Source organism: Marmota monax, unplaced genomic scaffold, assembly GCF_021218885.2.
Source record: "Marmota monax isolate L192 unplaced genomic scaffold, Marmota_monax_Labrador192_F-V1.1 WCK01_AAM20220418_F8-fsc00002, whole genome shotgun sequence".
Classification (NCBI taxonomy): Eukaryota; Metazoa; Chordata; class Mammalia; order Rodentia; family Sciuridae; genus Marmota; species Marmota monax.
The window spans coordinates 14,215,618-14,359,796 of record NW_026693571.1 but is presented as its reverse complement, the minus strand read 5'-3'; the positions used below and the strand labels follow the sequence as shown (position 1 = coordinate 14,359,796).

Here is a 144,179-nt window from a genome sequence, read left to right as displayed (position 1 = left end):
GTTGGATCAAGGAGGCCAATTTGAGTGATTTGGGGAAGTTGGACACTGCCTTCTGAGGGATTGAAATGCCTTCAGAGCCTTCCTCCGACCTTATCAAGATAACCTGTCCCTGATCCAACCTGTTGCTAAGGTCACCTGTCCCAGGAATTGTCCCTCCCTATAGGGAATCATAAAAGTTGTTAGTTAATATATCCCGGGCTGCTCCATCCAGCCCTTCCCCTGTCCATCTGCTTCTTACCTTTTGGCCATCCCACCTGAGCATCTCCTGGGCCTAGTCACTGGGCCTAGTCATGTTTGCAGGAAGGAGAAAGATAAGGGGAAAAATTTCTTCCCAAAATGTAGGCTCCCTCTTCACCTCATTGATTATTTCTTCTGCTGAGAAGAAGCTTTTTAGTTTGAGACCATCCCATTTATTAATTCTTGATTTTATTTCTTGCACTTTAGGAGTCTTGTTAAGAAGTGGGAGCCTAATCTTATATGATGAAATTTGGGCCTACATTTTCCTCTATTTGGCATAGTGTCTCTGGTCTAATTCCTAGGTCCTTGATCAGTGCACCTGGAGTTGAGTTTTGTGCATGGTGAGAGATAAGGGTTAGTTTCATTTTGCTGCATATGGATTTCCAGTTCACTCAGCACCATTTGTTGAAGAGGCTATATTTTTTCCAATGCATGTTTTTGGCCCTTTCTGTAGTATGACATAACTATATTTATGAGGGTTTGTCTCTGTGTTTTCTATTCTGCACCACTGGTCTACATGTCTATTTGAGTGCCAATACCATGCCATTTTTGTTACTATAGCTTTGTAGTATTGTTTAAGGTCTGGTATTATGATGCCCCTGCTTCGCTCTTTTTGCTAAGGACTGTTTTGGCTATTCTGGGTCTCTTATTTTTCCAAGTGAATTTCATGATTGCTTTTTCTATTTCTATAGGGAATGACAATGTGATTTTAATTGGACTTGCATTGAATCTGTATAGTGCTTTGTGTAGTATGGCCATTTTGACAGTATTAATTTTGCCTATCCCAGAGCATAGGCGATCTTTCCATCTTCTAAGGTCTTCTTCTAGTAATTAGTAAGGTCTTCTCTAGTAATTAGAGAAATGCAAATCAAATACTCTAAGATTTCATCTCATGCCAGTCTGAATGGCAGTTATCAAGAATACAGACAACAGGGGCTGGGGATGTGGCTCAAGCGGTAGCGCACTCACCTGGCATGCGTGCTACCTGGGTTCGATCCTCAGCACCACATACAAACAAAGATGTTGTGTATGCCAAAAAAAAAAACAAAAAAAAAAAACTGAAAAATAAATATTGAAATTCTCTCTCTCTCTCTCCCCCCCTCTCCCTCTCCCTCTCTCTCTCTCTCTCTCTCTCTCTCTCTCTCTCTAAAAAAAATAAAAATAAAAAAGTTTAAAAAAAAAGAATACAGACAACAATAAATGTTGGCGAGGATATGGGGGAAAAGGAACACTCAAAACACTCAAATTTGTGGAACCAGTCTGGAAAGCAGTATGGAGATTCCTTAGAAAACTTGGAATTGAACCACCATATGACCCAGCTATCCCACTCCTCAGTCTATACCTAAAGGACTTAAAATCAGCATACTATAGTAATACAGCCACATTAATGTTTATAGCAGCTCAATTCACAATAGCTAAACTGTGGAACCAACCTAGATGCCCTTTGATAGATGAATGGATAAAGAAACTGTGGTATATATACACAATGGAATATTACTCAGCAATAGAAGAGAATAAAATTTTGGCATTTGCAGGTAAATGGATGGAATTTCGTGCTAAATTAAGTAAGCCAGTCCCAAAAAACCAAATGCCAAATGTTTTCTCTTGATAAGTGGATGCTGATGCATAATGAGGGGGGCATGGGAAAAATGGAGAAACTTTGGGCAAAGAGGAGGGTGGGGTAGGGAGAGAGCATGGGAGAAAAAGAGATAAGAGGAAGAAAGTAGGAGAACAATGGAAGCCTAGGACATATAAAAAGCCAAACACCCTACCTTCTTGGGATACCAGGATACCAGCAATGGCCCCCTTCTTCCTCCTGGGAGAAGTCTATGTTACCCATTTTAAAATAAACTCTGCTTTATATGCTTGCCTTGGCATGCTTCTCTCATGTTATACTTCAACATGTGAGGAAGCAGGACTCGTCACCAGTAACCGGTGGTATCAGCATGTCTATTGCTACTGGCGTATTACTGGTTCTAGAGTCTAAACAGATTGAATTAGGAAATATTTGTATGCATATAAATATTTGCATGTCTATACCTGTATCTTTATTTACTTGTGCATTTATTACTTAATGACTTCATACTATATATCATATATCCAATGCTAATCCAGCACCACAAGGTTCATTTTAGCCTCCCTTTGTTTATTATAATTTCTTTACTGCCCGTGAGAATTCTTATGTCATTATTTACAATTAATTTAATTATTATTTATTTTTAATTTACGTGTATAACCTAGTATTCATGTGAAATAGTTTCAAAATAGCTAACGTGTTTAGTTGAAAATCATCAAGACTACAGTGTTGATGCCTAGTTCTGCCTTTAGTCTTACATATTCAGTCTACATTGTTTTCCAAATTAATTAGATAAGTTTCTTTTTTTCTTTTTCCCCAAGCCCCTTCTGAGTTTAAACCATATATTGTCATGCAACATTTGATTCATTTTTCATAGTCTGCATTTCATCTCTCAAAATTTATTTTTAAAAAATCATATATAGAAGTAAAGTATACACGTTGTGGCATATAGGTTTTTTTGGCTCTAATAAATTTATAAAGAAAGCTATTCATCATCACAGTACCACACTAGACAGGAAGGCCCACCACCCTAAAAATTCCCTGTGTATCTCTTTTGTAGTGGGACTCTTATTCTAATCTTTGTGAATTACTGATCTATTTCTATAATTTTTTTGCCTTTCCCAGAATATCATATAAATGAAATTGTATAATCAATAGGATTTGGGAATGGTTTCTTCTACTTTGAAAAATGCATTTAAAGTTTATATGTGTATTACATAAATTGATAGTTCATTCTGTTTTATTGCAGAGTAAAAAAAAACTCCATTTTATGGTTGTACCACAAAATTATTGTCTTTTTTTTTCCCATTCACATGTGAAAGGACATCTTATTGCTGTAATTTAAGAAAATTGTGAATAAAGCTGCTATAAATATTTATCTTCAGGTTTTATATAAATATCAAATTTCAATTTTCTTGAGTGAAATTGCAGGTTGTATGATGTTGGTTTAGTACATCTCTAAAAACTTGTTAAACAGTTTCCGATGTGCCTGTATTAGTCTGTATTCCCATCAGTAACAAGTAAAAATTCTTGTTGCTCCATGTCTTTGCTAGAATTTTGTATATTATTATCTAAATAGTTTATATATTTCTATTTTTTCATCATATTTTTAAGTATCAGTTACAAGCTTCAAGTTTCTTTAGAGTGGGTTCCTTTTTGTAAAAGTCATTGACTTTTAAGAAAAATTATTATACATATTTTTAACAATTTGGAATTAAATATTTTAAAATTATAAGATAATAACAGTCTATGTAATATTTGCAATTTAGAAAATTAGGAAAAAGTCCATTATAAAGAGACTCTTATTTTTTAATTTTTTTAATTATAAGAAATCATCAACTTTGATAGATGATTATTTATATTAATATTCATGGCCTTAAAAATTTTCCCAAAATTTCCATTAAATTCACTTAAGTCTCTAGAGCTTGATTAAAACTTTGGAGCTTCAGCTTTTTTATATTTACTGGTTTTATTACTATGGGTCCTCTGACCACCTGGAGCTGCTACCTCTGGGAGATATTGCCTTTACAAGATGGAAAGGTACCATTGATGGTTAAGATGCAGTTTCTGCATCCTGATTGCCTAGGTTCAAATGAAGATAACAACTGGATCTCCTTCACAAGAAAACTTTGAAGGTTCAATAGATTAATTCATTTAAGTAGTTTAAACTCATGACTGACATGAAATAAGAATTTAATACAATTTATTGAGACCTGCCATAATTGAGGGCCTGTGATAGACATTAGAAATAAAACTATAAATAGGATATACCATTAAAATGTCAGTTTAGAAAGGGAAGAACACATTGAAACAAATAAGTAAAACTAAGTGGAGCATGTACTAATATCTTACAGGTTTCCGGGGTGACATGTCTAGAAGTTCTGCTAATTCTTCCTGGAGATGGAGTACTCTGTTGATCTTCACCTCTGGCTAGGTGTTGGAGTAATGCCACCCAGACGCTGTGGTCACTGAGAGGCAGAGCAGCTGGTGTCCTGGGAGGTGGGGCCAGGCTCACTCCTCAAGGCAGTCCAACAATCTGAAAACTCAGTGACTGAAATTGATTTCTGCTTAAACGACCCAGAGTGATTTTACATCTTTGCAATGGAACCCTGACCAATATTGTGGATTATTTTATCTTTATTTCTATAAGACTTTTTAAGAAATCAGACTTTTGACAACTATCCAGTTCTGGGCAACTGTCCAATCCTAATGTACATATAAGATAGAAACTGTATCTATATTTTTTAAGTGTCAAGTCTTTTTCTGGAACTGTTTTTAAAAATGTATTTTAAATGTACAAATTATTTCACTTTTATGAACTCTAACTTGCTTAAATGTGAACTATAGATCCTATTACCTATTACATATGGCTCCTGGGAAGAGAGAAAATTTTTGTGAAAATAATTTGAAATAGTAAAGCAACACATAATTGTGAGCACTAAAATATTTGATCTGCCATCCAATCTTGGGCTGGCTGGTTGGCTTTCTTTCTTTCGGAAGCCTCTAAGAATCCCTGTTTCTGAGTTCACAAAATTTAGTGTTTAGAAACAGATATATACATATGTATATTAAACTGTGATAAGACTAATGTATGTTTGGTGAACTAAATGTTAACTTAATTTATGTCTCTGTTAACAGTTCCACTTTTTTTCTGTAGATCTATTTCAGAAATCATATTAATGGAGGTATCATGGTGCAGTACGATCTTTAAAAAGAAAAACAATGATGTGATGTCAGGCTCAGTGCTATTCTAAGGTGCCTAGAGAAGAGATGCGTAAATTAAACAGATACTTAAAACCTTTAAAATGTCTTGCTTTTGTTTCCTGGTCACCTTAGACATTTTATTATGGTGAATTGTAAGTAAGTGACTTGAATTAATATGACATTTTCATTTGTGGATGTGATGTGTCAATTAGTGTTGTGAGGTTTTAAGGACATTTTTAATGTCCTGAAAAGTATCTTCAACTTTTTGTCTGGCTCCTTTAAGGCTGCCATTGTTTTTGACATTTTGTGATGGAGCAATCAGGACTATGTTTAAGTTTATACTGCTGAACACAAGAAAATACTTTCACAACTGCAAGCACCTAAAAGACTTTCTCTATAAATCAGAAGTAAACACATCTACTAATTAAGTTATTTCTTAGATTCAGAAATAATGCCAGCAAGGTCATTATCTCTTTATACCATTTCTAATTTTTTTCTCTTTTTAATGTAGGTATAGCCATATTCATAATTATTATCTGTGTTTGTTCTAATAGAAAATATACATGCACCAACAACCAACTTTAGGTGAAACTAGTATTGCTTCAAATTTCTTTCATCATTCATAGATAATTTCAAACTAACTCAAAATACTTAACTGGTTAATTTAAGTGCTTCTTAGGAAACATACTTATAGAAGGATTTTGAATATCCTTTCACTCTATTGGCATTTAAAGAACTCTCTCTATGTAACAGAGACCAGATATTTTCTTTTAATAGGAATGATTTATTTCCTAAAAAATCAATAAGACAAAACAACGTTTTCTATCAGTAAACTCTTGCTGCACAAAATGCATTCCACCAAAGCTCCAGAGGTAGCTTGAAGGAACACTTTATTTAGTTCTTATTGCTGCTGGGCAGTTTTTCTATTCTGGGCTCATCTTAGCACATCTCAGCTAGGTCTGCTGGTGTATCTGTGATCAGCTGGTGCGCTGTGAGAGCTGGCTAGTTCACACAGCCTCATTCCCACGTCTGGCTATTGCCAGGAATTACAGAGGAGCAGCTAGGTCATGTATCTCCATGTGCAGCAATTTGGCATGGTTTGTTCTTTTTTAAAAATTTTGTTCTAAGTAGTTATTCATGATAGTAGAATGCAATTTTGACACATCAGACATAAATGGAGTATAGCTTCTCATTCTCCTGGTTGTACATGATGTAGTATTACACTGGTCATTTAATCATATATGCACATAGGGTCCTAATGTCCGCTTCATATTACTATAGTTCCTGGCCCGGTATTTCCTCCCCTCTCTATGCTCTCTTCTATCTAATCCAAAGTACCTCTATTCTTCCTTAGCCCCCCCCCCAGCCTTATTGTGAATTAGCATTTGTACATCAAAGAAAACATTTGGCTTTTGGTTCTTTGGTATTGGCTTATTTCACTTAGCATGATAATTTCTATCTCTGTCCCTTTATCTGCAAATGCCATGATTTCGTTCTTCTTTAAGGCTGAGTAATATTCCATTGTGTATATCTATACCACATTTTATTTATCCATTCATCTGTTGAAGGGCACCTAAGTTGGTTCCATAGCTTAGTTATTGTGAGTTGAGCTTCTGTAAACATTGATGTGGCTGCATCACTGTAGTATGCTGATTTTTCTAAGCATTAGAAACAAACCAAGTTTTTGAAAACCCTCTCTGCTTGCATTGTGTTTATTAATGTTCTACCAGATGCAGCAAGTCACATGGCTAACTGACATTGAAGAGCTGGAGAAGTGGATTATTTACATTGATGGAAGGGGAAGAATTGATAGCCATTTTTGTAGTCTCTCCCAATGTCATTCAAATTTCTCAAAAAATATTAAACATATTCACATGCATACCCTGAGCAATAATCTGAAGCAGTTCTTTGCAAAAGTTTGGTTGAAAGTAGATTTTTCAAAAGTTGGTATAAGGTAGCCCATCAAATTCACTAAGAAATAACGCAGGGTATGCCTTCCAAATTGCATTTCTTGTAGGACAGAAGTATACCTAATGATATATTACACTGAAAATTTTATATATATATATATATATATATATATATATTACACACACATATATATCAAAAGGCTATATGTAATTTAACTTTATATATGTACGTGTATATATATAGGTAAATTAAATTATACACAGTTATGATGCATATATATGATAAATAATTATACATATGTACACAGAATTTATACACAGGTATAATACACACATTTTTATATATACATATAGGTATAATCTAATTTACCTTTACATATACACACATATATGTGACATATATATGTATGTATAATTTAATTTACTTATATATACACATATATATACACATGCATATATATATATATATATATATATATATACACACATATAGGCATTCTATATATGTATATGTGTGTACAGATACACATAGATGTGTGTGTTTGTGTGTGTGTGTGTATGTATAAAGATAAACTGAATTATAGAGATTTTCCTCAGGTGTATTTATTTAATCTTTCCCAACAATTATTGGGATATTACATTGCAGGTTTAAGTTGAAAATTAACACCATTTAAAACTGTTCTAGTATAAGTTAGAAAAAATTACTGATAAAAATTTCAGTAGTTGATTGTTTACTCTTTTCTTTCCTCCAATGTCCCTACTTCTACTCAAAGATAAGTAATTTTTGAATTCCCTGCAATCTTGTGCTGATCACAATTCAAAAATAGATCATCTTGCCATGCCAAATTCAGAAATCTCTTTTTTTTCAAAAATTCAATAAAAAGATCTTTGCTGTATGAAATTTTTGCCCATGTCAACATTTCTCTGTAGTTAGAAAACTTTCCAAGTTGTGTAATAAGATCCCATTTCTTGGGATGGTAGTAACTTCACCCATCATCCATTTTTCCATTCATTAATTTACCAATATTCAACCAATCGGATGCTTACACTAATCTATATATATAGTGGAGGATACCAAAATTAAATGCTGTAGTTTCTGGCCTCAAGCTGCTTATAATTTTGTAGAGATAAGGTTTACATACTTCTTATTGCTGGTAAAAGGCAATTAACAAAATAAAAATATTGCTGGACATAATATACAGTACATAGCAGGCTGCGGCTTTTTTGCCTATCAGTCTCTTTGTCTTACTTTGTCCTTCTCCAGAATGACATAGATCCACTCCGCCTTCATAATCTATACTTGTGGTCCATCGGTGAAATGAGGATGCATTAGAAGGAAGGTAATCCATATTTGTTGTCTTTATTTTAAAAATCAGTTAATTCTCACAGCAGCTATGTAACACAGATCTGCTCTGCAATCTTCACCTTACAGGCAAGGGGGAAAAAAAAGGCTCTGGAGTAATTAAATCAAATTTCCATAGTACACATAAATTTAGCACAAATCTTTCATGATTCTAATACTACAAATTATAAAGGTTGTCAACTTTTCCTAAAAGTTTAAACTAAAATATTTCAAAAAAGAGTGAATTCATTTTTCTTGGGCATCAAGAAAGTGTAACCTAGAGTAATCAACCATAAATTCTCTTTTGTTCTCAATTTCCATCTGAATTTTGTTGTCAGTCTTACTTCTTCTGTTCACAAGCAATCTGCACTAGTACTATTTTCTCTTTGGAAATGGAAAAAAATTCTCTCTTTAGGCTCTTATCCTCACAGAGGGTATGCAAGTCACTTAGTTCAGGGCCACTTACAAATGCCTAGAACTACTTAATGGCAAGTTAAACATAAGTGATGAACTGGTGGGAAGTGTCTGTTTTTTTTTTTTTTTTTTTAAAGAGATTAACTGAGCTGAAGTTTCTTCTATTTTTTCCTTTAATCTACTGTGGTAAAAAATTCTTACTTTTGTTCCTCCAAAACCAGATTATTTTTTCTTCTTCTCCTTCTTTTCTCCTCCTCCTCCTCCTCCTCCTCCTCGCCCTCTCCCTCCTCCCCCCTCCTCCTCCCCCTCTCTCCTCCTCTCCCCTCCCCCTCCCCCTCCTCCTCTCCCTCCTTTGTATTCTGTCTCTCTTCTCCAGGTTTGCATTGTCTAGGATCTCGGAAAATTTTTTAAAAAGACCCTAAAAGAATGTATTTAGAAACTTCCCCTTTGAACTATGACAGGTTCGTTTGGATCAGAACAAGTCTCCCGCAGGGAACAATTAGCCAAAGATGGAACAAACACCTTTTAAAAACATATTTGCAGATATTAAAGTGCCACTGTGGGAGAAAAGTGTCAAGGGGCCAAAATGGGAGAGAGAGAGAGAGAAAGAGAGAGAGAGAGAGAGAGAGAGAGAGAGAGAGAGAGAGAGAGAAAGAGAGCAGTAGGTAGGTAGGTGTGAATTCTGTAAGTGTAGCCCAATGTTGGTGCTGCTTTTGAAACTTTTTCTAGAACCATTACAGGGTCACTGATAATTTCAAATACTTGGGAAGAAATAATGCAGTTTGCCAAGTGGAGGGATTTTAGAATACATTGCATACCTTTAAGTTTCATTTCTGCAGACCAGCCCTCAATAAATGCAACTTCATGTCAGTCAATCTTTGCTTACATTAAAGTGAGGTATCCCTACTGCACTTTCAAACGTAAATCTCTCTAAAGGTGGTGCCATAATTCATATAAACTAAATGAGGTATAAAATTTTAGTTATACATATAATATTAGCATTCAATATAAAATAACCAGAAATGAAAAAACTTAAAAATCAATAGATTTAAAAATCAAAGAAGAATAGAGAAATTTGAAATAGATATGCAAGCAATCACAATATTCTTGTTGTTACAAAAAGACTTTAAACAACTGTGATTAATTTGCTCAAGATATTTGATAGCAAGAGAAAAATGTAATCAGAGAATTTAAATCTTTAATCAAAAATCAAGGAAAAATTATAAAACAAACTATAATAGCTGAAAATTTTAACATGAAAAAATGTTTAAGAGCATAGTAGATATAGCTGAAGAGAAGTGAACTGGAAAATAAACTAATAGAAAATAATTGGTTTAAACCTAAATGACAAAAAGAATAGAAACTATAAAGTATTAGATGTATATGTGACACAAGAACATAGAGCCTATTAGAATCCCACAGAAAAAAAAGAGAAAGAGGGGCTGGGGCTCAGTGGTAGCACACTTGCCTGGCATGTGTGAGGCACTGGGTTAAATTTTCAGCACCATATATAAGTAAATAAATAAAATATAAATCTATAACAATTTAAAAAATTTAAAAAGAGAGAACATGGCAGCTATAATATTTGAAATTACAATGGCTAATTATTTAAAACCAAAAAATGAATGACATCAACTTAGAGAATCCATAAGCACAGAAAAATTCAAATAGGGTAAATTTTATAAAGTCACATTATACATATTACAGTCACACTTCTGAATACCTAAGTCAGAAGCAAAATCTGGAGACATCTAGGGATGCAGCAAATGCATCAACACCAAATTGGCAGCAAAGACTTAAAAAAAATGGTCACCAGAATCAAAGGATAGGTGGATAGGTTTAAAAGAATGGTGGCCCAGATTCCATACATAGTAAAGTTATACTGCACAGAAGAAGACAAAATAATATTAGTTGCCAAAGTCTGAGGAAATTTATCACTAACAAGCTATCACATAAGGAAATACTGATGGGAGTTTTTAAAATAGAAGAAAAATGGTGGCAAAGAGAAACACAAATAATGGAAATATGTGGGAAGTAAAATAAATTATTACTGATAGCATAGAATAGTTTCATGGAGAAAAATACATATAGAAATATCATGCATTTATTGAAAAAATCTGGAGATTCACAGAAAATTAAAAATAGTACTACCCTATGATCAAGGTTTGGGTGTGTATTCAAAGGAAATCAGTATATTGAAGAAATATTTGAACCCCATGCTTATTGAAGCCCTGTTCATGACAGCTAAGAAATGGAAACAAGCAGAGTGTCCCCTGATGGATGAATGGATAAAAAATGTGGTGTATATACACAATGAATACTATTTGGTCTTAAGAAAAACATTCTATCATTGCAACAACATGAATGAACCTCAACATGGTAAACAAAATAAATCAGCATAGAGAGGCAAATACATTATGATCTAAGATATTTTTCAAAGGAATCTACCAGGATGAGGAGGGCAAAGAAATACAAAATTTCAGTTTGTGAAATAATAAGTTCAAGTGTTTTATTCTGTAACATGGTGACTATTGTTATTAACAGTATACTTGAAAATTGCCAAGATTTTAGCTGATCTAGCTATTCCACCATGTGTGGATTTATCAAAATGTCATGTTGTATGCCATAGACATAGATGTACAATTTTTGTTTGTCAATTTAAATAAATTAAAAAAATTTAAGAAACCAAACCATACATGCATCAGATTCTAGTTTCACTGTCAATAACTACATGAAGTTGAAAGCAACAACCACAAGAAAACAACAAAAGGGAAATTGAGTGCATGACCAAAGTAGCATACAAAAGTAGGAGTGGGGTAAATGTACTTAAGGTAAGAACTCTGTGTTTTCTAAAACATTAATAAATCAAGATGAATATGTGCATGTGCACGCATACACACACACACACAGATGGAGGGAAGTGAGCCCAATAACCCAATATATTCAGAAGGGTCTATGAAAACAAAACAAAACAAAACAACCTTATTTTTGAATTTTCTTTCTTTTTTTTAAAGAGAAAGAGAGAATTTTTTTAATATTTATTTTTTAGTTTTCGGTGGACACAACATCTTTTATTTTTATATGGTGCTGAGGATCGAACCCAGCGCCCTGCGCATGCCAGATGAGTGCGTTACCACTTGAGCCACATCCCCAGCCCTATTTTTGAATTTTCAACAAGAAAATTCAATTTTGAATGCTATTGTATCGAATATAAGAATTAAATGGAAGAAAGTCGACATCTGAAAAACACTGAGATTTTAAACATAACCTTAGGAATGTTATCTAGATGTAAGATCAACAAACAATTATACTTCTATATACCAGAAGCAGATAATTATAAGATATAATTAAAAATTGATACCATTAATATAGCATCTGGAATTATTGAATATTTATGAATAACTTAATAACTGCAGAAACTTTATTCGTTATTATTGAGCAAGCAATAGAAGAAAACCTAAAGAAGTATATGTTATGTTTATGGACTAAAATCTCAATGTTTTCCAGATGTCGACTTTCTTCAATTTAATTTTTATATTCAACCCAATACTATTCAAAATTGAATTTTCTTGTTGAAAATGATAAGCTAATTCAAAATCTGAAAAAACCCTAGAGACGCCAAGTTAATCTTGTTGAAGAAGAAAGAGTTGGAAGAGTTTCACCAATACATAAACACTTTCTATAAAGCAACAGTAATTAAGGCAGTGTAGTACTGAAACACCAACGAATAGATGAATGGAATAAACTGCCAGCCAAAAGTGGGGACAAACACCCATATATATTCAGCATTTTCTTTTTTTCTTCTTCTAGTACTGAGGATTGAATCCAGGGCCTCACATGCACTAGGCAAGCACTCTACCACTGAGCTACATCCCCAACTCTCTGCACATTGTCACACTGATAATCTGACTTAAAACAAAGGTTCTGCTTCAATCTGGTGGGGGAAAGAGATGGTCCTTTTAATAAGTGTTTCTAAATCACATAGATGTATATAATAAAAGGATGTATCTTGCGCCTGCCTCCCACCATACACAGGTATCATTCCCTATAGATTATTGGTGTAAATGTCAAAAGCAAAACAATAACAATTGTAAAAGAAAATCCCAGGAGAATATCTTCATGAGTTTTGGGTAGGCAGTCATTTTCTTCAAGGAAACAGCACTAACCTTAAGAGAAAAGATTGATGAATTGTAGCATATTAATTAAAATTTTGTTTATCAAAACATATGAATTAAATGTTAGAAAATTGAGTTGGGGGCTGGGGATGTGGCTCAAGTGGTAATGAGCTCGCCTGGCATGCATGGGGCGCTGGGTTCGATCCTCAGCACCACATAAAAAATAAAATAAAGATGTGTCCACCGAAAAATAAATATTAAAAAAAGAAAGAAAATTCAGTTGACAGAGGATGAAAATATTCAAGTGCATACAATTTACAAAGTACTCATTTAAAATATAGAGAGATATCCTACAAATCAAGTAGAGAAAACAAATAATTCAATAAAAATGGGCTAAAGATCTTAAAAAAGTACTCAGAACAATACATTCAAAGCGGATGAATGTTTTAAGATATACTCAACTTTAGGGCTGGGGTTGTGGCTCAAGTGGTACAGTGTTTGCCTAGCATGTATGAGGCACTGGGTTTGATCCTCAGCACCATATAAAAATAAATAAATAAAACAAAGGTATTGTGTCCATCTATAACTAAAACAAACAAAAAAACCTGTTCAAGAAGAGTTGAGCTTGCATATGCTGCTGCTTCCTTCTTCTTCCCATTTTATTTGATCCAAGCCTCCAGCTTACTGGATGGTGCTGCCCATGCTTAGGGAGGGTCTCCACTCCACTTAGCTATCCCAAATGCCAATCATTCCTAGACATACCCAGAAGCCTCTTAATCTTGGTCATCTCTTAATCCAATCAAGTTGACAATTCAAATGAACCATTACAATATTGTAAACAAATCCAGAAAGAAGATTATGCTTTATAATAAAATTAATCTTCTTGCTGTTAACAAAATTTATTAAATATGTATGTTAATATAATTGCCCAATAATGTAAAGTGTATAGCATTTGCAACTCAAAATGCTAAGATTAAATTGTTTTAACTTTTTAAAACTTGAAGATAATTTTCTGCATTCTTGTGACCCCAAATCTGTGTAAATTTTAAGCATGAGTAACGGTGCTATAACTTTTCTATATTTTTAAACAATCGCACTCAGCACTAAGCATAGTTTGAGAGAGATGCTCTAAAACAAACAGTAAGATTATAACTCAAATAAACAGAAGATTTTATCTCATAAATGCTCCTTATTTAGAGGTGAGTTGTTTTATTATAATTTAACAAATAGATTTTGACCAAAATCTGACAAAGAAGTTACAAAATTTCTATTCAATCTTCTTAAAACCAACCAACCAACCCATGTATCAATAGAGTGAATGGAGTGATTTGTAGTTTGGAATTTTGATTTTATTTCTCCGTTTTATGTGTTGTACCCTAAGATATTTTCAGAAAGCTGACTGATGCAGGTAGACTGAAGTTTGCTTAATATGAGTTTTTATTATTATATAGGTACTGTCTACTGGGAATTAAAAACTCATTATATCTAATTTGATTCCCTTAACCCTGATGAAATAGTTATTTTCATTCTAGAGAAGAAAACTAAGATTGAGAGAGTTCTCACAGCTAGTGGGATTTGAATAATGGCCTGTATAAATCCTAAATATATGCTTCAATCATTGCATTGCATTGCATTGCTTTGTTTCTTCCTTCTGTTCTTTTAGCAGTTGCAATTGATTTCCCATTAAGTGCCTGCATGGTTGTAGATACTGAGATTTATAGTGGTGAATAAGGCTGTCAAGCTACTAGCTCTCACCGGTTTCCAATCTGGCAGGTGGGAGCAAGTATCAAGTAAAGGAGTACATAAATAAGAAAGATAAAAGATGGTAATAAATGTGAAGAACCAAAAACAAATGATATGATATAGATTGGGAGATAGGAAAATGTCTATTAAGAGGATACATCCCTTTAGCTGAGATGATGACAGTTATCCAGCCATGCCAAGAGTAGAAAGAATCTCTTCTCAGGCAGAAACAATGGCTAATGTGAAAGCCCAAAAGCAAGAACAAATGTATCAAATTCTAAGGAGAGCGGATCAACGTGTTTGAATGGAGTGGGTGATGTGAGACAAAGCAAGATGAGTTTTGGAGGCAGGCAGAGTCAAATCATTTAAGATATTGAAATCCAGGGAAAGAATTCGTAGTTTGAAAGTGATGGAAAACTACTAGAGTTTTCTTGAACTGTCTGTGAACACAGCATTATTGTTCATGGTAAGCATAAAGGCTGAGGGTCCATCTAGGGGGTCACTGTAGTGACATAGGTGAGAGAGAATGTTAACTAAACACAGAGTGTCACACAGTCTGTGAGAACAGTTTTGCTTTATATTTTTTGAGGCAGAAGCACTTTCAGGCTGATTAGAGGTGGTTACAAAGGAAAGATAAGAATCTTTTATCATTTCTACTTAATAATTTGTTGGATGGGAACACTATATGTGGAGTTATAGATCATAGGAGGAATATGTTTTGGGGATATGACCACCTCATTGACCAGTTCATTGGCTTATTCACATCATTAATAGAGGGATCTTGTGCCCTAAATTATAGGTGATGGTCAAATACACAACACCTGAAACTGGACAGATGAGATGGTCTAGCTGCAGCAGTTTATTAGTCATAATACAGTCTGGGGGTGGGGTGGGGAGACACTGAATGTTGTGAATGGCTACACAGATGCTGCATGAGGAGCTGAGCAAATCTTAGTTTTCTTCTGTAGAAAGGAAACAGTAGCTATAGCTTGGGAGTTTGGGGAATTATATATAATTTGCAAGAAGGAGCTGTGGGAGCAGGCTTTGCAGTAACTGGAAGGTGAGGTATCTCCTGATTCCTGCAGGAGGATCTAATTAGCTTGCTTGAATAATTTTGTGAATTGGCAAAGAAGTGAGATCTTTTATGTTGAGGACTGGGTAAAATGTGCAGCAGGTCCAGCTGATAGGGGAACTTTCCAGGTAGTGAGCCCTTTCCTACTGTATAGGGGCTTAGCAGGCTGGAGTAGGGTAACTCAATAAGGCTCAAAGTTGTCAAGGTGACACTTGAAATTTTAGGCCATGTCTTACAGGGGCAAGATCAGATTCCTTTTGGCTGTGTTATATATAAGTAGATCCTATTCTAGTAGGGATGTCAAGTTGTACGTGTAACTCTGGAGCAGTGAGAAGTCAAACTATAGGCAAAGAATTAGGAGATAAGGATGTTCAAAGCCATGGGCCTAGATGGAAGAGTATGTGGAAGAAGAAAGAAGGGTTGAGTTTCCATATGCGTTTCAACCCTGAGAGTTGAAGCAGAGGAGAACAAGCATCAGGAAGGTTAGGAGGAGTAGCTGATGAGACAAGAAGACCACCAGGAGGTCATGTGTCATGGTATGAAAGAAGCATTCCAAGAAGGAAGTGATCATCTGTGACACATGCTGCTGGGTTGTCTGAAGATAAGTAAGCACTGGATTTGTAACATGATGACCCTGACCAGGGAGGCTTTGAGGAGTTGTAGGAAAATTGGACATTTTTTGTATCTCTTCATTTAAAGTTGGGTGAAACCAGTGGTATCTTCTGGCCCCTAGTTTTTGTTTTATGTTAATTAAATTATGTATAAAATTGTTCTGTGGAATCTAAGGCAAATGGGTACAGTAGATAAGTATGGATTCTCCTTCTGTAAAGGGCCTGAGTTATCTCCTTTTTGGAGTGTTTCATTTAGTACCCCACATGCTGCCTTCTCTTACACTATACTTCCTCAATGACTGTGCTGGAGACTTGCTGATTTTAGTTTCACAAACAAGACATGTTCCCAACTCAGAGCGTTTGTATATGCTTTTCTCTGGGTCTGAAAAAATAGTCTCCCATTTTGTTCACATAATCTCAACATCAGGATCATCTTAGGTTACTTCTCAAATATCATATTCTCAGCAAAGCCTCCTGGTTTCATAAATTGGCTTACATTTCCCTGCACTCTTGATTCTGATTTTCCTTTCATGACTCTTCAGTGAATATCCATGTAATTATTTTGTATCTTCTCTCCTTGCCTTATTAAAAGTTCTATGAAATCATGGTCTCTGTGTTTTTGTTCTTCAGAATATTTCCAGTTCATGTCAAAAGTCAAGTGGGTCAAAATATATATTTTGTTTTGTAAAAATGAAACAAGTACCCGAGGGTTTATTTATTTGTTTGTTTTTTGAGAGGGGTGGCAGATGGTTCACTAGTTCCATTTCTCTTCTTTCCTCCACCTCCTCCTTTGTGTAATGGTGAAAAATACTACTTTGGAATGTTTACTACCATTTGTTTTCACTTTTCCTTCATCACATTGCCCATTTATAACTAGAATAAAATTTTTTGAAAATATATTCAAAGTATTAGTATTGATAAATTTATTAGTTTCTGTGCTCAACTTCAAAAAATCTCATCTTTGAACAATAATATCTACTTAAATAATAATTTAAAAATAACTACTCTAGTTTATGTAAAGTTCCATAGAGAAAGTCTATCCATCTATGTATTTTGTCAATATGTTTGCATTGCATGTAGTTTCAGAATCTTAATGAATAACAAACATGGGAATATTTTGTTGTGAATGGAATAATGCCTCAGAGTTATTTTTCTGTTGTTTTATGGTCTTGAATGTTAGCACTGTACTCATCAGTGGGAAAGTTCCTGATAGAGGATATTTTGACATGAACTCATTTACTTCACTGAATACATGATCCCTACTCTAACTTTTACCCTTCCTCTGACCTTGATCTCTTTATACTCCTGATCTTTGCATCTTTCTTCCTTCCACTCCAAATCCTTAATCTCTCCACTCGTACTCAACCCTCATCTTTTTCCTCATTTAATTCCTGACCTGAACTGTTAAGACTCAGACGTGGAATGATCACATCTGTTTCAACAACTGTATGAGAATAAAGTTGGAGATGTAATCAAAATCTTACTGAAATAAAAATGACTGCATTAATGTTGTTGTATAAAATGTTACGTACCCAATAACTCCAATAGCTTGTACAAAAGTCTTTTTAAAAATCCACCAGTCTTTTTTATTGCTAACAATAATTCAGGAAATGTACTGCACACTGAGTTTGATCTGAAATGTTACAGACAGGAAAGACCTTGATCATTTGTAACCAGGTTAATGTTCCTTTATATTACTTTGATGTATTACTAGGAGAACATGGGAGGAAAGTAAGAAGAATCTAAGCTTTTCTTTTCTTTTTTTAGTTCTTTATAGTTATACACATTAGCAAGGTTCATTTTGGCATATAACATAAGTTTCTTCTGTTTTAATCCTTAGTACTATCCTCTCCCCTACCCTCCTCGCCCCCCCCCCAATCACTTTTTTTCTTTCTTTCTTTTTTTTTTAACTCTATGGTCATTTCTTTATGTGAATCCAAATTGATATTATAGAAGGCAACTCACTTTTTCTGGTAGAAGTAACTTATTATTTTATCTTCTCAAACCTCAAGATAATTTGAGTGTTGCCTAATGGTGTATCATTAGCTTTCTTTACCCTTAACTTTGTAAGTAACAGCAGCTTGTGGAAAAAATTGCGGATCATTTAGGCCTTCTAACTGTACTCTTGTACACTTTGTTCTCTATGTTTGTTTATTCTTCTCTTCAGAGAATTTCTATTTATTCTGCAGGATTCAGCTCAAACATAATATCTTCTGTGAAAACGATTCCCTATTCATCTCTCCTTTTCTTCTGATTCCTCCAGGTAAACAGAGATCCTCTTCCCAATCTGCTCTTGGCACCTTATACATATATTTTTGAATCATTTATTGCATTGTAATGAAATTACTCGTTCAAATGTAACTAGACTTAACTTGCCTTTTGGTGATTTAACAAGACAAATTCTACAAGGACAGGTGCACTATTAACTAGATAGTGTCTTAGTTATAGATAAGAATTGTTGTCCAAGGAAGTACTCATAAAGAAAACCAATAAAAGAAAATAAGTATATAATAATAACCCTTGTTCTTATTATATGTTCATAAAATATTCTGAGTAATTATCTTTTCAAATGTGAAGACAATATGCTCATTAGCTGATAGTCTGATGTTTTCTCCAGTTTCTATGAACTTTGTTAATATTATTCAACTGTCCTGGTTTGGAATTAACTCTGATCTATTTTAAGTCTTAGGATAAGAACCAGGGCAGAGGTTAATTCATCAGGATGTTATAGCATCCAACTAGACAGTCTCTTCTCTGAAAATACTACCTGTTGGAAAATGTAGTGTTTCATTGTAGGTAGACATTCTTCTTCAAAACTAAAACTTGAACTGCAAAGCATCCATATTTTATTTTATTTATTTTTTTAACATCTATTTATTTGTTCTAATCTGTTATACACAACAGCAGAATGCACTTGGATTCATAGTTCAAAAATGGAGCACAATTTTTCATTCATATTTTAAAGCTTCAGAGTTTGGCAGGATTATTTGTTTCCTCAGATTGTATTAGACTCAGAGACAGACAAATGTAGCATTTACTTCAAGTTTGTGAGATTGGATCTCACAAACAAGTAGAAATGTTATAGGTTCTGGAGCCAAATTATCTGATTTTAAAATCTAGTTTTACCAGTAGCAAACTATGCAATTTTGACATGATGCTTAATATCTCCACCTCAATTTCTTTGTATAAAATATCAGGTTGGTAATCTACTTCACGAGATTGTGTTAAAATTAATAAGGGCATGTCTATCCATGCCCTTCAAAATATAGATTAAATGTTTACATTGCTAATAAGGAATGAGAGGCTCAGTAAAGATATTAATGAATTTTACTTGCTGAAATAAATATGACTTTTAAAAAATCTTGCTAAATTAGACAATGATTTTTTTCCCTTGCCTTTCTACATATATGCTGATAACAGATGAAAGAAGAGTGATAAATTGAGCAATCTCCAGAACTGTAAGTGAAAGAAATTCTAAGTCCTTGGTATAACATTGAAAACTGTTGTGAATGTTCACAATCTATATACATGTTCACATTTTCTGAGAATGATCATAATGATAAAATAAAATGTCACAAAGGTCACTCCATTCTTAACAGTGAAATTTCATGTGATCACTGAAGAGTATTGGCAATGCAATCATATAGCACTTAGAGTTTTTAGTTGCTCTCACCTTCATCCATAATGGGTTATCCTTAAAAGTCATAGCTGGTTCTTCAGTTAAATGAAGTAAGTGGACCGTATTTTATACTAGACTATGATTTCCATGGACTCTGACAGACATAAAAAAAAAAAAAGAAATGGCAGACCGTGTTTGCAGAAGTTTTTCTGGCTCATATTAAGAGATTAAGCCATAGAAAGGAAGCATCCATCTCTTTGAAACTGAGATGATAGGTTTTCCAGCCAGAGAATAACAGATAGCATATGTACTTCAGTTGTCATAATCAGAGTCAAAAGAACTTTCAAAGAAGTTTCTTGGTTTTGTTTTACTATGAGTTTGGAGCTTTAAGTCTGAAAGAAGGATGTCATAATCCAAAGACCAAGAGAATGCTTCCTATGAAATTTTTCTTATGTGCATTATTATAAAACATCAACACAAAATTTCCTCTATAATGTGTGTGTGTGTGTGTGTGTGTGTGTGTGTGTGTGTGTGTGTGTGTTTTGTGATGCTGGGGATTGAACCCAGGGCCTTATGCATGTGAGGCAAACACTCTACCAACTGAGCTATATCCCCAACCCTCTATGTTGGGTGTTATTCTTCAATGTTTATATGTGGTGTACTAAAATATTTCTAGGGTGATATAGCACTTTTCATTATGTAGAATTTTGAATTAATGAAGGATCATGAGCATTACAGACAGAATGTTAAGAAAAACTTTTGTTTAATTAGTAATACAAAATTGTTATGATTTAATAGTCATTTTTATGCTTATACTCATAAAAGGAATATTTTAATCTATTTTATGCTTTAATATCCATTATCAATAGTAAAAGAAGCTCTGGGTATGGTTATGTATGTCTGTGATCTCAGGGACTCAGGAGACCTGAGGCAGGAGGATCACAAGTTTGAGACAAGCCTTAACAGCCTAACAAGACTCTCAGCAACTTAATGAGACCCTGTCCTCAAAATAAAAAATAATAAAAGGACGGGGAGTATAACTCAGTGGTAAAGCACCCCTGGGTTCAATCCCCAGTACCACTGCCCCCCAAAATAGTAAGGGAAGCAAATGATATATCCTTTTTCAGGTTTACCTTTATGATGACACATGTGATTTTAGATATGATAGCCATTAAAAAAAGACACTGAGATACACCACTGCCAGGAAGGAAGTGTACACAGTCCTTATCCTCTGGAATTTCATCATTGCTATGGACTAGAGCCTGATTTCTGCTTCTATATCTTCCCTTTTCTGAATGTGAATTTGTAACTACATTTACACTTTCTTTTCTCCACCATTTTATATGATGTAGGGTGTAACACATGGCTAGCCAATGTGGAACATAGATTGCAGAACCATGAGTAGCTCCTTGAAAAGCATAGGTAAGAGGACTTCATACAAGCTGGATAGCCCAAACTTTGAGGTGAATGAAGTAAGTAGATGTTATTTGAGGATGTCAACAATGAGGTATTTTAGGGTATGTTGTGTGTTGGGTGCAAATGATGCTCAGAGGTATTTGGTGGAAGAATAGAATAGAAGGCTAGGTTTCCATCAAAGAGTTGTGCTCCTCTGTTGCTTAAATGTAGTTGTCTATCTAGCATCTATATTTCTCTGGATCTTTTACATTTAGGTGGTGCCATGTGACTAGTTCTTGTCAGTGCAATTCAGTCAGGAGTCAAGGGTGCATTTTCCAGGTGTTTTTCCCCTCGTACTCTGGTTCAGGAAAACACACTAATTTTAGAAGCTACATTTTGAATGTGAAAAACCACAAGGCAGAAAGAGCTCAGTTCATTGATTCAGAACTTGGAGAAGAACTATATCTTCCAGGAGCAGGAATTCTATTTTTGGACTTTAGGTGAAAAAATAAATTGTGTAAAGTATTATGCATTTTTGATATCATACATTTAATTGATCATTATTTTAATGAATGCAAATATATGGTTTTAAAAGTCAAATTCTCAAAAGAAATATATTTTTATTTTTGGTTACTTTGAATTAAATATTTGAAAGGACTACTTTAAGCTTTATCTTTACTTAAGCAAGTTTTGTTAACACATGTTAATTGTTCATATCAATGAGATTCACAGTGATATTTCTATATGTGCTATAGTGGGCAGTGAGTAAACCCAACCTCCCCATTTCCACCCTCCACCCCACATATGCTTCCCAACCTTTAGTAATTCTATTCTGTTCTCAAGTTGACATTTTTAGCTTACACATATGAGAGAGGACATGCAGTATTTTTCTTTCTGTGTCTGGCTTATTTCACTTAATGTCCTTCTGTTCTATCCATTTTGCTACAAATACCAGGAATTTATTATATTTTGTGATTAAATAATACTCTAATGTGGATATAGTCACATTTTCTTTATCCATTCACTCATCAAGTTGATTCCATATCTTAGCAATTGTTAATAGTGCTGCAGTAAACAAGGGTGTACAGCTGTTATGGTTTAGCTATGTCCCCCCAAAACTCATGTGAAACACTGCAAGAAAGTTTAGAGATGAATGATTGGGTTATGAGAGCCTTAACTTAAATAGTGCATTAATCCACTGATAGGAATTAACTGTAGGGGTAACAGTAGCAGGAAGAATGTGGCTGGAGGAGATGGCTAATTGGAATCATTCCTTTGGGGTAGATATTTTGTACCTGGTGAGCACATGTCTCTCTGTTTTCTGAAATGCTTTCCTCCACCACACTCCTCCACCGTGAGGTTCAGCTTCATCTCAGGCCAACATGAAGCTGAACCTTCATCTTGATCAAAACAGTTGGTCGTCTTTGAACTACTCTGAAACTGTGAGTTCCAAAATGAACTTTTCCTCCTGTAATTCATTTTTGTCAAGTCTTTTGGTCACAGTGGTGAAAAAGAAATAGACTAAAACAGCTATATATCTGGTATATTGATTTCAGTTCATTTGGCTACATACCTCAAAGTGGGGTCGTATATCATGAAAATGTTATGTCTCTTTGTAGTTTTTAAAAGAACCTCCATACTGATTTTACTAATTTACATTTCCAACAACAGTGTATAAGAGTTCTTTTTCTCCATATCTTCACTAGCATTTTATTAATTAATTTATTTATTTTAGTAATAGCCATTCCAACAGGATGAATGACATCTCATTATAGCTTTGATATGCATTTCTCTGATGGCTAAAAATATTGATAACTTTTTCATTTGTATTTGGCCATTTGTATTCTTTTGAGAAGTGCCTGTTCACTATTTGCCCAATTTTAAATTGGATTACTTCTAAATTTGTGGTTAAATTTTTGAGTTCCTTATATATTCTGGATACTAACTCTCTGTCCCAGGAATAGTTGGCAAATACCTTCATTCACTTTGTTTATTGATTTCTTTGCTCTGAAGAAGGTATTTAGTGTGATATAATCTTATTTGTCAATTTTTGCTTTTTTCTCCCATGCCCTGAGGTCTTATCCAGAAAAATCACTGGCTATACTGAGGTTTTGAAGTATTGTATATTCACCCAGAAATTTCAGATCTGCCATTCAGATCCCCCATCTTGAGTTGATTTTTATACAAGGTGAGAGATAGGGGCTAAATTATAGTCTTCTGCATATGGATAACCAGTTTTTTCTTTTTTCAGCACCATTCATTTATTGAAGAGATTGACCTTTATCCAATGTTTTTGAAGCCTTTGACAAGAATCACTTAGCTATAGATGCATGGTTTTATTTCTGGAATCTCTATTCTGTTCCATTGGTCTCTGAGTCTGTTTTGTTGTTGTTGTTGGTACCATGGTTACTATGGCTCTGTAGTATGTTTTGAAATTAGGTATTGTGATGCCTCCAGTTTTGTTCTTTTTGTTTAAAATTGCTATTTGGAATCTTTTGTGCTTCCATATGAACTTTAAGATTGTTTTTGATACTATCGTGGAGAGTGTTATTGGTATTTTGATGGGTATTGCACTGAATCTGTAATTTGCTTTGGGTAGTATGGACATTGTAATAATATTAATTCTTGGGGATTTAAGATAGTGAATTAGAGGTACCCAGTACTTGCCTGCTTCTCCAAAGGATGGAGACAACTGGTGTGACGCTGTATATGTTGAGTTTGGTAGCCACGGGAGAATGCTAGAATTTAATACTACAGGGATGGAGACCTCGCAAAACCCAGAGGTTTTGGATAATAGAATAGTAAGAAAAATAGAAGAACCTTAACACTGATCTCATGGCAGGGGAGTAACTCTCTGCAAGGTTATAAATTAAGAGAGAGTCCCAGCAAGCCCCACAGTAACTAGATGGTGGCACTGTGTAGATAGAAATAGGATAAGAGCCCTGGGATTCACAAAGAGAGCTAGCTCAGAACACATATCTGCATTTCTTAACGTATTTTCATGGTGTCGTAACTGGAAGCCATCTTGTGAAGGGTCCTATTTGTTTGAGCTTACTGCTCAGGGGATCAAGAGCCCCTTTATTTTCCTCTCTCCAGGATCTGTTGGCCTTTTCCCTGCACTGACTCAGTTGGCATCCGACTCATGTGACAGTGTTGGGTTAGGGGAGAGACTTCAACACAAATCCACTGAGAATTCTCTGCAGTGGGAAATGTGGACTGTGATGTGGAGGGGAGCAGAGGGCACTTATCTTTAAAAGTTAATTTAAAGAAGTTAAACCTGCCTTCAGAGCCTGGGAAAGTAAATGGTTGCATGTGATTTCACATGGGAGCCAAATTTGAGGGCACCAGTTTTGAAGGCAGCAGATCACATGGTTCACGCTGCCACCCCCCCCCCCCCCCATACAGCACAGATCTTTGTGGCTTCATTTCCTTTCTTCACCCTCAGAGGAATCTGGAGATACATGATAGCACTGGCCTATGCATTTTCTTTGGAGCATGAATCCCAAAATCCTCCAGAGAGAACCTTTGCCTGGCAAACTTTGTATTCTATACCAGCTTGTTACAGCCTGCAAAGCAGCCAAGAGGAATTACAATGAGCTTCAGTGACAAATCTGTTCCACTAGCCAGTTGACAAACACCACAATGGAAAGAATAGGGTATTTTTGAATAATCTTTAGCCTTCACCCTATCCACAGGACTCACAGCCAAAGAAGACCGAGACTAATTGGCATAGATTATAAGCATCCACCCTGGTCTTCCCCTCTCAGCACCTTGGAAAAGAAGAAATTTTCTGTTTCTTTTTTTTCTCTTTCTTTTTCTTCATTTATTATCTAAAATTTATTTTCTGTTTTCCTTCCCTTTTAAATTTTTGCTTTTTCCCTTTTCTATTTTTTATTTATACATATTTACATTTTTTCTTTTCTCCTTTTTTTCTTGTTTCAGTTTTTTATTTCTTATTTCAGTTTTTTACTTTTCTCCTGTATTCTATATTGTTTTTCCCCTTCCCCATTGTTGTTATTGTGATCTGTTTTTTTTTCAAGGGATTTTTGTGCAATGCTAAGGATGGAGCCTGGGACTTTGCATATGTGGGATAGGTAAGCTACACTCCCAGCCAATGGAGAGGAATTGCACCCAGCTCCCGTCATGACCTAGTCCTTCTCCAACCTTGGCAAAAACTTCAACTTCAAGGATAAAGTGGTGGGGAAGGTCCCAAGTGATGACCTGTCCTCGAATGGGCACAATTAAAGTAGACACTTTTAAAGTGGGTCTGATATCCTCATACAAGATAGTCAATCCTATAGTAATGACAGTGAGAAATAACATAATTGTTGTGGACACCCGCCTATGGAAGTCCTCAGCGCTGATCACTACCACACCCTATCAGATTGTACCCTGAAAATAAATGCCAAAGAGGGGAAGCTGTGATTTATAGCCTCTGCCTCTCCCCATGAAACACTAGTAATGGCACCAGAATCTAAGCAGAAGTTACAAGTTTCAGGCCTTACCATGATTTAAGAAAGAAGTAGCAGAATTGCTTTCAACTAATAGTATAGTATCAATAATACCCATAGAAATTCCTATCACCCAATAGGGCTTTCACTTCTCCTATTGTAGGTGTAACATGGAGGATACACCCCACATGATCTATCTATACCAAACCACTGAGTTACTAGAGGAACCTCATGTGATACCTATAGAGAAAGTGTGCTCCTCAGGCTCTTATAAGGTACACCTTATGTCAAAGCCCACCAATCACAGCTGGAGAAGCCACAGAAAGATGACTCTCAGAAGTACAATTGGAAATAAACTCAACATCATAAAACAAACTGATCCTCCAAGACACATTGTCCAGAGAAAGCTGCTTACTAAGAAGGCTATCACATAAAAGTGGAAGAGATACACATCTCAACAAATGCATACATCTCAACATAAAAACATAAGAAATATTAAAAATAAGGCAACATGATACCTCCTAAAGTTCATAATTCTGAAGTAACAGACTGCAGAGATACTGAAGTTGATGAAATGCCTGATATGGAATTCAAAATAATGAATTTTTTTTTAGTTGTAGGTGGACACAATTAACTTCTATTTTTTTATGTGATGCTGAAGATCAATTAAGGGGCAATTAATCACTGAGCCACATCCCAGCCGCTTTTTATATTTTATTTAGAGACAGGGTATCACTGAGTGTTTAGGGCCTCACTGAGTTTTTTATCCATTCATCCACTGAAGGGCATCTAGGTTGCCTCCACAGTTTAGCTATTATGAACTGTGCTGCTATAAACATTGATGTGCTGCATCCCTATAATATGATGTTTTTAAGTCCTTTGGGTATAGACCCAGCAGAGGAATAGCTGGGTCAAATGGTGGTTCCATTTCCAGATTTCCAAAGAATCTCCATACTGCTTTCCAGATTGGCTGCACCAATTTGCAGTCCCACTAGCAAAGTATGAGTGTACCCAGTGCCTCACTCATGCTAGGCAAGCACTCTACTGCTGAACCATAATCCCAGCTCCCAAAATAATGATTTTTTAAAAGCTCAATAAGATATAAGAGAATACAGAGTGTTAAATGAAATTATGAAAATATTGTAGGATATGAATAAGAAATTAATTAAAAAGATAGAGACTTTGGAGCCAGATGTGTTGATGCATGCCTGCAATCCCAGCATCTCTGAAGGCTAAGGCAAGAGGATGTGAGTTCAAAGCAAGACTTAGCAACTTAGTGAGGCCCTAAGCACTCAGTGAGACCCTGTCTCTAAATAAAATATAAAAAGGGGCTGTGATGTGGCTCAGTGATTAAGTGCCCCTGGGTTCAATCCTGTACTGAGAGAGAGAGAGAGAGAGAGAGAGAGAGAGAGAGAGAGAGATCTTGAAAAAGAACCAGTTAAAATTCTTGGAAATGAAAAGCTTAAAAAGTAAAATAAAAATTCATATAAAAGCCTCAACAAGACACTAGATCAAGTGGAATGTTTAAGCTTAAAACAAGTTGGTTGAAATATTTTATTCAAATAAAAATAAAGAAAAAATGAAAAGAATATATAAGTTCTCTGGGATTCCATTAAAATATCAAACATCTGGCTCATCAGTGTATCTGAGGTAGGAGAGCTGTAGTCTGAAGGCATAGAAAACATAGTAAGTGAAATACTTGGGGGAAATTTTCTAAAACTTAGAAAGACATGGATATCCAGATACGGGAGATATTTGAACCCCAAACAGGCATGACCAGGACATGTTGTATTTAAATTGACATATTATATCTAAATTGACATATTATATTTAAATTGCCAAACGTTCATGAAAAAGAGAGAATAGAGAATCTTCAGAAAAGAAGGAAAAGCCACATTTAAAGGCAAACTCATTAAGCTAGAAGCACATTTTTGAGCAGAAATTTTAAAGGTCAGAAGGGTATGGAATTAGGTATTCAAGTCAATGAGAAGAAGAAGTGGCAGCCAAAACTACTAGTGTACTCAGCAAGGTCATGCTTTAGAATCAAATAAGAAATGAAGACCTTGAATGATGTGTATAAGGGAATTCATGACCAGCAGACCAGCATTTTACAAAAGATGCATAAGGGAATTCAATACCCAGAAGAGGAAGAAAGATGAACACAATCATTAGAGAGTGTGAAAGAATAAACTTCTGTGAGAGTAGGCATGCAAATGACAAATAGGAAAGAACCAAGCATCATCATGAATATACAGTAAAACCACAAACCTCTAAAATGGATAAAAGGGAAAGAAACAAACACAGAACATTCATAACAACAGAAGAAAGTCAACAAAATGACCGGAATAACTCTGAATGTAAACTATTTAAGACACAGATTGGATGAATGGGTTAAAAAAATAAGACCAAACAATATGCTGCCCACAAGAAACTCAATTCATCGAAAAGACATGCACTGACCAAGAGTAAAAGAATGGAAAATGATAGCTAACACAATGATAGCGAATAGGATCCAAAGGAAAAATAGCTATACTTACCTCTGGAAAAACAGATTTTAAGAAAATGAGTTAGAAGAGACAAAAACATCACACTGTTTTATAAAATAGGCATTTTATAAATACTTTATGTATAAAACAAACTTTTGAAAATATACATTAATTGGATACAGGGAGAGAGGTGTGCCAGTACAATAATAGTGGGGTGACTTCAGTACCCCACTTTCACCAACAGAGATTATTCAGACAAAAAAAAATCAATGAAAAAAAAAAACTTCAGTTAAATTACATTAGATATCAAATGGACTTAACAGGCAATTTCAGAGTATTCAGCCCAATAGCTGCAAAACACTTTCTTCCCATCAGCACATAGAATGACTATATTAAGCACAAAACAAGTCTTAACAAATTTTTAAAAATTGAAATAATTGCATCTCCTTGGATCATAATTTAGTGAAACTAGAAATCAGCAGCAAGAGAAACTGCAGAAATTATACAAATGCATGCAGACTAAACACTAGACTATTGAATGAACTGTGAATTACTGAAGAAATCAGAGAGGAAATTAAAAATTTCCTCGTGCAAAATGAAAATGGAAAAACATCATACCAGAAGAAACTAAGCATATATAACCAAAGCAACATGAAAAGGGAAGTTTATAATAGTGGGTACCTACATCAATCAATCAAGCAAGCAAGCAAGCAAGCAATACCAAATTAAAAAACAAACAACAACAACAACAAAAAAACTACCTAATGATGCATCTAAAGGTCCTAGGGAAAAAATGAATAAAATCATTCCTCAAATTAGTGGAAGGAAAGAAATAAAAAAAATCAGAGCAGAAATAAATGAATTATAGTCAAAAAATAATAAAAAAGAATCAATGAAACAGTTACTTTTCTGAAAGAATAAAGAAAATTGACAAACCTTTTGTTAAATTAACCAAAAGAAAGAGAGGATACAAAGAAACAAAACTAAGATTTAAAAAAAAAAAACATTGCAACAGATACCACTGAAATTCAAAGGATCATAAGGGAATACTGATTTGCCAATGAATTGGAAAATCTAGAAGAAATGGAGAAATTTTCAGAGACATATGAGCTACTAAAATTGAACCAAAAGAAACTGTCTTCAAGCTCAGATACTCTTTCTTCCTCTTGATCTAGTCTGTTGTTGAAGCTTTCAACTCTACTTTTTATTTGAAATTTCCAAGATTTCTGTTTGATTCTTTTTTATTGCTAGAGTTCTTATGTCCTCTTGGAAGTGTAACATTGCTTTGTATTTTCATCTTTCTGATGCTCTTGTGTTGAGATGGGTGTATCTGGTAGATGGGGTGTCTCTACCACTTTTTCTCAATGGCCTTTCTAGTAAGCCACTTTCACCTGAAGAGTGTCTTGGGATATGTACTTTTAGGCAAAGTTGGTTTCAGTCCTGGATTGACACCGTGATGTATCTCCTTATAGCTTACATGGCTATGATTAATGACTTTGTACACAGAGCGTAGCATGTGGAGTAAGAGGCCTGCTATGTCTGCGAGCCTTGTAAGAATAAGGACACTATAGCAGACAGCAGTGTATAGGGGATGGTTACCATGTGGTTATTTCTATAATGAAGGTGACAGCCACTATCAAGTGTCAGGATTTTCTCTGTCACTTCCTGTTGATGATAGTTCTGCTACAATCTTCTCTGGCACTGGCAGCTCCAGCAGCAGTGAGGTGCCTGAAGCTCTTATCTTCCAACCAGTCAGTAGGGAGGGACCGGACACCGCACAAGGAACAGCAGTGGTGGGAACTACAGCAACACCTCTGTCCCTCTATGTCTTAGTCCTGACAGTAGTGCATGGTGTGAGATGGGGGCAGTTGTGGGAACTGCATGGGGGCAATGGCAGCAGGAGCTCTGATGTTTTTCTTTGTTGGTAGCAGTGCACTTCAAGAGTGGGGGGGACTGTAGATGGCACATGGTGAAGCTTCTCTCAGCCCTCTTTAGCTGTGTTCACTTAGGAAAGGGCAATGCACAGAGCAGGGGCTTTTCCCACACCCCCACTCCTTCATGGGTAGTGCATGTCCAAGGATTGGGTGACAGCTAGAGGGGTGGAGGCTCAAGGTTCCCTCAGAAAGCTCCTGTAGGCAGAACAGAACAGCAGCAGCAGCAGCAGCAGTAACCACCATAATCCTTTCCCACTCTGTTAGTATTAGGCACTTGAGTGGAATGGGGAAGAGGGGTGATGGGAGCTGTGGGAGTGTCTACCCTTAGTCCCAGCACTGACGTGAGTCCACATGTGTCTGGCCATGCTCTTGGTCCCAGAGAACAAGCACACTGATCTTCTGATTCTTGTGGGTGATGTGCTGTGTGGCATGGATCCCCTACAGTGCAGAGTAACCCAAGTGCTTAGGTCACAGTCACTCTGCTGGGCCAAGTTTGGGTAACAAGGCAGTTGCATCCCAAGACAGTGCAGTAGAAAGTCTGTGGAGTCCTAGGCGTGGGAATATGCAGGGATTTCTTATCACGAAAGCAGTTCAAACTCAGATGATAGCTCACTTGTTAAGATGGTTTCTGGTTATAGCACCCTGGGTATTTATTGGGTGATCCTGTGGATCCTTTTTGAAAGCAAGGTCACTGTTCAGATTTAGATTACTTATCTAAGTGGGCTTAGATAAGTAACTGAAGCCTGTGAGAGCTGTGATCTTTCTAATTGCTAGGATTGCCAGCATCTGTGCTGGTAGAGTTTGCTGAGACTCTCTTTCACCCTTATCCTTGCAAAGTAGAGACTCTGACTCCCAGCTATGGAGCCAGGATGGCAGATGCCAGGGCATTTTTTTCTCTTGCTTTGTTGATACAGGTTTCTAAATTTTACAAGTTCCAGTCTTGCTGTTTATGGAGTTCTCCCATGGTTACTCACCTCAAAATGCAGCTATACTCTCATCCATAACAAAAAATTTTAATTTTAATTAAAAATATTTTTAAAAATGCAGCTATATACTTGTGGAAGTATATAGCTTGTGGAAGAGGAGGCGAATGGTGAGTACTTCTATCCAGCCATCTTGGATCTAGGTTTTTGTCTTTAAATGGATAGCACATCTGACTTTTAAAACTATTTTTAAATGTTTTATTGAGGCAGTTAAACTGTCAGCTTTAGTAATTTCAACACAGACTTGTGTTTTATATACTATCACATTGTCCTTTCAATTCTAGAGGGGAAAAATAATCTTTTGTCCCTCATGTTCTTAGTCTTGTATGGGTTTTCAGACACATCTCTTTTTGCCATCCCCATTATTGGTATTGAAGATCCCTCCTTTGGAGTACTGCATAAAGGCCTTAAAAGCTGACACTACATAGGCCAAGAGTGGCATGGGACAGGTGGAACTAGGTGGGTGAAATGCAATAGGAAGTGTCCATGTGGACTGATGTGGAATTCCTATAGTGTAGCAGGGTCTGCTTTCGGGAATGAGGAGAAAATGTCACAAATTTTTGCATTTCATTAGCCTGGATTACTAGTCTTAAGAAATAATGTTTGATCTGCATATGTAAGACCTTGGAATGAAAGGATCTGGGGTTGACAGGGAAATTTTGTTCTTCTTTTTCTTGCCTTTATCATGTGGGTAGAAAAAGTTTAATTTTAGCCAAATATTTTTATTCTTTAGTATTTAGTCATATTTGTCACAATTCACATTTTAGCATCAATTTATTGACTAGGTAGTATGCAAAAATTTCCTTGAGGTTCCTGGGTTCTACCCTTAAGTAACCAGAATTTTGAGTCAGATTCTCTTGTCTAAATCCCTAATGTTACTCTCCACTGATCCACTGGACTCCCATTGGGCTTTCCCATTTGTTTACTTCCTAGTGCAAGTCCTCAATGGCTTCTTGGATGTTCCGAATTTGTAGCTACCAAGATTACCTATTATGAAATCAGTAATTCAATCATATTGAAGCCAGATTTAGAGACAAGTAATTAATGTAGCTAGGTAAATTGGGCCTAATGGAGAAAAAAGAATCCAACTTGAATCTGGGGAATTGGAAACAGCCCCTGAGAGAATGGAATGTTCATGTCTCCAAAGCCCTTTGATACTCCCCCTAACCAGAAAGGTTGTTAATTAAGCAACTCTTGAGTAGAAAGGGAGCTGCTAATCAAGGCCCCCTAGGCTGCTGATCCCTTCCTGCCTAGCACTCCACGAAGGCCCTTCCAGCCTACCTGCCCACTCCCTGGCCGTTCCACCAACATCCCCCAGTCACTATGCAGGGTAAGGGGGAATGAACAAGATAAGGGAGGAGAATGCAGGAAATCAAGGGAAACTTTAGACATATAAAAGGGACAGGACTTCCTCATCCCATGGATTATGCCTTTGGGTCCCCTACTTCTACCCGGGAGAAGTCTGTTTTACTATCCTTTAACAACTTCTTACTTTTAACTCTATTTCTCTGGTGTTATACTTCAACATTTGAGGAAGCAGGACATGTCAAGGTAAACAATGGTATCAATATATTCTGAAAACTGTTTCCACTCACTGCACTTGAACAGATCCAAGAACTTATCATGCTCTGCTAACAAAACTTTTGGAGTCATTGCTGTTTTGGAGAACAAAGCTGAAGCTTTAATGTTTTAGTTTTTCTTAGCCTGGTGCATCAACTCCTGCTCAGGGACTGAATTCATCAATGAATTGAGGCACATCTATCCTCTTTCAGGAAAATCTACCTTCAGGTTATTTGGAGGTTAGAGAAGAAGACATTCAACAACTGATGCTTCTAGTTCAGGGAAGTCTTTTTAACTTTTTTTAGTTTTATTTTATTTTTAACGGAAAAATAATAACCATAATTTTGGGGTACAATGTGATCTTTTGATATATGTATACTACATGGAATGATCAAATGAAGCTAAGGAGCTTATCAATTACCATTTGTGATGAGACTAATTACACATAGTGATAGAACAGTATTCTTATGAATTTTTGTTCATGCGCTAGGAACATTTTTGATAATTCCAAATAATTTTAGAATGAACTAAAGTTGTCTTAGGGTAAACTAAAAGAACAGTTTCTTTGGTATTAAAATTTATAGTTAGTCAAAGAGGTCTTCACTTTGATCCCTGAAATCTCAGACCAGGCAGAGTTTCAAGTTCTTTAAGAGGACATTGGGCTGTTCATCATTGCCTGTGTGACTTGTCATAATCATAGGTGTTACCTTTTCATTTATTCAAACAGTGCCTTTGTGAATATATCATTATATCTAGATAGTAATTATGTTAATTATCCCTAATTGTGATATTATTTGCCTATGAATAGCCAGCTATTCTAACCTTTAAAACCTGTAGCAATTGTTTTTCATATTTGCAAGTAAGGGTAACACTAATCTTGAAAAAACTGGAAGCATTTACTGTGAATTCAGTTAAAACAGAATATTCACTTTTTTCCTCAAAATAATGTTCTTTACTTTTTTAAAAAAATTCTGATACAATAAATGCTTATTAAGGAAAAATATAATTAATACAAAAAAGAAAAGGAAAATTATAAACCGTGTTTCTATTAACCGAAGACATCTACTTAATATTTAGTTGTATTTTCTTTAATTTTTTTTAGGAATATATATTTTTAAAAATTTCAACTGTTCTATGTTAAGTAAAACTAAAGTATGACTGCAGGTGGACAGGAAACACCCAAGTTGCAGTCAATGTAGCAGGTTTACTTATGCCTCATATTTGTACATATTCCATATTATAGCACAAAACCACCCCATCCCGCTCTCTCAAGCTATCAGGTAAGTCAGAAGATTAATTCACACTGAATAGAATTATCTCTGGATGTCTATATAAATGGTGTAGGCGTGAATTCAACATTTCCTTGGCTCACTCTCAAGGTCTCTCCCTTCTCACCAGTATTTCTATGCTCTTATTTTCCTTCCACTTAAAAGAATTGACATTCCAACATTTAATAGTCAATTTTTTGCCACTTGCTTTTAGCAGTGCTTTGAAATATTATTGCCCATGATCCGTGACATGGTTCTTTGTATAACAAAATCTAAGAGTTGAAAACATCACAACAATTTAATTCAATGACAATTTTAAAAATAGAAAACAATGATAAAAATTCAGTTGCCAACTTGGAGGATTTTATACATACTGATATGTTCCATTTCTTTTCTATGGTCTAAAATTTCTTACTCAAGAAAACAGATTTCATTCCTAAACATTTGTTATATCTTTCTCTGCTAGAAACAGAAGCAAGTTTTCTCTCTGACAAACTTGTCCCAGGGGAACAAATTAAATGCTTTCTCAAATTGGAGCATAAATCTTCCTTAAATATCAGAGTATGATAACTAGGATATAATGTCAGTCTTTTAAATTTCATAAAAGTTATAGCTTAAGAAGATGATCTTGGCTGTTTTGTAGATGGTCCATCTGGGTTAGTTTTGCTATCAGTGTTATTTTCATCTTCTGCATCATCATCCTCATCATCATCTACTGTCCAACTCCTCCTCTGGGGTCGCATGGTCCTGAACTTCCTCCTATACCGGGGAACCCAAGTAATACCAACTCTTTCATCTGGGACATACCTGACAGGTTCTGAAGACAGTCAATGTCTCTTGACTCATAATAGAACCCTTGCAATTAACGCTACTCCCCATCTAGTCTGAAGTACTCTCCTCTTATTTTTTTTCAAGATATTTATAGAAGATTTTTGCCATTCTTATTGAATACCTGGCATCTGTGTTTGAAGAATTTCTACCTTATGAAACAGGTAGTCCTTCCCATTTTACAAGCAAAAAATCTGATGCACATTTTTGCTGGCCTTGAAGCTAGGGGCAGGCACATTGGCTTAGGCTATACCAATCTGATGTAACTGCCTTACACTTTGGATTGAAAGCTTATTAGGCAAAGCAGAAGATAAGGAGAATCTGTTCTAATAGGGGTGGTGCCACAGTAGCACCAACATCCAATTTATAGAGACAGAAGCAGCAGCAGTTCCACCACAGTACCAGCTACTCAGTTTAGGCAATAAAAGTTTTGCAAACAATAGTGATTGTGTCCAGTTAATTCTGGTGGCAGTGTCACTAAGTTAATGGTTCCAGGTGTGATTTGTGTGTTGCCAGTATTTGCATGGCTCCAGGCTTGTTCTTCTAGAATGTGGAGACAGTTTATGAGTTTCCTAATGTGTTCTATAAAATTCCTTTTGTCTAAGATTACTGGAGTTCATGTCTATCGCTTACAAATAAAAACATGGAATCCCTGAATTATTGTTTTTTAATGATATGGTTGGCATCGTATTTCAATATGCATCTGTGTCTGGGATAAATTCTGTCCATGGACTGAGTGAGTGAGATGTTTCTAATGGAAATTTTTATGTCCAATTCCAGTTATGTTCATCATAGGGAAAGCATGACTTTTTAAAAGCCTGTTGCATTTGTAAAGAAAACTGGATTTATCACTTTTTTGAAAGTTCTTTGTTAAGGACCATACAACCAACTCTTTTGCTTTCTGATTTGATGATTTTTTTCATAGGTCTTTTTAAAAAAATGGTATAGGCTGTTGATGTTTTCATTAGACTTTTGCTTCTTGAGATCCTTATTCTTTTTTAAAAAAACTGTTTTTGATATGTTTTCACATTTAAAGTATTCAACTTTGTAGTTGTTAATGTATTTCAGATTTGTGTAACTAACAAAATTATCTGATTTTAGAATATTCTCATGAAACCAAAAAGAAAACTTGTGCTCATTATCAGTTACTACTCTCTCTCTTTCACTTTCCTCTCTCTTCGAGCACTAGGGTAACCTGGAACCTAAGAATCTACTTTATTTCTCTGTTCTCTTCATTTCCTATAGCTGGAATCATATAGCACATAGTCTTTTGTGGCTGATTTCTTTCATCTATCATTTGGATTTGAGGTTCATTCATGTGGTAGCACAAACCAGTATTTAATTTCTTTTATATATTGCCAAATATTTGATTTCACTGGAATTCTGTTTTATCTGTTCATCAGTTGGTAGGTATTTGGGTTTGCTTAGACTTTTTAATCTATTATGAATAAAGATGCAATGAACACCTATGTACAAGTTTTGAGTGGACATTTCGTTTCTTCTTTGGGTAGATACCTGTGAGTAGAATATCTGAGGTCCTATGGTAACTTTGTTTAAAAGATCAAGGAACTTCCAAATTGTGCCACACAGGCTGCACCATTTTACCTTTAATTTAATTTTAATTTTCCTACATTGATATCATTGTGTTTCTTTACATTCTTGTCAAACTATGCTATTGTCTTTCTTTTCTATTTCAACTATCCTAGTAGGTGGTATCTTGTTACGGTTTTGATTCATATTTTCCCTATTGGTCAAATGATTCTGAAGACTGAGAAATCTCATCTGGCTGTGTGCAAGATGCAGACCCAGGAAATCTAGTGGTGTGGTTCTGTTGTGGGGACAAACAAGGCAAGGCACCCAAGACAGCAGGAAACAGTTTTATTTGGCTGCAGCCAGGTTCAGAGGGCACAGCTTTTGCTGTAATCAATTAATCCCCTGAGCCCCGAGTTCAGGGAGTTTCAGAATTTTATACCCAGCATGTAAGGGGAGGGGCTCAGAAGTTCACAATCTGCAGAAGTTCACATAAAAGCAGCTTTTTCTTTCACTGTTCTGGGCAAGTTAACTCTTCAAGGACAACACCTGAGAAGGGGAGAGCTTCTTCTTCCCTTTTTTTTTTCTCCCCTGCCAGGTGTTACCATGGAGCCCATTTGTAACTTATCTTAAAAACGTAGACATCTCTGTGAAGCCCAGCTCAAGGCCAGAGGCCTTGTTTGCACATTTCTTCAAAGTACGTTTGTGAAAAACTAGTAAGAGGGTGTCCAGCATCTGGAGTGCTGGTATCTTCTCAGCCAGTGGCCAAGTAAACAGGGTGACATGAAAATAGGAAGTTTATCTACATTGCACTTTTTTGCATAGACTCTTTTTCTGACAGTCCTAAAATCAGCCATGGTGAAGAGGGCTTTTCCATGGAGAAAGGGGGGGCCACTTTAGTTCATCTGAGTCTGATGCTAGTATGAGGGTAGGAAAAGACCAATATTTTTATTCCATCAGGCAGAAGAAGCAATTCTCCCTTCCTCCACCTTCTATTTTATTTGGATCCTTAGTTGGATGATACCCATTTTCATTCTCATAGGCAATTGCTTTGTTTGTTTGTTTGTTTGTTTTTTTGGGGGGGCTAGGGTGGAAGGGGTGCAGTGAATTGAATACAGGGACACTTGACCACTGAGCCACATCCCCAGCCCTATTTGGTATTTTATGGAGAAACAGAATCTCACTGAGTTGCTCAGGGCCTCACTAAGTTGCTGAGGCTGGCTTTGAACTTGGATCCTCCTGCCTCAGACTCCTGAGCACCTGGGATTACTGGTATGTTCCACCATGCCCTGTTTTTCTTCTGTTCTCTTTTCCAGAAACACTTTAGTTATACCCAGAAATAATTTTTATCCAAGCATTTGGGCACCCCATGATCCCATCAAACTTACACATACATACAATGAACCCTCACAGTTGTTTAAGAACAGGCTATTTAATTTCTATTTCTAACTTGTGAATCTTTCAGTTTCCCTTGTTACTGATTTCTAGCTTCACTCCATTTTTACAAGATAGGATATGTGGTACGATTTCAGTGTTTTTACATTTTAAGGCTTGTTTTATTGAGTAAAATATCATCTATCCTGGAGAATATTCTGTGTACATGTAGAATAATATATATCCTGATGTTCTGAGTGGAGGGTTCTGTATATGTGTGTTAGCCATAGTAGTTCATAATATTGTTCGAATTCTCTGTTTTATTATAGATTATCTGTTTAGATATTATCTTAATTTTTGAAAGTGGTATTACCAAAATCCCCAATAGTTATTGTTTAGATGTGAGGTGTCCTCCAAAAGCTCATGTGTGAGATAACGCAAGAAAATTTATAGGTGAAATGATTGGGTCGTGAGAGCCTTAACACAATCAATGAATTACTCCCCTGATGGGATTAACTGAGTGGTAGCTGAAGGCAGGTAGCATTTAGCTGGAGGAGGTGGTCATTGGGGGCTACCTTGTACATGTTCCATGTATTCCCTTCATTCTTTCTTTTCTACTCCTCAGTCTAGATAATTTCACATACACTATCACCAAATTATCTCTTTCTCTTGCCTACTGAAATACTGTTGAAATTCTCCAGAGAACCTTTCATTTTACTTGTTCTTTATAGCTCTAGAACTTTCATTTAGTTGGTTTCGAGAAATTTCATTTCCTTATTGATATTATCATTTTTTATACCAATTTGCTGGCTCATTTTGGTTCTTTGTCCATGGTTTCCTGTCGCGACCCCTCGCCGGCAAGGGAAAACACGACACAGGATTCTTCTTTCAGCAGTTTATTCAGGCCTTGTTTCAAGTATCATCTTCTAGCGACCCCCCTGCCGAGCGCCCAAGCACAGCCTAATAAAGCCTCCCGCATACCAATCCCAAGCTGCCACGTGGATCTCTCTCATAGGGTGGTAAGGGATTGCGCGCCAACTCTCCAAAAAAGGAGTTGTTTATCACAGGCCACAGTGGAAGCCGGCGCCATCTTCTAATGGCGGCCACGGTCTATAAGAATGGCTTACCACAGTTTCCTTTAACTCTCTTAACATATTAAAAATGATTATTTAAAATTATCTGCCTAATAAGTTGAATAGAGCAGAAGAACACTAAGTTTTAAAAGTGTGAATGATTTCTTAATGCTCTGAGTGTGTGATAAGCTAATAAAAATGCCTTGCTTCTCTGTCCCCTGTTATAAGGAATTGGTAGAGGATGCTTGGCTTGCATTGAAAGTTGGAATGAGAGACTAGGTCAGGGGAGATGTCCTTGTGACTTCTAGAATCATAGGCAGTGAGGGTCATTGTTAGTACCTGAACTGGAAATGTTCCTGGGCACTGATGCTCAGAGCACCAGGTAGGAGACATTAAGATTTAAGTCAAAGGAGCTTCAAAGTAAACTTTGAAAGAAAACTTTCTGCCTTTTCTCCCTTATCTATCAGCCTCTAATGGTTAACATTCTTATTTCTGAACCTGCATATAACCGTACCTACCTGCATCTCTCTAAAGAAGTGAATTTAGTTTTACATGCTGAAAGGCACTCCTTCTGTTGATTGGCCATGTCCAACCCTTCACCTATATAGCTTTCCATATTCAGGGACCAGGGACAGATAGCAAATTCCCAGAACACATGTATACAAACCATGAGTTCTCATTGGAACTCTGAAAACAGCCCAGGGTCAAGTGATAAAAGTCCTTAAGTCTACCCATAGCTCCTCAAAGAGCTTTGTATGGAGGTAGAATGGTACAGGCAAAAAAGGGTTTGTCTAATATTTTTCTACATGCTCCCAATAATAATGACGATGTTTTAAACATTTTTTTTCCTGGTTGGCTTTGTCCTTTTTATATATTAACTCACTTAACCCTCACATTAGCTCTCTGAGGAAATTATTATTTTTCTTTTTATTACGGGTACATTAAGTGAGGCTCAGAGCAGAGAATCAAACAGTCAAAGTCCCCCAGATATCCATTATGGGGCTCAAATTTAAACTGGAGTCTGTTGCTGGGAATAGGCTGGATGCCATAGTTGTAAAATGCTCTATACTCGGCTACGTATGCTTTAGGTTCTATTCCTGTTTCTTTGCTCCTATTCCCTCTACAGAATAATTTTTCTGTACCTTGATAACTTTGCTCCCTTAAATAATTTGTTTGAATCCAGGAAACTTACAAAAACTGGACATTTTTATGATGAAAAGAAAGGGAGGTAGCACACGTTGTTTTGTGTGATAGTTGGGTGACTATGTTTACAAAAGATGAGACCCTCCATTACATTATGTTTTAATAACCAACAGGAAAATTGGTATTTTTAATTTTTCATATCATTTTTAATGTATTCAAAGAAAAATACTGAAATTAAATCTATTACATAATACCATATATGCAAAGGACATCAATTGATTAAACATACTCAGTATGATTACCACACTTGAAAATACTATGTTCACTAGCTACAACTTTTATATACATTTATTTCTTGTATGCATATATTTTCCACTATATATATATATATATATATATATATATATATATGTATTAAATCACACAATTAATGACCTTGTATAGCTCGAGTGGACATTATTCTCCATTCCTGTTTGGCTTGAAGGAAAATTATTACAATCTTATTATTCTACTAGGCCAGTGTCATGCTTGATTTCCTGAACTTTTGGCACCTTGTCAAAGACAAATGGAACTCAAATTGTTACTGTTAGATGTTTAGCTGCAAATTTATATTTGATGGAGTAATTTATCAAACACTAATCAAAGGTTTTCCAAGTAAATTCTGTATTAACAAAAGTGAAATCAAATTTTGAGCTGGCCTTCATTGATTTTTCACATTTATCTTGTGTTTCCAAATCTTGATACTTGACACTATGCTTCTTGGTATTTAGTATGTGTTATAAGATTGGAGGTACTTTGAAGTCAGATGTCTGTTTATAAGAGATTTTCAGGAACTGGAATAGAATATGAATTTGGCTGCTAGGTCAGAAATGTCACTATTATGAGGTTGGGAGGTGGAATAGTGGAATAAAGCAACGGCACACTGAACCACCAAAAAATCCCAAAAAATAAATAAATAAAAAATGATGTTAGATCAGATTATACAAGAACCATGTTTATCTGCTTTTCCCTTGCAGATAATTTCAAACACCTTGTTCAGATGCAAAATAATAAAAAACATAATATTTTCATTTGCTTTTTTTCTTTTAAAAAGAGAATATTTAAAATGATGCAAGACATTTAAGATTTCTCTCAAAATATTTCAGATTTTTCTGATGTTGAGCAAAATCTTAAATAAAAAACCTATGACATTTTATCTATCTGCTCAGTATTCTGAGTCAGTGTTTTCTTGCAAACAATGAAGATTCATGCTGAACTTTAATATCAGCATACAGTGAATCTTGGAGGCAAATTCTTCTAAAACCTGGCAAATATGAAACACTGATTTAAAGTGATTTTTTTTATTTATTTAGAGTGATTACTGTTGAAACTGATTTCCATATGTACTATTCTGTAATCCTTAGTGTCGATTCAGACAAAAGATTGAAACTCTTACCTCTTTCATTCATTTACTTCATTATTATTATTGATTACATTTTTGAACTTAAACTCTGCCTTGTATATCTTGGTTTAAGAGTCATGAATACTGAATGAATGATGTTAATTTTCCTCAAAAGTATTAAAAAGATACCATCAGGCCTCAAGTATTTCTATTTCACTAGAAGGGATGGTGTTCAGTGAAGGAACAGCAAATCTACTCAAGGAAAAAAAAAATCAAACCAACAAACAAAACTGACCAGGACAATAATTTTACTCAGAAATGTCTTAGCAAATTCCACTGAATTTTCCTAACAGGTGTGAAGGCCAGGAGTTAGATTTTTCAAGTGTATTTTGGGTGGTGGCTGTTGATATGAAATTTGAAGGCCAAACTTCATATTTGTATTCTATAGCTAAATATTTCCCATGTGTCCTGTACATTAATTATGCCAGGCCCATATCATTCATATATTTAAGAAGAAAGTTACACCTGAATTTACATACTAGACTTTTTTTTGACATTTTTACGTTTGATAAGCATTAGCATTTTTAAATATGAACATTAAAAAGGCATTATATTCAAACAATTAGATACTAAATAATGAAATTTGATTAAAACATGCACACAAGCTTCCTGGACTTTACTGATTTATTTATGACAACCCTCTAATTACCATTTACTATTTCAAAATTAATTTTTAATTTAATTTTTTAAAAGTTGTTATATTTATTGTACAATAATATATGCCTGAACACTCATGTATGCATTTTATATGCTTCCTTTTGTTTATTGGTATCATTAAAAGAAATTCAACTCGAACACATCTGGTTAAGTTATTTAGACTTTTAACACGTTGAAACAATTGGGTTTTTCTGATTTTGGCTCCAAAATAGGGAGGAGGATTGAAAGATTAATATGATAGCAATCTACCATGATTTGCCATTGAATAATTGCTTTTATCCTGTTCTTCAAAAAGATATTGGTTCTAATATTGACCAGTCAAGTAAAATGTTACAGGTAATTATTTGGACAATTTTAAAAATGTAATGATATTTTAAAGAAGTTTTAAACTACACATCCACGTTCTCAGAAAGTTTGTGATTTTATTGGACAGGATTGACAGTATTCCCAATTTAAGGAAAGATGATTTCTAAGGACTGAGGTCTGGAAGATAAATTCTTTACTCAGCTGTTCATTGTTTTGTTATGGGTCTCAGAAATGTGCCTACATATCCATCTATTTGTTTATCTATCTATTTATCTATCATCTGTCAATCAATTTTCTGGTAATAAAAGGGCTTTATTTCTTTCCAGAGAAAGTTGGGGTTAGCTAAACAAGGAAGAGGTCTTTGTGTGAAAGGGTCATTGTTATTCTCTTGCTCACCTGACATTAATTAGCTCATATGTATCCAAACTATTCTAAAGCTTTTGTTTCTAGCACTTGACTTACCTCTCTACATCTTTTCTGATTTACTTGTAGGTATAGTAATATTTTCAGTTACGTTTTCTTCTTTAACTCCTACAACTTTTTTTCCCCATAAAGACTGGCACTCGAAACATATTCTGATGTGTTCCACTAGTCCTTGCTTCTTTTTAAATTAGGGGAGTAGAAAAGTACACAGTACTATTGATAAAGTTAATTCTAAAACTTTTTCCATGGACTAGAGGTGACAAACATCTGCCTTTGAAGCTAGCAGATGTTTCTGTCTCTTCATACCTATGAATGACTTTCTGTAGTTCTTGTCTAATAATTGTTAGCTAATTATAGAGGCAAATGGGATTCTCCTCTTCTGCATTAGAAGGCATCTTTAGTATTATATAATCTACGTAATTTTTAAAAATCTGTGAAAAATAAAACAGAAGAATCTAGGAATTCTCTTTGTCCTTTTAAGGTTCTCAAGTTGACTATATCATAGATTAGCATTTAAAATACATAGTCAAAATTAGGTGATTATATTTTTCTTTTGAAGTCACTTTCTCAGAAAAAATAATTCAGAGAATAATATGTCTATCTGCCTAATGACTTGATGTGATTTTATTTTCTGTTAAGTGTCTTGCAGGAAATCTTTAAACCTTTAACAGCTTTCATGCCACAAAATGAATTTTCTTGAAAAAGGTTTTTTATTACTTCCTATTTTCTGAGGTTAATTTTCCATCACTCTTATGGGAAAAGGAGCCATTGAACTTTTCCATTCTATAGCTGTAGATGAAAAGTTTCATTTTATGTAGAGTTTGTTTTTCCTTACTCAGAATATATTTTAAAGCTTCTTTAATCTTTTGGGAAAACTATATGTCATTTTAGTATCACAAATGTATACTGTAGTTTTTAAATGAGAGAAACTTGACAATTGTCAAGGTTTTTAAAAATATTTCTTTAGTTGTAGATGGACACAATACTTTTGTTTTATTTATTTATGTGGTGTTGAGGATTGAATCCAGTGCTTCACTCATGCAAGGCAAGCGCTGTAGCACTGATCTATACAACCCCAGCCCTCAAGTATTTTTTAGATATATATTTTTGCTGCATATAATAATTTAGAGTTTTTAAAGAATGTACTTACATCCACTTCATTTCTTTTTTTCGGGGGGTGGAGGAGAAGGCTTAATATCTTAGTAGGGTCTTTGTTATATTTACATGCTTTCTTTCTTGACTTAAACATAGCTGCCTAAATAAAGTCATCCTCCTGCTTCCAGAGGGTATGCAATACAATATTGACAGGCAGGAGAACGGGGACCTATGTTGGCACCGTGATGGCCTCACACAAATCTTTCACCTCAGGAAATGGCCTTATGAATACTCCTCCACAGAGGTGTAGGGTGAGCTTATGAAACTGGAGGTGGTGGAGGCCGACTTGGAATCCCCGCGGGAGCAGCCACTGATGCTGGGGTCTCGGGGTGCGGCTCTTTTCTTCCTAGTGGATTTGGTGTTGTCGGTGTCACTGGGGTCCAACGCCACTGTCACCGACTCCATCCTGGTCACGGTGTACAGGCTGCTTTGCCGAGTTGGGTGAAACCTGGTGGTTTTGAGCTCTAGCTCATCATAGCTGGAAACCTGGATGAAAGGACACCAGCGGAATGCTCTCTTGAAGCCAGCTCGAAATCTGAGGAGAAGAGGGCCACAGAAAGAAAAAGTTATGTTTTCAAATGGACATTTTCTCCAGCTGCCATAGGAAACCTTACTGAAGGCAGTTAAGCCAAGTCGGTGAACTTTGAAACTGATTTTCTACCCAAAGTCAGAATCTATGCCATGGTATTAGTATTAGTCTTCTCAGTTCTTGTTTGAATAGAATCTTAATTTCTCATCATTGAGAAGGAAGTCATCAAATAGAAAAGGAAAAACACCAGGTTATTAATATGCCAAAGAAACTAGATTTCTGCACTAATTTTATACATTTACATAAGTATAATTGAATTAATATGGCTGGTTGTAACACTTCAAATGAAATGCTGTGTTTAAAAATAGCTTCTCCACGAATAATTCCCATTTATAAATTATAACATCATTTAATGGTAGAATTAATTGTTAATGGTTTTTAACCTAATTATATGTGAAAGAGTTAAATCCTTGTTTTGGCAGATGATTAAATGAAGTTTAAAAGCAAAGTATTGCTTGTGGGGTAGCTTAAATTAAGTGACTTATGCAATTAGTGAAAAAAAGAGTAAGAGTTAATTAAGTATTTAACAAACTTAAGGCACAGTGTGGTGGAGCCCCAACTGGGAAGAGAGTTTAGGATTTGGCTTATGCAGCTATTTTTATTAAGACCCATTTCTATTAGTGCATAAAACCTCCTGGACATTGTCAATTTTGTGAAATTTAGGTATACCACTCTATTTGTGGAACATAGAAACAAGTTTTTGTTTTTTTTTTTTTTAAATCTGATAACCACATTTTACTTTTTCTGTAGTCCTTTTTTTTGGCTAAAGTAATTTTATTGCAGTCGAAATTCATTTTGTTCACATAAGCAGATGTATAAATTATGTCTCATTTTCATTTTTCATTAGAAAGTGATAGCTTCTTAGTGAAAAATAGAAAAAAAAGTCCTATCTAAGTAAATTTCAACGAGAAGTTACTGTTATTTGGCCATAGGTGACCAACACTGATATGATAATATGTATGCTATTTATGCATTGATCACTAAAAGACCTGTAATCTCAATTTTTTTTCTATATTCTAATCATTGTGCTAAAAATTTCACATACTTTATCTAATTTAATCTCACAACCACCTTTGAAGTTGATATTATGTTCTATGTTGCAAGTGGGGAAACTCAGGCTCAGAGAACATTTCATGCTTACATAGCTGGAAAACACTAGGTGTGGATTTGAACCTAGATCATTTTAACTTTAGTATCTGTGATCTTAACTTCCCTACAGAGAAGACAAGGGTAGACCCAAATCAATTAACTCATTTTTTCTTCTTGAGATAACAATGGCTGAAAAACCTAATCACATCTGTTGTTTTGCCAGGCAAAGTCAGGCTCCTTTTTTCTAGTCCTAAATTTGAATATAAGTTTGCTGATTTTTTTTTTTTTGTATCAGGTGCTTGACCACTGAAGAACATCCCTAGACCTTTTTATTTTGAGAAAGAGTCTTCCTAAGTTGCTGAGGCTGGCATTGTACTTGTGATCCTCTTGCTTCAGCCTCCTGAGCCACTGGGATTACATGTATGTACCACCACTCCTGGCTAAGTGTCCTGATATTTTAAAAGCTTTATGAACATTTTTCCCTTTCTCCCTGACTTTACAATCCATCTCAGTGGAAACTGCATCCTCTAGAAATCACCCCTCATTGTTTCATGGGAAGGAGGACTAGGAGACTAGGATTCTCCTTGTCCTTCCTGTTTGTTATCTCACTCTCACAGCAACATCTATTTTAAAGTCAGTTTATGAGACATCTTTTCTAACACAGCCCATTCACCTAAGTCATCAACTCTCCATCTTATAGGCATTATCTGTGCACCTTTATTTCCTTGAAGATTCGAACACATTTTCAATTCACCACTTTTAATCATTTCTTTTTCCTTGGCAGGTAAAATTCTGAAGAGTTTGGAGAGAGAAGTGGCCCACATACAAAAAATGTCCAATTATAACTTCTTCAAACACTGTTTTGAGCATGTAATTTTTAAATGTGACATTTTGTGAAGTAGGGTGAACCCCTTAAAAACCAATCTCTGTTCTCCTCTCAGCAGATATTTACATTCTCCTGTCTTTCTGTATTTTAAATTAGCACCAAGAAATGGGCACAACATGTACTTCCAGCAAAGGCAGGGGTGATAAAAGGCTTGATTGGGTGGGTTCATTTTTTACCTCTTATTCAGACAGCAGTAGATGATGGGGTTGTACATGGTTGAGCTCATTGCCAGCCAAAAGCTGGCCAGGTAGACCTGCTGGATGTATTTCCATCTATTTAATTGTTGATAGATCGCAGTGAGAATGAAGTAAATATGATAGGGTAGCCAGCAGATGGCAAATGTCACCACAACGATGATCATCATTTTTACAACCTGGAAAGAAACAAAGAAGTCATTGTTAAAAAATTTTAAAAATTAGGCATAATAGTTCTAATACCTTACTGCAAATACCAGTATAATTAAATACATCAAATACACAGTATGCCTAAGGAATAGTCAATATATTAAAAATGGTGAATATACCATAGAAATTCATGCATGTATACACACATATATGTAAAGATATACTATGAAGCATAAACATGCACATATATAAATATATATGTATATAAATATGTGTATATATGTGTGTACATATATACATATGTACACACACATATACAACACACACACACACACATATATACATGTATTGGAAAGAGATAGCTAGTCAGCTAAGGTAAATCTCAAGAAAGCATAAAGTAGTTTGGGTTAACTTTCTGTTTCTACCTACTCAAATGAATGAAAAGCACTAATGCAAACATAAACAAATATATTTTAATTGACCTGAAGAAAGTAAGTGTTTTCAGAATCATACAGAGCCTGGGGAGAGAGAAACAGGAGCTAGATATGGCTGTGCTAGACTGTCAAATGGAGAGATTCATTTAGAGAAACTGACTAAGTTACTCTGGAGGCACATTGGGATGCAAGGGTTAAGCTGGTTCTTCATTATTATAGTCTGTCCAACAGCTTAAGGATATTCGGATTATTTTAAAACCATGTTCACTTTGAAACCTTCTGAATATTAATTTGGTTTCTCATATTATATTGGGGAAGGTCTCCCTGAATAGTGATTACGAATACTCACAAGAATCTAAGGAAATTTCACTAACTTTAAAATCCATAAATAGGCAAATGGCTTATATAACTGATATTTATCCATTGGCTCTTATGAGTTTAATAAGCATAGGCCATTTCTTTTTATTTCAAAGTTTTGAACCATAATATCCTGGAAAGCTTTGGCCTATGTAGAATGTAACTTTTATTTCTTCTGTACTTGGTCATGAATTCCTGAAAGGCAGAGAGAACCCTGCACTAGTATGGTCACCGGCATATTGATGGTCATAAACAGATGAAGAATGTTTGAATGATGAATAGCAATGTACAGTTTGTAACAGGAGGTTGAATAAGAGGATGCTTCATGAGTCTCTAAATCAAATAATTTTTTTTTCTATATTTCTGTATCTACAAGAAAGGTAGACTCAAAGTCACTCAAAGCAATATAGCTTTATGCGTAAAATAGAATTAAATTTTGATGCACAAGGCCCTGGGTTCAATCCCCAGCACCACAAAAATAAATAAATAAACAAACAAAACAAGTTAATTAATTAATTAATTAATATTCCTGAATTATATCATTTAATATTTCTCACTGTTAATCAGTCTCCTAAATTTGTTCTTTATGGGAATTTGGAAGTCATAAAATATTGGAATAAAATATATTCAACAAAACACTTTTGAGGCTTATCACAGTCAGATTAACACAAATCAGAAAAAAATTCTGATATATGGCCTAAGAGACATCTTAGGACAAGGGAACTACATTATTCATGAGCTGGACTTGTCATTTGACTGAAAGTCGTGAATTTGGATGAAAGTTGGCAAGGTCAAGAATCATGAGAGACATTGTTCTAAAATAGACACAGCATGAAATGGATCAGTGTGGAAGGCAAAGTTTCCCTTGAGGTCTGAACACTACCATTCAGGTGACTAGAACTGAGCAGATGAAAAACTGGGCATCAGAGCAGAAAATTCAGGTCAATAGCTCACAGAATGTCATCACTGGCCACCCCATGCAGTTATTTGATTTTCTCAGTGTTCTTCAAATTACATTTTTTTCCTGAAGAACTACATTCAGACTTTTGAACTTTTCCTCATATATCTTATTCATATATTTGTGGAATCAAAGTCAGTTCCATATTTTATCTAAGTTATGCGATATAGTACATATGTAACATTTTACTGTCTTATAGTTGCACAATATGAAACTGAGACAAAGACTAAAAGATTTGACCGTTTCAATTCGTGGAACTAAGTTAGGGTCTTTAAAACTCAGACTATTAAATCTTCTTTTATTCCTTCTTAAAGTTGACAACACGTTGAATACCAGTTGGGTGTAGAAAATAATTTTGGGAAATATAATAGAGGATCCGTTCCTTACCCTGAAGTTTGTAATATAATGAAAAAAAAAAGTAAAATCATTGTAAAAATGCATAGAAATGTGGTGAGTACAAAAATTTGTCAATAAAATTGAAAATACTATTTACAAGAATGTACATGTTTATTACAATGAAGAATGGCTGAATGCATACCTGCTAACTACAGGGTTGGGGAGATTAGACTGAATGAGATGGTTCTATTGACGTTTTCATTCTTAACTGTGGAAGCAGCCTACTATTTCTGGAACAAAATAGGCAAGCTCCCGCTCCAGATTATGCTCCCTGACTTCCCCCTACCTGGAGCCCTCCTCTGCCAATTATTTCCACTGGCTTACTTGCTCATCTCCTTTAAGCATCTGCGTATTGTCAGTTTTCTGTGGTTCCTGTTTTCACGAGTCTATTTAAAATTGCAATCTGTTATTCCAGCACAGTCAGAGGCCCTTACCTTGCTCCTTATTTTCAGTTTAAGTGTTCTGTTTATTCTCCTACTAGAATACAAAAGATCAGGACTTTCCTGCTTGTTTTGTTCACTGATGTATTCTAGGCACCTAGACTGGACTTCAGAAATAATAGGTGCCAATTTTGTTTTAATTAAATGAATGAAAATGAATATAAAATTAAATAAATTAAAATACTGGTTAAGTAATGTCTAAGATTTCATTCATTTGTTAATTACTGCTCCCTAAATGTAAAATGGACATGTGTGTATAAAATGACCATGCCAGGGTGGCTATTTCCCATTCTGGCAAATAAATTCAGGTAAAGAGAATGAATGCAAAAACAACAGAAGCATATGTTGTTTGGGTGCTTCAAAACATTAAATTTCATTTTAAATAAATGTTAAGAGCAAGAAAAGTATGACAATTAAATGTGTCCTCTAATACAGATGGACACAAACTGTCTATGCACAAAATTATTTCCCAACAATAGCAAAAATCTAGTAAAGCTATCTGATTCTTTTTAAGAGGCTTCCAAGTAAAAACCTGGAAAAAGTCTAGGAAAACATGGACACAATTAAAATGTATGTGGAGGTACAGCAGAGGTTTTAGATAATTTCTGATTCATGTAGGTAGGATATTTAGGACCTTCTGGCAAATTATTTAGAAAAAATATTTGAAGATATTTAGGAAAAGCCAAAAAGACCATAAAAGAAAGTCTCTTCTAGAGTGAAACAATTGTTATATTTTTGTTTCTTTATTTCTATAAGATACTGTTACCTCAGCACCCTGCTCACAAAAATCATACAGAGTTACCTCAAGTATTGAACTTTTGGGATCCTAGTTTTGATATAATTACAAAGGTCATCTCTTGGGTGGGAGAAATTGTTTTGCTTTGTGAGATGCTGAAACCACAAAATTGCGATTATCATCCTGATAAAATGCTGAAGGAAGAAAACCCTGTTTGAATTATTAAAAAAAAAACCCAAGTCTGAGCAGCAATAAATAATAAAAAATGTGTAAATGCTGTGAGCAGATACCACTGTGTTGTGTGGCTGGAGAATGACGCTAGAGAGCTATGAATGCAAAGATGGAAAGGGGATTAGATGGTAGAGTCCTGAAGTCTTAAGATTTTCAGGCAAGATGAGGGTCTGAGATAGAGAAGATTCAAATTTTTCACTGTGTTTCAGCAATTTTTTTTTGTAACTGGACTTAAAGGTTGATTGATATTCGGTATTTCTTGAGGCTGATAGACATATCCTGCTTCTGAGGCAATGGGAGTTATTTTCCATGGCAACATGTATGTTTCGGCCATTTGTTGTCCTTGGTGCAGGAACTTACTAGTAGAAAGAGAAGTGTTGTAGCCCTTATTAAAGTTATAGTGGAAACAAGTGATGTAGCCCTTATTGAAGTTAGAGTGCTGCTGCTGTTAGTGTTAAGAGTCCATTTTAACCATATAGGCTGGACTGAAATGCATGTTATAGTTACTGTGAATAAATTTTGGGCATGTTTTCCTCAAGTATCTAAGGGAAAAACATCTCTGATCTTTGTATTGTGTGCAAGTTAGTCTGAAATGCCTGCAGCTCTTCTCATCTATCACATTTAATTATAGAAGGATGAGTGATTTTAAGGTTTAGGTCATTAAAAAAATCAGTCTAGAAATTAAATAAAGTACTGCCAACCATTAAAATATCTAGGAGTCATATTTTTCAGTGCAAGATTTAGTCTTGTCTGAGCTAGAAACAGTTAATCTCATGTGAGAGGAAACTTCTAATCTTGGTTAGAATCTCCCCAGAGCATCTGATTTGAAGAACTATACCATGGGTCATATCCTACCACCTCTCTATACCTTCCATCTGCACATCTGTCCTGGAAGAGACCAATGCATTTCCTTAAGTGCAAATTATAGGACTGTTTATTTTAACCATAAATTATCCAGCTAAAATAACATTCTCAAGTATAAGTGATTAAAAAAAACTGTTAACAAAGAACATCTACATTAGGGGATGGGGCTGTGGCTCAGTGGTAGAGCACTTGCCTCGCACATTGGGAGGCCCTGGGTTGAATCTTCAGCACCACATAAAAATAAATAAATAAAATAAAGTTATTGTGTCCAACTTAACTAAAAAAAAAAAAAAAGAAATCTTACAATCCTTCTTCATGGGCTACTTAAGCTTGTTCAGTTTCAATGACTATATTTAAGAATTTCAGTCCCAGTGAAAAAATAAGAACTTAGTAAAGTTCTTATTAGAAACAGTGTGGGTTGTCCAGAGGATAAGTTGAATTTTTCTAGTAATTTAGTATTAGGAGAATATAAGCATATTATGTTAGTTTCATCCAAGAAACTGAACAGTTACACAATCCAACCAACATGTGCATCCAATTTATAATAGAATAAGGACTACAAAAAATTAAGTGAAGCCCCAAACAATGAAAAAAAAACTTATGTGCACATACATGAAAAAAGGACAATATTGCATATATATATTGTTTTTAATCTATTTATTTACATTTCATTAGTCATATTTCATTTTCAGTCTCATTTTATTTTTCCACTGGAAACTTGGGCATTGAGAGCACTGTAGCAGTCTAGGTATATGAGGACTTTAAACCAAAGAGAGGGGTGCAGCCACATAGAGAAGATGAGTGGCATTAGAAAAGTCTGTACATTAAATGAGAGGGTATAAAGATTGGTTTTACAGGATCATGACTATAAATTAGAGATAACTTGTAAGGGTTTATTATGCCCTGAATTGTGCTCCCTTCAAAATTCATATGTTGAAATTCTGATGCCTGCGATCTCAAGAGTGTGATTGTATTTGGATATGGGTCTTTAAAAAGGTAATTCAGTTAAAAGGAAGTACTAGACCCCTAATCCAATATGACTGGTATTATTATAAGAAGACACACAGTCATACAGAGGCAGGATGGCATGAAGACACAGGGAGAAGACAGCCATCAGTATGCCAAAGAGAGAAGCCTGGGAAGAAAGTAACACTGTTGCCCTTTTGTTTCTTAGACCTTCAGCCTCCAGAATTGTGAGGAGATAAACTTCTATTGCCTACACCACCCTGTCTATGGTCTTATGTTGCCCAGCAAATTAATAGAGGCTTCTATAATGAGAAATAAGGTGCTGCTCTAACAAATATTTAAAAGTGTGAAACAGGCTTTGTAACTGGGTAACTGGTACAGGCTGAAAGAACTGTGAAATGTGAAAATAAACAAGCCTGGATTGCCTTGAAGAAAGAGACTGTTGTTAGAAAGATGGGTGAGAAAGGCAGTTCTAGTGAGCGAGCGCTCAGAGAGAAAAGGACAGTAGAGAAAGATTTCATAGTCTTAGTGATGTACATACTGAAATTTGGGAGTATCAAGTTCATTAGCAGAATATTGGTAGAAATATAAACATCAAAGATTCCCTGGAAAAGTCACCAATGGAAATGCAGAAATATTATTGAACATTGGGATGAAGACAGTTCTTGTAGAGTTGAAAAGAACTTGGCCAAATTGTTCTCTATTGTTTGTGGAAAGTAAAACTTGTAAGAGTGGTAAACTTGGATATTTAGCTGAGGAGATTTCTAAGCAAAGTATGGAAGGTATAGCTTAGTTTCTCCTTGTTGCTTGTGGTAAAATGTGTGAGGAGAGAAATATATTAAAGAATGAATTGTTAAATAGATAATAACAAAAACTTGAAGACTTGGAAAATTCTCAGTCTCTCCATATAGCAAAAACTTATACGGGAAGTTCTGGAGAGAATACTGAGGATATGGCTAGACCATCATTTGATAGAGATTACAGAAGAATGGCTTAAAGACCTAACTTGGTATCTCAGCAGAAGTTCTCAATAGAGATGAATTTATTTCAGTAGAAAACTTTGAATGGAACGTGACAGAGTTGGGACAAAATGGAAAAGTTGCTAGACTGTTTTGATTTATAGGTTAGGCCAATAGAATTCTTTTGCTACAACCAGACACTATCTTTCAAGAAAAGGGAAGAAAGACCCCAAAGCAGTTCTGAGGTTGGCAGGGTTGCCATTGCCACTGTGGACTCAAAGATCACAAATTGTAAGCAGGGCATGGGGGATTGAGGCACTGACCAGGGCCAAGGGAGTAGAGTTACTGCCTTAGTGGGCCCAGAGGACATAGCATCGAAGTAATGAGGATTATTCTCAAGCATTAAAATTTAATGAACTTTGTACTGCCAAGTTTCAGACTTGCTTGGGACCCATCATCCCCTTCCTTTTTCTAATCTCTCCTTTTTGGAATGGAAATGTCTATCCTTTGCTTTTCCTATCATTGTATTTTGGAAACAGATAATTTAATTGCCTACACAGGATCATAGCTAGAGAGAAATTAGGTTCAAAGATGAATCTTATACCTTGAGTCTCGCCCATACCTCAAAATGAAATATAATGAGATTTTTGAATTGAGAATTTTTAATGGAATGAGTGATGATTTGGGGACTATTTAGATGAAGTGAATGCACTCTGCATGTGAGAAGGACATAAATTGGGGTCACCAGAGGCAGATATGACAGTTGAATTGTATTTTCCCCAAATTTATATATTGAACTCCCAATCCCCATTAGCTTAGAATGTGACCTTATTTGGACAGAGAGTCATTCAAGAGGTAATTAAATTAAATTAAGGTGAGTTCATTAGGGTGGGCACTAATCCAATATGACTGGTGACCTTAAAAAAGATTAATGAACAGAGAAGGGAAGACCATGTGAATACACAGGGATGCCCATCTGTACACCTTAGAAGAAAAACCTACCCTGTTGGCACCTTGACCTCAGACTTCCAGCCTTCAGCATTGTGAGAAAATAAATTTCTGTTGCTTAAGAAATCCAATATAGGGTGTTTTCTTTTATATTTATTTTTTAGTTGTAGTTGGACACAATACCTTTATTTTATTTATATTTATGTGGTGCTGAGGATCAAACCCAGGGCCTCGCAGGTGCTAGGCAAGTGCTCTACCGCTGAGCCACAACCCCAGCCCCAGTATAAGGTATTTTGTTATGGCAGCCTGAGCAGATTCTCAAACACAATATTGGAGGTGCTGAGGACAGAATGTTATGTGGCTTCATTCTAGCAAAGTAGGAAGCAAAATAGTGCACAGGGTCCCAGTAAAAACAGACATCTCCAGAGAGGTTTAGATTGCCAGTAGAATTGCTTTCAGCAGTATAAGGGCTAGACCAGCAGTTCCACTTCCTCAGTTGGGCCTCTCTTGGGTTATATATTTTCTTCTTCACAAGCACTCCTTTCCATGCTAATTCCCTTGTAGCAGAAAGCTGGCTTGCCGAGCGAGATGATAGATTTGTTTTAGTTTTTACACAACTCAAAAATCCATTTGAATCTGTCACTGGAGCTTAGATTGAAGAGCAGCCCTTTTGCTGATAGCAAAAGTCTTCTTAGTTATCACACTTGGGTATTCACCTTTGAAGGACTGGAGCTGACATGACTTGTTTGCTTTTAGAGTAAGAGAGTTAAAATAGAAAAGAGCCAGAAAACAACTTCTAGTGTTTAAAAAACAATAGAAGTGGATTTATTTATTTCAGGAGTCCAAATTGTCAAAACCAATTTCAACAATAATTTTTTTGAAGTAAAACCCACATACTATAAACACTGGGACAGATTCATGTTTTTTGATTCATCTGTGACATTAGCAAAGGGAAGAATATCAAATATGGTTTAAAAATGTGGTCCACTTTGTATGTCACAGAGTAACACAGAAATGTAATAAAAGTATGCTATTTATAACATATGGACAAAATGTATAAAATAATACCTACAAGAAGGTAGGTGTGTAATGAGAATGCAAATTTGAAATTTTTTGATCAATGTTTTCTGCTTACTCTTATTGAGCTGTGTAGGTTTGTTACCCTGTAACTTGACAAAATAGACAGCAAGCTCCTGCCTCTGCGTTTCCATTTTCTCTCTTAAAAATTCTTGAAGGTATGGTAGTATTTTCCTACTTTCCTGGCTATCTAAGGACTTTCTTTTTTGACTTTTCGAACATCTATTCCCCTATTTTTTCCTGAGTTACTATCCTGTGACCAATTTCTGTTGATGAAGATTCTGTGCTCAGCACACAGGAGAAGGGCTTCGCTCTGTCCATCAACTGGGTTGTTCTAACACTGATTTTGAGAATCACACAGGAAAATAACCCTGATAGTTATTTTGTCCTTTGAAAGAAAGAAGGCCAGAAGATAAGCACTGATGGATGAGTTAGTGGAATTGTGTCCATCTTTGATTTTAGTGAAAGGCTTAGTGTTTATTTAATTTTTTTTTTTCAAATGCCTGAACTTATTTAATGTTCATGCCCAAAATCTCTGAACATGGAAGTCATTTCTCCAAATTATGGATGAAGGGCTTAAACCTAAGAAGGTGTATTCATTTGTCAAGTTCCCAAGGAAGTCCAAAGACAGGATTACTAAATCTCTTAAATCCTCATTTTGCATAAACCCAACTTCCAGGCTCCTTAGAAATAGCCCTTATTTCTTTCCTCTTTTATCATGCTCAGCAAGAAAGCAAAAGTATGAGGAAAGACGTTGGAATGATGGTGTGGGTCGCTTGAAATTGGAGACTGGTTTATTTAAATCTACATGAATATGAATAGACTTCTCTGAATAAAAATTATGAAATAGAGATTCAATTCTTCAAATATTTTATGAGCTCATATGGTACAACCTACATTCACATTCTTCAATTAGGAAGAGCACATTTGAAGACAAATGGATAGGAAGTGTAAATCCTTAGCAATCTCACATATTCATTAAACTGGAAGCCATAAGGAAAGATCTACTGAAAGGATGTTTTAGTTCCAAATAAATAGCTACTGTTAGGGGGTTAAGTTCTTTGAAGCTCATAGATGAGGAGAACATCAAGAACATTTCTGTTTCAGTTATATTTCCTGGAGAAGAGGATGCAACAGAATAAACAGCTGTGACCTATAGCAGCCTGCTGGACACAGGCATGGGGCATCTCATCTCTCTCTGTCCTGGGAGCTGCATGGAGAGCTCTGGTAATTCGAAACTGTGACTGGTTTTTGGAAAAGGCTAGGGTCACCAGAACAACAGATGTTTTGCTATATGTTGCTGTAACTAGTCCTTTATAAACCCTTCTTATTGATTAATACACTGTAGCCTGAAATGTTGAGCCAGCTAATATCTTAAGATGCTTTTACCATTGACCTTTCATCTTGAATGTGTAAATACTTGATTTGCTTCTTGAAACAGCATAAATATAAATTATTCAAGATTATACTGTCCTGTACTGAACCTAGTAGAAAAACAGATCAGTCACCAAAAATGAATATTTTTGTCTTCAATATTTGATGAAGTAAGACAGTTGGTATATAAATGATTTGTTTGTTATCCTATGTGTACTTATGGTGAAGCAAATCTACAAAACTTGCACATGCTTCTCCCTTCACCTGGAATGCCTTGATCTCATTTCTTCATCTATAAAATATTCTACTGGGCGAGGCACAGTAGTACATGCCTGTAATCCCAGTGGCTCAGGAAGTTGAGACAGGAGGATTACAAGTTTGAGGTCAGCCTCTGCAATTTAGTAAGACCCTAAACAACTTATTGAGATGCTGTCTCAAAAAAACAAAACAAAACAAAACAAAAAAAAACAACAAAACAAACAAACAAAAAACCTCTTTTCTTCCTTGAGGAGGGGCACCTCAAGTCTACCCTGTGAATAGCCTCTATTTTTTACTTCTGGCATGTAGTATTAGATGCTTTCCAATTAGTATAAAACATCATACATACATTTTATAACATAGATAATTGGTATTGTCAAACCTGTTTATTAGGGCACAAGTATTATTTGTCTTTGTGTCTCCAGAACTTAGCATACTTCTTAGCATTCAGTAAATATCTGTTGATCAACGTATCTGATTTTCCCACTCATTTTATGAATACTTTAATTGTAAAGCACATCATTTATTTATCTTTGTCTTACCAGCGTTTATTTTTATCATGCAAGATCTCTTGAAAGAAACAGTATTTAAGCTTAAACCTAGAGAATGTTCAGGCAAAAGAATGAAGGTCACATTATCCCTGTCCCTGATAACAGTGTGAATCAAAGCTCCACAGTGGAAGAAACCTTGGTGGATTAAGCAAATGTGACCAAATATCACTGGAACAGAGTTTGTGAGTGACAAAGATACACAAAATTTAGTTGGTAGAGTAAGTTGCAACAAGGTTCCACGAGGTCTTGTACATTATTTTCAGGGTGTAAATTGCTTTTAGGGGCTTTTAAAAATATACTGTGAAAACACTGAAAAATTGTAAGCAGAAGCATGAACATATTTACATTTTAAAGAACATCATCATCACTGGTGAGTGGAAAATGAATTTGAGGAGAACAAGTACAGACCTGGGCAAATCTGTTGGAGAGGTTGTCGTAATGGTCCTGGTGCTCAGTGACAGTATTTTGGAGAAGTAGTGTAACAGAGTTGGAGGTAAGTGGAGAAATGGGAGATATTTTTAGGGAGGAGAGTCATTAAAGCTTAGTGATGGGTTAGATGAGAGTTAGAGGGAGAAGAATTGCCCAAGAGTGACTTTTCTGAATATAGTATCTGGGTGAATGGAAATCCTGTTTCCCGATGTTTGAATGGCTGTAGGAAGAGCTGTTTACATGGCAGAAATGGAAATTTAATCTCAGAGTCAAGTTTTGTATATTAAAAATTAAAAATATTTAAGAATTTATCAAAACTAATATGCCAAGTTTCTAGGTGATTACATAAACTTATAGGCCACAAAGGAAGTATTGAACTGAAATATATATTTCATAGTCAGTGAAATGTGTGGATGATATTTAATGTCATAAGAATAAAAGAAATTTCTCAGAAAGTGAAAAGGGAGAACTAGCCCAGATCTAGCCCTGAGTAACTCAGATATTTTGAAGCCAGATAGAGGCAGAGTTGAAAGTAATGTAAGGAGGAAGGAATAAAGGTTTTGTAAGAGAACTTACTAGAGTGTGGTCAGGAAATGATATGGGTACAAAAAATATTATAGGATTATTGACTGTGGATTGTATTAATTAGTGTGTGTGTTAGATAAAGACTGTAAGCACTATGTCCATGATGTAATGCAAAACTTAGATAAATTGCAGAACTTAGATAGACTTAAGTTAGAGTCTATACCCAGGCCTAGACACCAGGGCTCACTCAGTTATTAGTTGCAAGCACAACTGAACTTAGGACTTAAAAACCCAGCCTTGTGGAGGCCTGTGGGACTAACAGGACCCGGACAAAAAAGACAGAGACCTCCATTGCTGTTGTCCCCCCTGTGCCAGGCTCCTCTGTCAAGGATCAAGTTCCAGGGACCCAGACTTAGGACACGTCATAGGTGAATGCGTGGGACCCTTAGGTGTAGACTCAGTTAGGACTTAGAATTAGGATGTGTGTCTGAAGTGTGATGAGCATTAATAAAATAGATTTGGCTGAATCTACATGTGCCTCAGACTGAGTCTGTAGTAACCACTTGTTACAGGAAAGTCAATAGAAGAACTTTTCCCTCCTTTACAAGGGAGGATTATCAACTTTATAATGCTTTTCAAAATTTTTATAAGAATTCGCAGTTTCCATGAACAAAACTGACACACTGAACAAGAGCACCTCTGGTGGAATTTTGGAGGTGAAATCCAAACTGAAAAGCTAAAAGTGTGAATGAGATATGGAGAAAGGATGTACAAATGACATGTGGTTGTTTTGGTTAGCTAGGATGGACAGATATAAGTTGGGAGCTGGTTGGGTGAACAGGTTGGAAATAAGATAACTTCCTAATATTAGACATACTGATAGATATTTATTCCATGGAATCAGCCTATCAGTCATTGGTTATAACTGAAGGCTTGCCAAGATGGTATGAGTGAAAAGAATCCACAAATGTTTGAGAGGAGGCATTTACTCATTGTGATGGGAGCGAAGACTCTAGAGGATATATGTAGGTAGATTTGTGGATTACACCATGGAAAATCTAGAGTCATTTCATCTAATGTCTCTGAGATTCTTAACAGTCGTGCTCAGTATGCCTATAAAAGTAGAAATAACATAGTACATTCTTAATAAGTGTTCATGGAATAAATGAATAAAGTATGAGACAACATTATTAAATTGATGAGAAATGAATTTGTTCAGGAAAAAAGTATTCTCCCTTATGTCATATATATTGGTATGAAACTGAAAGTGCCCAGATATTTGATTGCTTCTAGGCAGGCCAAAAATATGGAGTAAATAATAGGGTAGTATGTAGTACAATGTCATAACAGCCTAAGCTTCATTTTTCTGTTGGGTTGATTTTTAATACACCACTGAGAAACACAGATATTTGTCTGCTATCCACCACTGAATTCAATTTCAGCAGTACCCACAAAACTATTTTCATACAGAACTTATTTTTATTGAATGTGATAATGTGTCAATGTAGATTCCTTTGTACTTCAAAGTAAACATATTGGAAAATACATGTTACACATGTTCAAGAAACTTATGCTACCTTTCTTCAACATCAGCAATGCTAAAAATAAAAAAAAAATGCTTTTAATTATAAGGAATAATTCAGAAAGAGATAACAACTTGGAACTACAATTAGTTTCAAAAGACTATTAAAAACTATTAATAACTAAACAACACCGCAAAAGAAAAAGTAAGGAACAAATAGCTGCCTCCTAAGACAGAAAGGAAATCAAAATTTGTCGAGGTCCTGCTATGTGCAGGGCACTGTTCTACATGTGTTGTATGAGTTGCTTCACTGGATCTAAAGAAACCTGTACATGTTAGAGATACCCAGCTAATTGTTTCAATTCTAGTCAAATGTCTAGCAAAAACATTTCTTTTCTATCAGGGATGTCAAAAAAAAAAAAAAAATAGGAAGAGGATACAGGAGCAAAACATAAATTAAACATTCTTCTATACATTAAACTCTTGGTTATTCAGATGAATTAATTCTTATCTCTTACTAGACCTATTTCCTAAGATGCTGTTTAAAAATATTTCCTTATGGGCATGAGATGTTTTGTGTTTTATTTCTTCACATCTCAACAGTGGCACTCACTTTTTTTTTTTTTCCTAACAATTGAGCTTTACATTTAAAGGTCAAATAGTCTCATGATTTCATTTTCATGACATAATTTAAGTGACCTTATTTGTGTTCTAGTTCATGAAGTACAGCTTATTCTAGATGCTCCACTGTGCCTTGTTTTGAGCAGCTAGGTCTCCTAAGGTTTGTTTGTCTTTTCTTTCTTTCTTTCCCCCCCCCCCCAAATCCAGGCTGTGCTTCCCCTGTTCTATAAAGATAAACTGAAAGTGTTCTGTTCAGGGATAGGGATCTGCAAGTCATAGCAGGGAGAGTGTGTCCTGTCTGGTCAACCAGCCTGCATCCCATGGGGAAGGCAGAAAGGCAGTTGGCCCAGGCTTAGAAAGTGGTCACATATGCACTCTCACCAACTCAGCAGCATGAGGCAGGTGAGGAAAAATCCTGTGCCTTTCTCTCCTTGGCAGCAGCACCCTCTGGACTTCACATGCACCTCTGAGCTCTGCCCACTCTCAGGAAAAGCAGCCAAACGTCAGATGAGAAGGCAGCACTTGGACTAGGCCCTTCCTTGCCACTGTCTTCCCCCAGATGGGTGCATCTATCCAGGCATCCCAAAGACATCTTAGAAATTTTACATTAAAAACAAACTCCTTCCTAAAAGCTATTCTTCCATGAACCTTCCCATCACAGTTAGTGGCATTTACCAGCCATTCAGTTGCTAAAACGAGATAATTAGAAGTTAGGGCGGTTTCTTTGCTCTTATTTGCACTCTCATTAAATCCCTTAGAAAATTCTGTTGACCCAGACTCAAAATATGCATTTTAAATCTTTTCATGTATTTTCATCATTATTGCTATAAACTTTGAGAAGGCACTCTTATCTCTTTCCTAGGCTAATTCAGCAACCACCTTGTTGGGCTCTATTTCCAAACAGCAGCTAGTGTGGCTTTTAAAAAAAAAAAAATGTAAAATAGATCTTGCTCTACTTAGGATGGTTTTCTTAGTGCATCTGAAATGAAGCCATCTCTTCTTACTGCTGCTCCAAGCGTCTGCTATATTTTGCTGATTCTCCCCTACTCTCCAGTCTCATTTGACACAAGCTTCCCTCTCCTTCCTGCTCCAGCATCCAGACTTCCTTCTGTTCCTTAAACACATCGGCCGCTCATGTTGTCTTTCTTGACTGGAGTGGTCTTCTTGTAGATCTCTGTGAGCCTCACTTTTTCTCAATGATAAGAACTTAGCTAGGCAGTCCGACAGGCTTTCTCTGATTTACTTCTATTATTTTCTAGATTTTCTCTTTAACACAATGATTACCTATTGAGATTTACCAGAAAGTAAGGAGTAAGGGGAACTCCCTTTGCAATTATCCTTTTTCATATCATTCTGCTGACTTTCTACAACATTTCCAATAAAATTAATTCTTATTTTTCCTCTTGGCAGCAGAAGTGGGGTGGGAGGTGTCTCTCTGCCTCACTTGAATGCAAATTCCATGAAGGTCTCTTTCGTTATCTCTCCAGAGTATAGAAGAGAATATGATGACCCTCTGAATAAATGAATAATAATAATAAGTACAGAAATGGGGAAATTATAGATAACCCAAAATAGAAGACTGAATTCTCCTATGTGGATCTATGTGAATTTTCCTATCCTGGATTAAAAGTACTTTTAACCTTATGTAGACTGCTACAGGAGCACAGTAAAGTTCCTCTTTAGATTTTCTCTAAGATCTAAAACTATTTAATAGTATGTGGATAGTATTGAATTGTGCAGAAATGGCAAATAACATTAGGAATATCTTAAGAGTCACAGTTAGTGCTGGTGACCATGGGTCTTCACAAAGGCAAATAATTTGCTCTTTAGAACCACAACATAGAAGGGTATGTAAAGAGCCAGGAGATGTAAATTCTAGTGCCAGTTTTGCTATTAAATTTGTGTGTGATCATGTACAAGTTGTTAATCTCTATAAGCCTCAGCTTTCTCACATGTAAAATTTCACTAACCTTACAGGGTTGTGATGAAAATTATTTAAAATAATGCTTTACGTCATGACAGGGGAAAACTGTCAAAATGATTATGATGTTTTGATAGTTAGAAATAAAATAATAATTGTTTTATACATAATTAAATACCATAGACTGGGTGGCTTAACCAACAGGCAGTTTAGGAGGCTGGCAGTCTGAATTAGGGTTCCTGAATGATTGGTATCTGGGGTGGCTTATATGTGGCCACCATCTTGCTGTAGATGGCCAGCACTGTGCTGTGTTCCTGTGACATCTTCTTTGTGGAGAGAGAGAGGGAGAGGGAGGGAGAAGGGGGAGAGATAGGGAGGAAGAGAGAGAGAGAGAGAGAGAGAGAGAGAGAGAGAGAGAGAGAGAGAACAGCAAGGAACAAATTCTATCATATCAGGGCCCTCCTGTTATGACCTCATTTAACTTTAATTATATTTTTTATAGGTCCCATCTCCAAGTACAGTCATATCGGAGGATATAGCTTCAACATGTGAATGTGTGTGTGGAGGGGGAATACAAATCAATCCTTAGCAAAATAAATGTAAGATAGTCTCTTCAAAAGCTCTTTTATAAATGTGTTTAATTCTAGTATTTTCTAGATTTTTCTCTTCAAAACAACCTATTGAGGAGCTGGGGATGTAGCTCAGCGGTAGGGTGTTTGCCTAGCATTTGTGAGGCCCTGGGTTCAATCCCCAGCACCACCACCACCACCACAACAAAAAACAACCTATTGAGATTTACCAGAAAGTAATGTTTTCCTTTTAATATTAGTTTAATTTTTATATTAACACATAATAACCTATTATTTGACCTGGGGGGTTGGGAGAGGCATATAATATACAACTTTTTAAGGAAATTCAGAGAAATTTTTCCCTGATATTTTAAAATGTATTTATTAACTTGGCTCTGTGTAGTGTTGAGTGGATGTTCAAAAGTTTAAGTGGATCTTCAAATGGATCAGTGGCCCATGGTTTTTATATCTGTCTTAGATATCTCCACACATGCATTCATTGTGTGCATGGATCATGTCCATCCACCCTCCTCCCACCCTGCCTCCCCTCCCCCTGGAATTCTTTTGGAGCATGTTTAAGCACATATTCTTCATAAAATAATTACAAGCAAACCTTGAAGTCTTCATTGCCCAGAGTGTACTGCTGTGTTGGGAACATTAAAAAAAAATCTCACTCTCACTTGTGCTTTGAGCATTGTTTGCTTTGCATCTTGTTCCAATATTATGGAGTTAGGCTTACAATTGTTTCATCTATATTTAGCATGTGCAGATTTTATCTGGTCAGGTTTTCACTCAACAATACAATATAGCAACTTTTTCATAATATTTACATTGAATTGAATGCTACAAGTAATCTAGAGATGATATAAAGTGTATGGTTAGATGTCCATGGTTATATGCAAATAGTATGCCATTTTATTTTCAGAACTTGAGCATCTGCTGATTTTGGTAATTTCGAGAGGTCCTGGAGCCAGAGCCTTGCTGATACTGATGGAAGGCTTTATATATATATACAGATATACATAGATGGTAATCTAGAGATTATTCAAAATATATGGGGTATATGTGATTATATGCAAATAGACTACATCATTTTATATAAGGGAATTGAGCAACTATTGATTTTGGTATTTGAAGAGGTCTTGGAATCAGTTCCTTGTGGATACTGAGGGAAGTGACGGAAACATACTTACACTTTGAGGGGTGCAGGGAAGTGGAAAAGATCAGGGGTCAGAAGAGAGATGATTTAGTGCAAGATTATCCTTGAGAAGGCATATCCAAGGATCCAGAACACACATAATGTGTGTATGAAGAAGATGAAAAGAGAGAGACCAGAGGGAAGTGGCAGAAACTTGATGAGACATTCAGAAATTATGTGGCAATTTATGGCCAGCTGAATGAACCTCAAAGCCCAGATTGAAGTGAATCCGAATCTAATTCTAGAAATTGTTCAGGTACTACAGAAAATCTTCCATTCTGTGGGGTTGTGAAGTTCAATACAAGGAGCAACAAGACCCAGAAGACACCATGTCAAGATGGCTGGAGGAGGGCATTCACCCAGTCTAAGGGACTATATGTCCAAAAGCCAAATGAAACACACGTTAAAATTCTACTCTAGGGCAAAATTAAAGGTAGGAATGAGGTATGAAGTCATTTGTCAGATTTACCAGTCCTCAAATTGTAGCATACCTACAACTCTCATGAAAAAGGATTCAAAATGAATGTATTAATCTTTTCTTCTTATACTCAATATTTGCATAAATAAAACTATACATTTTTCCACTTAAATAATATAACCTGATACTTTAGTTGGATGAAAAAATGTCTGCAAAGTTACACATTTCAGAGAAGTTAAAATATGATTTATGCTGTAGAGTCTCACAAAGAGACTGTGATTTTTTTTAAAAAAAATTAAATAAAAAGAATAAATGAAACAAATTCATGTACTAGGATCCTAGGAGTTTCTTCTGTTATTTTATGTTAACATTTATTTTGGTTTACTATCAAAATACATGATGGAATAACTACTTTTGGCCATATATATGTATGTATGTATGAATACATACACACATATGGTAAAAATCTGATGAAATTAACTATAAGAAAGTGTTTCTGAACTATGTTTCCCATCTTAAGACTATGGTGCTTGAGGAAAGTGTGGTGCAAAATTCTCCAGTTTTGAATCATTTGCTTAAAACTATTAGGAAATCTTTTAGAAAAAGAAGAGAGTAAAAGAAGTTGAGTTGCAAGATATAGTTTTCCATTCATTATATCACAGGTGATCTGAAATAAATGTAAGTCGATTTATCATCTCATACCACTGGATATAGAGGTTTATATGCAAAGTCCTTTCCAGCAAAGAATCCCTGGTTTGGTGATGAACTGTTCTAGGAGATGCCTCATGAGCTCTTATGGCTAGAAGGTATTGGGATATTGGAGAACTGGGTGTATTCTCAATCAAGCAAGTTAAACAGTGATTTCTAGTTCTCTATGAAATCTTGTTTTAAAATAAAAACACTTTATCTTCTAAAAAGTGGATTAGCTGTGCCATATGATCTTATAAACACCATTCACTAGCTTTCAGTATCTGGTGAGATATTGTTTATATGCAGGAACTTATTTTATACTAGATCTCCTACCTTTTACTCAGCATGCTTAACATTTAAAGGACCTGTTATTTATCCTAATTAATATTCAAGTTCTTATTTCTAGTAGGTGTGCAACTACTCTTCAATGTCCTTTTCAGTTATTTTATGGTGCTTTTTTCCTTTGCAGATTTATGATGTGAAACAGGTGTGTCTTCTCTTACGGTGTCAGTGAAAATAATTTTCCTTATCTGGGCTCAGATGGCTCCAGCAAAGGGCTTTTGAAATGCCTATCACAGAGATTTATATAATGCTGCCACTTCTTGGAGAATGATGAAATAATGAAGCAGAAGTAATCTGAGGATAATACCTGGAAATCAAAAAGTATGAAGTAATCACAATGTATTATTCCACCAGTTCTGAACATTTCTAAATAAAAACTGACTAAAGAAGGTTTAGGAGGCATACAAATGATATGACAGAGCCATTAACTTGGAAATCCAGTGGGTAAAGCATATAGATGTACAGAAAATTATAGCTCTTTAGGTATTTAATATCTGAGCAAAGTTGTAGAGAAAAATCTCCCTGAAATTTAAAAAAAAAAAAAGGCAGGAGGAAGATGGAAGACATCTGACAGACATGGAGTAAATAATTGATTAATGTAAATAAAGCATCTCTACATCATGGTGTGACTGAAAAAAATGTGATTTTTTATAATTATAATCCCTTTCTTACTTGAAGGAGAGTAAAATTGGGCCGATGAAGGATATTTTGTTTGCTGAGCAGAGTCACAAATGTAGATTAGGATTCACAACTTTTGAATTATTTGAATCCCAGGGATAGTACTGTGGTTCTAATTGTAATACTAAATTTATATTTAAAAGGTGCAGGTGATGGAATGTGATAGACATCATTATCCAAAGTACATGTATGAAGACATGAATTGGTGTCAACATACTTTATATACAACCAGAGATGTGAAAAATTGTGCTGTATATGTGTAATAAGAATTATAATGCATTTTGCTGTCATTTAGTTTTTTAAAAAATCAATAAAAAGTAAAATAAAAGGTGCAGGTGAATGGACTTTCTGAAGCAGAGAAATGAATCAAGGAGGGGAAAGTAGAAATGGAGAAGAAAAGGGAAAAAGAGATGGAGAGGGAGAGGCACACAGCATTGCCTGGGAGCTGGCTTAAAAGGATGATGAAAATAATTTTATGCTTTGGGAAGAAAATTCTCCTTTTGGTGTAAACTACCAAATCCTCGGTAAAATGTACATTTTTCATTCAGGACATATAAAGATTAAAAATCATGATATAAACCAGGCTGGTGGTACACACCTAATCCCAGTGGTTTGGGAGGTTGAGGCAGGAGGATCACAAGTTCAAAGCCAGCCTCAGCAATGGCGAGGTGCTAAGCAACTCAGTGAGACCCTGTCTCTAAATAAAATACAAAATAGGGCTGGGAATGTGGCTCAGTGATCAAGCTCCTGAGTTCAATCCCTCATACTCCCCCCCCTCCAAAAAAAAAAAAAAACCCAAACCCTCTAAAACCATAATATACATGAAGTTAATATAGCAATAACAAATAAAACCAGCGAATTGCTGATTCATGTCATAAAAACAGAAGAGGTAAGAGTCGCTTATAGAGTACTGTAGAGGGAGGGATATGTCTTGTTAGGCGCATTAAAGCATGGTCCCTGTTACAAAGATCACATAAAGATGGGAAGGTGAAATAATTTCAAAAGCAACTGCTTTCTCTAGGGCAAGGATGAAGAAAGAGCAGAGGAGTGGGAGGAAGCGGAAGCAAACTGCCAACCAGGCATGAGAAAGGGAATGAGATGCTCAAGCCAAACAAGCAGAAGGAGAGTTTCCTTGATTTTCTCTCAGCTAAGGAATGCAACTGTCAATAGGAGCTGGGGAGAGTTCTGTGGAGACACCCTTTATTCAGGAACTCTCACTTTCATAGAAACTTGTCTTCATAACAGCACAATTTCTACTTGGTGCTAGGACACTACCAGAATTTATGAGGTGACTTGGATCAAAGGCATCAATTACTGTTGAGAGCCACAGCCAAAGGGGCCCCAGCAAACTTCCAGCTGCCAGCAAACTTCCAGCTGCCGGCTGATGATTGGCTCACAGCAGCCCCAGCAACATCTAGCTGATTGGCTCCTCTGCGGTGATGCTCATTGGACTGTTTCCCTGCCCTTTCAGACCACGGAGCTGCTCATTGGGGGACTTTTTTGGCTCCGCCCACGTGACCCAGCCAATCGGCCTCAAGAGCAGGAGGATTGTGGGAGGTGGAGAGAAGCTTGTGTGGGAGAGAGAGGCTTGGGGAAAGCCGGTGGTGGCAGTTGAGGCTCTGAGGGTTTTTCCTGAGAGACTATTTTGTTTGTCGTGTGTGGTTCTAAAAATAAAGTTAGTTTCTTTTGACAAGTGGCTCCTGATTGTGCCCAGCCAGACTGCGGCAAATTACTAAAGGTTTTAAATAACCTCTTGGTTGTGGACTGAATTGTCCCCACAAAACCAAGAAACAGAACAAAACAATACAATAAAACAACATGTTAAAGTCTCAGCATTTAGTACTTCAGACTGAATTTGGAGACGGAACATTTAAAGAGGTAGAATTTAGGAAAGAGTGAGGTCCTATGGTTGGACTCTAATCCCATATGACTGGTCCCCTTATAAGAAGAGATGAGGACAGAGACCATGTGAATACACCAGAGGAAGACAGACATCTATAATCCAGGGAGGGAGGATTCAGAAGGAATCAACCCTGCTCACACCTTGATCTTGGACTTCTATCCTCTATAACTGCAGGAAAATAAAGTTTTGTTGTTTAAGCTACCCAGTTTGTGGCACTTTGTTATAATAGCTCTAACAAATGGATACACTTTTTTTGTCTGCCACCCCCCATCATTTCACCCATTCCTAAATTATATAATTATATGGGGCAGATGTCATAAAATAACTGATATTCATATAGATAATTAACCTAGGTTGATCCATGATGAGTACATGCTCCTACATATCTAATTTACATAGTTGCTTCTGTGGCTGGGATGGTTAATTTAATCTGAAATCTTTTACCAATTACCTCCAGTAGAGATAGCCTTGAGATAGGTCATCCATGTGCCCTGTTAACTAAAAGGACACTAAGAAAAAGAATTTTTCTTTGATTTTGAGGGAAAGAATTTTGTGTTTAGGTAAAACAGTTATAGCTGGTGTTACCAGATGAAGGCCTAAGGAGGGTGAGAGGCTTATGGAAAAATTTGCTATGGAGGTTTGCGGTAAGGCTAACAGTACAAACCCTTAGATAGCCATCATTCTCTTAACTGAACCACTGTATTAATAATTTTACTTGGCCAGGAAATTTATATTTGATGTTGATAAATATAGTCCTGCAAAACACAAAGTGTTTTTCCTACTATGAAAGAAAGTAGCACAGTTTAATATTAAGGGAATTGGAAGTTTTATAATGAGTAATAAATGCATGACATAAATTCTTTACTAATGAGAAGTTTAGGTTTACTAGGATATTATCTCAAGAATCTAAATAATGTGGAAATTCCTAAGAACTGTTTTACTTGTCGTAGGGCTAAGAAAACTTTCATTTAAATATTCATGAAATATGGAATATTTTGAAGAACAGTTTTAATTTATTCAGCAATAAGATAAGTAGGCATCATTTTTAGTCTTGAAGATAGTAATACAGTCCTGAGGACATTCACTTTTTTTTCCTGAAAATTTAGTCTACAATCTGTGTGTGTCTCAATCAGAGCAGTCTCAACTATGAACAGGATAACAGATTGAACATGAGAAGATTAAATTTCAGAATTGCCTCCCTCTTTTTATAATTTTGACTCTGAGAAAGTCCCATCACATAACTGCACACTTTCTCATGTGTAAGACAAGAAAGTGGCTGATTCACAAAACCCTGTTCACCCATCCACCCCTCCATCAGGCCTTACACTAAGCACTGATTATGTACAATAGTACGTAAAAAACATCAGTTGCTCAGCATTTTACAACAGATCCAAGAACTTGGGATAAAATCCCCACCGTGTGTATGTATGTGTGGGTGTTTTTGACTTGCATTTTTTTCCTATTAGAGTTTTATATAACCTTGGTTACATAGTAGTTGGGTTCATCCTAGTAAACTCATACATGCATGGACATCTACTTCCCTTCATGGCCTCCCTTTTCCTTCCTGTCTCCCCTTCTCCTTCCTCTATTCAATTGAACTTCCTTTCACTCTCTATTAATTTGTATTTGATTGGTTCTTATGTTATCCTATCCGGCCCTTCCCTTTCCTTTATTTTACTCTAGCACCTTTATATGATAGAAAATATTTGAACTTTGAGTCAATACCCACCTTTTAAGGAATACTACCAAGCCTCATTTGAATTTAACCTAATTTTAATATACCTTCTTCTTTCCTCCTTTTAAAGCCACTCTTATAGCCACTTGATCTTATTTTTGAATGGATTTTAATTGTAGACTGAAGAACTATAAATGGTTATTAAATGATTGTTATTGACAAAAGTGAATATTTCAAGTACACCAATAGCCTTAGTTGAGATGATCTAAGTGTGCCTTAAAAATGATTCAAGAAAGGGAAAATAAGAGAAAATGGATAACATTTAGAGATAAACATATTCTTAAGAGACAGAAGACACAATAATGTTACTGGAGATTTACCTTGTCAGAAAAGACAGAAAACATTGAAACAAACTCTGACACAATCTTGTTGCCCTAAAAGCTACACTGACAGCTGGATGAGAGCTCATGAAGATAATATGTTGAAGAGCAAGGACAAATCTATTTTCAGGTAAGAGAACCCACACAGAAAATAAGATCATTTAAGCATTAAAAATAAAGCCCAACAGTGGCCTGTAAATGCAACCACAATTATTCATGGATAATTAAAGAAGGTAAGGTATATCATTAGTTCCATGAGCAGCAGAATTAGAGGGATTAAGTATTTAGGAGGAATTTGTTTTCTTATAATTTACATATTGAGTACATGTTATAGAAAAGGCTAAAAGTGTTGGAATTAAGTATTGGGATAATATTTCTCATGCTGTCTAAGCCTACTGATGACAATTGTTTCCTAATAGTTAATTTTTAAATTGGTTGCTGATACTTAAATAAATTTTTAGTTGATTAGTAGTACCGGAAAAAAATTTCCCTGGATATAGCATACATATTTTTATTCAAATACTGGTAAGTAAACAAAGATACAAGTCAAAAATTATTTATTTATATTTTCTTCCTTGAGCAAAACACAGAAAAGATCTATATAATACAAAAATTAAGAATCCATTGTTTAGAATCAGATTTTCTGGGTTCAAATCTTAATTATTACTGAAAGACTGGGCAATTTACTTAACCCATCTAATTATTTTTAGTATCTGCAAAATGAAAATAACACAGTGCCTTGCTGATGTGATTGTCAAGATGTAATTCCTGATCTATTTTTTCTTTTTATTTTGCAGTTCTGGGTATTGAACCTGGGGCCCTGTGCATGTCAGGCAATCATTCTACCACTTAGCTACACTCTCAGGTCTGGCTAATCAATTTAAACCTCTAAAATCAAGTGTATGGCACATAATAAGTACCAATAAATGCTAGAACTATCACAAGTATTCCTTTTATTAGTGATCATAATTATTTTTTTGTCTTATACACAGACTGAAATACATACTGAACTCATATATTATGAACATTGGTAGCATACACTTTGACACATATATTTTCTTAATTACATTCTTTTGTCTACGGATATCCAGTTTTGTGAAAAATCATTTACTGAAGATACTGTTCTAGAGCTTCCAATCACTCCTGCAAGGTAGGCGGGCCTGCAACCCACCTGCAGAAGAGGAGCAGTGGCCTGCTGAGAGGCAGAGCTGCCCCCTCCCCCCGCGCCGGCAAGGTAGATGGAACTGTGACCACCCACAGAACAGGCCCAGCGGCCTGCTGAGGGGCAGAGCCGCCTCCCACCCCCCGCGCCTGCCAGGTAGGCGGAACTGTGACCACCGACAGAAAAGGCCCAGTGGCCCGCGGAGGGGCAGAGCTGCCAACCACTCCTGCAAGGTAGGCGGGCCTGCAACCCACCGGCAGAACAGGAGCAGCGGCCTGCTGAGAGGCAGAGCCGCCCCCTCCCCCTGCGCCGGCAAGGTAGACGGAATTGTGACCATCCACAGAACAGGCCAGACCTGCAACCGACAGACAGAACAGGCCCAGTGGCCTAAGGAAGGGTAGAGCCGCCCCCCCCCCCGTGCCTGCAAGGTAGGCGGACCTGCGACCCACCGGCAGAACAGCCCCCGAGGCCTGCAGAGGGGCAGTGCCGCTGCCTGCGCCTGCAAAGTAGGCAGAACTGCTAACGACCGGCAGAACAGGCCCAGCGGCCTACCGGCAGGGTAGGCACATTGCCCCAATTGGAGGAGGGGCAGAGCTGCCGCCTGCGCCTGCGAGGGAGACTTTGCAACTATACAAGACCAATATAAATATATAGGGGGAAAATTCAATAGCACAACAGTTTCACCAAGTAGAAAGGAACTCGAACAGTATGAAGAGACAAGGAAAGAAAGGACCACAAGCATTGCAGGTCAACTCAACGTTAGAAAAGGTAATAGCTGCAGCAGATGGAATGTCAGATAAAGAATTCAGGATATACATGCTTCAGAGGATCTGGAGTCTCAAGGAAGACATCAGACAGCAAAATCAGACAATGAAAGATCACTTCAACAATGAATTACATAAACAAATCCAAGAAGCAAAAGATCAACTATACAGGGAGATAGAGGTTATAAAAAACAAACAAACAGAAATCCTAGAAATGCAGGAAGCAATAAACCAACTGAAAAACTCAATTGAGAATACTACCAGCAGAGTAGAACACTTAGAAGATAGAACATCAGACAATGAAGATAAAGTATTTCAACTTGAAAAGAACATAGACAGCTCAGCAAGACTGTTAAGAAACCATGAGCAGAACATCCAAGAAATATGGGATAACATCAAGAGACCAAATTTAAGAGTCATTGGGATACAGGAAGGGACAGTTTCAAACCAAAGGAATGAGCAATCTATTCAATGAAATAATACGAGAAAACTTCCCAGACTTGAAGAATGAGACAGAATCCCAAATCCTAGAAGCCTACAGGACGCCGAATGTGCAAAATCATAAGAGACCCACACCTAGACACATTATAATGAAGATGCCCAACATACAGAATAAGGAGAGAATTTTAAAAGCTACAAGAGAAAGGAAGCAGATTACATTTAGGGGTAAGCCAATCAGGATAACAGCTGATCTTTCAACACAGACTCTGAAAGCTAGAAGATCCTGGAATAACATATTTCAAACACTGAAAGAAAATGGGTTCCAACCAAGAATTGTGTATCCAGCGAAATTAAGCTTCAGGATGGAAGATGAAATTAAAACCTTCCACGATAAACAAAAGTTTAAAGAATTTGCAGCTAGAAAACCATCTCTTCAAAACATCCTTGGCAAAACATTACAGGAAGAGGAAATGGAAAATAACAATGAAAACCAACAGTGGGAGGTAGGACAGTAAAGGGGGGGGAAAATAATCAAAGAGGAAAACAAACCATGTTTAGTAACAGAAATAAACAAATATGGCTGGAAGAACAACCCATATCTCAATAATAACCCTAAATGTTAATGGCTTAAACTCACCAATTAAGAGACACAGGCTAGTAGAATGGATCACAAAACAAGACCCAACAATATGCTGCCTACAGGAGACACATTTGATAGGAAAAGACATACATAGGCTGAAGGTGAAAGGTTGGGAAAAATCATATCACTCATATGGACTTCGGAAACAAGCAGGTGTGTCCATACTCATATCAAATAAAATAGATTTCAAGCCAAAGTTAATCAAAAGGGATAAAGAGGGACACTACATACTGCTTAAGGGAACCATACACCAACAAGACATAACAATCATAAATATATATGCCCCAAACAATGGTGCAGCTATGTTCATCAAACAAACTCTTCTCAAGTTCAAGAGTCTAATAGACCACCATACAATAATCATGGGAGACTTCAACACACCTCTCTCGCCACTGGACAGATCTTCCAAACAAAAGTTGAATAAGGAAACTATAGAACTCAATAACACAATTAATAACCTAGACTTAATTGACATATATAGAATATACTACCCAACATCAAGCAGTTACACTTTTTTCTCAGCAGCACATGGATCCTTCTCAAAAATAGATCACATATTATGTCACAGGGCAACTCTTAGACAATATAAAGGAGTAGAGATAATACCATGCATCTTATCTGATCATAATGGAATGAAACTGAAAATCAACGATAAAAGAAGGAAGGAAAAAGCATACATCACTTGGAGAATGAACAATAGGTTACTGAATGATCAATGGGTTATAGAAGACATCAAGGAGGAAATTAAAAAATTCTTAGAGATAAATGAAAACACAGACACAACATATCGGAATCTATGGGACACATTGAAAGCAGTTCTAAGATGAAAATTCATTGCTTGGAGTTCATTCCTTAAAAAAAGAAAAAACCAACAAATAAATGATCTCATACTTCATCTCAAAATCCTAGAAAAAGAAGAGCAAAACAACAGCAAAAGAAGTAGAAGGCAAGAAATAATTAAAATCAGAGCTGAAATTAATGAAATCGAAACAAAAGAAACAATTGAAAAAATTGACAAAACTAAAAGTTGGTTCTTTGAAAAAATAAACAAAATTGACAGACCTTAGCCATGCTAGCAAAGAGAAGAAGAGAGAGAACTCAAATTACTAACATACGGGATGAAAAAGGCAATATCACAACAGACATTTCAGAAATACAGAAGATAATCAAAAATTATTTTGAATCCTTATACTCCAATACATTAGAAGATAGTGAAGGCATAGATAAATTTCTTAAGTCATATGATCTGCCCAGATTGAGTCAGGAGGATATAGACAACCTAAACAGACCAATATCAATTGAGGAAATAGAAGAAACCATCAAAAGACTACCAACTAAGAAAAGCCCAGGACCGGATGGGTATACAGCAGAGTTTTACAAAACCTTTAAAGAGGAACTAATACCAATACTTTTCAAGCTACTTCGGGAAATAGAAAAAGAGGGAGAACTTCCAAATTCATTCTACGAGGCCAACATCACCCTGATACCTAAACCAGACAAAGACACTTCAAAGAAAGAAAACTACAGACCAATATCTCTAATGAACCTAGATGCAAAAATCCTCAATAAAATTCTGGCGAATCGGATACAAAAACTTATCAAAAAAATTGTGCACCATGATCAAGTAGGATTCATCCCTGGGATGCAAGGCTGGTTCAATATACGGAAATCAATAAATGTTATTCACCACATCAATAGACTTAAAAATAAGAACCATATGATCATCTCGATAGATGCGGAAAAAGCATTTGACAAAGTACAGCATCCCTTTATGTTCAAAACTCTAGAAAAACTAGGGATAACAGGAACATACCTCAATATTGTAAAAGCAATCTATGCTAAGCCTCAGGCTAGCATCATTCTGAATGGAGAAAAATTGAAGGCATTCCCTCTAAAATCTGGAACAAGACAGGGATGCCCTCTCTCACCACTTCTGTTCAACATAGTTCTCGAAACACTGGCCAGAGCAATTAGACAGACGAAAGAAATTAAAGGCATCAAAATAGGAAAAGAAGAACTTAAATTATCACTATTTGCTGATGACATGATTCTATACCTAGCAGACCCAAAAGGATCTACAAAGAAACTATTAGAGCTAATAAATGAATTCAGCAAAGTGGCAGGATATAAAATCAACACGCATACGTCAAAGGCATTCCTGTATATCAGCGACAAATCCTCTGAAATGGAAATGAGGACAACCACTCCATTCACAATATCTTCAAAAAAACAAAATACTTGGGAATCAACCTAACAAAAGAGGTGAAAGACTTATACAATGAAAACTACAGAACCCTAAAGAGAGAAATAGAAGAAGATCTTAGAAGATGGAAAAATATACCCTGTTCATGGATAGGCAGAACTAACATCATCAAAATGGCGATATTACCAAAAGTTCTCTATAGGTTTAATGCAATGCCAATCAAAATCCCAACGGTATTTCTTGTAGAAATAGAGAAAGCAATCATGAAATTCATATGGAAAAATAAAAGACCCAGAATAGCAAAAACAATGCTAAGCAGGAAGTGTGAATCAGGCGGTATAGCGATACCAGACTTCAAACTATATTACAGAGCAATAGTAACAAAAACAGCATGGTACTAGTACCAAAACAGGCGGGTGGACCAATGGTACAGAATAGAGGACACAGAAACCAATCCACAAAACTACAAGTATCTTATATTTGATAAAGGGGCTAAAAGCATGCAATGGAGGAAGGATAGCATCTTCAACAAATGGTGCTGGGAAAACTGGAAATCCATATGCAACAAAATGAAACTGAATCCCTTTCTCTCGCCATGCACAAAAGTTATTTCAAAATGGATCAAGGAGCTTGATATCAAATCAGAGACACGCCGTCTGATAGAAGAAAAAGTTGGCTACGATCTATATACTGTGGGGTCGGGCTCCAAATTCCTCAATAGGACACCCATAGCACAAAAGTTAATAACTAGAATCAACAAATGGGACTAACTCAAACTAAAAAGTTTTTTCTCAGCAAAAGATACAATAAGAGAGGTAAATAGAGAGCCTACATCCTGGGAACAAATCTTTACTCCTCACACTTCAGATAGAGCCCTAATATCCAGAGTATACAAAGAACTCAAAAAATTAGACAATAAGAGAACAAACAACCCAATCAACAAATGGGCCAAGGACCTGAACAGACACTTCTCAGAGGAGGACATACAATCAATCAACAAGTACATGAAAAAACTGCTCACCATCTCTAGCTGTCAGAGAAATGCAAATCAAAACCACCCTAAGATACCATCTCACTCCAGTTAGATTGGCAGCCATTATGAAGTCAAACAACAACAAGTGCTGGCGAGGATGTGGGGAAAAGGGTACACTTGTACATTGCTGGTGGGACTGCAAATTGGTGCAGCCAATTTGGAGAGCAGTATGGAGATTTCTTGGAAAGCTGGGAATGGAGCCACCATTTGACCCAGCTATTCCCCTTCTCGGTCTATTCCCTAAAGACCTAAAAAGAGCATGCTACAGGGACACTGCTACATCGATGTTCATAGCAGCACAATTCACAATAGCTAGACTGTGGAACCAACCTAGATGCCCTTCAATGGATGAATGGATAAAAAAATGTGGCATTTATACACAATGGAGTATTACTCTGCATTAAAAAATGACAAAATCATAGAATTTACAGGGAAATGGATGGCATTAGAGCAGATTATGCTAAGTGAAGTTAGCCAATCCCTAAAAAACAAATGCCAAATGTCTTCTTTGATATAAGGAGAGTAACTAAGAACAGAGTAGGGACGAAGAGCATGAGAAGAAGATTAACATTAAACAGGGATGAGAGGTGGGAGGGAAAGGGAGAGAGAAGGGAAATTGCATGGAAATGGAAGGAGACCCTCAGAGTTATACAAAAGTACATACAAGAGGAAGTGAGGGGAAAGGGAAAAATAATACAAGGGGGACAAATGAATGTCAGTAGAGGGGGCAGAGAGAGAAGAGGGGAGGGGAGGGGAGGGGAGGGGGGATAGTAGAGGATAGGAAAGGCAGCAGAACACAACAGACACTAGTATGGCAATATGTAAATCAATGGATGTGTAACTGATGTGATTCTGCAATCTGTATATGGGGTAAAAATGGGAGCTCATAACCCACTTGAATCAAAGTGTGAAATATGATATATCAAGAACTATGTAATGTTTTGAACAACCAACAATAAAAAATTAAAAAAAAGATACTGTTCTTTTCCTATTATCTGTCCTCAGTATCTGTGAGAGGAATCAATTGGTTTTACATGTGTAGTCTATGCATCTGCTTTCATTTCAGTATCACTGCTATGATTACTAAAATTTTGTAATATGATTTGATATCAAGTTTCATGATGCCTACAAAGTTTTCTTTTTTAGTATATGAAAAAATGTACAACACCACTTATCATCAGGAAATGCAATTTAAAATCACAATGACATATCACCTTATACTTGTTAGAGTGACTACTACAAAAAAGTTTTTTAAAAAAGCAAATGTTAGTTAAGATGTGGAAATAATGGAACCCATAAATGCTGCTGGTAGTAATGTACATTCATATAACCATTGTGGAAAATAGTATGGAGGTTCCTCAAAATGCAAAACTAGTAATATGATGTGATCCAGAAATTTTCACTTCTAGATATGTCTTTAAACGAATTTAAATTAATATGTTCAAGAGATATCTGGAATTTTCAGCAATATTACTCACAAATTGCCAAGAGAAGGAATCAACTTAAGCATATATGGATGGATGATGGTTTTAAAAATGTGATAAATATACATATGATAAATATACATGTGATAAATATACATATGATAAATATACATGTGATAAATATATATGCAAATATATGGCCTGAAAAAAAATAAAGAAATTCTGTCATTTGAGACAACATGAATAGACTTAGAGGACACTGTGCCAAGTTACTAAAAAAGAAGCAGAAGGAAAAATACAACATTATCTAAAATAGTCAAACTCATAGAAGCAGAGACTAGAATGGTGATTAGCAGAGGCTGGAGTAAAGGTGGAGGACTGGAAAGATATTAGTCAAAGAGTACAAAGTTTCAATTAGGTAAGATAAATAAGTTTCAAAGATCTATTGTGGAATGATAGAATTATGTTATGTGCATATATGAATATGGCATAATGAATTCCACCACTATCTATAATTGTAATGCACCAATAAAAAATAAATTTAAAGAAGGATCTATTACAAAGCATGGTGACCATAATTAATAATGTATTTTATGATTCAAAAGAGATAAAAATGCAAAAGAGGTCAAGGTATGTGCCAGAGCCAGCATTTGAACTTGGCATAATGATTGTAAACTTTTGTTCTCAGTCACTATATTCTATTATTTGAAAGTAACTTAAAGGATGACATTCATTTATTCACTCATCAACCCATTCTACATCTCTCTTACCAAATAGTTATTGTCCAATTCACTCAAAGCTAATAAAAAAGTTTATCCAATTCCGTAAATAGAAATAATTTTAACTACACAAAAATGATTACAAAAAAATAAAGAAGGTAGAATAATTAAGAAACTTCTGAAACAGAACAAATGGGGTAGATATTTGTCATTGTCAGATTATAGAATATACATTAAAGCTTCATTAATTTAGCCTAGTGTTAGGATGATGCATGAAGAGTCAGTTATATTATAGGAAGAGAGATGAAAGTCCTCATTGAGTTTCAAATAGTAGTAACTGTGACTTTTGAAGTTGTTGGCAAAGATAGATTCCTCAATACCTGTTGATGGAAACAACAGGAAAGCATCTAGAAAGTAAATCTGTAAGGTTTTCCCCAACTCAGACAAATTCATTTCAGATGGAACTAAACTTTAAAAAAACATGGGAAGAGTCACATTAAATCTCTACTCATATAGTAATTTTATAAAACCCATTACAACTGATATAATTTTCAATTGTGTCTGTGTGTAGTGTATCCTGAAACACTGAAAATTATAGTGGTTGTTATATACTTCATATGCTAAGATTTGTTTTCCAGATGCAATCCATGATGTCTGAACCTGTAATTGCAGAATGGAAAATGTTAATTTCACAGAGAAATCTTTTTAAATGATTGTCATGCACTCAAGGGCTCTAGATATATCCTCCTTGGAGTGCTTATCTTTTCTGTTGTTTTTAAGAAATAAAGTATGACTAATAAACCAAAAATATATAGAAACGCTTGCTGGCCATAGGGAGCAGGGAGAACACTTAATCAAGGGTATGGTTGGTATTGGCAAGGAATGCACAGTGTGGGGCTGGGAGGCCTTCCTGATTGTGCCAGGTATAGTAGATGGATTTAGCTAGAGGGAACAAACAGCTATTGGCTCTTGGTAAGCTTCCCTGTTTCATTTAGAAATATTGTATGGTAATATTATTCAAATCCATCAAAAGTTTCAGGTATTTTTTGACATTATTTTGGTTTTGGTTCTTTCCTTTTAAGAAAATAAATCTTCTTAGGGAACAAATTCTACATTTTCTCATCTTCCTCTACTGAGTTAAAATATCACTTTCTTGTATCTTTCTGCAATTTCAGAGAAGACTGTAGGACATATATGTTCTAATGGTATTTAGTGATTTATCAGCTAAAAAAGAAACTTTTCTTAAAATACCTGTATGAAAAATAAATGGTAAATAATCATGTATTCCTATATAAAATTCTTATAATATTTATTTCTTCTTTTGGGGGGAGAGGTTTTGATATATGACAGAAATTTAATATATTTTGTGGCTCTTGACTTTCATTTCCCTAGAAAACTTACTATTAAAATGTTTGGTTTATTTTTCCCATTATTTTTATTGGTGCATTGTAGTTGTACGTAATGGTGGAATTCATTGTAGCATATTCATACATACACACAATTTACAATATAATTTGGACAATATCATTTCCTTTTCCCTCCCTTCCCCTTTCCCTGTGGTCTCTTTACTCTACTGGTCTTCCTTAGATTTTTATGAGACGCCTCCTGATCTTTCTTTTCCTTTTTCCTAAAATATTTGGTTTATACCTATATGATACTTTAAAATTCAACACATGAGTGTTTAAAAGATGTTATTATTAATAATAATATGAGTAACAATAAAGTATCATTATGACAAACGATTGGGGAAAGTTGGGTGGAAATAAGTGGAAGTGTGTTGCAGAGATGTGGAAATGAGAGTGACATAAAGATATGTCAATCACAACTGTGGCATGTGTGAGCTCACACATCTACATGATATGTTAATATTAATATTGGAGTCTATGTCATCTAGGTAAATTTAATTTTTTTCCAGTTTATATTTTTATTTGTTCTATTTAGATATTTATGGGTAGAATGCATTTTGACATATTATACTTACATGAAGTATAACTTACTTTAATCAGGATTCCATTCTTGTGGTTGTACATGATGTGGCTCTTTTTTAAAAAATAGTAATAAATACAGTGAAGTACAGAAAGAGAAAATGGTTATGAGGACAGTATCAGAAAAGTTTTAGTCTATTCAAAAAGCCAGAATTTCAAGTTTCTCAATAACTATGCATATTTAATACCATTGATAATATTCAGTGAATTCTCTAAGAAAAATCTATACATATTTTGTTACTTAGATTGCTAGAGCTGGTACTAAAGGACTTCACAACCTTGAAGCTAAAATTCACTTTAATAGAATAAAATATGATGTAAATATTAAAACACAGAGAAGGCAATGTGCTGTAAAATTCTTGGTTCAGATTTTTTTAATGGATATTTTCCAAGAGTAAGAGGTTGAGTTTATAGGTTAAACTGGAAAAATGAAAAATACTCCGTGTCTCCCTCCGCGGTGGTTGTTGTTTTGATACTTTGATTAATTGTACTCACAGGGAATTTTCTGTTGATATTTCTCATTATAATTAATGTATAGAAAAATCTTAAGGTCCTTGGGAAGTAGTATTATCCTTAATGTAATTTATCTTTTACAATTAGGGCATTATTGTTATACATAACATTGTGGCTCATTTTGACATAATTAAACAAGCATGGAATATAAGTTGCTCCAATTCAGTCTTCTGTATTCCCCTTTCCTTCTTCTCCTCTCCTACCCTGTTCAATTTCCTCTTCTTTACTGGTATTCCTTCTATTTATTTACAGTTTTTTAAAAATACAGGTTTATAGTTATACATAAACGTGAAATTTAGTGGGCTGCATTCATATATGTGCATAGGATAGTTTGGTGAATTTCGTTCCACTGTTCCTTTTCTTATTTCACCCCACCCCCGCCATCCCCTTCCTCTAACTCCCCTGGTCTCTCTTTTATTTTTGATGGGATTCCCCTTATCTTACCTACTCCCTGCCCCCCTTTTTTGGTGTAGCTTCTCTATATGAAAGAAAACATTCAACCCTTGACTTTCTGGGTCTGGCTTATTTTATTTAGCATAATGTTCTCCAGTTCCATCCATTTACCAGCAAATACCCTAATTTCATCTATTTTCATCCTTCCTTATGGTTGAGTAAAACTCCATTGTGTACCACATTTTCTTTATCCATTCATCTGTTGACAGGCATCTGGGCTGGTTCTATAACTTGGCTATTGTGAACTGTGCTGCTATAAACATTGATGTGGCTGTGTCAGTATAAAATATCCTAAAATCTGTAGCCATTATAATGAATTCTTATTAATCAGATGTTAATGTCTGGGAAAGAGAGTTCTCATTCAATTTTAGGTTCTCCATATGGAAAAAGGTACGAAAATGACACAAGAAAAGGGAAATATCAACATGGAATAAGTATCTGCTTTGTAGAAGGCACAATGCTAAGTATTAGAACCATAGAATTTCAATTCCAAAATTAAATTTTTTAATTAAAAATTGAAATTAAAAAACTTATAAATTTAGTTTAAATTATAATAATGTAACTTTCTTCAAACCTCGATGAGTTTGAGAAAATAGGATGTAAGAAAGCTAGAGAAAAGTGTCTAATATCACACTTAAGTAAGGCAATAACTTTGACACCTTTCAAGACCGCCATGGTATCATGATCATGGCACTGTGCTCCTGGCTTTCCTAGTTCATGAATCAGATACCTAATATCTGTCTCTGTACATTTAGTTATGTCATGATCACAGAACTGGTATTCTTGTGATGGATCAGACTTCAACATGGCAACTCTGAGGGCAGAGCTCTGTGGCATGTGAACGGTCCTTCCTCTGAATGTTGATGTACTTCATCAAAACAGATGGAGTATCTGCCTTCAATAGTACCACACAACTTGCAGGATTCATAAGGATATCACAAGACTAAAAGACATTTTCCCTAAATTAAGATAAATTTTGTGTGTGGCATTTCCACAATAAGAATTATTAATAAATGATTTTTGATGAATGAATTGAGCTTGATCTAACTCTTCTGAGTGTTCATTTCTACCTAGTCACCATTTCTTCTTTTTTACATAGATTAATTTAATAATTTGATCATCAAAGCATTAACTAAGTTTTACATCTAATTCATGTATCTTTTACTTAGTATAATTTATTTTCTTCCCATCTTGCTAATCTCCAGCCTTCTAGCATTTATGTTCTAGATAGTTACTCCAAGTTGCCATCAGGGATTCATCTGACTCATTCACACATACATTTTGGGATGTATTTTGTCATTGCCAAGAATCTTAACTTAAATCATTTATAGGAGAATGCCACTACATTTTTCCCCACTCAAATTGGAAAGAGATAGTCTCTATTTATGAAAAAATTATGTGGGAAAGATGGATGACATATCTCTGTTTTCAATTGAGTGACTTCAAATTGAAACTACATGGATTTAGTTAGTGATAGATAAAAAGCTAAGTCTTATAATGAACATTACTAATGAGTTTGAGAAAAATATATGTTTTTCCTATATAAAACCACTTAAGGAAACAATGATATTAACAAGACTGAAAAAATTTAAAGTATATCTGATTTCTTTACCAAAACATCATAATTATAAAATCAGCATCTGCATTTATTTTCTTCTCACTCTGCATTTGGTTTTAGGCAAATGATTTTAGGAAAGAAGTCGTGAAGTTTTAGATTCTTTTTAGATCCATCATTCTAGATTCTATACATGATATATCATCCTGAAATACGAAAATGTGTTTTAAATTTGCTTGTGAATTGAACACTAGATATTTAAAATCTAAGTTTTCATATGACAAAACATAATACATTAAATTAAGAAATAATGTTTCAAGTTTTGTTGTATAATTATTATGACTTTACACAGATAGTTTTAATACTTTTAACACATGGAATTATAGTAGAGATTTTAATAGGAAGTCAAAATCTGTGACTTTTCTATAATAAGAATAAAGTAGAAGAGGATCAGTGTATTTTTCTAGATAGCATATTATTCTCATTCTGGAATATCATGATTAATAAAACATGCTCAGCAAACAGCATAATATCAGAAAAGCAGTCTCTCTTAAGAGTTCATAAAAATGTATTAACTTCATTTTTCCAAATTAAATATTATAGCAATGTACCAAATAGTTCACATTTCCTGAAGGAGAGCTTTGACATGATTATTAACCAACTACCATTGAAGAACAGAATAAACCTTAGTCCAGTCTTTGAGAATTGTATGACCTTAATTGATATTTTGTATTTTGCATCCAGCTGAATATACTTTTACTTAAAGTACAGGAATTCTTAATTTAACTACTTTGCTATAATAAAGAGACTCACTATTTTAAAACATTTAAATAGACAACATATTTAAAGCCAATGGGTACAAAACATTCAGGACTTTAAAACAGGATATGTACTATAAATTAAAGATACCCTTGGTTGTGTTATGAGGAATACAAAGTGCTTTGAAAACTAAAGTAAATTACATGAAGGTTTCTTAATGTATTGTTATAATTTCTTTTTCTCCAATAAAAGACCAGTTCTAGAGATATGATTAAATTGTTGGAACACTTTTACAGATTGCTTCTTGGATCTTATTAAAGTTCTTGGAGCCCTAAAGGTTAAAAATTGATTTTCAGGTTTAACTTTACAGTTTTAATGATGAAGTATTTATGGAAGTATGTTAACATATTACTCAAAATTAACAGTCTTCTCCCTAGTGCTTACGACAAGCAGTGGTATTATTTTAAAAATATATAATCTTAGGTAGGATATATGTAAAATTTGAGGGGTGGATTTATTTATTCTTGTACATGTATGTTTGAGAATCAATATCTACCAATTTTTATTTTTAAGAGGATGGCTCATAATTGTTTATGGAGTTTTTCCTCCCAATAGTCATGCTTAATTTGCACTATCATATCCATATTTATCTCTCAAGTCCAGTTTGTATTATCAAGGTTGTGGTCTCTGTTAGACAGCCTATGATTAAATAGTAAGTCCAAGGTAAGACTTACATCTATTTGTGATCACATAAAAATGTGAAAATATTATTAGTAGTAGTAATGTATGTAATTCAAATCATGCCAGAACAATATTCAGATTTTTAGATGGGTACAATTATTATGTGTCAGTTTAAAATTAAAATACAGTATCAATTTATTTTAAAAAATTAAGAGCTACTTGTATTTTGAAATTTTAAAATTTAGAGCAAAATCAGTCCATATACTGATGGCCTTCAGAGTGTACAAGAAATCCAAGGACAAGGGTATTTCTTATAAGTCCCTGACTTGGATTTAACTTTGCATTATTTCAGCTCAGATCAATTTGAGAGGGAGATAAATGGACAAAACCTTTAAGTGTCCTCCTTTTCTGAAATGTTCTAGAAGAGTCACACAGGTTGAGTTGATATTTTACTTTGAAGTTGTAGGGTGATGAAATCAAAAGGGAATATTTATTCTTCACTCTCACTGGCTATACAGGGGCAAAGTAAAAATATATTTCCTTTTGGTTTTGTTTTTTCTGGGACTCTAAATTCAAAAATAAAGAACTGAGATTAAGTTTTCATTTCTTCCTAGAAAATTACTACATGTATGTGGGAAAAATCCTCTTAATCTATAATCATGGGTTTATTTTAATTTGTGTAGAAGTGAACAGGGAAAGGGGCAGAACAAAAAAAAGGTCTATACCAATAAGAAACAAAAGATAACTAAGTAGGTAATACAAAGACAGAAATTATTCTGAAATATATAACATTACATCAATTATTTGATGTGTTGATACCCCAAACATAGTTTAATATGAACAACATATTTAAAAATAAGGGTTGAAATTGCAAAAGGGTAAAAGAAACTTCAGATAAGATGAACATATTATTGGAGTTCTACTTTCAGTAATACTTTTTAGATGTTGAATGCATAATTTGGTGGTTTGTGTGCATCATTTTTAAGATTAGTTTATTGAAAGAGAAAATCATGCATATCGTTCATATACATATGTATGTAGCATAAGCTTTGTCTAGCATAATTTGAAGAAAAATCATGGTATTAAAATGGAATCTTTTTGCTGCATTATATTTTTTAAACCTGAGTGATCATTGTTAAGTGAGTGTATGTTGTTAATTAGTTTTAATATTGTTGAGAGATTTTTAAAGGAAATGCCCATGTGATTGTTAGAAGCTTTACATGAATAAATTAATCATAAATGGAACAAATACATAGTGATTGACATGTTCATTTATCTTTGAAATAAACCTCTCCAGTATGCAATAGGCACACATTAATTGGAAAGAAGATGATGGAATAAGATACTTTTAAGTTTCATCAATTTTTTACAAATCTCATTCATTGAGTCAATGAATCAATGATAGGTGGAAAAAAAATCTTTGAAAAAATTTTAGTGAAACATCAATCCTGTTTAAGTTTTAGGTGTTTTCTTACTAAATGTGAAATAGTCAGAAATAGGCTCTTTTTGTATCAATGAATTGTAGAAGAGCACTAATACAGTTCTTGTTTCTTAATCAGATATACATGATGACTGGATCAGGAGCAAGATGGAGGCGGAATAGACATCCAGGAATTATAGCACTTTCTAAGAGAGATGTCATTCCTGGAAGATTATTGAGTACATCATAGGCACTCTGTTCAATCAGGGTTAATTATAGCTACAGTTGCCTAAATAAAATCAGCTGAGATTCCATTTAAAGTGAAATTTTGGCAATTTCTGGTAGAATAAATGAGAATACTCTGCAAAGGGTGATTTTTTAAAAGAGTATTGCTGTAAGGAAGTAACTCTTGTTCTATCAGGCACTAATATTCTGATACTGTACATGGGCAGTGGCTTACAGAATGACAACAACATAGACAGAATATAAAAGAAAAATATTGGAAAACAAAGGAAGGAAGACTTTTTTTGTTTTGTCTTTTGTTACCAGGGGTACTCAACCACTGTTACATCCCCAGCTCTTTTTAATATTTTATTTAGAGACAGGGTCTCACTGAGTTGTTTAGCCCTTCACTAAACTGCTGCAGCTGGCTTTAAAATTGTGATCCTCATACCTCAGCCTCTAGAGCTGCTGGGATTACGGGTGTGTGTCACTATGTCCGGTGGAAAAGAAGACATTTTAAAAAGTGGAAGTAGAATATCAAATCATATTATATTAAAATGCCATGAGTAAGTTTTCCTGTCTCCGATGTGCCACAGTTTGCACAATGCTGGGTGAATTATGCAGAACAGTACCTTTCGTTTGGCCTTCAGCTGCTCATGATACTTGTCACAGGTATCTCCTGGGATCTCTCCTCCCCAGAGAGTAATCCCAACGATGGTGTATGTGATACCCATGATGAGCAACGGGAAGCAGTACACCAGAATAATGACAATAATGTGGTACCTGTAAGGAATCAGAAAACAATCTTTTGGAAAAAAAATATGTGGAACTTCAAATTTGTTCAGTTTTAAATCATAATAAAAAATGCCAAAGATAATTTTCACTTTATGTCCTCATTTCACAAACTGATCAAAATGTCATGTCATGATTAGTGTCACCTGGATTCATGTTTCAAATGCTGCCAATTGACCTATGTTAGTCTTTGTATATGGAAGCATGTAACTGCAGTAAAGTGCTCATTTAATCTATGCATATTTTCTTTGCTTAGTAAATGGAGAATGAATGCCTTTCCTCTGCTTGGTTCTCTATTTAGTAATTATTCAGCTAAGCTAAACATATTAGAAATTAAATATTAGAAATAAACTGTTTTTCATCTAAATGAAAATTAAAAGTTAAGTAGGTACTCTGAGATAAATTGGATACAGGAGTTATGTGTGATTTTAAAAATCTGGCAAAGACACATGCGTTTTTCCAAAATCATGGTGCCTTTGATTTATTAGCTTGTTAAATAACATGCATACAATATAAGTCACCAATAATTATCAAAATCAATTCTAGGATTCCATGGCTTTCAACCAAAATTATAAGGATTCAATTAGGGAGGAGTAGAAGTTTATGTAATAATTTTATAGCCTAAATAGAATTTTACAAATTTAGTGTGGCTTTCATTTTTTAAGAAGGCTTTACAGTAATTGAGGAGTTTATTATAATAGTCTTATCAATACCTATCCTTCTCTCTCTCTCTCTCTCTCTCTCTCTCTCTTTTTTAAAGTGAATCTTAAACCTTGCTTTTCTATTTCTTAGTGGCTTGCTGTATCTGATTTAAAGTTTTGTATCAATGGGGAGTGCTCCAGTCACTGTGTGGGAGGGGAGGGAGGTAAGCCTTCAGGCTTACACTCAAGGAGTGTACCTCAGGGATGTGCACCTCAGGGATGGTGGAGAAGGGAGATAATTGCAGCACCAACCTGCTGGATTATATATTATCTAGATCCATCTGTTCTGTCTTGTGTTTCCTGTTTTATTATGTATCTGTGTTTGTTCCCATTCTAGCATCTAGAATTTTTGGCTCCAATAAGTGGGCCATTGAACAACAGCAAAGATTCCAGAAATCTGTAGCAATCTAGTAAAAATGTGACACAGAGCTGTGGGCTGGTCGAAACACCTCTTTATGCTAAAGGAAGAAAAGCCTAAGACAACCATGATTGTCTCTCTTGCTGCAGTTGCTTGGACTGTACAGCAACTCTACAACCTGTTTCTCACTTCCTACTGGATAAGTGACTTTCTTACTGTTGCTTCCTGGACTAAAATCAACATGGAATCATTTCAAAGTATATTTCAGTGGTCAAAGGGAGATAAACAAGCTTCTTAAACAAAAAGAAAAGAAAAAAATGCATAATACATCTGTTTTATTCAGTGTGGTTAATGGAATATGCATCACCCTGGGAACAGTTTTTATTATGCTGCTTGGATATTAAAATGTTACAGAAGTAGCTCTTGTCTGCCTCACTCTGCCCTTAGTTAATGGAAATTCACACTTCCCAGGTAGGACTTGAGTATAGTGTCGTTGAGTCAGTTGTAGCTGGGCACCTTCTTATCAGTTAGCCATGAATGAACAACTCATTAGTGAGTATGAATTGTTTTGATTTTTCTCACCTGGAGTTCATTGAATTCTTATTTTTGACAACTTCCTTTAGAAGAACACAGTGGTAAACTTTATTCAATGGTACGATTAACAGTGACTTTGGATGATCATTCAAGTTGATATTTGTTTTAGCTAGATATAAGGTAATTGTCTGTACCACAGGAAGCTGATTCTACTGTCTGCTTCCACAGTGTACTTAAAAAAATTGTCTGACTTCATGAATAAAGACCAAGTTTATGACTTCTGATGATGAGACCAATTAAGATTCATTCCTTGTGCTGTTTCTTTACCAGGAGAGAAGAAGCTCTCTGGAATAAAATGAAACTAATTCTACGTTCGAGTATGTGTAGGTTTCTTGCTTGTGCAAAATTTAGCAATTTCCAGGAAACATTGGTACTTTGTTCCACACAGAGAATGAGACAGGCTTAGAGCTCTTGTTCCCTGCATTACTTTAATTAGTAAAGCTTTAAGCCCTTTGCACAACAGACTTGGAAAAGATCATGGTTAGAATTCTTTTTAGTGTATTTTTCATTTTAGATATTCAGCTGACTTAAAGTACACAGTAGGTTAAAAAGCAGGTCTGTGACCTTTGACCAGCTAAAACAAACAAACAAACAAACAAAAAAAGGATAGAAGACTTCCTGTGTTTGGTCAAAATTTAATGCAGTAGAAAATAAAATAATTTTCTACTAATTATTTGTTCTTTTTAGATATACATGACAGTAGAGAGTATTTTGACATATTTTACAAGTATAGAATATAACTTATTCTTTATCATTCTGCATTAATAATGGTCCCCATCCCTTTGACATTGGAGAAAGTGTCTACACCTGTGTTTGACTTTTTTCTTCATTATTTCTTAGAAAAATTAAGGACTGGTGGTGAGAAAAGACTGGTGATAGCCGATCTCCTGTCTATGTATATTTTGTAACTCTGTGGAAAGCTTATAATCATTCTTTCCCTCTCAATAGCTAGAAATTTAGAATAGTTGAAGTCTGTAGAAATGAAAAGGGTTGAGGGCCGAAATGTAACATATTTGGGAACAATTCTTTTTTTTTTTTTTTGGTACTGGGGATTGAACTCAGAAGCACTCAACCACTGAGGCACATCCCCAGTCCTATTTCGTATTTTGTTTAGAGACAGAGTCTCACTGATTTGCTTAGTGCCTCAGTTTTGTTGAGGCTATCTTTGAACTCACAATCCTCCTACATCAGCCTCCCAAGCTGCTAGGATTACAGGCATGTACCATGGCTCCCAGCTGGGAACAATTCTTAAATTGATTAACTAGTTATACTATAGCTTTATGAATTTATTACACTGATGATGTCAAACCTGTTCCTTGTGGTGTATCTGTCCCTAAATGTTTTTCCCCCTCCAGTATGACTTTAAATAGTAGCATCCATTATCATATGTTTCTATTTTTTTAATGTTTCAGATGACAACTACCTTAATTTTACATGTATTTCATCTTTGCAAATTTCTGGATTTGGTGTGTGTGTGTGTGTGTGTGTGTGTGTGTGTGAATATATATTGTATTTAACTTCTTTGGCAGTTTTAATTCTGTATTATTTCTTCAAGTAAAAGAGGAAAATCTTGGGAAAAAGTCAATGGAGAAGTAATTCAGTGAGTAAATAATTCAAGGATGATAATGTTATACAATTAAGATTTATTAATTATAATGAACAGAATACAGCATTCAGTTTAATAACTGCTGCCTGATTCTGCTTTACTAGTGCCAGCTAATATTTTTTTTTCTTAAAAATTCTAGATTAAAACGACTGCTTAAAAGATGACCATTATTTGAATCATTTCTTAGTTTTAAAGAAAAAAATAGGTTATTAAAAGTAGGAAAATAAGCATTTTATTGTAATAAAATTCAAATGATCAGAATAACAAATATAATCAAGATACAATAAATATAATCAAGTGTATGATTATGCTATTTTTCCCTTTTGCTTTTCTTTAGGTGGATCCAAAGTACAAAATGCCAAATTCTAGCTTACACCATTCCTATTTCCTTTCTGACCCAGTGCTCGGGTTTCTTAATGCTGAAACAAATGAACAAGACCAAATCAAGCCAAGGCAAACTTAGAGGACCTGCCAGGACCTCCCTTCCCTTCTGCCAGGCTCCCTAAAAGAGCAATCAACACATTCGGGCTTTGGTTCCTCTGTTCGAACTTCTCAATCAATAACAACCCTGCTTTCCTTGGCAAGGTTCTTTCATTTGTTATCACTGACTCCAGGAAACTCTCCCGTGCTGTCCCATATGGAAGTCATCACGTTTCCAATTAAAACCTTTGTAACTTATACAGACTTTCTGACCACATCACACTGTCTTATAATAATTTTATGTTTTTTTTTATTCCAAGTAGTAAGTGAGCCCTGAGACAAACATCTATGTCTTATTAATTTCTGCTCCAAACCACTGTTTCCCTAAGTGTCTGATAAATTGAATTGAAAATCATTAGAGAGAATTAACTTACGTGAAATGTTGTTTGGGACCTTCTGGCCATTGAACGTAGCAAAGAGTGCGGCTGGGCATGACTTTGATTTTGGAATAAAGACACTGAGGAAAGGCAAGTAGAAATGCCAGAATCCAAATACTTCCAATGACAATCCTGGTAGCTGTGGCAGACAGTCTGGGTTTCAAGGGGTCAATAATGGCCATATACCTATATGGAAAAAAAAAAAGAATGTTTTGTTGATTCTTTTGATGTTGGAGTTTAAAAATTAACTTCAAAGGTATTTCTATAGATGCAATTATCTCTGTTCTGGTAAATGAGTTGATGAAGATTTGGGTTGTACAAAGGCGGTAGTCTGAGGAACCAGGCAGATCTAGGTTCAAATCCTATTCTGACAGTTGCTTAACCTTTTTAAACCTCAGCTTCATTATTTTTAAAATAGAAATAAGAACACCCACTTAGGGTTCAGTAAGATCAATAGAAATAATATAAGTGAAGAATATTGATTGTTTGGTGCTGTGCCTACCACATCATCAAAATTCATAAACGTGTGTTGAATTGAATTGAAAAGGCACATAATAGGTGCTTAAAAATACTAGTTCCTCTCCTCAAAGTCTTCATTTCTTTTCTGTCTCTTTATCTTCTTAAAAAATTTTGACAAAGTAATATGGATGGTACCTATATAATTGACAAAGATGAAGAACTACAATAAAAAATGTGGTCAACATAGTCATTTAAAAGTAGCAGGAGACAAATTCAGGATTCAGGTATGATGGATAAATCAAATTTGATTGAGGCCATGATTTCCTGTTACCCAACAAATTGGACTCACACTGCGTTGTGTAAATCTTTCTGGTATCTAACCTAGTGCCATTACAACTATGTAACTGGAAAACATAGTTATAAATGGGAAAATACATTTGAGGCTCAACAGAGTACACTTACATATGACTGTCAGTGAATCATGGGAAATTGGGAACTATGAATTCTTAAGAAAGGTCAAATCTTATTCCCTCGGTAAAAAAAGAAAATGATGTATCTCAGAGAAATAATTTTCAGTTTTAAATTGGATACCATATGGCTAAGTGCAAATTTGGCTAATGTTTAAAGAAGAAAATAATATATTATGTTAAAATTTAATATTTATATCAATAAAGCATTACACTGTTGGCTATTTTGTGTTTTTCACAGACATTTTAAAATACATAAAATTTCCAAAGATGATATTTCTGTCAAAGAATGATTATTGCTTAGCCTAAAATATTTTAAACTTAAGAAAAATTATTTCAAAATAAGGATAATATAATTTACCAGTTTGTTTATTTCTCTTTGTGTAACTATTAGAACTTTTTATATGTTTATTTTTATGCAATGCTAAGGATCAAATCCAGTGCTTCACACATGCTAGGCAATCGCTCTGCCACTGAGTTATGGCCCCAGCCCATTACTATTAGGTTTTTAGTAGCAATATTGGAAATTATGTTTACATTATTATTAATATTGACTTTAGTTACAATTTTCCTACCGTAATATTCTTTATTCATTATGTTTGATGGCTAATAGGCAAACATGAATCAGACATAAAAAAAATTTGCTCTTCTGTGATTGGCTTATTTCACTGAGCTGGAGGATTCCACATATCTGAGGTACCTAAAAATAGTCAAATTCCAGGGAAGCAGAGAGTAGAACGGTAATTGGCAGTGGGTAGCAGAAGACAATGAGAAATTGTTGCATAGGGTGTAAACTTTCAGTTTTGCAAGACAGAAAACAGCTCTGGAGATTTGCTATACAATACAGTACCTTAATTTTCAAGTGGTATAGTTTAAAATTTGTTCAGAGGATAGATTTTATGTTAACAGATATGTTGTTACTGCATAAACAAAATAAAACAAAACAGCTCTCCCAGATCATAACACAAAGAAAGCTTTGGCCGCAATGGATATATTTAATATCTTGCTTATTGTGATTATATCATAGCTGTATATGCTTGTTCAAACTCGTTGGAATGTATATGTTAAGTAGGTACAATTTTTGTGTGTCAAGTAAATCTTAATAAAAAAAGTAGAAAAATAAAAACTATAAAATAAAACCTTGGTTTAGGAGAACAAAATGAACCATATAAAGAAAATATAATGAACAGTTAAATGGAAAACTATTTAAAATTCACGTCTTGGTGCTTATGTTGGTGAAGATATTACAAGAAACAATTTTTGACTGCTAACCAGGGCCATTTTATACATTTAGTACCTAGAGTAATATTATCAAGTAGATAATATTTTTATTTTACAGAAAAGAAAATTGAGTTTAAAGTGATTAAATAAAATAGTCATAATGACAAGAGGAATTCTAAATTAGTTGTGCCAGTCTTAAAAATCCATATAGTTACTATTTATAGCTTTTGAATATAACCATTCATGTAAAGAATTGTGGAATAGAAAAAAAATATGTAATGTTGCTAACTTCCCAAAGAATCAGAAGTAGTATTATGCTTTTGAATCCAAAAACTTTTATGTGTAATATTAAAAACAAAATCAAACATGAATTGCAAGCTATCTTGCCACTGCTGTTGATGATAACCCACACAGTATTTATCACAGTATATCAATATATATTTCCCAGCCAAGCACAACACTTGTCAATAAATTTTATTGTAGTACTAAAATAAATATTCCCCAATTCTATTGTAATCTTTTACTTTTTGTGCCCTAGAAGTTTATAAATGCAATTTGAATATTTATACAGTTGCTTTTATAAGACTAATAAAAGACTCTTGTATGGCTACCATTGCTCAGACAATTCAAAATAAATTGCAAATTTATTATTAATTAATTGGGCCACTTATCCTGATTCTATATAAGCTATTTCCTGAGAGGTAAACTATTGTTTTATTTGAATTATGTGGAAACAATTTATGTTTTCAATATTTTAGTGAGAATAAAAATATTGAAACGTCAGGCAGGCATGATTGCCATTTCTGTTCTTTCTATTATTTATTTTTTCAACAAAATATTTATTGAAAGCTTCCTGTGGCATTTCAAACACCAAGATAATACAGCACAGAGCAAAAATGACCTTCACAGATCTCAAAGCTGATGAAATAGATAAGTACTAAATTAGTCTATTTTCTGTTGCTATGAAAAATACCTGAAGCTGTGTATTTTATGTGGAAAAGAAGCTATTTGACTCACAGTTTGGGAGGCTCAGAGATGAGGCACTGGCATCAGCCTGGCTCTCCTAAGTGCCTTGGGGTGAACAGTACTACAATGGCAGGAGCACTTGTGAGAGGAAACACCAAGTGGGAAGCCAGAGAGTGAGGAGGGGCCAGGCTTGCTCTCACAAGAACTAATGGGGATCCCTTGACTGTTAAGTCTCTGAGAGGGCAGCCCTGGTGACCTAACCATACTCCACTATGCTCTGCCACCATTAAAAATTCCCACCACCATATTAGGGTCCTAGCTTCCAATTGAATCCCAGGGGGATAAATCACAACCACATCCAAACCATAGTAAAATGTAACCAAATGATCTCACCAATAATAAAAATTACAAATGTAACAACTGTCATAAAGACAAAGTCAAGTGAATGCATTAACTGAGAAAAATATGTTGAGACGATACATCAGTATTCCTTAGGATACATCAGTATTCCTTAAGATACACCACTCTGGGTTGAAACATGGAAACGTGAGAAGACAAAGTGTCAGAAAAGTGAGGGTTGCAAAGAAGATTACTGGGGAAATGGATAATCTGTGGAATACTCTTGGGTGCATGGGGGTTTTTAGGTGTTGTGCCGCAGTCTGGCTGGGCACAATCAGGAGCCACTTGTCAAAAGAAACTAACTTTATTTTTAGAACCACACACGACAAACAAAATAGTCTCTCAGGAAAAACCCTCAGAGCCTCAACTGCCACCACCGGCTTTCCACAAGCCTCTCTCTCCCACACAAGCTTCTCCCCACCTCCCACAATCCTCCTGCTCTTGAGGCCGATTGGCTGGGTCACGTGGGCGGAGCCAAAAAAGTCCCCCAATGAGCAGCTCCGTGGTCTGAAAGGGCAGGGAAACAGTCCAATGAGCATCACCGCAGAGGAGCCAATCAGCTAGATGTTGCTGGGGCCGAGGAGCCAATCAGCTAGATGTTGCTGGGGCCGCTGTGAGCCAATCATCAGCCAGCAGCTGGAAGTTTGCTGGCAGCTGGAAGTTTGCTGGGGCCCCTTTGGCTGTGGCTCTCAACATCTCCCCCTCTCTGTTTAAACAACAAGCATGTGGCTTAGGGACCGTGCCTGTTAGGCAGTCCAATTCAACATATGGTCCTTACCCGTCATCGGATGAACTGACCTCTAGGCGTCAGCCTCCTGTCTTAGGTTGGTACCACTGCAATTGGATCATACCCGTCACTGACTACCGGTCCAGCATACAGCCATACTTGTGGATAGGCCTTTGCACCTGTGGGGGGGTGAGGTTCTTTGCCTCACCTCTGTTGACCCCCAAATTTTAGACCATCACTAGTAGAGGAGGATGCAAAATGCCATGACATTAAGCCAATTGAGGGCTCCTTTGAAAAATTGTACCACCGGTGACATCATCAGCAAAAATACCCCAACACTACCATAAGTCGCTGCACCAACAGATAGTTCACAATGCATACAGGTGAGCTCACAATGTGTCCAGGCAAGTTCTGCAAGCAGTTCAGTGATGGCTATTGTAGAAGCTGTAGATTGGTTTTATCTTTGACTTCACCAGCACTGGGATGAAAATAGGAATTCTGGCAATAATGGCTAAAGAAAAAATTATGTAACATTCCAGAAGGCACTAAAAGAAAACAATTTTCTTAACAATTTACATTATCTTTAAGAGAATTATTAAATATAATGAAAAGGAAAGGTGAAAGTAAACAAACAGATCTGTTAACCTTCTTTTTTGTTTACATATTAAAACAATCCTCAACAGTTGTTTACCCAATTTAAATTAAACCATATAAATCACGTGAAAAAAAAAAATTTGGATCCATTTTATCATGAGCGCTCATCATATATGATATATGGACATACGTACATTCAAACATATAACACAAAACACAAGTGTGCACACATAATATAATACATACAACACATAACATTATAGTAAAGGCCTTATAACTTTTTACAGGTGAAATCTCCATTGCAATGCTTAAAAACTCTATAGTCAAAAAATAGAACTGATCAGCAAAACATTAACCTAGGTCTGTATGAGCTCAAAAAACAAAATAGAACTTCATGATATGGCAAAGGGCAATAATAAAATAGATATTGAAAAAAGCATCCTGGTTCTGTTGCAGATGTAAGAATAGCCAAACTGGAGTTTTGGATATCAGTTGTTATGGATTTGAGCCAAATCATCTTCTTTTTGGTCTGTAGAAATCGCTTTAGTTAATCTTTCTGGAATCCAAATCGGCTGCTGTTCTCCCTGTGGAAACACATAAACAGACCCCCGACTCCAGACAATCACTGGGTCAGGACCTTGGTTAATCTCTCTGGAATCCAAATCGGCTGCTGTTCTCCCTGTGGAAACACACAAACAGACCCCCGACTCCAGACAATTACTGGGTCAGGACCTTTCCATTGTCCTGTTAGAATATCCTTCCAAAGTACCTTGGGCTTATGTACATTTTTTGGACACATATGCCTTTCCGCAGCACTAAGTCCTGATGAATCCAAATTTAAAAAGTTTAGAGTAAAAAGGGTTATTTTAAGTTTATCTTTGGGGAATATATACCCCTTCCCAATTCCTTCTTTTTGCTTTAATAAGTACATTTTAATAGTTTGATGAGCTCTTTCAACTATGCCTTGTCCCTGTGGATTGTATGGGATTCCTGTTATATGAGTAATGCCAAATGTTGAGCAAAATTGTTTAAAAGAGGTAGAAGTATAACCAGGGGCATTATCTGTTTTTAACTGTTTTGGAACGCCCACAGTGGCAAAATTTTGTAAGCAATGAGCTATAACATCTTTAGTTTTTTCTCTGGCATGAAGGGAGCCCATCAAAAATCCAGAAGAAGTATCAACTGTAACATGCAAATATTTTAATTTTCCAAATTCTGGCAAGTGTGTGACGTCCATCTGCCAAATATGGTTAGGTATCAATCCTTTAGGATTGACTCCAAGATTAACTTGTGGTAAAAAGGTCACACAATTTTGACATTGTTTTATTATTTGTCTAGCTTGTTCCTTAGTTATTTTAAAATGCTTTTGTAAAGTATTAGCATTGACATGGAACTTTTTATGAAAATTTATAGCTTCTTCTAGTGTAGAGAAAATATGTATGTCATGTGTAGTTTTATCTGCTAAATCATTGCCCAAACTAAGGGCTCCAGGCAATCCTGTATGTGCCCTGATATGTCCTATAAAGAATGGATCTTTTCTGTCCCAGATTAGACTTTGTATAGTGGAAAGCAAAGAGAAAACAGTAGAAGAAGGGGAAATCCTACCAGCATCTTCAAGAGATACTATAGCATTAACTACATACTGACTATCAGAAAATAAATTAAATACAGAATCTTTAAACATCACAAAAGCTTGTAAAACTGCATTAAGCTCTACCTTTTGAGCTGATTGTTTGGGTACTAAAAATGTAAAAGTTTGATCAGGGGTAACTACTGCTGCTGTACCATTATTTGACCCATCAGTGAATATATTTGGAGCATTCATGATAGGTGTTTTTCTTGTCATTTTTGGAAAAATTACAGGATGCAATGACCAAAAAGACAATAAAGGATTAGATGGTAAGTGGTTATCAAATGAAACATTAGATTTGCACATGATTATTGCCCAAGTATTTAACTCATTAGCTAACTCATCAATTTGATTCATAGTATATGGAGTAATAATTTTATTGGGAGAAATTCCAAACACTCCCTTTGCTGCTTTTATTCCTTTGAGTATTAATTGTCCTACAGCCTCAGGATACCTAGTAAGAATAGTGTTAGGAGAATAAGATAAATGTATCCATAATAATGGACCTTCTTGCCAAAATACTCCTGTAGGAATATTTTTTGTTGGTAGTACAATAAATAATAAAGGCAAACTTATATCAATTCTATCCAAATGCATATTTTCCATATATGTTTCAATGATTTTTAATGCCTTTCTTGCTTCAGGCGTTAACATTCGGGGTGAATTTGGATCTGATGGACCTTTTAGGATATCAAATAAAGGTCCCAACTCTCCTGTTGGTATACCTAAATAAGGCCTTATCCAATTTATGTCTCCTAATAACTTTTGAAAGTCATTAAGTGATTTGAGTTGATCTACTCGTATTTGAATTTTTGGTGGACGGACCATGGTTGAGGATAATAGAACTCCTAAATAATTAATTGGAAAATTTAATTGTACTTTATCTATTGCTATCTCTAGATTATAATTTTTTAATAAGTTTGTAAGTGTGGCATAACATTCTAGCAATGTGTTTTTATCTTTGTGTGCTAATAATACATCATCCATATAGTGAAATATTTGTAGTTCAGGATTTTGATTTCTAAGTGGCTGGATTACTTTGTTAACATAAATTTGACACATAGTTGGGCTGTTAACCATCCCTTGAGGGCGTACTTTCCATTCATATCTCTGATCAGGACCTTCATGATTCAGTGCAGGGATAGTAAATGCAAAACGTGGACTATCCTCAGGATGAATTGGAATTGAAAAAAAACAATCTTTAATATCTATAACTAAAACATACCAGGTTTTTGGCAAAGCAGACAACTGAGGAATCCCTGATTGAGCAGGTCCCATAATAACCATCTCATTATTAATGGCTCTTAAATCTTGCAGTAATCTCCATTTACCAGATTTCTTTTTGATGACAAAAATGGGAGTATTATGGGGAGATACAGAAGGTTGTATATGTCCTTCTGCTAATTGTTGTTTGACCAGGTCATGGGCTGCTTGTATCTTTTCTTTAGTCAGGGGCCACTGAGGAACCCATACTGGTCTTTCTGATTTCCAAGTAATTTTTATTGTCTCAGTGGCCCTTTCTGAAAATCCAACCCATGTCTGTCTGTTCCTTGATCTATTTGTATTGGTGCTGCTATACCTTGTTCTTGTTTTTCTAATCTTTTTCCTTTCCTAAAACCTTGTCTAGTCATAATAGTGGGTGCATTTTGGTTGATGTTATTTGTTAATGTCAAACCTAATTGATCTAGGACATCTCGTCCCCATAAATTTACGGGAAGATGATCCAATACATATGGCTGTATAGTTCCTTCACATCCTTCAGGATCCTTCCAATCTAATACCATTGCACTTCTATGGGGATTAGTCGCCACTCCTAGGCCTCGAAGCGTTTGAGTGGCTTGTTGTAATGGCCAATGTTTTGGCCATTCTTGACGAGAGATGATGCTAAGGTCTGCACCTGTATCCAGTAGCCCATTAAATTCATGTCCTTGAATATTTAGTTTTAGCATGGGGCGAGAATCTAAATTTAAAGAAAGCATAGCCCAATCTACACCTGTGGAGCCTAATCCCTTGGAACCTCTTTCTACAGTACGACTGGAAAATTTATCATGTAGGCTGGGTATTATTAGTAACTGTGCTATTCTATCTCCTGGTGAAATTACTGATATACCCTTTGGAGAACTGGCTATAATTTTTATTTCACCTTCATAATCGGGATCAATTACCCCAGGACTTATCATAAGTCCTTTTAGAGTAGAAGAGCTGCGTCCCAATAATAAGCCTACTGTTCCTTTGGGAAGAGGTCCTTTCACCCCTGTGGGAATGATTTGAACTCCCATCTCTGGAGTTAGTACTGCTCTGGCGGAGGCGCAGATGTCCAACCCTGCGCTCCCTCTGGTTTGTCTGATGAGGGATCTGATGGACAATGTGTCCTGGGCACTACCCTGATGGGGTTGCTGGGTTCCTCCAGTGCTCCGTATATTTGTGGTTTTGGGCCCCGGAGCATTGGGCCCCCCTGTCCGTTTTTTGGCAATGGAGCCCGATGCCTTTCTCCACGATATTGTGGATAAACACCTGGTCCTTGTTCGTTTTTTGATAATGGAGTACCCTCTATGGTGGTTTGAGAACGGCATTCATTAGCCCAATGTCTCCCTCTACGGCATCGTGGGCAAATACCTGGTATTCTACTCCTTTGATACCTAGTTTTGTTAAACCCTCCTCCAATGGGGCAATTCCTTTTAAAATGTCCTGTTTGTTCACAATTGTAGCATGTTCTTGGCCTGGCATCTAAAGCCTGTTTTACTGCAGCTGCCACAATTTGCCCTTGTTCATTAATGTCTCTGGCATCTAAAGCCTGTTTTACTGCAGCTGCCACGACTTGCTCTTGTTCATTCATGTCTCTACATAATTTAATATATGTGTTTAAATCTTCATGTTTCCATGGTCTAATGATATCTCTGCACCAACGATTTGCTTGCTCATAAGCCAGGTGTTTTAGTAATGGCATTGCTTGTTCTGTATTCCCAAAAACTCTGGTAGCTGTTTGAATAAGCCTATCTACAAATTCAGCATAAGGTTCATTAGCTCCTTGTATTACCTTAGATAATTGACCTTGTAAACCTCCATGTCCTTGTAAAGTCTTCCATGCCTTAATTGCATCTGCAGCAATTTGTGCGTATACGCCAGGATCATATGCAATTTGTTGCTGCTGATCCTCATAAGGTCCCTTTCCTAACAACATATCTAGATTTCTCTGAGGATAACCAGCTGCTGCATTTCGCCTAGCCGTCTCCTTGCAAAATTCCTCATTGGCAACCTTCCATAACAGGTATTGTCCTCCATTTAGCACAGCTTTACACATATTAGCCCAATCTGCTGGCGTCATGTTCAAGTTGTTAATGGATTCGACCAAGCTTACAGTGAAGGGTGCTTGAGGACCATAGGTTGTTACAGCCTCTTTTAGCTGCTTCACTGTTTTGAAATTTAAAACTTGGTAAAATCGCTGCCCTCCTGCCTCAAATACAGGGCATGTTAATATTTGAGACCTTGTCTCAGGATCCCAACTATCAACTGCGGGGGTTGGGGGCCTCCCAGCATATGGAGGTGGCGCTGTTAGTTGGACACTTACGCCCTCTGGTGATAGAAAGGTGTTAGTAGCAGTCTCCTGTAGAGGTGGTGCTGTTGGTTGGACACTTACACCCTCTGGTGATAGAAAGGTGTTAGTAGCAGTCTCCTGTTGTAACTTTCCCCTTCTTCTACTGTTTTCTCTTTGCTTTCCACTATACAAAGTCTAATCTTGTATAGACTAGATTAGACTATACAGTATGAAGATTCCTCAGGAAACTTGGAGTGGAACAAACATTTGTCCCAGTTATCCCCCTCCTCGGCATATTCCCAAAGGACTTAAAATCAGCATATTTTAGGAAGATGATCGCAACTGTTCAGAGGAACTGAGAATTGTCACAAGGTTTTTTGGGTTTCTCCTTCCTTCCCTCCTTCTCTCCCTCCTTCCTTCTCTTCTCTTCTTCCTCTCTCTCTCTCTCTCTCTCTCTCTCTCTTTCTCTCTCCCTCTTTCTTTCTTTCTTCATTCCTTCCTTCTTTCTTTCTTTCCAAGCTCTGTTGGAGGTGTTCAGGAATAGAGTAACCATTTATTGTGTGGATCAAAGAACATAAACTATTAGATGAATTACTGAAATAGATGAAAGTAAGCTTTCTCTCAATTTTGAATTCTAGCTCTAATCACAGACAAGTTATTTGAAAGCTAATCATAGTTCCAGGCCCTTACACTTAGGATTAAGAGAAGAAGCATATTGATAGGGACAAACTAGTGTGCTGAAAACTGCACATTTTGAAATAACTGTTTTTACTTTGTGTAACTTGAAAATGCTACAAGTATGACCCAATTATCAAATATTACTGAACTCAAATTCCTATCCAGCTATTTGTTTCCCTTACTGGCTTCTTTTTCTATGCTCCATCTATGTATGCAGTTAAAGAAAGCTACATATTATAATTGGCAGTAATACTAAATAATTCTTTTTTTTCAAATTTGATGACATTTTATTTATTTTTTTATTGGTTGCTCAAAATATTACAATGATCTTGACATATCATATTTCATACATTTGATTCAAGTGGGTTTTGAATTCTTATTTACCCCATGTACAGATTGCAGGATCACATTGGTTACACATCCACATTTACACATACTGCCATACTAGTGTCTGTTGTATTCTGCTGCCTTTCCTATCCCCTTCCTATCTCCCCTCCCATCCCCTCCCCTCCCATCTTCTCTCTCTACCCCATCTACTGTAATTCATTTCTCTCTTTTTTTCCCTTTCCCTTCACATCCTCTTATATGTAATTTTGTATAACAATGAAGTCTCCTTCCATTAATTCTTACAGGAATTTTTCTTAACCAATAGCTAAATTAAGAGTGCCATGCCCAAATCCCCATCATGTCAGCTTAGAAACAAAATTCCTCATCAAGACTTCTAAAGCATAAGAAGTAAAATCAAGAATCAATAAGTGGGATGGTACCAAACTAAAAAGCTTCTTCATAGCAAAGGAAACAACCAAGAAAGTGAACAGAGAGCCTACAGAATGGAAGAGAATCTTTGCCACCTGTACCTAAGATAGAGCATTAATCTCCAGAATACATAAAAAACTCAAAAAACTTAACACCAAAAACCACAAATAACACAATTATAATTGGGCAAAGGAACCCAACAGACACTTTACAGAAGAAGAAATATAATCCATCAACAAATATATGAAAACATGTTCAACATCACTAGCAATTTGACAAATGCAAATTAAAATAACACTAAGATTTCATCTCACTCTAGTCAGAATGGTAATTATCAAGAATACAATTAACAATGTTGGCAAGGATGTGGGGAAAAAGGTACATTCATACATTGCAAATTGGGCAAACACTCTGGAAAGCAGTATGGAGATGCTTCAGAAATCTTGGAGTGGAACCACTATTTGACCCAGTTATTCCCCTCCTCAGCATATTCCCAAAGGAATTAAAATCAGCATATTACAGTGACACAGCCACACCAATGTTTATAACAATTCAATTCACAATAGTTAAGCTATGGAGCCAAGCTAGATGCCATTAAACAGATGAATGGACAAATAAAATGTGGTATACATACATAACAGAATATTACTCAGCCATAAAAAATGAAATTATGGTATTTGCTGATAGATGGATGGAACTGGAGACTATCATGCTAATTGAAATAAGCCAATCCTAAGAAATCAAAGACTGAACGTTCTCTCTGATATGTGGATGCTAACACACAATAAGGAGGAGGGAGGAGAGGAAAGAATAGAAGTTCAGTGGATTAGACAAAGGGGAATGAAGGGAAAGAGGAGTGGGAATGGGAAAGACAGTGGAATGAATCAGACATAACTTTCCTATGTTCATATATGAATACACAGTGTAACTCCACATCATGTTCAACCACAAGAATGGGAAGTTATACTCCATGTATGCATAATATGTCAAAATACATTCTACTGTCCTGTATAACAAAAAGAATAAATAAAAAATTACAGGAAAGGGTGTCATGAAAGTGGATGAAAATTATTTTATATATGTCCTCTTAAAATGTGAATGACTTCAGAAGAATCCTGAATGTGACCATATATAATAAAACTATGCTTATATTTCATCCATTGGTTTTTCATTATTGGAAAGTCAATATTTTGAGTGCTGTCATTTGAAATATCATATGTACATATTATTTGTTTTGATTCTTTCTTTTTGCATTTCTTTTGCATAGTCACAAACTTACCAGTCCAATTTATGATATCACCAAATCTGTTCTTTCCCTCCCTTCTAATTACCAATGTCTGGACCATTGAACCATCATAATGTGTTTTCTTGCTATTGCTTTGTCCTGGATTTCTTCACAATGTCTTCAAAATTATCTTTCTCAATATATCCTTGTTTCTTTGCTTCCTATAGATTAATAGCAACCCTTTACAGTCTTTACTATAGTGACAGTAACATTTTTTTTCTCTGAAATGTAGTACATTGTACCAGTCAAAACTCCAGGAAAAACATGTGGCATAGTCCAATAAGAAAACAAAACAGATTTTAATAAAAAGGCCATTTACAGAGTTGTGATTGTGGTGGAAATGAATAAACATTAGGATTAGTAATACTAAGGAGTGGGTACCACTGCTTTCCCAGGCCTAAAGGATGAAAGGATTCTAGAATCTGAAATTAGGAGATGAAGTTTGAGGAAGACACTCAACCAGAGATATGGATATATTTTGAATAGCCAGCCAATTTGCAACAGTCCTGAAGGAAAGGAATGGTAGATAGACCCCTAAATCACTGTCATGCCTTCTCTCATTTCCTCCCATTGTCTAGGCAAGGCCAACAAATTCTGAATGAGAGGGGTTCTCTTCATGAAGTACCCACAGTCTTGGGGGTGGGGTGGGAACAGAAAAAGGGATGGAATTCACAGAGAGTAGAGTAGATCTGAACCGAAAAGCAGAAATGATCCCTTTTGTTCATACCTTGGTTTAAGTTTTATAATTGGGAAACTTCCTTTCCTTTGATTTCCACTCAGATACAGAATGATCACCATAGATTCTTTCTGTTCTCTTCTTCCTGAGCTAGTTTTTACATACTCAAGTGTTCCAAAGGTATTATGCTTATGCTTAACTTTTACCTCATGATCTCCAAGAGGAAAGGGATACTGATTTATTCTTTCTTCAGTTTCATAACATCTTTTAATATATCTGGTCCACAGTAGTCAATGTAATCGTCAAATGGTGACCGCAGATTGTTCTTCACTATTTAGACATAGGTATAAATGAATCATCATTTACAAATGAGTGCTTCAGAATATATACCATTTTAAGGGGTTAGTTTTCTTTATTTTGCTAAATATGAATAAAAAAACATTACAGAGTTATCTTTATAATGTCAAAATTACCTTAAACTACACAATACATTTGAACAGAGTTAGATAATGTCAGCCACAATAAATATTCAACCTAAGTCATTCTAAACTATAGTAGACATGATGAAATTAACATTTGGGAAGAAAAAGATCCATAGAGGTAAACTTAAGACAATAGAAAAATAAGAAATAACTTATTTAAAGTGATTCTTAGGTACTTGTGGTTGACATGGAGAAAAATAAGTTTATGTGAAAATTCCAATCTAAGGATTAAAAAACTCAATTTTTAACATTGTCCCTAGCTTTTCAAGAGAAATTACTTTCATTACAGTAATGTGGAACAGGTGATAATTCTTTTAAATCTCTAACAATTTTTTGAATGAAGAGTAATGAGATCTTTTCTGTAACTGGAACAAGGGCCTCTAGTGTTCAGTGATTCACTGGTTAAATTGAAATAGTTCATGCTACATTTGGAGAATTTGTAAGTACTTTAGTTGCCCTAGGAATTAATCATTTTATTTTGTTTAATCTAGAGCCACAGCATATCAAACACTTTTCTTATATAAGTACCTGTTCTAGTTCCTGTACATCATCCTTAAATTCACAGGGACAAGGACATCAGTCAAGTAGGAGAATTTCCAAATGATTTGGGTATTTAAGTCACAATGATATAATTGGTTAAGTGTGCAATGGGAGAAAGTATTAGGTAATCTCAAAACTCAGATAATATAGGTGGAAAATAGATGCCTCTTAATTACATTTTCATGGTATCCTATTAAAGTTGATTTGAGCTCAATTTAGTCAGTGATAAAAAGAATTTTAAAACTTGCCCCTTTCCAGTCATCCACTCTTACAATTAAGCTTGTATTGAGTACTGAATGAATGTAAAAGTTATCTTAGATTCTATAACAATAAATAATAGTAAATGCTATAAAGATAAACAAAACAATAAAAAATATAGAAAATAGCACAAGGTAAGGTAGTTGTTTATTGTTTTGTAAAGACTACTTATCTGCATACCACATTTATGAATCTGAGATTCTTTATTTTAATTGCCTCGGCACTTTGTGGACTATTACTCTTCCAAGTCTTTCCAAGCTCATGAGACAAATGATTTAGGTCATATAATTTGACTTCAAAGAGCAAGTGTTTTCCAGTTCTGTAATTTTCACATTTCACTACTGAAGCAAATCAGGATGCCAGACAGTTCACCCTGAATGATCAATTTCTCACACTCTGGATTTAAGTTCCATTAATTTCAGAACATTATTATACTCACTTTATTATCTTCACAGTGTTAACTGACATCTCTCATGGTACATTAGTATGTACAAATAGGAAATTAAAATTTAGTTCTGGAGGGTGTGACTCTGCCCTGTCAGGTTGCTTTCTCTAGTTAAAGACCAATCATGGTCCTGAGTTCATACTTCTCCTGGTCCAAAATATTTAAACAGAATTCTCATCCTTCCTGGGGAGAACTGTGCTTCTGTGTTTGAAGTGACAATATAGCATATAAATAATGGCTCTTATGGACATTTTAAGATCAGCATATTTCAAATCTCAAGATTGGAATAGTTAGGCAGGTGGAAAAGGTTTTCAGCAGGGACTATCATATTTGATTTTTAGGAGCCAGAACTCTAACTCAAGATTGTAGTTGTAATTTTTGTTTTCATGAAATGTGCACTAAGGGTTCTCACTTCAGGAGTTTTCTCATTTTCAGGCTTTAGGTGCAGACATAAGACATCTATAAAACAGCAAGATTATATAGTCACTTTTGAGTTTGGGAAAGCTGGACTAGAGAAGAGGGTATGGGTGTTTTTAATTGCATTCTACTTATTTTAAAAATGTAAAATCAGGCACTTTTAAACTTTAGTTTGAAGATGCATATTTAAATTATATGATAGATGGTTTATTGTGAAAGCTGTCATCAGAGAAGTAAAAACTACATAGCATTTTTTCTTAAATAAGGGGGGTGGGTAAAGAGGTAAATTGGAAGCACATGGAATGCAGGAATTGAGACACAACATTTCATATCTTATTATATTATTTTTTGTCATTCTTTTACACATGGAGTCATTTGGTGTAATAAAAAAGGATTTGTGACATCTTAAATTCCACATGGAAAGCCTGTTATTGTACTGATAAACAACTATGTTTCTTTTCTGTTTCTCTTAAATACTTCAATTGAAAGTACTCTTTAACTCCTGTCAAATTATGCCTAAAATTATATTGACAGACTATGTGCAAGCAATGTCCAGTCCTTGAAGAAATAAAAGTGGGCTGTGCTCCTTAGATCTTAATGGGGATTAAGGATCAGTGGGAAATCACTTGCAAATATTTTTGTGTGCTTTGTATAATTAGATGAGTTAGGAGCTTTCGAAATGTAACCTCTATTTTGTGATTTTAATTTTTGATTATCATATTATTTGTTAACTAAATATTGGAACAATTAAAATCTGTCTCAAGAGTGTCTGGCTCGATAAAATTCCATCATTCCAGTGTAAAATATGTGCAATATCTAGCTACTTGAAAACCTTCACATAGAAACTGGGCAGGGTGAATGACAGCAGGGAATAACTCAGACTGCCAACTGGTGTAGTCAGCAACTTCTACATGTTGCATGCTAGCGATATAAAGAAAGCTATAGCTTAGTACTCATGCAAAAATTACTACATATTACGTACATAAAACTGAAGGTCTTCAATTCTACCATATTTGCATCTTCTAAAACAGAATATTATGAGACATTCATATTAACTTATGACGAAATAGTATTTATTTCTTAGGTTACATAACAAGTGGCTTTAAGGAGTTTCCAAGTCTATTCCTAGAAGAGTAGACTGATGATTTTACTTCTTTTCAATATACCTGTGCTTTGAGTTATTATTCTAAGTGGAATAACATTGAATAAACTTTGTTCTAATGGATTCCCTGCTCCCTTTTCATGATTAGCAGCCTCATGCCTTTATAAGGTATGGTCTGGATCTACAGGTAAAACTGACTTCAGGCCATGCACGGTGGTACACACCTGTTGTCCCAGCAGTTTGGGAGTAGAAGTCATGAGGATCTCAAGTTCAAAGCCAGCTGAAGCAAAAATGAGGTACTAAGCAATTCAATGAGACCCTGTCTCTAAAATAAGACACAAAATAGAGCTGGGAATGTGGCTCAGTGGTCAAGTGCCCATGAGTTCAATCTCTGATATCACCCCCCAAAAAACAAACAAACAAATAAACAAAAAACTGATTTCAAGAAAACAAGTAGCCAATGTGAGCTTGGATACTCTTTCTATTGTTAGCATAAAGAGCTACTTGATTGAGTAGTAATCACAGTGACAGAATGTAAAGAAAATGGTGCCGAATCTACAGGAGCTGTTGGAATTAGGAGGAATGTTTAAATTAGATTAAAAGAGAAAAATCTGAGCATGCCCAGTAGAAATGAAGGAATGTACTATAATAGGAAACACTATGGACATTTGCTCTAGTCACATTCCATTAGAAGATTTCCAGATTTATTTAAGGAAAATATATTGTTCTCATCATTATCAAGTGGAACTGCTCTGATAGCTGTATATACACTAGTGTCTTATTTGTACCTTAATATGTAGCTAAGAATGAAAATCTGCTCAGGAGGTATTTTTTTGGACTTTATCATCTTTTACTTAATCCATCCATCACCTGAAATTATTGATGACAAATATAGATTCTCTAGTTTTGTTTTTATCACCATGTAAAGAGCTTGTTAGCTCTCCAGAATAAGGAATTTCATTTATGTTCTCAGTAGGGCTTAATAGGGATATTAAATAATTGAAAATTGTTCTGAAGCTATAGTTGAACATCTATCTGTTTGACAGCAGCAGTCTCAACATTTTTCAAAAGAAAATGCTAATTTGTTCATGGTTTTCTATTTGAGTTAATTGTTTTATTTAAGTGTTCTCTCATTTTCCCATATATAGTTGAATAAAATTACTTTTTTGTTTTTGTTTTGTTTGGCTACCCTTCCTTTTGACATATTACAACCAACAGGCTCCCTGGTATGCTTTTTAAAGTTTTGAAATAAATTCACTTACCAAATTCAGAATGAAATTGAAGTTTAAAACATTAGAGGAGGTTAAATTGCATATAATATTTCACCCCCTACCAAAAATACAGATTAATATTGTTACACTTTAAGAGGGTCTCTCAACTCTAGTCACTTTTTGATGATAGCAAATTTACCCTAAAGCATAGTATCTCATGTCTTAAAATATACTGTCAGAAATTTATTGAGCATACTATCTTTCTTTGTTGCATCATCTTTTGTTTATAATTCATCTGAAGTCACAGATTATAAAATTTGTACCTGAATGAGAACTTTTATAATGACCCAGCATATTAAAAGTAAAACAATGATAAAAGATCTAACTTTTTAAGATAACTGGAGTGGCTAAGTTACCATAGTGAAATAAGTCAGGCACAGAGAGACAGATACTACACAATCTCACTCACTTGGTATTTGAGAAGGTTGTCATAGAAGTTGTCATGGAAGTTGGTTAGCAGAGGCTGAGGGGAATAGGGGAGAAGGGAGGGATGGGAGAGACAGACCAGTGGGTCTAAGTTACAGTTAGACAGGATCAAAAAGTCCTGGTGTGCTATTGCACATCAGGGTGACTATGGAGAATAATAACATAGTGTACATTTCAAAAAACTAGAAAAAATTTTAAATGATAAATGTTTTAGGAATTACAAATATTTACCTGATGTAAACATCACATGACATATATAGGTATTAAACTGTTATATGGTATGCTATTAGTATGCACACTTTTTTTTGTTTTTATGTATCAATTAAAATAAATTCAATTAAAAAATTGAAAAAAAATATTAAAAAAGCTTCAATAGCTATGTTACTTTTAGACACAGAAACATCAAAGAAAATTACCGGATATAAAGAAGATACTACAAAATGCTGAGGGTCAATTCACCAAAAACTGTAAGAATCCCTAATGTATCTGATAACAGAGCTTTAAAATGAAGCAAAAACTGACAGTATATGAATACATATTCAAATCCACAATTATAATTTAGAACTTCACAAACATTTTCTTATTAAAAATTGAAATAAGTCCCTTAAAAATGGGGACGCATTCTGAGAATTGCAATGTCGGGTGATTTTTGTCATTGTTCAAACATTTTAAAGTGTATTTGCACATGTGTAGGTTAGGCACTTGATGTGGCCTCAGTGCAATTCAGACAATAAAGAACATGAGTTACATGAAGTTGTTTCCATATCACTTGACATACTGTTTTAAGTAAACATATTTTAGTAAGTAGAAGGAATACACTCTAAAATAACATTAACAGTATAGTATAGTGAATTCATAAGCTAGTAATAGCCATTTATTATTATCAAGTATTATACATTGTACATAATGACATGTAATATAATTTTATATAGTAATTGGCAATAAAGTAGGTTTGTTCACACCAGCATCACACAAACACATGAGCCCTCTGTTGCACTAGGATTTTTCAGCTTCTTTAACTAAGGGACTAACATCACATGTGTGGTCCATCAATGACTGAAACATTACCATGTGGCACATGACTGTTCTTATAGAACTCAGAAATATCAGCCAGAGCATGGCAGAATGAAACAACTCTACCTCACACCGGATCTAACTGATGATTAGAGTACTCAGCCAAACAACAGCAGAATATGCTTTTTAAGTGCAAATAGAACATTCACTCAAGAGTCTATATCCTGGAATATAAAATAAAATTTAAAAATGTGAGAGAATCAAAATAATTTAAAAATCTTCTTTAGTGATAATGGAATTAAATTAAAAAATCAATAATAGAGATAATATGAAAATTTCCAAACTTTAAAATTACACAAAACACTGCTAAATAATCCATGTGTATTAGTTTTATATGCTCTATTATAAACTGTGACTGATTTTAGTGACTTAAAACAGCACACAGTTATCATCTCACAGTTTCCATGAGTCAGGAGTCTGGGGACAATTTGGTTGAGTGCTCCACTTAGAATCTCATGTGCTTTGCCAAGATGTTGGCTTAGCTGTTCCCATCTGCAGTACTGACTGGAGAGGGATCTACTTTTGTCCCTTGAAGGGTTTTGGGAGAATGTTTTTGAGGCAACAGATTTCATGCCAACTTGCTTATTTAAAGTCATCAGTAGAGAAACAAAGACTCTAGAGCTATCTGCTAAGTGAGATGGAACCTGTGATAACATGAGGTGAGGACCAGCATGACATCCCATCACATTTGCCACATTCTATTGGTTAGATGCGAATCATCGATCCAGCCTTCACTCAACAGGAGGCAACTGTAGGGAGGAAGACTCGGAGGAAGAGAGAATAAGAACCATCTAAAAGTACTACAAAATGGGTCAAAGAAGTCTCAAGAGAATTAAAAAGAATTTTGAGATGAATAAATGTAATACAAAATATCAAAACCTGTGGGATTCAGCCAGACATGGTGGTACTGTTAGGGAACAGAGAGAGGAGGATGGTGGGAACATGAGGTTAAGAGAGTAATTATATAACATGGGCCCACTGGGCTGACCCCCACATGCCTCTTTTGCCAAAAGGCAATTAACCTGAATCCCTGCCTGGCCTAAGTGGAAAGGATACGTCACATTCCTCAGGAAACTACCTGGTACCTGCACAGAAATGCAGGCATGAAATAATATTGATGAGAGGAACCCAAGTTACTCTGAAGGGAGGGAATTTGGTGACCCTTTACATAGACCGGAAGAAAGGGACAATTCCTCCTAACCATAAAACCTGTAAAAATGATTAAGAATCCAACTAGAATCAGTCAGCATGGCCAAGGTGACACAGAGTTGCCATGGCAATGGGGACTTAAAAGTCTGATGTCATCCTGGTGTCAGTCAAAAGTCAAGAGGTAGGTCCACAGATGCAAGGACTATGGGAAAGACTCTTTGGAAACTTCTCTGGTACCGCCAATAAAACTGGAAGGCGAGAGGCAACATGGCGGCGAGAGGGGAGGCAGCGCTTTCAGTACCTCCTCAACAAAGGGGTCAGAGAGACGCATGGATACGCTTAGATATGACCTGCTGAGAAACTCCTAGCAAAATTCCACTAAAGAGAGACCGGCCGGGAATTGGAAGGATTTTTGGAGGTGACAGTCTGCGCTAGACGAGTGAATCTCCGCCACGCAGCGCAGAGGTCCAGACCCGCCAGCCGCTGCCCGCGCGACTCGGCGACTGTCGGCTGCCTGCACGCGGCCCCCGCGTCAGGGCGGATAGCCTCCGAGGCGCAGTGCAGCAGGAGCGGTGCAGTGACTCTAGGAAGAGGTCTCTCGCCAAGCCTTCATGAAATAGCAAACCGGGAGCTGAAACCGACCAGAGACAGACCAGTCCCACCCCTCCCTTCGGACACTCTGGCAAGGAGCCTGGGGCCTGCCATAGCAGAGTGGTGACATCACCAGAGTTCCGCCGACAGAATTCCTTCCCAGCGGAATCCACATTAGCAGAGGGCAGAAGCTCAGCTCAGAGGGCACAGCTCCGCCTATTGGAAGAGAAGAAAATGGGATTCAGCCATAGAACAGGGGATGCCAGCATGGCAGAGATCTGATGTCATCGGAGAGCAGCCAAGGAGAAAACTTCATCGGTGCCAGCGGCGACGGAAACAGTTGGTCCCCTGGTAGGGAGGGTGAGTCACAGATACCCGAGTCTCTCTCGCTTTGTCGTCGAGCCAGAGGCGAGGAGAGGGGCCGCCGCCCACGCCCGCAAGGTAGGAAGACCTGCGACCAACCTGCAGATCAGGCCCAGCGGTCTGCAGGCGTGGTAAGAGGGGCAGGGCAGAGCCACCGCCCGCGCTGGCAAGGTAAGCAGACCTGCAACAGACCTGTGGATCAGGCCCAGCGGCCTGCCAGCGTGGTACACACTTCACCCCAACTGGAGTAGGGGCAGAGCAGAGCCTTAGCCCGCGCCCAGATCAGGCCCAGCGGCTCGCCTGTGTGGTGGTCAAGTGACCCCAATTGGAGTGGGGGCGGAGCGGAACTGACACCCTTGCCCACAAGGTGGGCAGACCTGCGACCAACCTGCAGATCAGGCCTAGCGGTCCCCGGGCGTGGTAGGAGGGGCAGGGCAGAGCCTTCGCCCCCAACTGCAAGGTAGGCAGACCTGCGACAGAACAGCGGATCAGGCCCAGGGGTCCGCGGGCGTGGTAGACACCTCACACCAATTGGAGGAGGGGCAGAGCAGAGCCCCTGCCCGCACCTGCAAGGGAGAATTTTCAACTATACAAGAGCAACATAAATATATAGGGGGGGGGAAAATTTCAAAAACACAACAGTTTCACCAAGAAGAAAGAAACGCAAGCAGTATGAAAAGACAAGGAAAGAAAGGACTACAAGCAATGCAGGTCAGCTCAACTTTAGAAGAGGTAACAGCTGCAGCAGATGGAATGTCAGATAAAGAATTCAGGATATATATGCTTCAGATGATCTGGAGTATCAAGGAAGAAATTAGACAGCAAAATCAGACAATGAAAGATCACTTCGACAAGGAATTACACAAACAAATCCAGGAAGCAAAGGATCAACTATACAGGGAGATAGAGGTTATAAAAAACAAACAAACAGAAATCCTAGAAATGCAGGAAGCAATAAACCAACTTAAAAACTCAATTGAGAGTACTACCAGCAGAGTAGAACACTTAGAAGATAGAACATCAGACAATGAAGACAAAGTATTTCAACTTGAAAAGAACATAGACAGCTCAGCAAGACTGTTAAGAAACCATGAGCAGAACATCCAAGAAATATGGGATAACATTAAGAGACCAAACTTAAGAGTCATTGGGATACAGGAAGGTATAGAACTCCATACCAAAGGAATGAGCAATTTATTCAATGAAATAATAAGAGAAAACTTCCCAGACTTGAAGAATGAGACAGAATCCCAAATTCTAGAAGCCTACAGGACGCCGAATGTGCAAAATTATAAGAGATCCACACCTAGACACATTATAATGAAGATGCCCAACATACAGAATAAGGAGAGAATTTTAAAAGCTACAAGAGAAAGGAAGCAGATTACATTTAGGGGCAAGCCAATCAGGATAACAGCTGATCTTTCAACACAGACTCTGAAAGCTAGAAGATCCTGGAATAACATATTTCAAACACTGAAAGAAAATGGGTTCCAACCAAGAATTGTGTATCCAGCGAAATTAAGCTTCAGGATGGAAGATGAAATTAAAACCTTCCACGACAAACAAAAGTTAAAAGAATATGCAGCTAGAAAACCATCTCTTCAAAACATCCTCAGCAAAACATTACAGGAAGAGGAAATGGAAAATAACAATGAAAACCAACAGTGGGAGGTAGGACAGTAAAGGGGGGGGAATAATCAAAGAGGAAAACAAACCATGTTTAGTAACATAAATAAACAAATATGGCTGGAACAACAACCCATATCTCAATAATAACCCTAAATGTTAATGGCTTAAACTCACCAATTAAGAGACACAGGCTAGTAGAATGGATCTCAAAACAAGACCCAACAATATGCTGCCTACAGGAGACGCATTTGATAGGAAAAGACATACATAGGCTGAAGGTGAAAGGTTGGGAAAAATCATATCACTCATATGGACTTCGGAAAAAAGCAGGAGTGTCCATACTCATATCAAATAAAATAGATTTCAAGCCAAAGTTAATCAAAAGGGATAAAGAGGGACACTACATACTGCTTAAGGGAACCATACACCAACAAGACATAACAATCATAAATATATATGCCCCAAACAATGGTGCAGCTATGTTCATCAAACAAACTCTTCTCAAGTTCAAGAGTCTAATAGACCACCATACAATAATCATGGGAGACTTCAACACACCTCTCTCGCCACTGGACAGATCTTCCAAACAAAAGTTGAATAAGGAAACTATAGAACTCAATAACACAATTAATAACCTAGACTTAATTGACATATATAGAATATACCACCCAACATCAAGCAGTTACACTTTTTTCTCAGCAGCACATGGATCCTTCTCAAAAATAGATCATATATTATGTCACAGGGCAACGCTTAGACAATATAAAGGAGTAGAGATAATACCATGCATCCTATCTGACCATAATGGAATGAAACTGAAAATCAACGATAAAAGAAGGAAGGAAAAAGCATACATCACTTGGAGAATGAACAATAGGTTACTGAATGATCAATGGGTTATAGAAGACATCAAGGAGGAAATTAAAAAATTCTTAGAGATTAATGAAAACACAGACACAACATATCGGAATCTGTGGGACACATTGAAAGCAGTTCTAAGAGGAAAATTCATTGCTTGGAGTTCATTCCTTAAAAAAAGAAAAAACCAACAAATAAATGATCTCATGCTTCATCTCAAAATCCTAGAAAAAGAAGAGCAAAACAACAGCAAAAGAAGTAGAAGGCAAGAAATAATTAAAATCAGAGCTGAAATTAATGAAATCGAAACAAAAGAAACAATTGAAAAAATTGACAAAACTAAAAGTTGGTTCTTTGAAAAAATAAACAAAATCGACAGACCCTTAGCGATGCTAGCGAAGAGAAGAAGAGAGAGAACTCAAATTACTAGCATACGGGATGAAAAAGGCAATATCACAACAGACACTTCAGAAATACAGAAGATAATCAAAAATTATTTTGAATCCTTATACTCCAATAAATTAGAAGATAGTGAAGGCATCGATAAATTTCTGAAGTCATATGATCTGCCCAGATTGAGTCAGGAGGATATAGACAACCTAAACAGACCAATATCAATTGAGGAAATAGAAGAAACCATCAAAAGACTACCAACTAAGAAAAGCCCAGGACCGGATGGGTATACAGCAGAATTTTACAAAACCTTTAAAGAGGAACTAATACCAATACTTTTCAAGCTACTTCAGGAAATAGAAAAAGAGGGAGAACTTCCAAATTCATTCTACGAGGCCAACATCACCCTGATACCTAAACCAGACAAAGACACTTCAAAGAAAGAAAACTTCAGACCAATATCTCTAATGAACCTAGATGCAAAAATCCTCAATAAAATTCTGGCGAATCGGATACAAAAACATATCAAAAAAATTGTGCACCATGATCAAGTAGGATTCATCCCTGGGATGCAAGGCTGGTTCAATATACGGAAATCAATAAATGTTATTCACCACATCAATAGACTTAAAAATAAGAACCATATGATCATCTCGATAGATGCGGAAAAAGCATTTGACAAAGTACAGCATCCCTTTATGTTCAAAACTCTAGAAAAACTAGGGATAACAGGAACATACCTCAATATTGTAAAAGCAATCTATGCTAAGCCTCAGGCTAGCATCATTCTGAATGGAGAAAAATTGAAGGCATTCCCTCTAAAATATGGAACAAGACAGGGATGCCCTCTCTCACCACTTCTGTTCAACATAGTTCTCGAAACACTGGCCAGAGCAATTAGACAGACGAAAGAAATTAAAGGCATCAAAATAGGAAAAGAAGAACTTAAATTATCACTATTTGCAGATGATATGATTCTATACCTAGCAGACCCAAAAGGCTCTACAAAGAAACTATTAGAGCTAATAAATGAATTCAGCAAAGTGGCAGGATATAAAATCAACACGCATAAATCAAAGGCATTCCTGTATATCAGCGACAAATCCTCTGAAATGGAAATGAGGACAACCACTCCATTCACAATATCCTCAAAAAAAATAAAATACTTGGGAATCAACCTAACAAAAGAGGTGAAAGACTTATACAATGAAAACTACAGAACCCTAAAGAGAGAAATAGAAGAAGATCTTAGAAGATGGAAAAATATACCCTGTTCATGGATAGGCAGAACTAACATCATCAAAATGGCGATATTACCAAAAGTTCTCTATAGGTTTAATGCAATGCCAATCAAAATCCCAAAGGCATTTCTTGTAGAAATAGAGAAAGCAATCATGAAATTCATATGGAAAAATAAAAGACCTAGAATAGCAAAAACAATGCTAAGCAGGAAGTGTGAATCAGGCGGTATAGCGATACCAGACTTCAAACTATACTACAGAGCAATAGTAACAAAAACAGCATGGTACTGGTACCAAAACAGGCGGGTGGACCAATGGTACAGAATAGAGGACACAGAAACCAATCCACAAAACTACAACTATCTTATATTTGATAAAGGGGCTAAAAGCATGCAATGGAGGAAGGATAGCATCTTCAACAAATGGTGCTGGGAAAACTGGAAATCCATATGCAACAAAATGAAACTGAATCCTTTTCTCTCGCCATGCACAAAAGTTAATTCAAAATGGATCAAGGAGCTTGATATCAAATCAGAGACACGCCGTCTGATAGAAGAAAAAGTTGGCTACGATCTACATACTGTGGGGTCGGGCTCCAAATTCCTCAATAGGACACCCATAGCACAAAAGTTAATAACTAGAATCAACAAATGGGACTTACTCAAACTAAAAAGTTTTTTCTCAGCTAAAGAAACAATAAGAGAGGTAAATAGAGAGCCTACATCCTGGGAACAAATCTTTACTCCTCACACTTCAGACAGAGCCCTAATATCCAGAGTATACAAAGAACTCCAAAAATTAGACAATAAGAGAACAAACAACCCAATCAACAAATGGGCCAAGGACCTGAACAGACACTTCTCAGAGGAGGACATACAATCAATCAACAAGTACATGAAAAAATGCTCACCATCTCTAGCAGTCAGAGAAATGCAAATCAAAACCACCCTAAGATACCATCTCACTCCAGTAAGATTGGCAGCCATTATGAAGTCAAACAACAACAAGTGCTGGCGAGGATGTGGGGAAAAGGGTACACTTGTACATTGCTGGTGGGACTGCAAATTGGTGCAGCCAATTTGGAAAGCAGTATGGAGATTTCTTGGAAAGCTGGGAATGGAGCCACCATTTGACCCAGCTATTCCCCTTCTTGGTCTATTCCCTAAAGACCTAAAAAGAGCATGCTACAGGGACACTGCTACATCGATGTTCATAGCAGCTCAATTCACAATAGCAAGACTTTGGAACCAACCCAGATGCCCTTCAATAGACGAATGGATTAAAAAAATGTGGCATTTATACACAATGGAGTATTACTCTGCATTAAAAAATGACAAAATCATAGAATTTGCAGGGAAATGGATGGCACTAGAGCAGATTATGCTAAGTGAAGCTAGCCAATCCCTAAAAAGCAAATGCCAAATGTCTCCTTTGATATAAGGAGAGTAACTAAGAACAGAGTAGGGACGAAGAGCATGAGAAGAAGATTAACATTAAACAGAGATGAGAGGTGGGAGGGAAAGGGAGAGAAAAGGGAAATTGCATGGAAATGGAAGGAGACCCTCAGGGTTATACAAAAGAACATACAAGAGGAAATGAGGGGAAAGGGAAAAATAATACAAGGGGGAGAAATGAAGGTCAATAGAGGGGGTAGAGAGAGAAGAGGGGTGGGGAGGGGAGGGGAGGGGGGATAGTAGAGGATAGGAAAGGTAGCAGAACATGACAGTCACAAGTATGGCAATATGTAAATCAATGGATGTGTAATTGATGTGATTCTGCAATCTGTATATGGGCTAAAAATGGGAGTTCATAACCCACTTGAAGCAAAGTGTGAAAGATGATATATCAAGAACTATGTAATGTTTTGAACAACCAACAATAAAAAAAAAAAAAAAACTGGAAGGCAGGAGAGGCACATTGTCCCTCTGCTCTCTGAGAAAATGCATCTCTCCCTTGAGAGTGTCCCTTTTCCTATTGCTTCAATAAATGCATTCCTGTTTCTTTGATGGACATGTCTGAAATCTTTGACTTGATCACATGAATCAGGATTTGAAGGGGAGTCTTGGCACTGCCTCAGTTTCCTGGAACAGCCCAGCTCTGTAATAGCAATTGCCTGTAATCCCAGTGACTTGGCAGGCTTATACAGGACAATCACAAGTTTGAGACAAGTCTCAGTAATTAGTGAGGCTCTAAGCAACTTAACAAACCCTGTCTCAAAATAAAAAATAAAAAAAGGCTGTAGATGTGGCTCAGTGGTTAAGTGCTCCAACATTGAATTCCTGGTACAAAACAACAACAACAACAACAACACACACACACACAGATCTGTAGGATTCAACTAACAGTGCTTAGATGTTATTCTTATGTTAAATTTATAATACTAAATGCTTATAGTAGAAAAGAAAAATAGTTGTCAAATAAGAATTGAAGGTTTTGCCTTAGAAAGTAGAAAAAATGGGCAAAATAAACCCAAAACAAGAAAAAGAAAAGAAATTAAAGAATAAATCAATGAAAGTGAAAGTAGAACAACAATAGAATTAAAAATAAATGAATCCAAAATCAATTCTTTGAGAAGGTAACTAAACTTGGTGTTATACTAGCAAGATTGACAAAGAAAATAGAAAAGACACAAATTACCAATATCTGAAATGAAATAAGTATTATCACTAAAGATACAAGTATTTGAAAAGAGTATTATAGAATACTATGATCAACTCTTCACACACATATTCTCAGATAAAATAGATCAATTTCTTAATATCCACAAGCTACAGATGGTCACCCAAAATGTTGGACTTCCAAAATATGAATCTCTAGGAGAAATGGTTTTATGATTGGATTCTATGAAATACTCAAAGAAAATAATGCCCCATAATTGAAAAATAAAAGAGCTTCACAGTTCATTTTTAAGCCAATACCACCCTGATACCAAAGCCAGATAAAGAGAATATATAAAAAGAAAGCTAACATTCCTTGTGAAAATAGATGCCAAAACCCTTAATCCCTAATGAAAGTTTTAATCATATATAATATTTATATATAAGCATATATATAATTATATAAATGCATAATCATTTATATATAAATAATCATATATAAATGATTAAAATTATATTAGAGATTATATAAAGAGTCAGAGAGAGAGAGAGACAGATACAGAGAGAGAAAAAAAACTCCATCCACAACTGGTGTTTATTCCCATAATTCAAGAATTTTTTTTTGTGGGTACTGGCAATCAAACTAGGTTTTTGCTAAATATATGCCCTACCACTGAGCTATATACTCAGCCCCTTAAGGTTTTAATAATTAAAAGTAAATAAATTTAATACAAAGTAACCATGTGAACATATCAATAATGCAGAAAACATTTGATGATGTTCAAAATACATTTATTATAAAGTTACAGCACATTAAAACAAAAAACAATTTTCCTAAATCAGTTGATAGACTCTGCATATAACCTCTAATATCACATCTAATTTTAAAAAGCTGTATATTTTCCCTATGACCAAAATAATGCAAGAATGTCCACTTTTACCAGTTTTATCTGACATCATACCTGAAATGCAACAAGTCATGAACAAGAATTGGCAGGCATATGATTCAAAGGAAGAAATAAATAATCTCTATTCACATTAAAGAATGTTTATGCAGATGATCCTAATAAATCTATTAACCTACCTAGAACTAATTAGTGAGTTCAACAGGAATTCAGGATACAAGATCAGCAAACAATAAAAAAAAATTGTATATATTAGTAATGAACAATTTGAAACTGAAATTTTAAGATACCATTTATATCGTCTTAAAAAAGTAATACTTGGGCATAAAATTAACAAAATATATGCAGGATCTACATGCAAAAACCACAAAATGCTGCTTTAAAAAGGTCTAACTAGATGGAAAGAGATATGTTTGTAGTTTAGAAGTTTTAGCAAATTAATTGTATTGATAATCTCCAAATTGACCTACAGATTTCATGCAATTACAATAGATTCAGGAGGAGAATGTTTTTGTAGACATATAAAAACTCGTTCTAAATTTTATTTGAAAAAGTAAAATAAAGAACGGTAAAAATAACTTTGAAAAGAAGACTAAATTTGGAGGAATCATGCGACCGTATCCTAAGACTTAGTCTGCACTGCAGTAATTGAAATTGTGGATTTGGCACAGACATAGATCAATGAAACAGAATGGAGAGTCCAGAAATAGACTTATATAAATACGGCCCATTGATTTTTCCCAAAGGTGCAACAGTGATTAAATGGAAAAATGATATTTTTTTCACTAAATATTTCAAAACATTTGGGTATCTATATGCCAAAAAATTTTACATTGGGCTCAACCTCATACTTCATTCAAAAATTAACTCAAAATGAATCATATATCTGAATGTTAAATACAAAACAATAAAATGTTTAGAAGTAACACAGGAGGAAATCCTGGTAGTCTGTGCAAAAGCAAAAGAGTTTTTAGATATGACAATGAAAGGATGACTCATATAAGCAGAAACAATAAGTTCACATTTATCAAAATTTAAAACATTTGCTCTACCAAATTCTGTGAAGAGAAGGAAAAAATTGGGACTACAGACCAGGAGATTGCCAATCACATACCTGACAAAAGACTTATATGCAGAATGTATGAGAGCATTTAAAATGCCACCGAGTAGTGCATATTCCCAGAATGACTGTGTGAGGAGCTCCAGAAAACCTGTGCTTCAAAACCAATGAAAACATTCTGAACACAATTGTCAAAATTAACTATTACAAGCCTTTAAAATTAAACAAGGGTCAAACAAGTTAACACATATTTATTCATGAAAATCTTCTGGATCTCCATGAGAACAGTCAAAGTCTGTTTATGGTGTGGAAATTCTGCCTGCTGTGGGGACATTTATTATTACTCTTACCTCTGCTGCCCTGCTGACTTTATGAAAGCAGAGTATGGAGAAAAACCACTCCTGGGGGAGCAAAGACTAGGAAACAGCATTGTCCATTCTCCTTGGGGCTGAGAGAATTAACTCACTAGTTGCTCATCTTGGGGGATTCACAGGGGGCCTACCAAACTAGGCTGGAAGCAATACAAGTGACCCAAAGATTTTCCCTGCCTCCAGATAATAGAACATCTACTTAAACGGAAGAAAATAAAACACAATAGCTATCTCAATGGTAAACAATCAGGGAAGGCTAGTAATAAGGTAGAATTCTTCTTTGGAATAAGCAACAAACCAGAGGCCAGTTATACATTTATAGGGTTACCTCTGGAAGTCACTAAAGGCTCTTTTAAAATTGCACATTACCCTGGTGGTCTGGAAGACTGTGCATGCAGAGTTGTGTCCTTACTTAAGAGAGACTGGAGAAAGTTCTTGAGAGTTACTGGATGCTAGAGGAAGGTGAGGCAGACTTGTAACTCCCAGAACTCTGTAAGGATCCCATGAGGAAGAATCACTTCCTCCACCTTAAGGTGTTTAAGCACAACTTCTGACCTGTCTTTGGCAAATCAGCTAACCAGTAAAAGCCGACACAGATAAAACTTTCTTTGGATGATAGAGTTAACAATAAAAATCAGGAAAATAAAAACCAGAAACAAACAACTAAGTAGTGACATTATAGGCCACACACTGTGGGGAAAGAAGACCCCACAAAATTAGTATAGACAAGCCATTATATAAATAAACAATAATTAAACAAATAAGAATCCATAGCACCAATAAGCCCCAGAGTAGAATGGAGGAATCAGAACTCAGAGTGGCTATATAGTTTATATCAAATGTCTGGTTTTCCACACAAAGTTGTGAAACATGAAATAAACAAAAAAATATGTCCCAGACATGGAAATAAATGCCTTCATTAAAATTATCTTATGAGGGCCTTACAAGATAGACTTAAAGACTTTAAAACATATTAATAATATGTTTGGAAAACTACAGGAAGCTATGTCTTAAATCACTGATTCATCAAAGAGACTATCAAAAAAATATAAATTATGAGATAAAATCTCATTTAAATTTTGTATTTATTTAGTAAGCAGCAGCAGCAACAACAACAACAGAAAAATAAAACCTCTGTAGATATTTTTGAACTAGTAGAATAAGGTACCAAAGAACTTATATTGATAGAGATTTCCAATTAGAAAACAGGAAGAAAAATTAAAAAGAAAAATGAGTAGAGCTTTGGTGATTTGTGAGACACAAAATGCAAAATGGGAATATCTAAAGAAAAAGCAAGAACAGGTAAACATTTGAGGAAATAATGATTAAAAACTCCCCAACTTTGATAAACATTAAACTATCTATACAAGTACTCAACAAACTCAAAGTAGGATAAACACAAAGATCAGTACCTGGACACATCATAATAGAAGTGCTTCCAAGTAAAGGCAAAAAGGAAAATGAGACAAATAGACAAAGCTTTGCAGTTAGCAAGTTAAAAGAAACTCACTGCATGCAAGGGAGCCAGCTAAAATTGACAGCTGACTTTTCCTGGGAAACAACAGAAACCTGAAAAGACAGTGGTACAAAGTATTCAAAGTGTAAAAGAGAAAACTGAAAAATATACTGCAAAAACACAGTTGAAATAAAGAGACTTTCAGATCAAAGAGACAGAATTTTTTTAAAAAGAACTGCTCTAAAGTAAATATTCAGGGACTTATCTTTGGGAAGAAGGAAACATCAAATGGTATTTCAAATCTATGTGAAGAAAAAAGTTTAAGTAAACTAGTTGGTTGAAAGTAAAGCAACAGAAAAGGACATACTGTGCAAACATTTAATGACAGTAAGTGAATAAAAGTAAAAGAGATGAGGGGCTAGAGCAATATCAGATGAAATGAACTTTAAGACAAAAAAAGTTACTGGAGACAGAGTAGGTATTTATTGGGAATATAAATACAAATAGATACACACTTAAAAGATAATTTCAACATATATAAAGTAAAACAGATATAATGAAAGAAAAATAGGTAATTCAACAACCATGGTAGAATACTTACACTAACTACTTTTGAAAATGGGTAGACAGAATCTAACAAAGATTGATTAGACTTGAACAACACAATCCAAGAAGGAGTCTGATTATTTATAGAACATTAAATCTAACAGCAGCAGAATACACATCTTCTGGGGTAGGGGGCACTGTCTAGGATAGACTATAGCCAGGCTATAATAAAATCTAAGAAATATCAAAGGATTTAAGTAATACAAAGTATGGTATCTGACCACAATGGAATGAAATTTGAAATCAACAAAAGAAAGAAACTTGGAAAATTCAGAAATATGTGGAAATTAAAAAAAGAGATGTTTTAACCAATGGGCTAAAGAATAAATTATAAACTGTGCACGGTGGCGCATGCCTGTAATCCCAGTGGCTTGGAGGCTGAGGCAGGAGGATTGTGAGTTCAAAGTCAGCCTTAGCAACCTCAAGATGCTAAGCAACTCAGTGAGATCCTGTTTCTAAATAAAATACAAAATAGGGCTGGGGATGTGGCTCAGTGGTTGAGTGCCCCTGAGTTCAATACCCAGTAAGCACACCCCTTCAAAAAAAAAAAAAACAATAAATCACAAGGAAAATTAAAAGGTATTTTGAGCTGAATGAAATGAAAACATATCAGAATTTTAAAGAGAGAGTCAAAGAGTACCTCCTGGGAAACTGATAGCTACATATGCATTCCCGTATTAGTAAAAAAGAATGATGCGATTGATATCAAAATCTGAGCTTCCACTTTAAGAAATAAACATAAACTAAAGCCAAAAAGAGTAGTAGGAAACAATTAGTAAAAATCAAAATAAAAACAAATTAAAAAATAGAAGATAAAATAACAAAGATAAGAATTGTTGTCCAAGGAAGTACTCATAAAGAAAACCAATAAAAGAAAATAAGTACATAATAACCCTTGTTCTTATTACATGTCCATAAAATTTTCTGAGTGACTGTCTTTTCAAATGTGAAGACAATATGTTCATTAGCTGATAGTCTGATGTTTTCTCCAGTTTCTATGAACTTTGTTAATATTATTCAACTGTCCTGGTTTGGAATTAACTCTGATCTATTTTAAGTCTTAGGATAAGAACCAGGGCAGAGTTAATTCATGAGGATCACTAGGCCTCATAAAATGTTGTAGCATCCAACTAGACAGTCTCTTCTCTGAAAATACTACTTGTTGGAAAATGTAGTGTTTCATTGGAGGTAGACACTCTTCTTCAAAACTAAAACTTGAACTGCAAAGCATCCATATTTTATTTATTTACTTACGAGAGAGAGAGAGAGAGAGAGAGAGAGAGAGAGAACTTTTTAATATTTATTTTTTAGTTTTCGGTGGACACAACATCTTTATTTTATTTTTATGTGGTGCTGAGGATCAAACCCAGAGTCCCGCGCATGCCAGGTGAGCACGCTACTGCTTGAGCCACATCCCCAGCCCTACCAAGAGTTGGGTTTTTTGGCAGAATAAAATCACATGCTTTAGCTAGACTTATGAGTAAAGGCAGAAGATAACAATTTTTAAATCCAGGAAAGAAAAAAAAAAGGGACATTGCTATTGACCTTATCAAAATTAAAAGGTTATTAAGGTATTACTTTGAACAACTGTATGCTAACAAATTAGACAATTTAGATGAAATTTAAAAATGGAAAACAGACAAATTACTGTAACTGGCTCAATTAAAATAAAAAATATGAATAACTTTATGAAAAGTAGAGAAATAAAATTAACAATAAAAATATTTCTATGAAGAAAAGTCAGGTCCATATTGTTTAATTGGTGAATCTGTTTAAATATTTAAAATGTATATGTTACCAATAGCTCATGTACTATTCCATGTAATAGAGAAGGGAACACGTCCCCTCTCATCATATGGGAAGTGTTTATATCAAAGTCAAAATATTTCACAAGGAAAAAAAAGTCATAAACCAATATCCCTCATGAATAGAGATGCAAAAATCCTGAAGAGAATATTAGCTAACTAAAATTTCAGAAACAGAAAAGCTTTATCCACTATGACAAAGTAGGATTTATTTCAGGACTTCAGGCAGATCTTCAATTTAGGTAATACAGTAAAAGGAAAATAAAAAATAAATAATCATATCAATATAGGCAGAAAAGCACTGGATAAAAGCCACCCTCTTTTCATAATGAAACTGTCAAAACATTAAGAATAGAAAGAAACTTCCTCAAAGTTTTACAATAAACCTACAATTAATATCACACTTAACTCTTAAAGTCTGAATTCTGCCCTGTAATCTCAAACAAGGCAAGGGTGTCTGATTCCACCACTTCCCTTCTTATTTGTACTGGAAGCTCTAGTTATCAAAGAAAACATGAAAAGTTCCTAATCAATCATGTAAAACATGAAAATAATGAAAATAAAATAAAATAAATGAAAGGCAACCAGATTGGAAAGGAAGAAGTAATACTCTCTTCATTACATATGACACAGTTTTTCAAACTAAAAATCCCATGAAATCCACAAAACTCAAAGCCTAGTAGATTAATAAGTTCACTAAGTTCATGGGATTCATGTGAAATCAAGATACTAGCTATGGACTATCTGAAAATAAACATTAAAATTACTTCATAATAGTCTAGAAAGAATGGAATGTTTAAGAATGAATTTGATAAAATAAGTGCAAGACTTATACACTGAAATCTACAAAGAATTGCTAAAAATTAAAGACCTCAATAAATAGATAATTAGTATTTATGGAATGGAATACTCAGTACTCTTAAACTAACAGCACTCTCCCATGGCAATGTTATCTTTGTAAAACTCTTTATTCTATATCAGTTTGGAAAAACCAGATCCTAAAATCATGAGGAAATTCAAAGGTCCTAGTCAAAACAATGTTGAAAAAGAAGATAATTGAAAGACAGCTCATATTTCAAAAGTTGTTACAAAGGCACACTAATAAAAATATTGTGATACTGCCATAAAAAGAGGTAAATATAGATCAATGGTGTAGAAATATCAAAGATCCCAAAATAAAAGCTCACATTTATGTTCAACAGAATTTTCACAAACATGCAAAAGCAATCCAATGCAAGAAACTGTAATCTTTTCAACAAATAGTGCTAGGATAATTGGCAAGTCACACACAAAAAGACCAAATAGACTGTTACTTCATCACACACACACACACACACACACATTCACACAAAAAAACATTTACACACACACAGCTGAAACTGGATCATACAAAAATGTAAGATCTAGTATTATAAACCTAAGAGAACAGAACATAAGAGTGAATCATCACAACCTTAGGTTAGGAACTGATTTCTTAGATAGGACCACAAAAGCATATAATAAAGGGTAAAAAGAATGGCATATTGTACTTCTTCAAAATTAAAAATGGTTATTCTTTAAACACACTGTGAAGATAAGCCACAGACTCAGAGAAAATATTTTCAAATCATGTGTCCAATCACAAACTTTTGTCAGAATGTGCAAAGAACCTTACAATTTAATAAAAATATATAAAATGCAATTTGAAAATAGAGAAAACAACTTGAAGTCTATACAAAAGACTATGTATTGTGTAATTTCAATGATATGAAATTCCAGAGATGTCAAATCTATATTGGGAGAAAACAGTTTAATGGTTGCTAAGAGCTAGGTGTGGAACAGGAATTAACTGCAATTGGAAGTGAGGCTTCTTTCTGGAGTGATAGAAATGTTCTAAAATTGGATTGTGTTGATGGCTACATAGCTAAAAATTAACTAAACATCTGTGAGTTGCATATTTAAAATGAGTATGTCTTTTTTTTTTTTTTTTTTTTTGTACCAGGGAGTCAACTCAGGGGTGCTTAACCACTGAGCCACATCCCCAGCCTGTATGGTTTAGATATTAGATGTCCTCCAAAAGCTCATGGCAAGAAGGTTTGGAGGTGAAATGATCAGGTAAAGAAAGCCTTAACCAGATCAGTGAACTGATCCTCTGATAGGGATTAACTGAGTGGTAACTGAAGGCAGAGGGTGTGGCTGGAAGAGCTGGGTTTGTTTTTAAGGTTTATAATTGTCATGGTGAGGAGAGCTCTCTCTCTCTGCTTCCTGATCATCAGGTCATGAGCCACTTTCTTCTACCATACTCTTCCACCATATTGTTCTTTCTCACCTTGTGCCTCAAAGAATGAAGTTTACCAGCTATGGACTACTAAGACCTCTGAAACTGTAAATAAATAAACCTGTAAAAATATAAATAAACCTTTCCTCCTTAAAATTGTTCTTGTCATGTGTTTTGGTCACAGCAGGAAAAAACAAAAGAAATTTTTTTTTTTTTTTTGAGACAAGGTCTTGCTAAGTTGATGAGCCTGGCTTCTTTTCAGTCCTTCCTCAGCCTCCTGAACTGCTGGGATTATAGACGTCTGCCCATGGTCTGGCAAAATGAATCCATCTTACAATAAATTATAACTCAAGAGATTATTAAAAATTTTCAAATCCTCAACATTAATAACCCAATTTATAAATGGAAAGGACATATCTGTGGCAAATAAGCACACACAAGATATTCAGCATCATTATATATTAGTAAAATGTGAATTAAAACCATAGTGAAAGCTGGAGTTGTGGTTCAGTGGTAGAGCACTTGCCTAGCACACAGGAAGAACTGGGTTCCATCTTCAGTACCACATTAAAAAGTAAATAAAATAAAGGCATTGTGTCCATCTACAACTAAAAAAAATATTCTTAAAAACCACATTGATATATAACTATAAAATAAAAAGAACATAATATTGCTTGCTGGTTATGCAGTTTCATATAAAGTTATATATACTTATTTATTTATACACACATATATGTATATATCTCAAAATGGTAAATATGTATATAAATATGTATAAATATTTATGTTTCCATAAGACAGAGCCCTCTAACTTCTCAGTATTTTACTAGAGAAATGAAAATTGTGTTTTCCAAAACCTGTATAGCCGTTCTATTTATAATTGCTCAAAACTGGGAAACAACCCAAATGTCCTGTACAGGGGAATGAACAAACTCTGGGGCAGCCATACTATGGAATATCCTTAAGGATAAAAAAGGAAAAAAAAAAAGCTTTTGATACATTCAATAACTTAGATAATCTCTGGGATGCTTTGATGAAAACAACCAGTTTCAAAGTTTTCATATTATATAACAATATTAATATATTTCCCCAAAGACCAAACCACACTGATAGAGGATTGTTCAGAGTTTCCAGACTTTTTGGCAGGTAAAGGGTATGAATATGAAGGGACAGATTGAAGGACCTCCCTTGTGGTGATAGAATTATTCTATATCCTGATGGTAATGGTTATGGATGAATTTATTCATGCAACACAAATCCTATACCTGTATGTCAAGTAAAATACTTTTTACTTGATTTTAATTTTAAAATAAAATAAAATAGAATAATGCAACTAGAATTTACATACCCACAGATCATGACATTAAGCTCTTGATTTATTATTAAATATCCTGATAGCAAGATATTTATGTGAAAAGATTGACTATAAATATAACACAAAAAATAGATTTTGATATGTTTCTAAATATAAAAAGGAACATTTGATATGATGAAAGGGATCAATTCAACAGGAAGGCATAACAATCCTATATTATATTAAGATTGCCTCAAAGTGTACAAAGCAAACTTATAACCAAGATAATAAATAATTCCCAACTATAGTTGGGCTTTAACACCCTCTCAGTAGCCAAAAGAACAAGAACACAAAATGAGAATAAAGAAATTTAGTAAGGATAAAGAATATTTGAACGCCATGATTAATCAACTTGCCATAATTGAGGACAGTCATCATGTGAGATGATGTCAAAAACTGTCTCCAATAATTTTGAAATTTTATGTATGTGTTGCTAGTAAGATATTTTTCTGAACCTTTCAGAGTGTTTTCCCCTCAAAATTTACCAATAAAATGGTGTAACCATATCTAGCTGATAATGAATGAAAATTTCATGCAATGCATCATTAGATATCTGCCATCACATGAGAGACTTGCCTGTAAGTGAACTTGTAATGTGAGTTCTAAGGCCACGTCTAAGGGCAGTCATAGTCATTGATTGCCTGGTTTTCTAATAGTAAATCAACCACAGAATAACAGAGTAATAACAAAGCGTATGCACATTTAGTTCACTGTTCTAAATGAAATTATGGAAGAATAATCTTGTCTTACTTTACAAGAGGTTACACTTTTCCCCAAACCATGAAATATGTACATGTGAAATATAGAGGTGTGTGTATGTGCGTGTGTGTATATATATATATATATATATATATATATGAAAACACAAATTCCCCACAAACTTATCACTACGGAACAACATTGCTATACATCCTTGTTTGTTTTGTATTTTCTTTTACTGTTTTATTTATTCATATGTGTATTTACATGTATATTATTATGCATATATTATATTTTACCTATGTTTATATTAACTTTTAAATTAATATTTTATTCTAATTTTGCATAAAATACTCTCAAAATGTTATTTTTAATCACTGATTAATGCTCACTGTAAAACATGTATAGGAAAGTCTATTTTAGAATTATTTGTAATATTAAAAATCACAAGCAATCAAATTTTCATAGAAACTTCATTTTCTATAGAGAGGTATAGCAAGAGGGAGAGTTGTTATGTCTAAGGGGTGAATGATTTCAGTATACATAGCCAAATTGATTTCTCTAAAGTTGTTCTGGTTTAAAACTGAAATGACTACTTATTCAACTTTAATCATCAATATATCAATATCAAATATGGTAGTTTTAAAAAATTTAGTAGTTTATTTTTAGGCAGATGCGAAGTTATTTGATTATTATAACAATGACTATATTTCATCTATCCAGGTAACAATTGTGTTCTTCTAAAATTTCCATTTCTTACATTTTTACACTAATATTATCTTATTGACTTTCAGGAACTTGTTATAAGTTAAAGTTATTAACTCTATCATTTATATTGTAAATGCTTAAATGGTATGTTTGCCATTTTATTATGCTTTAATGTTACTGACATATAATTTAGAGATAATCCCAAGGAAAGAAAGTGGAAATAGAAGTTGAAGAAATTCTGGTTAGTAAAAAATTAGAATACAATTAGCAAAAAATTAGGGAGTCATTCTTTCAAACTCACAAAAAGTTCAGGCAGAGGACAAAGGTTATAATTTGTGAATTTTGCAAAATCAGATGCAACATACCAAAACCAGCAATCCAAAAATAGGACATGATTACTGCTCCAAGAAACAGTCATGCTTTGTATCAAAATGTTGACATTTAGGGAGAAGTGCTAATGGGAACTCCTGAAGAACCAGTGTCAGACACACAGCCTCCCCACTGCTAGGGACTCTGAAATAACTGGGAGACCATAGCTAGAAAATGTCTGGATATTCATGCTGATTTTATCACATTTATATTCGTGGGCCTGGAGGCTTGGGAAGTTCAGAGTTATATTTAAGCCTGTGTTTTTTAAAAAAAAATTCTATGTAGAATTTCCTTTTTTAGATGTTCTGTCATTTATTTTATCATTTTCTTTTGTTGAGATTTTGACTTTTTTCAATTACTTGAATTTTGGTTTGAAAATAATATCCTTGAACATGAATTTATATTACCATCTATTGTTACTATTTAGAACTAATTCTTTAGAATGACATAAAAAAATTAAAGAATAGATTGGAATGATATAGGTATTGTCAAATTGTATTCTGAAATGGTTTTGTCAATTTATGTTTAACTGTTAGGTTAGAGTATATGAAATAATAATTGATAATTTCAAACCTTAAAAAATTGTAGTTTCAGGGCTGGGATTATGGCTCAGCGGAAGAGCGCTTGACTAGCATGCGTGAAGCGCTGGGTTCAATCACCAGCACCACATAAAAAAAGTAAGTAAGTAAATAAAATAAAGATGTTGTGTCCAAATATAACTAATATATATATATATATATATATATATATATATATATATTGTATTTTCAAAAGTGTACAAAAATGACCTCATCACTGGATGTTCTCTGACAATTTTAATAGATAAAAGTGTATCTCATTGCCTTAATTTTCATTTATTTTATTATTTTTATAACTAATTTACGTAACAATCTGTGTGTTTTACAATACTCAAGTTATTATAACAGGGATACATATACAAAGAGGACCCAGAACAGAATTGACTCTGCCTCACTGGTGTTCAGTCTGTTAGAGAAAGTCATTAATTTATTCAAATTACATTTGAAATTTAATCTATAAAAAATGTCATGACTCACATGTTCAGAAAAGCCGTAAAAGAACATTTAAATTGGAAAGTTTGCAGAAGTCTTCTCTGTGAAAGTGACATTTGAACTGTTATCCAAAAGGAGTACATCTGGCTAATAAGAAATTGAAAAAGGAGATCAGAGGCAGAATGAAAATGGTATGTTCAAAGGCTATGGCAAAAGATAGTATCATACAGCTGTGAACTTGAAAGAGGATCTGAGAGGTGGGAACAGAGATTAGGCCATTGCATCATGGTATGGTTGAAGTAGTTCTGGATTAAGAATATCCTTTGCATAAGAACATCAAGAAGACATTGTAGGATTCTAAGTAGTGGTGCAGGAAACATGTTTTTCATGCATGTTTTGAAACATTGTTCTGTGTTGCAACATGAACACATTAAGATGAGTTAAGTTTAGATATGGGAGACCAATGAGGAGGCTACTGGAGTTCTCTAGTAAAGAACTAGGGTTTCTTATACTAAAGAAGATGTGGTTAAGTCAGAAAAAGGTAATAGATTTGGGAGCTATTTGAACAACTGGAGGAACATTGAAGAGTAAAAGATTTGGAAGAAAGATAATGGGAGGAATTTAAGGAGACTTTTAGATATCTGAGTAGAAATGTCAAGTAGGTAATTGGGTATATACAACTAGAGCTCAAAGCAAGCATTTGCTTTTTGAATTTTGTACCAAATAAATTAAAGTAAAAATTTTATAGAAAAATACAAAAATATATATGTTGGATATGTATTTTTGTAATTCGATACCAAAATATATCCAAGATCTATAATCTATTAAAATGTTTAATAACTCAGCATGTTAATTTAAAGATGACATAATAAGGTGATATTATTTTAGTTATCAAATAAATATACCTGTATATAGGCATTATGTTATGTAAATAAATTCATATATTATATATGGCTACAATGAAGAGAAAGAAAGAGAACATAAATAAAAAATCCATGAAGAGTTGCAATGTGGATGTGAAGATCCTTGGTTGGCTATATTTGGGAAGTAGAATAATATGTTTGTTTTTCCCCACTGTGTAGGTGTGACACTTAATAATGAACTAGAGAAAGAATATATTCAAATACAAATACAAGACTGGGAAGGAGAATGGATCAGGATCAGAGACTAGGGACAGGAATGAAAATGACTTGGATAACTTTGACCGTGTACTACAACTTTGAGTTACCAACTTCTCAAGCTATATACAAAGTGCAGGTAAGGAACATACTACTGGAGAAAATATAGTTTATAGTTTCTTACAGTTTTATCCTCGCATCAAGTGAGAATATCTGCAATCTGCAATCACATGTTGCTTTAGTACATGAGAACTGAGAACTCTGTTACTGAGTTGTGCATTGACACCATGCCATAGGCTTTTGGCCCACTCAGAGGAATGCTAAGAAAAAACTGTAGAAAACCTGTCTTTGCACTTTCAATAATGTAATTGAGGATATTGCCCATACAAAGACTCCTTGAAACCAGAATTTTTTTTAACACTTAAAACATATGTGTGCACCGTCGTTATGAACAGTGTAAACTATATTACTAATTTTATTTCCTTTTAATATGTTATCAAGAGGTTTAGTGCCATATTTCAAATTCAAACTTCATAAGATATTAGGACCTCTTTGAACTGAATGTGTGTTACCCTTTTGTCCTAGACATCGTTTTATTTATATAAAAAGATATATATTAATATCTTATTCTACATATATTAATATCTTATTCAGCCAAAGATTTATAATTTTACTAAAAGTAATATTTCCCATATGTATATATGTTTATACATCTTGCCTTGTCTTAATTTTTGGCTCATATATATTTGTATTTTCATTCTGTGGGCCCTTATATGCCACCTATAACCCAGAAAAACAATTAGATTAAAAAAAAAAAGCTCTTCATTCAAATGGGATAAATGAAGCTTCAGATGTGGATGAAATTACTTGGGCACAGAAAATAAAAGTAAGAAGAAAATCATACAGAGAATTTAGCATTGAGCAACCTATGTGTTTAATTACTATATGCAGGTAGAGACTCAGAAATATAATCATGAGAAGAAGGCTAGGGAGGAAAGAGGAGATTAGAAAAATTGGAAGCCAGAGAAGGGACTTCTAGGCAGAAGCTGCCTGGGAGGAGTACAGCCAGGTGAAAAAAGTCAATAACTGAGATATTCCCTAGCTTTGATAATGTTACTCTTCAGGTAGAGAAGAAAAGAAATGAGATTTGAGTGGCTTAAGGAGCATTTATCAGATGAGGAAATGGAAATATAGAATATAAGCAACTGAGAGTTTTATGTTTGTTAGGTATTTTATTTCTTCTTCTTTTGTAAAGTTTCCATTTATGTCCTTTGTTCTTTTTGTGTTCAGTTTATATAATTTTCTTCCTTCCTTCATATTCTCTCTCTCTCTCTTTCTTTTTTTTGTGTGTGGTACTAGTACCAGTGACTGAACCCAGAAGTGCTTAATCACTGAGCTACTTTTACAGTCCTTATTTATTTATTTTTTTTAAATAGGGCCTGGCTAAGTTGCTCAGGCTGACTTTGAACTTGTGATCCTCCTGCCTTAGCCTCTCAAACTGCTGAGATTAGAGGTATATACCACTGTGCTCCATGGATTATATAAATTTCTTAGTGTAAAATAATATGTGACATGTAATGGTTTCTTTTTAACACTATATCTGTTAATATACTGAAAAGCCTATATTCTTTAATTGAATGTTCTATCTATTCAATTCAAATATGTATTGCTTTTTTGATGTGCTCATAATTAATTTTATAAGAATTGACACTATAATTTTAACAGAACTTTCACACTTCACTAAAGCAGTACTTTTACTGGACACTGATAGGATATTTTTAAATCCTTGAAAAGAACTCCAAGAAGCCAAAGATTTATAAATTTACTAAAAGTAATATTTCCCAAAGTATGACTCTAATTACTACTTTGTGAATGGTTCAAGGGCATAAAATAATTGACTTTAGGCTAATTTCATCAAGTTTATTATCTGGACTAAATAATGAGCTGCGTATGACTATCACACTAATAAAGAATATTAACTGCATGAACCTTCCCTAGAAGATGAATGAGCCTGGTTCAGTGTACTCAAATCAGACTAATAAATAATTTCTAAAAATTTTACCAGAGCATTTATATCTACAATATTTACAGCCATATATAAAATTTACCATAATACATTTAGATAATCTGTTGCCAGATCAAAACCTCACAAATTTTTATGACTGTATAATATTATTTCTTCATAATCAAATTTGAAAGCACTTCATAGAGGTTCAATGAATAATTTGTACAAATTAGATTTATAAAAAAGAGCAAAATTGAAGATGAAAGAAATTTAGAAGAGTAGTAGCATATAATATACATTTTTATTTCTTTGACTAAAAATATTCCTTTATGTTCAACTATATATTAGTTCAACTACATATTCCTTTTAATAATTATTCATGCCAGGTATGTCTCTGGGTTTTAAAGACATATTTTTTTTTTCGCTATCTTTGTTAGTACTTTGGATCTATTAGATAAAGCATATCAAATCTCTCTCTAAAGGTATACCAGGAAGCAACAATGAATTAAAGATACATGGTATAAACAAATGTTATATCTAATTTTCTTGAAGATGCTGACTTTGTCCAGTCAAATACAGACTTCACAACTAGTAATGTAATAATGCAGGTGTGAAGACTACTGTCGTTCCTAGAGCAGAGTGCTGTGATTGAATCTTAGTTTAACTTCATGATCTTTGGAAAGCTTGGCATCTCTTAGATAAGTCTTATTTCCAAATGCTATGTTTCAAAGTGGCAAGTTTGGGAAGGACAGCAGAGAGAAAAGCAACTTTTCATTGGTAAATAATTCTACCATGTTTGTTTGTGTGGGCAGGGGCATGGTGATGGTGATGAAGTGGCCTTCCAGGCAAGAAGGACTGAAAGATTCTTGACCAGTAAGAACACTGGAATTTGTAACAAAGCAGTAGATACCATTCTTCAGAGGAGTTGAACCTGTGCCCTCACACTCAAATTTTTAGTAGAATTATTTACAAAGTAAAAATAAAAAGCAAACCATTCAGGTGCAAATGAGTGCTAAACATTTCACAGAAAACCCAGTGCATTTTATTATGACAAACGTGTGACCATTAGCTTAAAATTCTCCATTTGTAGAATACAGGTCTTCATAAACCTTTTCAAGCCTAACTTTGACACCATGATCTAAATGATGTATTTCTTTATTAATGAGAATCAATTAAGGATTATTCAGTATTTACAGTTATTTCAATAAGGTACTAATTTCTATGAGCATATCCTAAATATGTCCTCAGCTCATGAGGCAGTTAGGCTATGCAACCGTAAACAAAGGCAAGACTCACATAACCCCAGAAGGATTTATCTTGCAAACTGTAATCTATAAAATGATTGAAAATCTCAAAGGGTCAGCTTTGCCAATCCATATTTGATAAGGCATCAATGCAGAAACGTTCCATGGACTGGTAAATTATTGAGAGTTTTAACACCTGTAATATTTACACAGTCTTTGAGTCCAGAAATTATCATAATCAGAGTTTTCTCAACTTCTGTATTTCTTTTTAGCTACTGTCTGCTGAAATAAGAACATTTAAAGAATATTTTCTGTATACAAACCAAGTATATTTCAGATTTTATAGCAAATTGTACTGTATAAATTTTGTATAGTTGTAGTGATATAAGAAGGAGAAAAGAATAAATAGCAAAGTTCACATTAATCTCAAACCAGTGAGTGTAATCAAACAGCATTATGTTATCGGTTAAAATAACCATTTTGGAAATGTTGACAGGAAGAAATTGGAAAAATAACCTGTTTTTTCCCCTTAGAACTGAAATGACAACTTCACATGCACTAAAATTTCCATCAAATTTTATATTGCCTCATTACCACTTCAAGAAGATTGTGAGCATTTTATAAAATTATATGCTAACACCTCTCCTCTGATCACAATATTTAAAAAGCAAATACTTAAGATAATTTTTTAAAAAATATAAAAGATGTACAAACTCAAAGAATATTCACTTCTATATTGGTGGAGCAAGACAGGAGACATTTTCACCTGTCCCAACTTAGAGCTGACTTTGTTCATTTTTTACATTCACTTCTATCCAGAAATGAAAGGGTGAAAGTGTGTGGAAGATCAGAGGTTAGGAGAAAGGGAAAGTACAAGTTCTAAGGCTTTTAAAAAGTGTTACTTTGTGTTTATCCTAGTGAATGTAATAACTGCTTTTTCAACTTAACCTTTTGGGCCTGGTATGTGAGAATAGTTTCTATAGATCTATGTTATTAATACCACTGTGCTTGCCATTTCAAAATAGTAAGCATAGAGGATAAACTCGAGGAAAAAACATTTGACTTTTTAAAAGTTTTTTTTTTTTCTCATAATGGCAGCTGAACACAGTAACAATTAGTATTTAGCCTCATTTTACTTTGAAAAAGTTTTGTTAATATAAAAAAAGTTCTTTTTTCTTTTCACAGATTAGAACATTGAGACATTAAAGTGACATCATCCCTCTGCATCTTTCATTTAGTAGTCAATCACAAAGCCAGCCCTGGAATCCACTGGTGTGGTTTGTTTCTACTTAATATTGAATTAAAATATATCTAGCTTTCAATAACAGGTAGATTCACCATTGTGTTTTCACAAGTGTGTACATTTCACACTGTTCAATATAAGAAAGTAAATTAGATGCATGCAGGATTTTTAGAAATCAGAATACTGGAACAAGTGTTTGAGGGTCATTCAGCTTCTTTTAACTGCTCACACATCTCAGAATTCCTACTGTAATAGAGGTTCATTCTGAAAAAAAAAATTAAACATCTGTAGTGTGTCTCATTTTTAAACAGCTTAATCCTTGGGATGAATTAATGTTCCCCATCTTCTGAATGATTGTTACACACTTCCAGGCACAGGGTTTATCCAGTTTATGATCTTCACAAATTATTGGAAATTAAAGCTAACAGAGACATGATGGGAACTGTCAGCTTGGCAGTTGGAGGGAACTTGCTGCCTCTGCCAAAAGTTAGGGAGTGGGGAGGACCCTGTGAATGAGGTCCAGCAGACCAGAGAAAGGAGGGGAGGTCGGTGGGTAACTCCTCATTTATCAGCCAGGATAGTGACCAACAGAAAGAAAAAGAAGACAAAACATGTTAAACAAAAACAGCAACAACAACAACAACAACAACAACAACAAAAAACATTTTACTGTGAACCTAAAGTTCAGGCAATTGTTTAAAGTCATTTGAATAAATTTGGCATCATTTAATGTTTCTAGCTAAATGGTCCTACTCAGAAGGAAAGAATTTTTTATTTTTTTTTATTATTTCTTTTTTACATCACTTTGCTTTGCCCTCTTCAGTCCCTCTCCGATGCCCTCAAAGAGTTAAGGCTTGAGTGGGAGGAGGCCACGGAACCAGACACTGATTCAGCCACTGGACTCTCTCCAAAAACTCTTAGTTCCTTTACTTTCGAAGACCCCCACTAAGTCATCATTTCTTTTGTAACTTTATCTCGCAGCCTAGTTCTCTCTCCTTCCTCCTTCCTCCCCCTCTTCCCCTCACCTGTCCACTGCAATGGCCGTCATAGAATAGATGCTGGCGAATACAGCTGTGATAGGAAAGAAGTTCTGGAAGCGGCAGTAGTTGGCGCCGAAGTACCACTCGCTATGAAGCGCGTAGATAAAGTTGACCAACGCGTTAAAAGCTGCCATGGAGGCGTCAGAAAAAGCTAGGTTCACGAGGAAATAGTTGGTGACGGTCCTCATGCGTTTGTGGGCCAGGATGATCCAGATGACAATGAGATTTCCAAAGACCGCCACTGCCACCACCACTCCATATGCCAGGGACCAGAGAGCGATGCGCCAGGACGGCTGCACGAACTGGTTAGTGAGGTTGGCCCGGGGCTGGGAGGACGCGGGCGAAGCCTCAGGCAGTCCCAGCTCGGAGGAAGAGGAGAAGTTGCCACCTTGCACTAGCAAACGCAGCCATTCAGTCTCCGCTGTCCCTGCCGCCGCTCCGACTCCGAGAGCAGCACTCAGGTTCCCGGAGTCCACATCGACTCCTCCCGGGTAGTCTGTCCAGTTCTCTGCTGCTGGGAGAGAGGCCATGGCCTCAGGTCTGTAGCCTGAGACCTCGCCCCGCTGCCAGCCCTAGCCCACTCCCTTAAAGTTGTTCTTTGCCTCCTGGTCACTGTCGTGTCCGGCGGTCGTTAGTCCCGCCTGGGAAGCGAGTAGACAAAGTACCTAGCTCTTGCTGGTTAAGGGATGCTTTGGTCCAGCCTTTAAAGGGGAGCAAGAGTCGCACTTCCTCTGAGGAGTTTGCAGTCCTGGGAGGCGGGAAGGACAAGATGCGAAAGAAACAATTTGGGACTGTACCCAGTGGGGAACTCAGATCCCGCCCTGGCGGATCTCTGGGCATAGGCTGGAGAACTGAGAATCCTGAGCTGCAGGCGCGCTTTATAGTCTCTTCGGTGACGTTGTGGGGGCAGCAGAGCTGACGAACCCCTTCTCCCGCTCTACGATTGCGCTCCTTTTCTCCATCCCGCCCTTTGGATTTCATTCATTTGCCAGACAGCTGAACCGTGGAGGGCTGATGCGCGCACAAGAAAGGGCTGCATTATATCAACTATCATTAAAATCTTTCAAATGTTGCTTTCCTTCCTTTAACTCCCAGGATTTTGCTGATGTACCCGCTCTCAGACGTTTACTGTGGGACGTATTTTTCTAAATCAACTAACCATTTACCCGTGAGGCAAAGGCAGGATCCCACGTGATCTTTCCGAAAAGATGTGCATGGGTGTGACCTGCTGCAGGCTGGGGGCACTGGGAGTTGCAACTTTCTTTTGTTTCAGTGGCCTTTGGAGTTTCATTCAACATTCTGCTCCTGGGTTTACATTTCCTTGTCTTAGATTCCCCCTTCCTCTTTCGATGGGTTTCCCCGCCCCTCTATTTACCTTCTACAGTCACCTGAAATCAGTTCTGTCCACTCATTGCCTTCAGGCTGAGAGAAACAATGGTTTCTTCTGGGATGGGATTCTGACACGGAGGGTAAACCAGAAATCCCAAGATTTAAGTTTTCTTGAAATACAAGGACGATTTGGGTCGAACTGTATCACATAGGCAATGTAAATGCATACAAAAAAAAAAAATTTTTTAATGTGGTTCCAGACATTTGTTGCTTTGGTTTTAAGGGTTTGAACCTGAGGACCAGCAACAATAAAGTTTCCCAGGCAGACCAAGGGGGCGACTCAAGAGCTCTGGCTGAGAGCAGGTGAGCTAGTTCTTTGTGGAGGGCACACTGGAGAAGTAGTTTGTGCTTAGACTGATCTCACAGGCAACTTTACAGGATGTTCTAGTGAGAAACCCTCCTTCATTAGTTTCTTAGTGTGTGTATAGGGATGCATCATAAGGGGTTAAACATATTCTTAACCATCTTCCACACACCACTCTCTTTGTGTCTCAGCTTCTTTACTCGAAAGTAAAGATTATTTACAAATTTAATTTACAGCATAATTTTGGATTAGGAATTTCAACAGCCTTCAACAAAACAAGGTAAGAAGAAGACCCCAATAAATATTAAGTATCCTTCCTTCTATTTATCAACCTGCATTGCTTCTGAACATTTTCAGATGAAATGGATCTGAACAGTAAGTAGCATTTATGATTGGAAGACATTCTGCATTCTTACTTTTTCTAAGTTAGAACATATTCTTCAAAAACCTTGCTGTGATTGCTATGCAAAATGTACTTAAGGTAAATGAATAGAGTTTTCCTTCTTACAATTTTTGTGACCAAAAGTGTAGTGTATAGAAATGTCTGAGGCAATCTGAAAACCATTACACTGAGAAAACCCTGCTTCACAATAAATGCATGCTAAACATGATCATTATCACGTTATTATTTCCTATTTCTTCTCAGAGAAGCCTGTGAAAATATGTGCTGAATCATAGATAAAGCTAATAAAGACTTCATACTTCCTGATTACTAATTCTAAATTAAATCATTTTATTTTGAAAGGCAGATGGCTTCTTTCTTCCTAATTCAACCTCTAGAAATTATTTGAGTGACAAATGAAAGTTTCTTCCTTCTCTAATGGTACAAGAAGGAGTATTTTAGAAATACTCTGTATGACACACCACTTATCAAGATTATGAAATAGGTTATATGGTAGTTTGGTAATTAAGCTTATTTTGATTAAAAATTTAAAGTTGTAAAATTACTTATCTTGTGTAAAAATACAACCATTTTGCACTTTAACTTTATTTCTAATACAATAAAATATTATAAGTCTGCAATTCTATCTATATTATGCTTATAGAATAGTATAGGTGATATGACCCCCCTCCTAAATGAAATAAAACAAATGATAATGATGGAGTCAGAAGCAGATTCAATAAAAAGAGTTTTAAAAGTCTTTTTCCTTTCCAAATGAGGGGTCTGGAGGATTCAAAACATCTTTCCTTCTTTGATCTGTCTTAGAATCTCTCTGGATCTCAATAAGTTCATCAGTATTCCTTCCTGTCTATCAATTCTCAGATGTGTATTGAGTATACTTCTTGGTATTGTGCCAGGTACTGGGAACATGGCAACAAAGCAGTTAGGTATGAACTCTCTCCTCATGGAGTATAGCAGTATTTTTGCCATTAAAGCAGATGCAGAAATAGGAATAAGAAAATACAGAGAAAAAAATGAGAAAGTTAATCCAGTACTGTGTCCATCTGATTCTGAATTCTCAGCTTCTCTTAATAAATTTCTTTGTAAAGTTCCAAAAAGAAAGACAAAAGTATCAGAAGTGTATACCTTGAAAATTGAGGTTGATAAGTTTAGGGCTAATAATGAGGTTTCTTGAGTAAGAGAATTTGGTGAACAATCTGCCCATTGTAGCTCCAGATTCTGAATTCTGGTCTTATTTGAGTTCACTCAGCTGTTTCCTTCATTTTTCCTCCTCCTCGTTCTTTTACCATAAGAACTCCAAAAGTATTAGACTTGGACCAGTAAAGGAAGAAGCAGAAGAGCAGAGAAAATGTTAATGATTCAAAGCTCACTTTCTAAACAGGAACTTACACTCTAGTGTTTAAAACCTGGGAGAGTGAATATGTACTTATGCTAATGTACAAGACAGCAGGAAAAGAAGTTAAGGTTGGTAGATCCCTTGGTAGAAGATGGTAGTAGATTTTACCTAATAGTAAGTTAGTTTAATTGCATAAGTATCATCCAAATTATGATTCTGTTTTTGTGAATACTCACTATATATACATATATCCCCAATGATCAAGAAGTATGAATGCATTTTATTATGAAGTACTATATTTAAAAGATTATACTTCTTTCTTTCTAGGCTTTCTTGCAATATAGAACTGGTTTTCTCTGGGGAATATGCATAAAATGACTTTTGAAATTACAATCACAATACTCTTAGTTATTAAAAGGATATCATTCAAATTTCATCATATAGTCAGGACTGTATAACCAGGCTGGTTAAAAATAAATGTGTGTGCTCACTTTTAAAAAGAATAACTATTACCTTTCTTTCATTTCTCAAAATAATGGTTAGTATATATATTTTTAAAGATATTATAATTCTTCCAAATTTCATTTGCTATCTATGATTTTGCTTAGAATGTATAATGGCAATGTTTTTCCAACTGTTTAACAACTTATAATAAGATAATAGACATTTGTCATGCATTAATTATTCTTTCCTCTCTAGCAGCTTGAACTTAGTGCCATATATTTCATACTTTATTTTTTTTATTTTAACAGCCCTCACCAAAATAAGTATAATAGGATAGAATTTCAGATAATGTTGCTGGCTAGCTAGTGAAGGAGTTATTTTGGGGCAGAAGAGCTTGTCTAAATTTAATATTTATGTCTTTGACAATGAACTTCTGTTTGACAGTTTTCACTTTAATATGTTCAGTTTTTCCCATTTTGAAAAATTTCCCCTTCTTATCAATTTCAGTACTTTGACCCCTGATTTATACATTTTTCCTTGATGTTTTTCATCACAGTTGCTTTGCAATTACATTGAGTCAGTTTCACATTTTGGGTTTGGGGTCCTGTAATCAAGTTCCTAAATATTGATTGCAATCAATCAGTCAATATATCTCCACTTAATTGTGTAGACAGGTGCTTGCTTCTTAAAAATTCTTGCTTTCTGTCAGATACCTCTCCATGTGTATAATCAGTTTCCATTTCGAAAATATCCATCTATTTGTCAAATCTCTTCCTTCTCTAACTTCTTTCTTCTTAACACTCAGCAAATGATGTTGTTTCCAATTTATCTGACGAAGCTAAAAACCATTAGCCAAGAATTTTAACTTTTCTGTGTATTTCATCCATTTTCATCATTTTTTATTATCCCAGCGATAGTCATTTCTCTTTTCTTTCTTTGGTACTTTCTTTGGTACCCAGGGATATTTAATTACTGAGTCAAAACCCCAGCCCTTTTTATTTATTTTTATTTTGAGACAGGGTCTTGCTAAGTTGCTGACTTTGAACTTGTGATCCTCTTGACTCTGCCTCTTGAGTCACTGGGATTACAGTCATATGCCACCACGCCTAGCAGCCATTTCTCTTTCTAAAACACATTATTTTATCTTTTAACAATTTCTTTTCTTTATCTTCAACATCTTATTCATTTTCACCTTTCCCTTTAATATTGACATATCTAATAATCAACATTAAAATATACTTTCTTGCTCATATCCCCTTTTAGTAGCTATGTTTATTCCTTTTATTCAACTTCTTCTATCCCTAGATTTAAATTCAATATTTCTACTTCTTCACTGCATGATGTCATTTTAAAGTATGGAATACTTAATACTGGTCTATCAATGCACTTTTCTATTACTTATCTGCATATTAAGCCAATTAGTCATTTTCCATCCTTAACTTCTTGCAGTAGCAGCATTTGGTATTTATATTAGTTTACCAGGCTTTTAATTATAAAGTACCATATACTGAATAACTTAAAGCAACAGAGATTTATTGTCTTACAGTTTGGGAAGCTGAAATGAAGTTGGGGACTAGGTCCTGCAAGAGTCTCTGGGGCTGACTCTATTTCATATCTCTCTCCTAGGTTCTCTACACAATCTTTGGGTTCTTTAACTCATAGATGGATCACTCTCTAATCTCTACCTCTGTCATTAGATGGTCTTCCTCCTGTATGTCTTTACCATCACTTTCCCTGTATGTTTCTCTATACAAGTTTCTC

The 144,179-nt window shown here is 35.3% G+C and overlaps 1 protein-coding gene and 1 non-coding gene across 2 annotated transcripts; both read right to left on the bottom strand.

Moving 5' to 3' along the window:
- Positions 1-20,385: 20,385 nt before the first annotated feature.
- Positions 20,386-20,459, bottom strand: Trnav-cac (transfer RNA valine (anticodon CAC)). Its single transcript has one exon. It is a non-coding gene; the product is annotated as a tRNA-Val (tRNA).
- A 19,694-nt stretch (positions 20,460-40,153) lies between these two features.
- On the bottom strand, positions 40,154-139,665 carry Tacr3 (tachykinin receptor 3). Its single transcript, XM_058583802.1, has 5 exons — positions 138,528-139,665; positions 91,058-91,246; positions 86,785-86,935; positions 46,591-46,787; positions 40,154-44,385 (listed from the first exon to the last, which is right to left on the bottom strand). The coding sequence occupies exons 1-5, from the start codon at positions 139,070-139,072 to the stop codon at positions 44,073-44,075; spliced, it is 1,395 nt and encodes a 464-aa protein (XP_058439785.1). The 5' UTR covers positions 139,073-139,665; the 3' UTR covers positions 40,154-44,072.
- Between the last annotated feature and the right edge of the window lie 4,514 nt (positions 139,666-144,179).

What these genes read in the sequence shown, in the direction of transcription:
- Tacr3 (XM_058583802.1), bottom strand. Translation starts at nt 139,072, where the DNA reads ATGGCCTCTCTCCCAGCAGCAGAGAACTGGACAGACTACCCGGGAGGA. An exon ending in GGTCCCAAACAACATTTCAC is followed by an intron (nt 86,936 to 91,057) that starts GTAAGTTAATTC and finishes GATTCCTTACAG; the next exon opens with GTACCACATTATTGTCATTA. An exon ending in AGCTGAAGGCCAAACGAAAG is followed by an intron (nt 46,788 to 86,784) that starts GTACTGTTCTGC and finishes GTTTCTTTCCAG; the next exon opens with GTTGTAAAAATGATGATCAT.